Source organism: Pseudonaja textilis, chromosome Z, assembly GCF_049901715.1.
Source record: "Pseudonaja textilis isolate UNSWEBS1 chromosome Z, rPseTex1.2, whole genome shotgun sequence".
NCBI classification, from domain to species: domain Eukaryota; kingdom Metazoa; phylum Chordata; class Lepidosauria; order Squamata; family Elapidae; genus Pseudonaja; species Pseudonaja textilis.
The window spans coordinates 5014212-5158390 of record NC_142008.1 but is presented as its reverse complement, the minus strand read 5'-3'; the positions used below and the strand labels follow the sequence as shown (position 1 = coordinate 5158390).

Sequence of the window (144179 nt, the reverse complement as noted above, 5' to 3'; positions counted from 1 at the left end):
AAGTTCTAGTCTCGCCTTAGGCACAAAAGTCGACTGGGTGATTTTGGGCCAATCATCAGGAGATGGTGAGTTCTAGTTCCACCTTAGGCATGAAAACTGTCTTGGTAACTTTCAACTAATCCCCAGGAGGTGGTGAGTTCTAATCCTGCCTCAGGCACAAAAGTCAGCTGTGTGATTTTGGTCCAATCACTCTGCCTCAACTCACAGGGTTGTTGTTGTTGGGAAAATAGGAAGAAGAAGGAGATATGTTCCCTTCTTGGAGTTGTTTATAAAAAATATAATAAAGCTGATATGTAAATAAATAAAATGACTTTGGGATTATTAATTACAGCTTTGTAGCCCTGCCTGGTGAAGGGATGACAAATGGCTGGGCCTATTGACTAATTCCCTGCTCCTTAAGTGGAGAGGTAAGTCCACCCATCTCTTTTGCGACACCCCAAATCTGTAGGCAGTCTAACAGTAGGACTGACCCAAGCTATCCTGCATCTTGACCAACTTGAGGTGTTCAAAATCAGGGATACCAAAAACTGTGCAATGAACATCAGATTATATGTAGAATCTTTGCTCAACATTCTGTCAACTAAAAAGATACTCCTTTGGTCTTTTTAGCTGCCAGAAAAAGGGAGTGGGGGAAAAAAGGCATTCTGGAAATGCCTAGATAACCAACTCAGTAACCCAAAATTGTCGGAGCATAAGAAGGTTGTTGGAGAGCATGATGGATGACTCTTGGAGATGGATGTGTCCTGTTGGAGAAGTCACATCCAGGGGGTGGGGGAAAGACCAGGGTCAAGGGGGAAATGTATGAGGTGATTTAGTATTGGCTGCACCCAGCCACGCACCAACATGGCAATTTCTAATAAACCAATTTACTTTTTCTGAGATGCGGCTAGGGGGATTTATTGGAGCCCTGACACATTCTTTCTAAGACTCCAAAATAAGAGGAACTGGGCAAAAGTACAAGTTGTAGACCCCAAACAATTTTTTCCATTAAAATTTGCAGAGTATTTCCCACAATTTAACATTGCCTACACGCCTAGCCACTTCTCAAGCTGCAGGGATCCCTCCAATCTGTGGGAGATTCCCAAGCACGGATCCATTGACTCCATGTAGCTTAATCTGTTTATCATCATTCCCTAGGATGAGATCAGACTGGGGAAAAGAGTTTTCTGCTTGTGTGGCGTGAACCTCGCGGCACTTCAGGCTGCAGGAGGTCATCATAATTAAAAATACTTCCCTGTGCTAAAAATATTCATGCTGCCATCTTTAGTTACTTTAGGATGCTTGGGGGACCAAAGACAGGATGCAAACATTTTATTGAATCAGTAAATAAACTCTGCAATCAGGTCAAAAAAAGAACAAACACCAGCAGCCAAGCAGGGAACTAAGGTTTTTATCAGGCAGAATAGTTGTGTGCACGGAGAGAGCTTTGTATGAGTAAATGCCTATGGAGATTCTCAATCATCAAGGTCATGGTTGTCCCAAAAGACCACACCTAGAATACTGCATCCAGTTTTGGTCACCACACTATAAAAAAAGATGTTGAGACTCCAGAAAGAGTGCAGAGAAGAGCAACCAGGATGATTAGGGGACTGGAGACTAAAACATATGAAGAACGGTTGCAGGAACTGGGCATGGCTAGTCTAGTGAAGAGAAGGACCAGGGGAGACAGGAGAGCAGTCTTCCAATATTTGAGGGGCTGCCACACAGAGGAAGGGGTCAAGCTATTCTCCAAGGTCAGACAAGGAATAATGGATGGAAACTGAACAAGGAGAGGTTTAACCTGGAAATAAGGAGGAATTTTCTGACAGTGAGAACAATCAACCCATGGAACAGAAGTTGCCTTTGGAAGTGGTGGGAGCATCATCACTGGAAGCTTTCAAGATGAAACTGGACTGCCATCTGTCATAAATAATGTAGGGTCTCCTGCTTGGGTGAGGGTAGATGACCTACAAGGTCCCTTCCAACTCTATTATAAATCTAAATCTAAAAGGAACTGGACTTTCCTGTTGTTGTTGTTTTTCCTTGAAAACAGGCCTTTCTGCAGTCCCAAGAAGGTTCCACATCCATTTGCACTGTGATACAGATGACTCTGAGGATACAGTTGGCCTTAATGACTCCCAGAGTGCAAATAACCACATGGCTGCAAAGAAAACGAATTTTTCTAATTTTCTACCAGAACTGAAAGAACCTTCCTGAATGAGAAGTGAAACCTTTTCAAGGAAAAAGAAGAAGAAATTCCAGTTGCCTCCTGGAAAAGCACATTGCCGACTTTGCGTCCTGCAAAGCAACTTCAGCAAGCTGCGGAGAACTAAAACAAGAGCTACATACGCACCTGTTGGTAGAGGCGTTCCCAGTAGTCTTGCGTCATGAGGCGAAACAAGGAGAGGAAAGCCCATCCAAAAGTATCAAAGCTGGTGAAGCCAAAATCAGGATTATCTCCGACTTTCAGGCACACGTATTGTGGTGGGCAGGACCTTTAAAAAGACAGTGTTCTCACTTAAACCAGAGTGCAGGTAGTCCTCACTTAATGACTGTAATTGGGACCAGCAAGTCTATCTCTAAGTGATATGGTCATTAAGAGATTACTTTGCTTGTAACAATGGCAGTTCTGACAACACCCAATTGCTGTTGTTAAATGAATCCCATGTGGTCATTAAGTGAGGACCCATAGGGATCCAAGCTATTTCTGGAAAATGCCTCCAGTTCCATTCCCCTCCCCCACATCAAAGTTACCCTAAATGTGAAGTCACACCAGCTAAGAAAAAAAACCCTGCTAACTGAACTTCCTAAGTAAAAATAATGTATTTTGCTATAAATGTTTTTTTATGTTCTTGTTTATGCATGTCTAGCCCGTGGGATACTGCGAAACTCTTCATCTGCTCAACTTTTGATTCACTAGATTTCACTTTTATTTTATTTTATTTAGTTTAGTTTGTTAAGCATGTATGAGAAAACAAGTACAAGTATGAACATAACATATAAACATATAAGTATAAACAGGTATATCCATAATAAATGAATATGAATAAATGGGAACAGTGGGACGGAGATGGAAGGCATACTGGTGTGCTTATGTACGCCCCCTTACAGACCTCTTAGGAATGGAGTGAGGTCCACAGTAGCCAGTTTAAGGTTAAAGTTTTGGGGGCTTGAGGAAGTAAAAACAAAGTCAGGTAGGGAATTCCAGGCATTGACCATTCTGTTGCTGAAGTCGTATTTTCTGCAATCGAATTTGGTGCAGTTTACTTTGAGTTTGTATCTATTGTTTGCCCATGTGTTATTGCGGTGGAAGCTGAAGTACTCATTGACACGTAGGATGTTGTAGCAGACAGTTTTGTGTACTAAGCTTAGAACAGACCATATGGGTGTAGTTCTAGTTTGTCTAGGTCCAATATTTCAAACCTGGTGGCTTAAGGTATTCTGTTGCAAGCTAAGGAGTTGAGTACTCTTCTCGTGAAATACCTCTGGACTCGCTCAATTGTATTGATGTCTGTTATACCAGGGGTCCCCAGCCACCGGGCCACAGACTGGTACCGGTCCGTGGAACATTTCCTACTGGGCCGCCGGTTTGCTGGGCACCGCCATCTTGTTTGACGAGAAAGTGCTTCCGGGTGAGCTTTTCCGGTTGCAAAGCGGCGTTTGGGTCCTGAAGGAATCCTCGCACCTTAGTTTCATCGAAGGGGGGGGCTTCGAACGAAACTAAGGCGCGAGGATTCTTTCAGCACCCAAGGCAAGGCGAGCCGAGCGGCCGTCCGGAAGCGAAGCCCATAGACAAAGGTACAAAGGAGGAGTTGAAGGTGGCGGGGAGAAGTGGGGGACAGCTGGCTGGCCGGTCGCTCGACTCGCCTTGCCTTGTCATGCGTGCTGATGCCGGTACCGGGCCACGGATCATTTTGTGATGCTGGTACCGGGCCGTGGCACAAAAAAGGTTGGGGCCCACTGTGTTATACAATGTGGATAAGTACTTTTTTTGTATTTATGTAAGTAAGCGTTTTGGCTTTGAGGCCTATTGGGGAAGATGCTAGTCCTCATATATCTCTTACAGCCCTTTGAATTAGAGACTCCTATGTAGGATGGCTTTCAGCACCAAACTAAAGGTGGGAAGATAGTTTGTTTGGGAAGTTAAAACTTACATCATCTAGGCTTTTAAGGTTTACTTTTTCCTGGCTTTCCTGACTATTGTAATCAGCGGTTTTATTTGTCCTTTCTTGGTATTTTATTTTTTTCATTGTTAACTGCTCTCTCGTCACGGTCCAATTGCAGAATTCAAATTTAATGAGTACAGGGTAGTCCTCGATTTACAACCATTCATTTAGTTAGTGACCAATCAAGGTTACAACAGCATTGGAAAAAAAGTGACTTATGCCTATTTTTCATTCTTACGACCCATTGTGTGATGACCTGGGGCATGGCACAAAGGCAACACAGGTACATAAGTTACTTTACATAAGTAACAGTTACATAAGTAACTTTAATACCTCCAACTTTGCCCCAATATCCAGGTTACCTTCAGCTGGAGAAAAAACTCTTCCCAAAAGAGTCTTTAAGTGGAGGAAATTCAGTCCGAAAGCAAAGTACATATAAACTGTAAATAAAAATCCACACAAACCACGCTGCAGCACTTAACTGGACAGGGCAGGATAAGGAATTGCAGACTTCAAAGGCCAACAAATCACACACAGTTGGGAAGATGCCAGGAACCCAGATAAGCCTCGACAATAAAAGATAACTCACAATTTGCTTCCAACAACTTTGCTGTGCCTAGCTTCCCTTTTTAAAAATCTTGTTCCCAGCTGCAGCTAATGAAGAGAATCAGGGCCCTTTCCTTCCCCATAAGCCATGCAACTCACGTTGCTCCCTTCTCCATTCCTCCCTGCGTGCCCTAGGATGAAGAGGGGGTGGGCCTGGGTCTTCCTCCGAATTCCCTCTCCCTTGCTCTACCTCTCCCCTGCTCTGCCCAGCTGGATTTTGCTCTTCTCAGTTTCTTCCACAGCCAACACCCTCCAAATCAGATTCCGACAGGGGCATGACACATTGCAGCCATCCCCATTATCACATGATCAAAATTCAGATGCTTGGCAATTGATACGTATTTATGATGGTTGCCATGTCTCCCGGGGTCATGTGATCCCCTTTTACAACCCTCCAAGAAGCAAAGTCAATGGGGAAGCCCAGATTCACTTAACAACCCTGTGATGAACTCAACAGCGGAGTGATTCACTTAACAAAGGTGGCAAGACAGGTCATAAAACAGAACATCACTCACTTAACAGCTGTTTTTGCTTAGCAGTGGAAATTTTGTGCTCAGCTGCGGTCATAGGTCGAGGACTGCCTGTGGCCACAGCAGGAGCAATAGGGGAAAAATATTCTCCAAATTGTTATTCTGTTGAAATGCAGCCTCTGTCAGCCATCCTGAGCTTTTCAATCAAGGGGAAAATTTCAAAATGGGCAAATAACAGCTCGAGCCACTTACCCTCCATCGGAACCATTGCGACACAGCAAAAAGTCTTCAGTGCCATTTTTCAATTGGTAATTTTCTGCAAAACCAGAAAGACCAGCTCTATCAATAATAAATAACAGCTCCTTGGACACATAGTTTTTGATCGTCAAAACAATAAGATCAAACAAATCAGCCCTTGTTTCCCCAAACTGTCTTCCATTCCATCTCTTCTGAAGCATCTTTCTCTTAATATTCAGTCAAAAACACATCTTTGTCCTTCTTTCTTGCATATGTTACGTTTTTAAATCCGAAATCACTAATGTGCATTCATGCAGGAATCAGGGGTGGGATTCATCCGGTGTTACTATCGGTTCGGTGACTACGTTTTGCTTCGCGCAGATGTGTGTCAGATTCACGTTGCGCACATGTGTAAAAAAACCTTAAGCTGTGTCGCCTGGACAACTGAAAAGTGCTGCACGCAGGTGCACAGCATTTGAAAAGTCTCTTTTTTTCCTGCTTTTTCAACCTCAGCTATGCCGCGCAAAGCAGCTGAGGTTGAAAAAGCAAAAAATAAAGGACAGGTAAGAGCCCGGGTGGGCGGGTGGGCCAAACAGCAGCAAACAGAGAACCGGTTCGGTGTCTGTTCCTCTTCAGAGCTACCGGTTCTATAGAGCTGGGCAGAACCAGTAGCATCCCACCCCTGGCAGGAATGTAGTTTTCAGCAGCACGCTCTGAATGAAACCTCTTTTTTCCTTAAGAACAAGTACATCATTTTAAATAAAAAGAGTAAGACAGCCTCCAGCCAATCTCCCTACATTCTGAAGTTTTCTAAGTCCCAAATATGGGATTGAATCCTTACTGTCTCATTCATAGAATAGAATGTAGTAGAATAGAATAGAATAGAATAGAATAGAATAGAATAGAATAGAATAGAATGGAATGGAATGGAATGGAATGGAATGGAATGGAATGGAGTGGAGTGGAGTGGAGTGGAGTGGAGTGGAGTGGAGTGGAATGGAATGGAATGGAATAGAATAGAATAGAATAGAATAGAATAGAATAGAATAGAATAGAATAGAATAGAATGTAGTAAAATAGAATGGAATGGAATGGAATGGAATGGAATGGAGTAGAGTAGAGTAGAGTAGAGTAGAGTAGAGTAGAGTAGAGTAGAGTAGAGTAGAGTAGAGTAGAGTAGAGTAGAGTAGAACTAGAAATAGAACAGAACAGAACAGAACAGAATAGAATACTTTATTGGCCAAGTGTGATTGGACACACAAGGAATTTGTCTTGGTGCAAATGCTCTCAGTGTACATAAAAAGGCAAGATACATCCGTCAAGAGTCAAGAATCATCAGGTACAACACTTAATAATAGTCATAGGGTATAATAAGCAACCAAATCTTACTAGGAAACAGTTCTAGAATATTTCCCTTCCCCACTTTCCATACATAGCCCAAAGAGGAGGCCGAAATATGTAATGAATTAATCATAATGGCAGGTGCTGAGGTATCTTACCTTTAGAGTTGATGAAAATCTCATAAGAAATGTTACTTATGCTCTGATTGATAAATTCCGTATAGTTCCTGACACATTTCTGTTTCAGATGTCCCTTGAAGAGTTGGAGGCCAATGAGGGCGAAGACGCTCAAGCAGAAAACAGTCAAGATCATCACGTCTGTGAGTTTCTTCACCGACTGGATCAAAGCTCCAACAATGACCTTCAGGCCTTCAGAGAACGAAAGAAAGACCAAGATCATAAGAACTGGAGAACTTCAGTGCTAGCGACGTGGCCTAGTTTGGGTAATGAAACAAGAAAGCAACCAAGCCCACAGGACCCCTCAGGCCCGGACCCCTTTAATCTCAGTATAAAACAGATGTTGAGACCAGAGGTGGGATTCAATTTTTTTTTTAACTACCGGTTCTGTGGACGTGGCTTGCTGGGCATGGCAGGGGAAGGATACTGCAAAATCTCCAGTCAGAGGCGGTATTTGCCAGTTCTCCGAACTACTCAAAATTTCCGCTACCGGTTCTCCAGAACTGGTCAGAACCTGCTGAATACCCACCTCTGGGTGAGACTCTAGAAACAGTGCAGTGAAGAGAAACAAAGATGATAAAGGGGCTGGAGGCAAAAACATAAGAAGAATGGTTGCAGCAATTGGGTATGTCTAGTCCAGGGGTGTCAAACTCGATTTCATTGAGGGCCGCATCAGGGTTGTGCATGACCAACCATGGAGGGTGCGACCAAGGTGGGCATGACCAGCTCAAAGTCTCTGATGTTGGGGAGCTCCTGTGATGGCCAAGCGCTAAGGCAGGACTCTCCCTCACTCTCATTATAATCTCCTTCCTTCCTTCCTTTTCTTCTTTTTCTTTCTTGCTCTCTTCCCACCTTTCCTTTTTCCTTTGCCTTTCCTCTTTCCCTTCCTCCTTTCCTGTCCCTTTTTGCACGCTCAAATGCAAAAGGGGAAACATTTTTTTTCCTATTGTTTTGTTTTTAGTCTGTTTTGCTGGCCCTCTGCCAGTGAAAATAGAGCTCGGGGCGGGTGTGTGTGTGTGTGTGTGTGCAACCCTCCCGTGCCCCGTTTTTGGCTGTGATGACCTCCTGTAGCCCTCTGCCAGTGAAAACAGAGCTCGGGAGGCTGTGTGCAGCCCCCTGCACCCATTTTCAGCCACCACGGCCTTCTGCAGCCCTCTGTCAGAGAATATAGAGCTCGGAGGACACACCCCATTTTTGTCACAATGGCCTCTTGCAGGCCTCTGCCAGCCAAAACAGAGTTTAGGGGGGTGCAGGCCAGTCCTTTGCTGCTTCCAGGTCAGCCCCATGGACCAGATCTAAGCACCCCACAGGTTGGATCTGGCCCCCAGGCCTTGAGTTGGATACCCCGGTCTAGTGTATTGACAAGAAGGACCAGGGGAGACATGATAGCAGTGTTCCCATATCTCAAGAGCTACCACAAAGAAGAGGGGGTGGTCACCCTATTCTTCAAAGCACCCAAAGACAGGACAAGAAGCAATGGTTGGAAACTAATCAAGGAGAGAAGTAATCTAGAACTAAGGAGACATTTCCTGACAGAGCAATTAATTATCTTCAGGCGTTGTGGGTGCCCCAACGCTGGAGGTGTTTAAGAAGAGATTGGATAACCATTTGTATGAAATGGTATAGCATATAATACTTGAGCTGGGGGGTTGGACTAGAAGACCTCCAGGGTCCCTCCCAACTCTTCATATTTTGTTATTCTTATCACCATGAGAAATTATTCCAAAAATTTCATACCTGGGACAATGGAAATTGTTTTCAAAGCCCTCAACACTCGGAACATCCGAAGAACGGAGACATTTCCCAGTTCAATAAACTCCCCTATATACCTGTAACATCAACATAGGGTAAATGTCAGTGTTAGGGCCCACTCTGCCTCTGGAAGAGGGGGTTGATTCTGGCTTTGTTTAAACCCCCCATTAAACATCACCAATCAGTGGGAAGAAACATCTATCAGGAATTGAGCAGATTCAATCTCTGCCTAGTCCAGCAACAAAATTATTGTTATTGTTGTGGTCTGTCACAAAACCAGATGTTCAGACTGGATTGGGCATTTTTTATCAACCTATTGAGTTCTTCCCAAGGATAGGCAGATGCTGTCATTTAATAATATTAAACTTAACATTGTAGGATGTAAATTGTTCCACATAAAACTGCCTATTGCCATTGCTACTGAATGCCTTTGCTGCCTGCTTTGCCATGAGACTATGTTAGGTGGCAAAAATGGTTATTGAAGCGTTCTGGACTGATATTTTTGCAAAATAAATAAGTGCAAATGTGATATATGCGAATCAATGCAAAAAAAATAGACACAAATGGAACGTTTGACATCTGGGGATTAATTGTCCATGGAGAACTTCAAGCCTCTTCCTCAAAGGTGCCTACAGGGGAAGCTTCAAGAACAACAGGAATAGCCGACACTCCAGAAGATAGGCTTAAGATACAGAAGGATCTTGGCAGACTCAAACATTGGGCGCTATCTAACAAAATGAAATTTAATGATGAAAAAAGTTTGGTTCTACATTTAGGCAAGAAAAATCAAATACACAGGTACAGTATAGGTGGTACTTGGCTCAATAATAGTAACTGTGAGTGGGATCTCGAAGTCCTAGTGGACAACCATTTAAATATGAGCCAGCCGTGTGCAGCAGCTGCCAAAAAAGCCAACACAGTTCTAGGCTAGAATCAAGATCACGTGAAGGGTTAATACCACTTTATAATGCCTTAATAAGGCCATTCTTGGAATACTGCATCCAGTTTTGGTTGCCACAATGTAAAAAAGATGTTGAGACTCTAGAAAGAGTGCAGAGAAGAGCAACCAAGATGATTAGGGGACTGGAGGCTAAAACATATGAAAGGTTGCAGGAACTGGTTATGTCTAGTTTAATGAAAAGAAGGACCAGGGGAGACATGATAGCGGTGTTCCAATATCTCAGGGGCTGCCCCAAAGAAGAGGGAGTCAAGCTATTCTCCAAAGACCCTGAGGGCAGGACAAGAAGCAAAGGGTGGAAACTAATCAGGAAGAGAAGTAATCTAGAACCACCAAGGAGAAATTTCCTGACAGAACAATTAAACAATTAACTTGCCTCCAGAAGTTGTGGATGCTCCAACACTGTAAGTTTTTAAAAAGATGTTGGAAGTGGCAGGGGAAGGATACTGTAAATCTCCATTCAATTGGAGTAACTGCCGGAATCCTGACACCCCGCTCCTGGGGGAAGGTTACTGCAAAAATCCCCATTCCCTCCCCATCTTGCTAACCTGCTTTCCATCTCCGTTCTCCTGTGCAGGGCAACAAAAGGAGACCCAAGCAATCACCTGGTACTCAATGGGAGGCAGAGAATAGATGGGGGCGGGGCCAGTCAGAGGTGGTATTGGCCGGTTCTCTGAACTACTCAAAATTTCCACTACTGGTTCTCCAGAACTGGTCAGAACCGGCTGAATACCCACCTCTGGGCAATAGGCTGACTCTGTAAACTGCTTTAGAGAGGGCTATAAACCACTATAAGTGGCATATAAGTCTAAGTGTTAAGTGCTGGTGCTATGAGTTCTTGGATCAAGTACAGAAGGCAGTTCCTCCTTCTCATTACTAACCAGCTACATCTGCATGCTTTCCCCACCTGAAGCCTCATGACTGTCCTGCCGTGGTTGTGCTTCATCCAAGTCCCTCTCAGCCAGCTGTTTGACCAACTCCCCTCCAGAGTGTCTGGGACTGGTTCACCCTCCTCCAAATTAAATTCCTTTACTCTTTTAAACTCCTTTACAAACTCCTTTACCCTTATTGACCTCACGCCATTACTAAGAGGTCTGTAAGGGGCATGCGTAAATGCACAATCGTGCCTACCAGCCCTTATTCTATTGTCCCCATTTATTCGTACCTATTTCCTGTATTCATATTCATGTTTATTCTTATACCTATTATCTTTTAAGCGATTGACAAATCAAATAAATAAATGAATTGACATCTGGAGAAGCTTCCAGGGGAATCACCTCTTACACACACACATGGTATCCCTATTTCCAAGTCTTGGCAGCATTTTTAAAGAGAGAATTCCTCCCTCCCTTTCAAACATGATTATTCTCTGTACAACAAGACATAGGAAGGGCCTCATAATTTGTAGCCTGTAATTGCCTCTTTGGTTTCCTTTCAGGAGAGTTTATGGGCTTAAAATGTGATGCTTCTTGTTAGAAAATTCAAAATATCGATCCGTTTGTCTCCCTTGACTTGAACATTCAGGCTTGAGAACATTTGCTTGATTCACTTAAGAATTGCAATGATTAGATTAATAACTAAGTAGAAAAAAAGACCATAAAATTGGGGGCAATTCACTTAACAATTGTGTTGCTTAGCAATTGAAATTCTGTGCCAATTATGGTCATAAATCAAGGATGGCCTGTATTTCTTCATTTCCGCCCCCACGAACTGATAAACCCATTCATGCATTATGAAAATTTTTGCCTAATTCTGCAAAACGAGTACAGGCAGGAAAAATTTACTTTTTCACAGAAAAACTTTTTTTTATTTTTTCTTATTTTATACTGTATACTTTTCTTATTTTATACTGTACATATATATATAATGTGTATATATATATATATAATGTGTGTGTATATATATATATATATATATATATATATATATATATATATATACACACACATACATTTATTTACCTATTTAACTATTAACTTCATTTTTACAGCATTGTTTGCAATGTCAGTAAAAAGATTGATACTACAAGTCATTCATTTCTGTTTTTCTTCAGTTAAGAAGATGAATATGTTTGATGAAGGTTGAGAACACAAAAACGCATTAATTTTTCAAGTCAGACTTTTGGAATCTGCTTCTAGACAATTATTCTGGGACTACAGGCCCCATCCTCCCCTACTAACATTCGTGCAAAGCATTTAATGGCACTATATTATTATAACTGAACCAAGAAATATCTCCTCTGATCCATCGGCAACTTGGGGACAAAGTGAAAGATTTAACTCAATATTTCTTTATACAGTGTTAAAAGCACCGTATACAGCATTAAGAGTTTTCCTGGCTAATTGTTTGATAAACCAAGTTGTTAATTTTGTTGTTATAATATTTTTTTCAGCAGCATTGTTATTATACGAGTAATGGTATCTTGGTACTCATCATTAGTTGGTTCCGGGAGGCATGATAAGTAACAAAAATCGGCAAGTACCAAAAAACAGCGAATATCAAATTATGTTTTTCCCATAAGGAAAAAGGTAGTGAGTCATAAAGCAGCCAACACTGACAAGTTATATCTTATGCTTGAATACCAAACAAACAATTAATACTGGGACAAAATGTTCATGTCAAAATGTGCGGAGTACCAAATTCTGTGAATCTCAAAGCTGTTGAGTACCAAGGTCATCACTACTTTATTTTGTACTTTTTCCTCTATTTTATTCTACCATTTTTGTATCTTTATAAAGTAGGAAATAAATATAAGCTGCTCAGATACCAGTATTTGGGCTGGAAGGATAATGAAGGGCCATCGAACAAACAAACAATAAATACATACTGTAATTCCTTGAAAAAAAAATAAGGAGGCCCACTTGCTCTTTAATTATAAGGTTGATCAAAGGAGAAAGGGGGCACTTACGCCATCACGATGACACTGAAATCCAACCAGTTCCATGGGTCGCGGAGGAAAGTGAACTCATTCAAACAGAACCCTCTCGCCAGAATCTTGATTAGACATTCAAAAGTATAAATTCCAGTGAAAGTATACCTGAGTAGGGGACAAACACAGTGGTGGGATTCAAAATTTTTTACTACTGGTTCTGTGGACAGGCTTGGTGAGCATGGCAAGGGAAGGATACTACAAAACCTCCATTCCCTCTCCACTCCTGGGGGAAGGTTACTGCAAAATCCCATTCCCTCCCCACCCCACTAACCTGCTTTCCAGCTCCATTCTCCATCCTGTGTAGGGCAACTAAAGAAGATGCAGATGATCAGCTGGGACTTGGGAGGCAGAGAATAGATGGGGCAGGGCTATTCAGAGGTGGTATCTGCTGGTTCTCCAAACTACTCAAAATTTCCGCTACCAGTTCTCCAGTACTGGTCAGAACCTGCTGAATACCACCTCTGGACATACAGGTCAACAAAAGTCAGGGTCAGCAGATTTTTAAACTTTGGATGCCAATATAATAGCCTGCCCCTGCCACTATGAAAATTTTGGATGAGAATGCCAGATCCCACCTTGGATCTTGGAAGAATTCCCCTGGAAACCTCAAATTTAAGATTTCATTCATTCATTCAGCAATCCTTGGGTGATCGGAACCATTACTTCCACACACACCATGGCCTTCCACTCCCTGAGATACATTGTGCATTTAATTACTCACATATTCTAGTAGTGAATACATAGGCGAAAGCAGGGAGTGATCACATTCAAGTTATGTGATTCACTCCTAACAAATCCTCAGGTTACAAATGGCATTGGCAGGCTCCATTATATTTGTAACTTGAGGATTACCTTTTTGTTGTTTCATTGGCTCAAAGTTGACTCAGCCCTCCATCCTTCCAAGGTGGATAAAATGAGGACCCAGATTGTTGGAGGCAATAGGTTGACTGTAAACCACTTAGAGAGGGCTATAAAAGCACTGAGAAGAGATATATAAGTCTAAGTGCTATTGGGCCTCTGGTTTGAGCTTCTTCGGCAACAGACAGAAATCTGTAATCATGCGTCATTTCAGTCTGGGCTCGTTGCTGGAGCGCCCCAAGCTGGCTGGTTTTGGGGCTAAGCCACCCCGAAGAGGTGGTGAAGATGGGGGAGACTGCCAGCAGGGTTGAGGAGAGCCGCATCTCTCCTCCTCAGCTGGCCATTACTCCCTTTCCCAAAGGTGGTTGCAGCGGTGATCAGAAATGGCTACCTCAAAGAAGAACTCGACCAGAAAAGAATATGCAGGAGGAAGATAAGAAGTGAAAGTTCTGGCTGACTAGGTTAAACTGCAAAAGCAACAACTAAGGTACTCTAGAATTTAAACTAAAAAAAAAGTAACATTTACCCAGAGCCAAGCTGCACTAAAGGCCTCCAATAAAGTAACACAATGTTGCCAGCCAATCAAGATACAAAAAGAGCCAAAAAACAGACAGAAGATATTAGAAACACCAATCAAGCAGAATACAGCAAACTCCAAGACCAATAAACACAGACCAAGACTCCCAACTAATCAGGGTGAAGAAAAAAACATTCTGGCACAGCAATAGGCTGCCCCAAATTTAAATCTGAAACCACTGTAAAAGCCTGACTCACAGATGAACATTATACAGAAGCCTGATGATGGCAGATGAGATTCTGCCAAAACATTGCTACAACTTTAAAAGCACAACTACAATGATGTGGGAAAATACCGAACAAAGCTGAATGCCATACATGTAAGTACCTGCGAAAACTTAAGGAATATATATATATATATATATATATATATATATATATATATATAGCAACACAGATGAACACTATACAGAAGCCTGATGATGGCAGATGAGATTCTGCTGAAACGTCGCTACAACTTCAAAAGCACAACTACTATGACATGGGAAAATACCGAACCAAGCCGAATGCCATATATATATGTATATATGTGTATGTGTATGTATGCATGTATGTATGTATGTATGTGTGTGTGTATATATATATATATATATATATATATATATATATATATATATATATATATATATATATATATACACACACACACATACACACACACACATACATACACATATATATATAGGTATTCAGCTTTGTTCGAGTATTTTCCACATCATTATAGTTATGCTTTTAAAGTTGTAGCAATGTTTTGGCAATGTTTCTGCTGAAACGTTGCTACAACTTTAAAAGCACAGCTTTGTTTGGGTATTTTCCCATGTCACTGTAGCACAACTACAGTGACGGGAAAATACCAAACAAGCTGTGCTTTTAAAGTTGTAACAATGTTTCGCAGAATCCATCTGCCATCATCAGGCTTCTGTATAGTGAATATACAGAATATACTATACAGAATATACTATACAGAAGCCTGATGATATACAGAAGCCTGATGATGGCAGATGAGATTCTGCCGAAACGTTGCTACAACTTTAAAAGCACAACTACAATGACGTGGGAAAATACCTGAACAAAGCTGAATACCATACATGTAAGTACCCGCAAAAACTTAAGAAAAGAAATATATATACATATACATATACATACACACACACACACACACACACACATACACACACATATATATCAGAGCCTGGAATGCTTATTTCTAGGAGGTGATGTTAACATGCCACCCGGCTTGTTCTTCATTATTCCTGTTTGCTATAACTCGAGGCACCTCTGCCAAGCTCCTCTGTATTTGGACAGGCCTGGCTGTGGCTTCATAGGATGAGTCCACATGCCCTGGGATGTGGTCCCTGCTCCCCAATGAGAAGTGGTCTCTGCTCGTCCTACAGGGTCTTTCCTTGTGTCTCAGTGCTTGGTAACTACAAGGTCATGAGAAAAGCAACAAATTGCAAGAGTTGCCATGTTAACATCACCTCCTAGAGATAAGCATTCCAGGCTGGGTCGGGCGTGGGAGAAAGCAACAACAAGAAATAAGCCTCCTTTGACCAACATGACGGAGGCAAAAACAACAGAGCTAATTATGGATGGGAGGCAGTTGAGAGGTCCTATTACCCATGCAAGGGCTAAATTGATTAATGATATATAAAGGCAAAGATCTCTGGAATGGTAGCTTAATACTCTGACGATGTCAGCAGAGGCTGACAAAAACTTAGTAAGTACATTAAAATACACACACAAACACACACACACACTTAGCAGTTAGGAAGCATGCAAATGCAAGTAGATAAATAGGTACCACTTTGGTGGGAAGCTAACAGTGTTCCATGACTTCGGACAGTGCTGGCTCAATGGCCTTGACAGATGAGCAGCGCCCCCTAGAGACTGCAACAACTAGTATCTACAGAGACTCCTTTACCTTTTTCACCCTTTTTTAACGGAATAATGCATTACAATGAAAGTGGAATACTATTGCTAAAACTACTTACTCAACGTATTTGCTTGAAGAGTTCTCTTTGCTGTTCGTCTGTGATGAATCCGAAAGAGCCATGAACACGCAGTTAGTCAAAATAGTGAGCATGATAAACCAAGTAAACAATGTGAATTATAGGAGTTTAGGAAAATGATGTTTTGGGAACATGACACTAGTCCTCACTGTCCACAGCTTACCGGTACTGTCCACATAAAATTGTTGCTCTTGGGTAGGTCCAGATTCCTAATTTACTTAAAACAGATGCAAATAAATAGGGTAACTCTGAACTAGCTCGGGGAGAAATTATTTAATCTCTGAACAGCAAGCATTTTCTTACATTTCTCCTGGAGAACATAGGGACTTCCACATTAAAAAAAAAAGACAGAATGAAAATGGGGGCAGGAAGCAATTAGGTAAAGGATATGAATGAACTAAAACTTTAATTGTCATCCGCCTAATTCTGTGGAAAGGACTTAAGATGTACAAAGCCCGTGTGGCAGTAAATCGAAAGATTGTTTTCCTTTTATTCAAGACCATAAATGTCTGCAGAAGAAAAAGAAAGACGTTAACTGGAAAGATTCACATAAAACCTGGTTGCTCTCCCAAAATAGGCAGTCCTAGACTTACGACCACAAATGAGCGGGGCTTGTGGTCATGTGACTGGGTGGGCATGGCTTGGTGGCCATGTGACTGGGTGGGCATGGCTTGGTGGCCATGTGACTGGGTGGGCATGGCTTGGTGGCCATGTGACTGGGTGGGCGTGGCCAACTCAACGTCACTCACAGCAAGGGGTGCCTCACCTGGCCCCTCCCCTCCCAGCCATTCCTTGTCACCCAGCCTCAACTTTATCTATAGTTCTGTAAAAATATTGTTCACCTTTTTTGACTTTATTATCTGCACACTATAGATGTACTTTCATGGACCACTGAAGGGAGGAAATGGCTCACATGCTTTGCCCAAGAGTGTGATAGGCAACAGGCTTTTAAGGGGCTGCCACAAAGAAAGGGGGACAATGTATTTGCCAAAGAAGCAGAATGCAAACAAGAAGCAATGGATGGACACTGAATAGAGAGAAGCAACCTAAAACTAAGGAGAACAATTAACCAGTGGAACTGCCTGTCTCCAGAAGTTCTGGGTGCTCAATCACTGGAAGTTTTTAAGAAAAGACCAGACAGCCATTTCTCTGAAATGGTATAGGGTTCCCCTCAAGGTCCCTTCTAAGTGTTATTCTGACACCTTTCCCAGGATTTCTACTCAGAGTTTGGCATCCTCAGTTTTCTTGCCTGAGCAGGGGGTTGGACTAGAAGACCTCCAAGGTCCCTTTCAACTCTTGTTAAACACATGTGTATTTTATGCTCTGGACTATTGACATTGAATGCATGTAAACCCTAAAAAATATGTGGTAGCCCAGGGCAAAAGAAAGGCAGAAAAATCACTCTCGGTGTAGGGACAGTGTAAAATATTAACACATGATAAATAATGGAACAATTAAAAATAATAGCACAGAGTTTTATATCTCTCTCTTCCTATTTTTTTTCTTTCTTTCTCTACCTTCCTCTTTCTTTCTTTCTTTCTTTCTTTCTTTCTTTCTTTCTTTCTTTCTTTCTTTCTTTCTTTCTTTCTTTCTTTCTTTCTTTCTTTCTTCCTTCCTTCCTTCCTTCCTTCCTTCCTTCCTTCCTTTCTTTCTCTCTCTCTCTCACACACACACACACACAAACGCACACACACACACACACACACACACACACAGAGCACTTAACAGACAAGCATTTTGGAAGCAGCTCCTTTAAATTTCTGCAAGGCCAGAGTGGATTCCCGCACCCCCTCTGTCAGACCACGCTCCTTCTCACTCCCGACACTTTAACTCACAAGGGGAAAGCGATGCTTGCAGCGTCCATGGGGAATCCTTGGAGAAGTTTTTAAAAGACCTGCTTCCAAAATGCATTTCTTTTACGTTGCAAAAGTGCTCCAAAGCGCGATTCACTCCCACCCCCTCTGTCAGACTGCACTCTTTCTCACTCCCGACACTTTAACTCACACGGGAAAAGCGATACTTGCAGGTCATCCTTGAGTATAACCACAATGGGGACCACAATTTTCCTTACAAAATGATGCAATCATTAAGTCAGTTGTGCCTGATTTTATAACTCCTTTTGCAGACGTTGTTAAGCAAATCACTGCATTCAGCAAGAAGCCAGCTAAAAACTGATCATGTGACTCTGGGACTTTGCAACCATTCTGAATACATGCTGGTTTCCGAGTGCCCAAATTTTGATCACATGACCACAGGCATGTTGCAACAGTCAACAATCAAGTTTGAGGACTGATTATCCCAAAGGCGCTTCTCTAAAAGGCAGCTGGACTTTTTCTATTTTATTTTTCTTGAAAACATTTTGCTTCTCATCCAAGAAGCTTCTTCGGTTCTTCTTCAGCTTCTTAGATGAGATGCAAAACATTTTCAAAGAAAAAAGCCAAGTAAGTCCAGTTTTGGACTTTTGGAGCAACGTCTTTGGGATAACCACAACTTGGATGATTGAGGATCTCCAGAGAGGGCTGATTTTAAGTCACTTTCTTCAGCAGCATCATAACTTCAACCAGTCGTTAAACAAATGGCCATAAGTCAAGGACTACCCACATTTTCAAAGGGAAAATTAAGCATACAGGTGTGATGTTTTAGGTTTGCAGGTTGCAAAAATCATGGCCAAGAAATTAAAATGTAGAAGGGATGTGTGTGACCCTGTTTAGTGAACACAAAATGCGAACCTGCCTGGTAAGAAAGGGATGGAGTATCCAGAATTTAGGAATCTTGAAGAGTTGTGCAATCAGGTGGTTAGAAATCCAGAGCAACACAACTAGAGCAGTTCTAGAATACAGACTTTAACTTTTTAATCAAGTCCTCAAACTTTGCTGAAACCCCAACAGTCCATCAATGTCTGGCAGAAGCAAAGTGATGAACAAGGCTCAAAATGAGTTCCTCTTGCTTTGTCTGCGAGAACTGGCCTTAAAACTTGCGCCCCTCCCCTTTCTAATTTCAGATGTCTGCCTGGAGGGAACCGACCCACAATTCGAGCATCCCTGACTTAAATAACGAAGCACGTTTTTGAGCTGAGCGTCATTCCTAGTGACTCTGTAGACACTTTGACATAGATTTATGAACAGTATAGAAGTGATTCCAATGAAGGAGAATATTAGTAGCTCAGGGTTGAAATGAAGGTGCTCTCTGAGCTTGGTTTTCTTGCAGTTGTTTCATGACCCAACTAGGTAACATCATCAGTCCTAGAAGGGGGTGTTTGCATAGAGGAGGAGGAGGAGGAGGAGGAGGAGGAGGAGGAGGGGGGGACTATGGAATCCTTGGTGTTCTCTGAGCCTGGTTGTTTGCTTCCAGAATTACTAATTACTGAATGCACTAATGATGTCACCTAGTTTGGATAATGAAACATCTGCAAGAAAACAACCAAGCTCAAAGATTCCATAGTTCATCCTTCCTCCTCCTCCTCCTCCTCCTCCTCCTCCTCCTCCTCCTCCTCCTCCTCCTCCTCCTCCTCCTCCTCCTTTCTACAAACAGCACTTCCTTCTAGTACTGATGGTGTTACCTAGTTTGGGTAGGGAACGTTTGCAAGAAAATAACCAAGCTCAATGAGATGGCAGTGCCTCGGTGGCCAAGAAGCTGAGCTTGTCGATCAAAAAGATCGGCAGTTCGGCGGTTCGAATCCCTACCCCAACCGCGTAATGGAGTGAGCTCCCATTACTTGCCCCAGCTTCTGCCAACCCAGCAGTTTGAAAGCATGTAAAAATGAAAGTAGAATAACAGAGACCCTTTGGTGGGAAGATAACAGCATTCCATGCGCCTTCAGCATTTAGTCATGCCGACCACATGACCACGGAGACGTCTTCGGACAGCGCTGGCTCTTCGGTTTGGTGATGAATATGAGAGACGGAAACGACTAGCATGGATGTTTGAGGGGAACCTTTACCTTTGTCTTTAACCAAACTCAGAGAGCATCAAGAACTCAGAGAAACGGTTTGCTACTTCATGGGTAGCAATGTTCCTGATGTCCCAATCCAGCCTGAGCCTTCCTAGTGGTCTCCCTTCCAACACCTCTTAAGAATTGACCCTGATTAATTTTTTGAGATCCATAAAATTTGGATAGATGCTGACTCAATAAGAATTTTAAGCAAGCATCAACAAACTAATCTCATTTTCTCTGAAAGCTCATCACAACATACGTCTGACTCACAATAAGCCACCATACCTTGTGATCATGATAGTAGGGGTCAAGATCTTCCAAGGGCTCTGCAATGAGTTCCACAGGAGGGTTTCCATAAAGAGCAGGGACTTTCTGGCAAGCCTGAAGATCAAGCTGAGGCCGCAGCTTCTCTGTGGGTGGCAAGTCTCTTTTGGCCATGATACGTTTCTTGATGGCAGCCAAAGATTCGGGAGTGAATCGGCGGAAGTTTTCTGCACCCAGCAGTCCCCCAGTAGCCATTTTTGCATCGTTTTCGTTACCGGATAGAATGAAGAGACGGGCAGATTAGCCACTCAGATGCCACACTCTTTTTGACTGACGTAATGAGGAAGCAGAGTAAAAGAAAGTACATAAGGAAACCAATCCACGCCATAAATATACACTGAAATAGGACTACAATACAGATAATAGCAATAGCACTTAGACTTATATGCCATTTCATAGTGCTTTACAGCCATCTCTAAGCAGTTTACAGAGTTCGCCTCTTGCCTCCCAATAATCTGGGTCCTCATTTGACCCACCTCGGAAAGATGGAAGGCTGAGTCAATCTGGAGCCTAGTGAGATTCAATCTGACAAATTGCAGGCAGCCGGCAGGCAGCAGAAGTAGCCTGCAGTACTGCATTCTAACCACTGCACCACTAGAGCTGTGATGGCTGCTTGACCTAAAACCACAATTGAGCCCAAACCTTCCATTGCTAAGCAAGACATCTGTTAAGTGAGTCATGCCCCCATTTTATGGCCTTTTTGCCATGGTTGTTGTAAATCTCTACAGTTATTAAGTGAATCATGTGGTGCTTAAACAAATCTGGCTTGCCTCATTAACTGAATTGGTTGTCTGAAGCTCCCTAGGAAGATTTCTCAAGTGGCAATTCCAGGGACACAGAGATGCTGCAACCATCATAAATACAAGCCAGTTGCCAAGCACCTGAAGACTGATCACAGGACTGTGGAGATGCAGTACTTTAATGGTCATAAGTGTGAGAACTGGTATAAGTCACTTTTTAAGTTGCAGTAGTAACTTTGAACAGTCATTAAATGAATGGTTTCTGGGATTTTCAAATAACATTTTCTCTTAATTTTCTCCCAATTCAACCATAAAGACTCCCGTATGTAATGCCTTCTAAAGTAGCCCTGCGATTTAGTTCCCTTATACTGCTGGGGTGGGAAATCCTGAAGCAAAGATGCCATTTTTCGAAAGGCAGATAGTCCACGACTTACTACCACAATTGAACCTAAAATTTATGTTGCATTTTATGATCTTTCTTGCCACAGTGAGTTGCTACAGTTGCTAAGTTAGTTACCTGGTTGTTAAATGAATCTGGTTTCCCCATTAATTTTGCTTGTCAGACGGTCACAAAGGGGATCATATGACCCTGGGACACTGCAACCGTCATAAATGTGAGCCAATTACCACAATTCTGACCACACGTCTATGGAGAAAGTGATGCTGTGATAATCATAAGTATGAAAAACAGTCAGGTCAATTTTTCAGTCCCTTTGTGACTTCAAATGGTCACTAAACAAAGGTTATAAGTCGAGGGCTACCTATACACCAAACAGTGACAGGAAAATGTTTGGGAAATATGATCCCAGGGGCTTCACACATACTCATTTAATTCTTCCCTTTCAACGTGTTATGTAGGAGTCAGAAACAATAAACCAATGATAATAAATTATGACTTAAACATAAACAAATGTAACCAAATGTAACTTGCACCAACTTTCTTCACGGTACCTCTCCATACCTTTCCATCCTGGCTTCCACCAAGCTTCATACATTGATTTTTGTGGAATTCTTGGTGGTCTCTAAGCTTGATTGTTTTATTGCAGACGTTCAATAGCCCAACTAGGTAACATCATCAGTACGAGTGAGTGTGGGCTTTGTTCTCTATTCTTGCCCTGATGATGTTACCTAATTCAGTAAAGTCTACAAGCAAAGAACCAAGATCAGAAAGCACCAGAGACTTCACAGTTCAACCTCTGAGCTACCCATATTCTCTTCTATTGATTTTTATTCTCTACGTTTCACTCTTCAAGATCTCCTCAGGTTCAGGTTCACCCAATCATGTTTTTCTGTCTTTCCATATCAGTTTGATTCATTCACTCTTCCTTCACATATTTGTTTTGTGATTCAAACCTCATTCATTCCCTCAGTGTAGCCAAACCATATAGTATTTACAACCTAATTCTGAAGGCAGGACAAGAAAGCAACGGGTGGAAACTAATCAAGGAGAGAAGCAACTTAGAGCTAAGGAGAAAGTTCATGACAGTGAACTTTTAATGACAGTGAGAACAATTAATCAGTGGAACAACTTGCCTCCAGAAGTTGTGAATTCTCCAACACTACAAGTTTTTAAGAAGAGATTGGATAATTATTTGTCTGAAATGATATAGGATTTCCTACTAGAGTAGGGGGGTGGACTAGAAGACCTCCAAGTCACTAGTCACTAGTTTTTACTATTATTATTTTATTATTATTAAATTTATTTGTCATTCATCACATAGTTCAAGGTTCTGAGCTGCTTAATTCAATCTACAATCCTCCAGCCTATTCATTCTTAGCTTCTTCTCTTTTTAATTTAACACACGCTCATCTTATGAAACCTATTTTCATCACCAGCCACTTCCTCAGAAGTTTCTCCTGACATATCCAACTCTCATTTGAACTTCCAGTCTACATACTCTTGCTTGGTATAACGTCTGTTACCGCACAACATCAGCTGGTTAGCCACCCAGTTCATCCTGCCCAATTAAAGACACTCTGGGTAGGTTACAATGAATTAAAATTAAAAGACACAGCAATAAAAGTGTCAGGGACAACTCGTTGCGACCAACTTGCCATGGCCAACTTGCCACTGAACAAGAGTCACGCTAATTTTAAAGAAATGGTGAAATAGAATCATCAAAGCAAGGAGGCCAAAGGAGAGACAAATGCAATGTGAATGACAAAAACTAAAATATTTTTTAAATTATTTTAAATAATTATATTGAATTGTAGAACAGTCCCATTCTGGCAATAAAATAAACCAGAATTATAAAACACAATTGTAATAATTTGTCATCATTTGTAAAAACCATGGGGTGTGGGCAGGGCGCCTTTACAGTTCTCTTAGAGTTAAACTGTTCCAAAATTAAGAAACCAATCTTGGATTTAAAAAAAAAATCATTCATTTGCACAGAATAATAGCCTTTTAAAATCATCATCTTAGGTGCCATCACACGGGCGTCAAACAAGGCAGCACTCCTTAAGCAAATTACATCCATACTTTAATATTTCTCCTGATATTCCTTCTACACCTGCAGCCTATCAAGGCAGAAACATTTTCAACATAGTACTGAAAACATTCTGGATCAGTCCATTGCATGCGCTTCCTTTTTGGTGGGATTTAGGCAGTCACACAGTCACACAATTTTAGCTTGCATAGAATAACTTATGATACTTAGGGAACATTCAGCAGCATGTGTGACATGTATGCAAAATGCAACAGTGTTTTTCTTATTCTCAGCAGGAAATGCAGCAGGTGACATGACTAACAACTTAGCCTCTACATAGCTTTATACTAAAAAAAAATATGGGATTTTTCTAGATTGCAGAATTTGTTTCCTTTGCGCTTTATTTCTACTCATTCTTTTTTTCAAGTAAAGAATACAACTGACTTGAATGTATTCTCTTCCAAACGCAATCCATAAGCCTCGTTCAAGATTTACTGCTGTTTTTATTACTCAAGATAAATGGGATGATGGGACAATTTGAAAAGCTAGGTTTGAATTATGTATGGCTTGATATCACACTTAGATCAAACAACAAGGGAATACTGTAATTGCTCCAGTCTTCTCTTTGCCAAACTGCAAACCATCAGTTAGTAGCTGCGATGATCTGACCAAATTATGCCTAATAATCCAGCCATCTGGAAAAGGGTTTGTTTTGCTCTGGATGTCCATGTTGGTATCCATTAGGAGAAATATCTGAAGGGTTTTAGCATGACATGTTGGTCCTCAACTTATGACAACTGGGATCAGAATTTACAGTTGCCAAGCATCCAAATTTTGATCACATGCTCATGGGTATGTTGCTAGTGCAGGGACCAGTTGTAACTCACTTTTTTTTTTAGTGCCATTGTAACATCGAATGGTCATAAGTCAAGGACTTCCCAGCGGTGGGATTCAATTTTTTTTACTACCAGTTCTGTGGGCATGGCTTGGTGGGCGTGGCTGGGGAAGGATATACTGCAAAATCCCCATTCCCTCCCCACCCCACTAACCTGCTTTCCAGCTCTGTTCTCCTGTGCAGGGCAACCAAAGAAGACCCAGCCAATCAGCTGGGACTCAATGGGAGGCAGAGAAGAGATGGGGCGGGGCCAGTCAGAGGTGGGATTTGCTGGTTCTCCAAACTACTCAAAATTTCCGCTACCGGTTCTGCAGAACTGGTCAGAACCTGCTGAATAACCACCTCTGGGACTACCTGAAAAATCGTAAAGTGATCTATTTGATGCACTGAGATCACTGATAGGGATTCTCCTACTATAAAAAAAACATGGGAAAATATGGAATTTCCATATGGAATATGGAAATCTGGAATTTCAATCAACTGGAATTGATTGAAACGCTGTTTTCCACAAAAGTAAATAGATGCACAAGGAGACACAAGATGCAGAAGGATGCTGTTCAGAGCTTCTCCCATTTCCATCCCTGTTCTTAATACAGGCAGTCTCCAATTTACAATCACAACTGAGCCCAAAATTTATGTTGTTAACTGAAATATTCACTAAGTGAGTTTTGCCAAGCTTTACGTTTTTTCTTGCCACGGCTGTTATCTGAATCACTGTAGTCAATAACACCCTTACAATATCAAAAAGCTAAAGTGGCAGATGCAGCGTTGAAGAGATTGTCTTGCTAAAAACAACCACAAAAATATCCTCAAAAGTAGTTTAATGTGTTTTGTTTTTGTTTTTTTGGAAAAGTTAAAAGAAACTTCAAATTAAGGACTGATACAATGCATTGGTAAGACCACCTTTGAAATATTGCATCCAGTTTTGGTCACCACAATATAAAAAAAAATATTGATACTCTAGAACAAGGGTGTCAAACTCGCAGCGTCACATTGTCATTATGTGACATATTGTGACTTTTTCCCCCCTTCACTAAACCCGGGGTGGGCATGGCGAGGGTGTGTGACGTATCTGGCCCGCAGGCCGTGAGTTTGACACCCCTGCTCTAGAAAGAGTGCAGAGAAGAGCAACAAAAATGATTCAAGGACTGGAAGTAAAAACATAACAAAAACGGTTGCAGGAATTGGGTATGTCTAGTTTGATGAAAAGAAGGACTAGGAGTGACATGATGTAGCAGTCTTCCAGTATTTGAGAGGCTGCCATAAAGAAGAGGGAGTCAAGCTATTCTCCAAAGCACTTGAGGGTAGGACAAGAAGCAATGGGTGGAAACTGATCCAGGAGAGAAGCAACCTAGAACTAACTAAGAAATTTCCTGACAGTGAGAACAATTAACCAGTGGAATAACTTGCCTCCAGAAATAGTGAGTGCTCCCACACTGGACACTTTTAAGAGTCTATTAATTTCAATCAGAATCCTACAACATATTTAAATTACTAGGAAAAAACGAACTCTCATAGAGAGATAGAAAACAGATATATGTTTGTCACTTAAGCATAATGATATCACCCTGTTATCTCCAAGGCCAATGAAACCTAGTGTTAAATTACATGACAACCCAGTTGCTTCCTTCATCTTCGTCTAAGAGATATTTCCTCTGTAAACAGGTAATAAAATAAGCCTCTGTCATCCTATAAAATCAGCATTAAGGATAAAACGTTAAGCATTCTCAGCATTTCTTTCTGGCCGATGCTTGCTAGAACATTTACTGTCTCTATCCATGACTATAACAAGACTGTCAATGTTGATAAACAAGCTTAATAAATAAACTTTCGGCACCATGGAGAGCACCAGTCATTTTGACTAGCTTTAATAAAAAAAAAATGTGCCAAAATATGGATTGTGGAATCTTTTTCCCACCATCACCAACAAGAATAAGTGTTCTTTTTGTACATCAGTATTTAGATTATTCAAAATAATTTCATGGGTTGAAGACTGGACACTTTCTAGTTCGCAAAATATATGCCAATTACCCTGCAACACTGGCAATAGGTGAGATATTATTGAGAGTGATGCGCACCAAATATCAGATTTTCTTTCCTACAGGCTGATGCTGGAAATGGGGAACTCCAGTCAGTGGATAATTTGTTTCACTTTAAATTTTCAAAAGCCATCTGCCAACTTTTGACAAAAAGTTGCTTTGGGAAGTTCGGTCCAATCAAGGGGTCTGGGATTTAGGCCAAATGATATTAATTAACAAGTAAATTCTACAATTGTCATGAAATTTGAAGTTCAGTATTTCATTAATTGAGTGTGCAGAACTGAGTACATTGTGGCATATTAATTGTTGACCTTCAAGCTATTAATATTTTAGTGCCATCGAATGTTAGCAAAATCAAACATTTTTTTCTGCCTTTCTCTTATTTCCTTATTATTGAAGTACCTTATTCCTTTATAAATACTTATTTATTTTTAAATTGTGGTTAATGTGTTTTTAGATCTTCATCAGATTTATATTTTTCAGCAGCAATCTCCATCATATAAGTTGCAGCAAAAAAAAAGCCACAATCAAATTTTATAGCCAAATTTCACTGCAGGTTTGAATATTGTCCTACATTATTATAAAGACATACATAAGCTAAAATGGGTAAAATAAATTTCAGAGAGGAAGGGAAAAGTAACGACAGTATAAAATCATTTCCCATTAACTTTTTGGAGTACTCCAACAAGTAGTTTATTTACCAGAATGTTTTAAATATATGCTAAGAAATCAAAACACCTATTGGATTATCTTTTCAGACTGTTAAACTCGGCTGACATAAACATTGTTTATTTTTCTCACAAAACTGTGCACTAAAAATGTGTTTAAATGTAAACACATCATCAAGAGCTTAGCTATGACTTTGACAAATTACAAATAAGTTTAAATGTAAGTAAGTTGTATCATTAAAAAAAAAGTAGGAAAATCTCCATGCAGAAAGTCAAAAGACATTCAAAGAAAGAAAAATATTCTGGAATCTTAATTTCCCATTTAAATTGTTAACAGGTGGTCTTTCTGTAACAGCAATTACAAAATTGTTTAGTTTACTAATAATATTAGCACTATATCAAGGAGATAAGAAAAAAAAAACCAAAATTACTTGTAATTTGGAAAAGTGATGGATTCAGAATAAGGCTATGCACAATGTCATTCTATAAGTCTCTATTGTGTCTTGTTGGGGAATCTATATATTTTTTATTTTTGGAAGAATTAACATTTGTCCTGATTCTTGCTAGGAAGAACAGGGATATAATCACCCAATAAAATTGGACTCAACAATATTTTCACATTGTTAAAAGTGCAAATGAATTGTGATAATATGAGTTTCTTCCAGATTGTTTGGACCAAACTCATTTATCTACCTATTTTCTTGATTGAAATAGTTAATCAAAGACATTCCTCTCAGTGTTGATTCGTTTTGCTTGCTATTCTTCACCTCTGTTCATTTAAAATCACTAGAAACCAAAGGCATTACAAACAAAATATTTCTCACTCTGCTTCCCCATCAAACCAATACATCATTCTCATTCTTTTGGGGAATGGGCACTTTCCAACTCCTCCTCCTCTTCTTCTTCTTCTTCTTCTTCTTCTTCTTCTTCTTCTTCTTCTTCTTCTTCTTCTTCTTCTTCTTCTTCTTCTTCTTCTTCTTCTTCTTCTTCTCCTTCTCCTTCTCCTTCTCCTTCTCCTTCTCCTTCTCCTTCTCCTTCTCCTTCTTCTTCTTCTCTCCCCCTCCCTCTCCCTCTCCTTTTCCTTCTTCTTTTGGTGAATGCATCCAAGACATTAGTTTAATTTCTGAAAAATCCACCTCGAAGCTATTAAAATCACCACTGCTAAATATCAACATTCTGCCGTGGGAGAAATAAAAAGAGCGGGGAAGTTATAAACTACAAGTGGAACTTACTTGCTCTTCCTGGATTTCTAAAAGGAAGTTTCTAGGTTCACTTCATTACATCCAAAAAGTGAGCCAACTCTTCCAAGTGGCTCTCCCAACGAAGAGAAGGAGCATGGGAGAGAATAACCCTATTCGTCTTTTAAATATAATCATTTCCCTATTCTCTGTGCGATGCTTCCTTTTCCCAGCACAGTGAGGGGGTTAGTTTAGAACTGGGGTGTGTACGAGAAAGGGCAGGGCAGCTTGGGAGAGAGAAAAGATGTGTGTGTGTGTGTGTGTGTGTGTGTGTATACCTACAATCTCAAAGTGAAACGGCTAATGTGATTTTGCGTAACCTCTTGGGGGAAGCTGTAATGTGAGTGAACAGCTTTGGAAAACTTCCCCCCCTTTCTCTCTCTCTCTCTCTCGCACTCTCCTCCCCGCCTGTGCCTTCCAGATGCCATTCCCATCATCCCCAGCCAACAGGAGTGGGAGTGAGAGGGTGCAGAATTCTCTTGTGCAGAAAGCAACATTGCGTTCTTCTCGTTTTTAGAGGCACACTGTGGGGAGAGGAAAATATTGCACTTCTCCGGTGGTCACAGGATATTGTTGTGGCTGTGACTTTTTCTAAGCCAAAGGGGTTCAGGAAGATGCTTAAATGCTCCCCCATTTCACCATTCCAAATAAACTTTTTTTTTTTGCAGTTGTCCATTTTATTAACTGCTTCTTAAAGTGTAAATATCAACAAGTCCCACTGGCTTGTGCTTAAAATTCTCTTAGACTGACAAATTTATTTGTTTAACAGTTTGCTTGAAATTTATCCTATCTTTATTACTTTACAAGAAACTCAAGGGGGAAAACAGGAATGTTCCTTCCTCTATTTTCTCTAATACATCAACCATGTGAGGTGAATTAGGCTGAGAAGGAAGGACTGGCCCAAAGTTACATCAGCTGGGTCTTCTTTTGTTGCCCTGCACAGGAGAACGGAGCTGGAAAGCAGGTTAGTGGGGTGGGGAGGGAAGGGGGATTTTGCAGTATCCTTCCCCTGCCACGCCCGCCAAGCCACACCCACCAAGCCACGCCACACCTATCAAGCCATGCCATTCCCACCAAGCCATGCCCACAGAACCGGTAATAAAAAAAAATTGAATACCACCACTGTATAGCTTCCCTCTTGACTTTATTTTTTTTTAATTTATTTTATTTATTTTGTCAAGCGATTATAAGATTACAGGTATAAGTATAGACATAGTTATGAGTACATGAAATGGATACATATAAGAAAAATAAAAAGAAACAATAGGACAGGGATGGTAGGCACATTGGTACACTTATGCATGCCCCCTACAGAACTCTTAGGAAAAGGGTGAGGTCAATAGTAGACAGTCTAAGGTTAAAGTTTTTGGGGTTTGGGGAAGAAACCACAGAGTCAGGTGGGGTATTCCAGACATTGAGCACTCTGTTGCTGAAGTCGTATTTCCTGCAATCAAGTTTGGTGCGGTTAACCTTGAGTTTGTATCTATTGTATGCTCTTGTTATTGTTATGGTTGAAGCTGAAGTATTCATTGACAGGTAGGACATTGCAATGTATGACTTTATATACTATACTTAGATCAGACATTATTTGTCAGAAGGTCACAAAAGGGGATCACTTCACCCCAGGATTCTCTAACCGTCATAAATATGAGTCAGTTGCCAAGCGTCTGAATTTTGACCATATGACCATGGAGATACTGCAACAGCCATAAGTGTGAAAAATGGTCATAAGTTCAATCCTTTTATAACTTCAAATGATCACTAAATGAGTGGTTGTAAGTCGAGGTCAATCTGTATGACTGCCAGTCTTGCCAAAATTTAAACCTCTAAATTAAAAATGATCCTTGGCTCCATTTGTTGAGAAAAGTATAGTTTATTAAGGGTCAAGTATATTGGAGCAATGCAAAGCCAGAACTGAAAACTGTGTGCCAGAATCCCTACTTTTTGCTCCCTTAACTCTCTCACTCATTGCCTACCCCAGTGTAACCAATCAGATTCAGACAAGATGTTTCCATAACTATGAGTTAAAGTGCAAATCGGTATGTGGTCCCCCCCTTTCCCAGCTGGGTGACCTTGAGGCAGCGCCTCAGTACAACACTTACTTTCATTTCCCCAAAGCATTTCCCTTTCTTTCCCCCTCTCCACAGTTCTTGTCAGCCTGTCACCACACAGCAGCGATGTACAAGCTCGGATGTGGTGGCAGCTGACAATGATTTACAAAAGAAGAATAATCGATGCCAGATTTTACATTTGTTGCTGGTATGTTTCAGGGTGCCATCCAAGGTGCTGGTTGTCACCTGTAAAGATCTATTATGGCTCGAGACCAGGCATTTTTCCAAGTGTTTCTACCTGTCCAATCTGATCAAGCAACACTGAAAGAGTGTTGACCGGTGTGAACAAGACGAAGGGCCTTGTCTGCTGTAGCCTCTGCCTGGCGGAATATTTTTCCCTGGAAGATTAGAATGGCCCCAACACTGCTGGCCTTTTGCATTGCTTTAAAATCTTGGCAGGGTAGCCGGTCCTGGGTGTCAGAATAGTTAGCTTTACTGTTAACTGACTAGCTATCTTGGCTGCTGTATATATTTATTTTGGATCTTTTTATGTTTTTTTTTTTAAATGCTTTTTATTGTTTTTATAGTTTTGGAAATGTAGAGTCACGACTGAGATAGAAGCTGAATAAGTAAATGAAGTACAGGGCCAGTAAAGGGATTTTAACAGAATATCAGAGTTGGAAGGGACCTTCTGAGGTCTTTTAGTCCAACCCCCTGCTCAGGCAGGAAACCTTATACAGGGGTGTCAAATGTGCATCATCGTGGCAGCATCACATGACCTATTGCAACTTTTTTCTCCTTCGCTAAACCAGGGGTCAGCATGGCCAGCGTGTGGCGTATCTGGCCCACAGGTGTGAGTTTGACACCGCTGTTCTATACCATCAGACATATGATTGTTCAATCTCTTCTTTAAAACTTCCAACGTTGGAGCATTCCCAACTCCTGGCAGCAAATCATCCCATAGACTAATGATTCTCACCATTAGGAAATTCCTCCTTAGTTCTCGGTTGCTTCTCTCCTTGATTAGTTTCCACCTGTTGCTTCTTGTCCTGCCTTCAGGTGCTTTGGAGAATAATCTGACACCCCAGCCCCTTCTCTGTGACAAACCCTAAAATATTTAAGGAATTTTAAGGAAGACTCATCACTAATCAATGAGAGAAGCAACTTAGAACTAAGGAGAGAAATAGGAGAACTCTGATTCAGGATACCTTCTGGGAAAGATATTTATTTCCTTCTTCAATCCACAGAGAACATCATCAGTGAGCTGTAGTAATACTTCTGGTCCAAGTGATACACTTTGCATAAAGGACAAATGATATAAATCACAACAGAAATATAATCTCCTGCATAAAAAAGGCATAGCAGGGAGGCCCATTAAAACTGGTTTTCCCTATACTTTGATATTTAAATTAAGTTTCAGTCTGTTTCTATCCCATTCTGCCCAGTCATCCATTTAAAAAAAACAACATTTCAGGATAATTATTTGGCAGCCAACAAATTTATGACAGGTGGAGCATCCTGGGGTCTTCTGATCCGCATTTGCAACCTTCCCAGCCAGGTCCTGTCAAGCAAAGATACTAGGAAAGTTGGATTTGCTTAATGAGCCTGTGATCCACTTAACAAATGCAGTGACTCACTTAACAACTGTGGCAAAAAGGTTGTAAAATCATAACATTGCAACTCACTTAACAGCCACCTTGTTAGGCATAGGAAATTCTAATAAAGGAGAATATTTGTAGCTCAGGGTTGAAATGAAGGGTCCTTGGTGTTCCCTGAGCCGCTTATTTTCTTGCAGACATTTCATTCCCCAACTAGGTAACATCATCAGTGCTTGTAAGAAGTGCTGTTTGTTGTCAGTTTATATTCTGGTAGTTTGGGTGTCTGTGTAGGTGGGGGCAGCCTTAGAGATTCTTTTGTTGGGCTTTTTTTACTGATGGCTCTTTGGCAGTTTCCTGATTGCTTACTTGATGGTAGGTCTGAAGTTGACCTTGGAGTTAATCTATGCTGATCTGGGTGCTGATTCCTGGTGGAGTGGTACTAGAGTCTTATTCTGTTCTGGGATGTTTGACTGTCTATTTTGCATGATCTGTAGCTGTTCTTAATGTCTATGTGTCTATTGATGGCCGATTTGTCAGAGTGCCAGGCTTCCAAAAATTCCCGAGCATTTTTGGACTTGGCCCGGTCTAGAATTGTCACATTTTCCCAATTGAAACTGTGGTTAAATCTGTCCATGTCCTGTGAAATTTTCACTATGCCTTCTGACCCAGAGGTGGTATTCAGCAGGTTCTGACCAGTTCTAGAGAACCGGTAGCAGAAATTTTGAGTAGTTCGAAGAACCGGCAAAATCCCGCCTCTGACTGGCCCTGCGCGCATCCATTCTCCGCCTCCCGAGTCCCAACTGATTGGCTGGGTCTTCTTTGGTTGCCCTGCACAGGAGAACAGAGCTGGAAAGCAGGTCAGTGGGTTGGGGAGGGAATGGAGATTTTACAGTATCCTTCCCCTGCCACGCCCATTAGGCCATGCCCGCCAAGCCATGCCCACAGAACCGGTAATAAAAAAATTTGAATCCCACCTCTGGATGGATGGACAGACACATATAATAACTTCTACAAGGAACCCATTATGCAATACAAATTTATACCTGAATGAAACATTACCTCCATTGCTTTTCAAGATTTTCTCTATATTAGCATTCTAGCACTTTCATCTTTGAACTGGGTTGAACTGGCATTTCTGTGCATCTGTCTCTCCAGCCCCCCTGGAAAACTCCACTGGCTCTGTAACATGATCAGGAAGTTTTCCATAGAGCTGAATGCAAGAAAATGACTCTAAAAGGCTGAGCATTACCCTTAATGCTGAATATGGCACAGATAGCAGCTTTAAGCAAAATGGGCAGCGTAAATGATAATGGACCCATAGCAGGGGAATGAATTCGTAAAGATGGGAAACCTAAGTATACAGTTATTACTTGCAAGGGACAGGACTCATTAAAGCTAATGTATTTACAGTGAAGACTTCTGGAGACAAGGGAGATCTACCGAAGTCTTTAGAGCAGTTCTGACAAGCTAAAATTTGATTTCCGTGCAAAATTATTGCTCAAACAAAAAAAATCAATAAGCATACAAAAACTTCAGCAGGTCAAGTTTGATGGGCCAAAAGCCCATCACAGCCACCATGGTTTTACAAGCAGTAGCCATATCGCTGATTCTGGGGACAATTGAAGAGGGGACACAAAGGGGGAAAAAAATCTTCTCGTTGCTAAACTAGGAGAAGAACCCAAGGAGAAAGAATTGAACTCCTTCCATAATTAGCATCACTACCTGGTTTAATTTGGACATCCATGAATTTCACCCCTAATAAAAAGCACTGGGAGATTTAAATCAGAATTGTCTTCTGCAGTGTAGGCATAATTCGGTAATAGAGATCATGGATCATGGGTTCCATTTCTAATATCTGTAGCGATAACAGGATAGGCGCTGCCTGGCTCAGTGGGGATGGGATGCCTTTGAGAAGGATCTTGTTGTCCTTCTGGACCTTCTGCTTATGAGCCAGCGGAGTTCTTCAGCTGCCCAAAATAGTCAACACAATCCTATGCTGCACCAACAGAGGGAGAGTATCAAGATTATGGGAAGTGATCGTACTCTTTTATACAGGTAGCCCTCGAGTTACGACCACAATTGTGCCCAAAATTTATGTCATTAAGTGAAACATTTGTTAAGTGTGCTTGCCCCATTTTACAACTTTTCTTGTTAAGTGTGGTGCATTGCATTTGTTAAGTTAGTAACTTCAGTGAATTCGGATTTCCTATGGAGTTTGCTTGCCAGAAGGTCTCAAAAGCGGATCACGTGACCCCAGAACTCTTCAACCGTCATAAATGTGAGCCAGTTGCCAAGCATCTGAATTTTGATCATGTGACCATGGGGATGCGACAACGGTCACGTGAAAAACAGTCATAACGATGGTTAAAAATGAGAATGATAAGGATTCCATATGAAGGAGTTAAAATATATGCATACAGCTATTGAGGAATTTGGAATTAATAATTTGTTAAAGAAATATTATTAAGGAAATATAAAATAATTAGAATAAGAATAAGGGTTAATTTAATTGGAACAGATATGAAAATAAGATTTTAAGATAGGATTGTTAATTAAGATATATAAGTGCAATTAAGATATATAAGTGCATATGAAAGACATAAGAAATTAATATGCAATATGGGGAAGAAAATATCATGTGGAACCCGATAGAAAACATATATATATATATATAATGATAATACTTTTAATGTGTTATATAATTTGTTACTTATTTGTATAAGGTAATGAGGTATATGAATATAGCACAAAAATAATTATATTGATATTTGTTTATATATTTGGCTAAATGAAAACAAGATGGAAAATATAATTTGTGTAAATGTGAGGAAGTTAGAGTGAAGGGTGTGCATAAAATATATAGATATATGTAAGTGGCAAAAGCAATATTAAAAGGGGATAAAATAATGGATGATATAAATTGAGATGAATTTGTGAAAATTAATGGAATGATATGATTTGATAAAATTTGCAGATATGATGAATACAAGAATATGTGATTAATAAATATAGAAAATGATTTAAAATAGAGAATAATACAAAGTAATGTATGAGAATATAAAAAGGAAAATGGATAATAGATAACTATGTGAAATTAGATAAAGAAGCTGTATCTGTGATTATGCTCATGTTTGATTTAAAATGTTAAAAGCCTGGAACCACACTGTTCACCTAAAGATGTTTTTAAAGAAATAAAAATAAAATAATAATGGCAGAAAAACAGTCATAAGTCACATTTTTTCAGTGCCGTTGTAACTTTGAACAGGCACTAAATGAATTGCTGTAAGTTGAGGACTATTTGTAATGCACTATTGAGATCCCATTTCAAACACACTGCATCCAGTTCTGGTCACCACGATGTAAAAAAAGGTGCTAGAAAGAGAAGATCAACAAAGAGGATCAGGGAGTCTGCAGGATAAGCCGTATTGCTAAGGGAACAAGGTATGTATCTTCTCTTCGTTTGGCTAAATGTACCTAAACGTGATACTTCTGGTACTTGAAGAGCTGTCATAGGAAATGCAGGGTTGACCTTGTTAAGTTGTGGGAAAGACGACTCGAGACCAGTTAATCTTTAGTTGTTTTTTAATTCTCTTTCTGGAACTGAACAACAATGGAGCTGCGGCAGCCTCTTTTATAGCGGCTGCTCGCGGCTCGCAGCCAATGACGGCTATTCAAGTTTCCTGCCGTCCGGCCAGACCAATCAGAATGGAACATTCAAATATTCAAATATATAACAGACCTCTCCGGAACAGAACTTGAGGCCAGACAGGAAGCAATGGGTAGAAGATCTTCAATGGGAGATCCACCCTGGAAATAAGAAGAAACTTCCCAGCGAGAACGATTAACCAGTGGAACAATTTGCCTCGCGGGATTGTGGGTGCTCCATTACTGGAGGTTTTCAAGAAAAGATTGGACAACCATTTGACTCAGATGGTATAAGGTTTCCTGCTTTGATCAGGGAGTTGACTAGAAGACCTCCAAGGACCCTTCCAACCAGAGGTGGGTATTCAGCAGGTTCTGACCAGTTCTGGAGAACCAGTAGCGGAAATTTTGAAGTCCGGAGTTCGGAGAACCAGCAAATCCTGCCTCTGACAGGCCCCACCCCTATCCATTCCCTGCCTCCCGAGTCCCAGCTGATTGGCTGGGTCTTCTTTGGTTGCCCTGCACAGGAGAATGGAGCTGGAAAGCAGGTCAGTGGGGTGGGAGGGAATGGGGATTTTGCAGTATCCTTCCCCTGCCAGGCCCATCAAGCCCGCCAAGCCACACCCATAGAACTGGTAGTAAAAAAAAAAAATTGAATACCACCACAGCTTCAAGCCCTATGATTCTAAGAATCTTGGAAATGGTTTCCAAGTCATAAAAATAATCTCAGCTCAATTGGGTTGCATTTGGCTTGCCAGAATGGCAACAGGAACTTTACCAGGTGGGTAGAGCTCTTGTAAAGCATGCACTTGTTTGGAACTGTGCTGCTGAGAAGAAGAGAGACAGAAACACACACACGCGCACCCAGGAAAACCTGTCAACCACTCTGTAATCTTCTGTAAATACAGGAAACATTCCCCCAAAGCTTTTATGCATCTGCAGTTACTTTTTTCAGAGGGTATTTTTCTATTCCACGTATAAAAGGGGAAATCCTGCAGCGGAGCTGTGCCTACGTTTCACGGTTCTCTTCAGGGAGCCCCATCCGGAAAGGCCTATGGGAATACCCAGAATGAAATTGCATGTGGCCATTAGGCAATGCTTTTTACCCAGCAGAGGACTGATAGGTGGGAATCCCTTTTCCTTGTTTTAAAGTAGGGCATGGAAAGAGAAAGCAAAAGGAGGACAGATATCCCTGCCCCAAGAGATCCATGGGGCCACTACCTTGACAAGGTCCAAGAAGCCTTCAGAAACTTTTATTTTATATCTGCTTCTTCACGCCTTTGGTGGTGGCAGATGGGTGCCAAATCCCCTATAGGGTTGTCTCTATTAATTCGGGTGTTCTCTCTTTATGTATGTTCTTCTTCCTTTAGTTTATTGTGCTTACCATTTTCAGTGTTGCATACTGCCACCCAGAATATTTTTGCAGTTGGATGTTGGTCTTAGTCTGTGGAGATTCTCAGTCATCCAGGTCATGGTTGTCCCAAAGAAGGAGGAGGAGGAGGAGGAGGAGGAGGAGGAGGAGGAGGAGGAGGAGGAGGAGGAGGAGGAGGAGAGGAAGAGGAAGAAGAAGAGGAAGAAGAGGAAGAGGAAGAGGAAGAGGAAGAAGAAGAAGAAGAAGGAGAAGGAGAAGGAGAAGGAGAAGGAGAAGGAGAAGGAGAAGGAGAAGGAGAAGGAGAAGAACTGGGCATTCTTGTTTTTTCTTCAAAGATGTTTTGCTTTTCATCCAAAAAGCTTCTGACTGAGTGGTGGGGATTTATGATCAAGGAATATTGATGAGAAGCAAAACATCTTCAAAGAAAAAACAAAAACGTCCAGTTGCCTCCTGAAAAAGCGCCATTGAGATGGATGGTTCTTCTTCTTCTTCTTCTTCTTCTTCTTCTTCTTCTTCTTCTTCTTCTTCTTCTTCTTCTTCTTCTTCTTCTTCTTCTTCTTCTTCTTCCTCTTCCTCTTCCTCTTCCTCTTCCTCTCCTCCTCCTCCTCCTCCTCCTCCTCCTAATGGTGTGGGGTGGCATTTCTTTAGGGGGCTGCACAGCTCTCCATGTGTTTGCCAGAGGTAGCCTGACTGCCATTAGGTACTGAGATGAGATCCTTGGACCCCTTGTGAGACCATATGCTGGTGCAGTTGACCCTGGGTTCCTCCTAATGCAAGACAATGCTAGACCTCATGTGGCTGGAGTATGTCAGCAGTTCCTGCAAGATGAAGGCATTGATGCTATGGACTGGCCTGCCCATTCCCCATACCTGAATCCAATTGAGCACATCTGGGATATCATGTCTCGCTCCATCCACCAACGCCAAGTTGCACCACAGACTCTCCAGGAGTTGGGGGATGCTTTAGTCCAGGTGTGGAAGGACATCCCTCAGGAGACCATCCGCCACCTCATCAGGACCATGCCCAGGCATTGTAGGGAGGTCATACAGGCAAGAGGAGGCTGCACACACTACTGGGCCTCATTCTGTTTTTTTTTAAGGACATTACATCAAAGTTGGATGAGCCTGTAGGGTTTTTTTCCACTTTAATTTTGAGTGTAACTCCAAATCCGGACCTCCATGGGTTGCTAAATTTGATTTCCATTGATAATTTTTGTGTGATTTTATTGTCAACACATTCAACTATGTAATGTACAACATATTTAATGAGAATATTCCATTCATTCAGATCTAGGATGTCTTATTTTTGTGTTCCCTTTATTTTTTTGAGCAGTGTATATTTTTCTCTGCTTTTCAAGCAGCTCACCTCTTCTATAGAAACATACATCTTCTATGGGACAACACTTTTTGCACATGTCAAATAAAACTTAAGTGGTTGCATTTATCGAAACTGTTCTGTAACTACAATAATCTTTCCAAACATTTAAAATAATTCTGTTTCAGTGAATTGATTTGAACATTATTTTCACTCCTAAAGGCCACTCATTTGCATATAAATGCTTTGAGCATAGGCTAACGCAGACTTCAGAGTAACAGAAAATTGAAGCATAAACCCACAATAAGTAATTTGGCTACAAGGGAAATGCTTAGTACTTTAATGGCCTCATGACTGCTGGAACAGGATAATTTGTTCAAAACCTATTTAAGCAGAAAGCTCCAGAGGTGAGGCTTTTCTTCATTTGAATCTCATAGAGCAATATATTCCAGGCATAAAGAATAATCCAAAGATTCATGGACTTCCAGTTTGCAGGGCTTCGGTGGCGGCAAGAATCTACGATCGTGCACGGTTTCTGCTTATGCTCGCCGCTGGAGTGCCTCAATCCAGCCGGATTCGGGGCTATAGTTATCCCGTAGAGGTAACTGAAGATAGGGGAGATCCGTCAGGGGTCGGGGGGAATTGCAACTCCCCTCCTCAGCTGGCTTAACTCCCTTTTCTGAAAGCGGGGATGCGGCGGTCAGAAGTGGCCGCCACAAAGAAGCTCTCATCCGGGAAAGAATGTGCAGGAGGAAGCTGAGAAGTGAAAGTTTTGGCTGATCAGGATAACAAGCAACATTTAAAATACCCTGGAATTTAAATTTCATCAAAGATACTTCGCTCCCAAAGAGGATCTGGAAGCAGCAAATGAAAGTGAAAAGGGAAAGTTTTTTGTTTCTCACTCTCCTTCCTTACGGTGAGAGCAGATGAATGAGAAATTGGAAAAACCCGCTTTGGCATCAGCAGGTAATCAAACTGAAAAATTAAAGCCAAGGGGACAATAAAGATTTCTGGAAAAAAAAATATTTTTTTTCTTTTGCTGTAAGTGGGAAGGGAAAGGAAAAGAATTAAGATCAAGATTTTGCTGGAGGAGGTTGCTTGGAATTTACAAGACTAGAGTTAAATTGTAACAAGACTTCTAAAAGATACATTTTAATTGGAACTTTGCAACTGAATTGTAACCCCAGGAAGAGAAAGTGAAAAAAGAAGAAAGTGTTAAATGAAACAATCTGTGTGTATTTGGATCGCTTGGTGACTTTGGGACTTTTGGAAATTATTATTTGAAAGATTAAAAACAATTGGGTTGTTTAAAAAATTTTCTACAATGGCATTACTTGTTGATGAACTGAAAATGAAATTTAAAAAGTATAAAGAAGAGGAACAAGAAGGGAAGGGCTCTTTTGGCTCTGTTTTTCATTTCTTAGAAATGGCAATTTCTACTTATGAGAAACTACAAGAACAAGAAGAATGGGATGAAGAAGAAGCCATCTTTAATGACAAGAATGGGATGAAGAAGCCATCTTTAATGACAAGCAACTCTATCTGAGGAAGAAAAGGGAAAGGGGGGAAAGAGAATGGAGAATTTAAGACTTAAAAAAAACAACCAAAAAAGGCAAAAATAAGGTGAAAAGTCGATACAATGTCAGAAAGCAACAGAAAAGAGGAATACAGAAGAGAGTGGAGATCAAGAGACAAGGAGGTAAAAAGGCTAGACTGGAGAAGCAAGGAAGGAAAAAAGGGAAGAGAATCTACAAAGGTTTAAAACAAGATGAAAAGAAACAGGATTTATTTAGAGATAATGGGTAAAAATATAACTAAAAAAGAGACTCTGCAAAAGTACATAAGACTGTATTGTTGTATTTGTATTTGAATTAAATGTTAGAAAATTGGAATAATATATGATTATAAAATGGGATAAAATATTTAATGTAACTTAGTGAAATTTTCTTTTTTCTTTTTGAATAAAATAAATGAAATGGAATATGAGAGAATTGCATTAAGAAGTAATGGGAACATTTTAATCTCATAATACTTTAAAATATAATTGAAATGGGGAAGAAGTAATTAAGCAAATTTATAAGTGTTCCCATAGAAGCATGATACTTAATTGAAAAGGAATGTGTAAAATGTTTAAGACTTAAATGAATATCAATTTTAATGATAGAGTTCAATTGCTATGGATTATTGTTTTAATTATATTATAAACTTATAATTTTTTTCTTATTTTAAAATATAGTATGTAGCTTTAGAATGTACTAAGCAGAATCCGAATGAAAATTATGTATTATTTTAAATGTTAAATTTAGGGGAAAGATATCAAGGTGTCATACTCCAATCAGTGATTACAGGAGAAATTTTGTGTTAATGAGAAAAGATAATAGACAGCTGAAACAGAACAGACAAAGGATATAAGTATGATTTAAACTGAGATGAAATAAATAAAATAGAATTAAGAGAGTGAAAAGAGAGGAGAAACTATATAGAAATTGTAGAATGGTAAATAAGATATGAAATGGTATATAAAAGTGAGCATGATTTTGAATTTATATCTGTACAAAAAATGTAACCCGGGACTAAGCCGCTTTCCAAAAAGATGTTTTATGTTTTCATGTTTTGTGTTTTGTTTGTGTATGTTTGTTTATTGAAAATTAATTAAAAAATATTTTTTAAAAAAAAGAATAATCCAAAGATTCATTAATAAATACATTAAGTCAATAAATGATTCTATAGTTAAAAATATTCCAGTAAATATATTCAAATTCTCCAACTATCATTGGTCTACTGAGTTTTGCATTAATTTGCATTAATTTGCCTTGCATGTCCTTTGACGTAGACTATAAAAATATCATCGCTGGAGAAATTCAAACCACTCAAATGTTTGCAGATGAGGTTAGGTTTGGAAAATAGAAGATGTGTGTAGATGGACATGGGAGAAATTCAGTAATTCTGACTTTTGATACAAGTATGTCGATTTCCTGCTTCACAACAGACTGAAAGATCAAAACCTACTTTTTTCCATCCATATATGCAGTTTACAACTCAAAGACTAGATGCATATCTACATAGAGTCTGTTCTGACCAAGGGTTCCTAAGACCGTAATTAAGCACACGCTTAGTCCAAACAACTCTTGTTTTATTTCAATGCTGGGAATTATGTTTATTCCCAGCCCGTAATGAGTCCCAAACAGTCCTTTTGAGATAAACACCCACCTTCCTCTCTTTTGAATTGCTGCCAACAACTAGAATGCCAAATGAACTATAAAAAAACTAACCGAAGTACAAAGTCCACACAGAGCTTTAAGGATTAATCAAAACAGAACGAATGACTTTGCTTCCTGCAAAGGTTTCATTACCTTTGCCTGTCCTTTATCCCTTATGGGAGGGGCAATCACCTTCAAGCCTTACTCCCAAGTCGCCACTTTTGTTTCAGCTGCTCTTGCCTTCTAGCAGCTCTGAGCACACATGCACTGGGAACAGGCTCCCCTTGTTCTTCTTCCTCGCTGCTGCCAGACTCCGGAGGCTCCAGAGTTAGCACCCCACTCCCAGATGGTCCTCGCCCCATCTCTGCATCAGATACAGGACCCTCGTCTGAGTCCTCTCCAGACTCACTGACTGGTCCCTGATCTTCCTCACTGTCTGATTCCGCTGCCATCTGCACAGCCTACTGACAAACCACAACAGAGTCACTGACTTAGCAAGCACTCATTTAGCATTCAAAGTTACGGCACTGAAAAAAAATGACTAACAGCTGGCACTCATAGCTTCTCCGGGGTCGTGTGATCAAAATTCAGACATTTGGCAATCTACCTGTACAGGAAGTCCTCGACTTATGGCCACCATTGACCCCCAAATTTATGCTCTTAAGTGAGAAAATTGTTAAGTATGTTTTGCCCCATTTTACAGCTTTTCTTGTCACATTTGTTAACTGAATCACTGCAGTTGTTAAATTAGTAATACAGTTGTTAAGTTAATCTGGCTCCATCATTGACTTTGCTTGGGAGAAGGTCGCAAAAGGCGATCACGTGACTCCAGGACACTGCAATCATCATAAATACGAGTCAGTTGCCAAGCACCTGAATTTTGATCACATGGCTGTGGGAAGGCAGCAAAGGTCGTAAGTTTGAAAAATCGTCTTAAGTCACTTTTTTCAGTGCATTGTAACTGTGACCAGTCACTAAATGAACAGTTGTAAGTCAAGGACTACCTGTATTTATGACTGTTGCAGGATCCTGGGATGATTGGATTGCCATTTGTGACCTTCCCATCTGGCTTCCGACAAGGAAAGTTAATGTGGGAAGCTGAATTTGCTTAAGGACCACATGGTTTGCTTAACAATGGCTGTGATTGACTTCATAACCATGTCAATAAAGGTCATAAAGTCAGGCATGAGTCACTTAGCAACCATCTTGTGGTAGTGGATGTTTTGGCCATAGAGTAGAGTAGAACAGAACAGGATAGCAGAGTTGGGAGGAACCTTGTAGGTCTTCTAGTCCAACCTCCTACTCAAGAAGGAGACTCTATAACATTTCAGACAAATGGCTATCCAATCTCTTCTTAAAAACTTCCAGTGTTGGAGATTCAGGTTGTTCCACGGATTAATTGTTCTCACTGTCTGGAAATTCCTCCTTAGTTCTAGGTTGCTTCTCTCCTTGATTAGTTTCCATCCATGGCTTCTTGTCCTGCCCTATAGTTATAAGTAGAGGACTATATATTTCAAGGGAAAGCGTATTCAAAAACACACATATATATATGTTTAGTAAGTGAAAAGCCTCATGAGGTCTTGCAAGGTTGACCTATCAGGTTGCTAGGAGCTGACACTCAGGTGATGGCACATAATCCCACCAGTCAAATGTGCAAAAACACAGCTAATGGTTTTCAGGGAACCTTCGGGCAAAAGAAGGCAAACCAATCATGAATTTGGGAAATAAACTGCAGTTGGAAAAATAGGCATCCTTGAACCATGCCGAAATGGCCAGCTTCAGTCATCTCTAACTGGAAATTGTGAATTCCATCTTTTTAAAAAATGTATTGATATTTATATAGTCATTAGGTCTCTGGAGTTTCTCAGTCATCCAAGTCATGGTTGCCCTAAAGGTGCTATTTTTTAAAAAAGGCAACTGGACTTCCTTTGTTTTTCTTGAAAGCGTTTCCCTTCTCATCCAAGAAGCTTCTTCAGTTCTTCAATATTTATCAAGGCAAGCAAGAATTGAAGAAGCTTCCTGGATGAGAAGGGAAATGTCTTCAAGAAAAAACAAAGGAAGTCCAGTTGCCTTTTGAAAAAGCACTTAGGGGATTCATATAGTCATCCATTTTATATCAAACTCCCAATGAAAATAGCTCCCAATTAAAACAATATCTAAAACCATACAAAAAAATTGTTAAAAGCATAAACATTAGTTAAACAAATGCAAAGGAGGCATGATGGAAATGGCTGGGTTTTCTTTGTTTCAATGGCTTACCAAAGATCAACTGAAACCTTTAGACAGACTAGCAAAAATATTATTAATAATAATCACAACAGGGAGAGAAAAATTAAGAGCAAAGTTGGATATTGGAGAAGCTTGTATAACCTGCAATTACTGTTAATGGCCATGGTGCTCATTTATTAGGTTATTTAAAAAGTGCCATTTCTGTGTCCAAACAAGGATCCTTTTTTCATGAAGCTATGTTTTCTATGAAAAGCATTTTTAGCTCTGGTGTTCCTAATTTTTCAGAGTAGAAGAGAAAAACATGCTTTCTCTTTTGTTCCAGTTTGCATGCTTTTAAGAGTAACAGATTAGGGTCTAATCTAGATGCCAAATTGTTGGCTCCAGCCTTCATCATCCATAGATTAATTTGAAATCATGGTGAAACTTTGGCAACTTTTAAGATGCATGGATTGCAACTTCCAGAACCATGGAATTCTGGGAGTTGAAGCCCAACCCTCTTGAAATAGCCAAGGTTGGAAAAACAGTGATGTAATCCAGTATGTGCAAAGGAAACCAGACATTTTCCTTCTTGATGTGGAAAATATTTGCATTCAAAACATCACCTAGTAAATAACTTTACAGATACTCCTTAACGTTTCTGTTGCTAGGCTAAACAGTTCTGTAAACTTTCCCTCAATTTATGACCCTTCTTGCCACAGTTGTTAAGCAAATCACTACAATTTTTAGTTTTTAACATGGTTAATTGAATCTGGCTTCCCCGTTGACTTTGCTTGTCAGAAGGTTGCAAAAAAGGGATGACATGATCTTGGGACACTGCAAATGTTATAAATATGAATAAGTTGCCAAGCATCCAAATTTGGGATCATGTGAGCATGGGGAGCATATCTGGATTTCATTCTGATTCATTATTGCGCAACCTTGGATAGGATTTGGGACTTCAAATTCTTTTGACAGATACTATCGATGATGTTATCTAGATGAGTCATGAGACAACTGCAAGAAAACAACGAAGCTTAGAAACCCAACAGTTTAGCCCTGAAGTATTCTCTTTTATTTATTTGTGTTGCATGGTAATTCTTTCAAACAGTGAATAGAAACAAAACGGTGTCAGCGTTTATATATAAATTTTACTTGATATAAATAAGATATACTGGAATAAGGAGAAATTCCAAAACAATTCCAATGGACAAGCAGCAACAGATGGTCTTTCTTAGCAAGATAGCTTCCCTATTATATGTGTAATATATTCACAGGTTTCACATATTGCAATAAGACATTGTTAGTTTTATCATGGTTCATTTAATAAGCCACAAATTGGCTACATTGCCAGAGCACAATAAGCCAGAATGAAAGTGCAAAACAGAGTCATTTGTCTTCAAAATATAGCAATAGCAACAGCACTTAGGATTATATACTGCTTCGCAGTGCTTTACAGCCCTCTCTAAGTGGTTTACAGGGTGAGCAACTTGCCCTCAAGAATCTAGGCCTTCATTTTACCAACCTCAGGATGGGAAGCTGAATCAACCTTGAGTTTGTCAAGATTGAACTGATGACAGACAACAGAATTAGCCTGCAATACTGCACTCAAATCACAGCGCCACCACAGCTCTTATTCTGGTTTTAGTCTTAATATCCTGGTTTTCCTAAAGGAAGTTTCATTTTTCACATAGTCAAACCACATCTGGAGCTTCATGAATTCCTCCTATTTCGGAAAAGAAACCTTTGGAAATGTACAAACTGCCTTAGATAATCAGAAGAAGAAGAAAAAAAATGATACATTCAGAGATTAACCATTCTCTTTTCACATAATTTCAAAATACATTTCTAACAACACACATATATTAAATTTTATTCTTAGTGTATGTTCATACATTTTCATGCTGATGTAAGTAATCCCATTTCTTACGCTACATGAATTCATGCAAGAACCATCCTATGGGTAGAAATTGCAAGGGTGGAATTGTTTTATAAGAATTATATTAATAATTGTCACACAGTCTGTTATATTCTTCTGCAAGGATACATTTTGAAAATTACCACTCTATAAGAGGCTTAACAGAGAGAACAAAATAACAGGGCTGGAAGGGACCTTGGAGGTCTTCTAGTCCAACCCCCTGCTCAGGCAGGAGACCCTATACTATTTCAGACAAATGGCTGTTCAATCTCTTTTTTAAACTTCCAATGTTGGAGCACCCACAACTTCTGGAAACAAATTGTTCCACTAGTTAATTATTCTCCCTGTCAGGAAATTTCTCCTTAGTTCTAGGTTGGATCTCCCCATGATTACTTTCCACCCATTGCTTCTTGTCCTGCCCTCTGATGCTTTGGAGAATAGCTTGATTCCCTCTTCTTTGGGGCAGCCCCTGAGATACTGGACCACTGCTATCATGTCTCCCCTAGTCCTTCTTTTCATTAAACGAGACATACCCAGTTCCTGCAACTGTTCTTTGTATGTTATAATCTCCAGTCCTTTCATTGTGTCATCCAACCAACACTGAAGTAACACAATGTCTGTCCTTGGTCATAACACAGACTTAGTCAAGAAGATATTATAAATCAGGGGTCCCCAAACTTGGCAACTTTAAGACTTCTGGACTTCAACTCCCAGAATTCTCCAGCCAGCTTTGCTTTGCTTGCTTTGCTGGCTGGAGAATTCTGGGAGTTGAAGTCCACAAGTCTTAAAGTTGCCAAGTTTGGAGACCTCTGCTATAAATCATTAGGGCAGAGATGGCATTATGGTTCCCAGAATTTTCAGACTATTACAAAGAACAAAACGTCCAGAATGTAGATGGTTGGGAAACTCTGCTGCAAGGCAATCTTTAATTCCCACTGAGGATCTGTAAGAGTTTACACAAACGCTGATGGAAAAAGCTCCTGAGTTAACTATTTATGACAGTATTATTATTATTATTATTATTATTATTATTATTATTATTATTATTATTATTATTATTTTCATCTGTTTCCAGGAAAACCCTGCTGTGACGAGAGAAAAAATCAGGGAGAGGAATATCACTTTGTATCACCCTTATGGTCTGAGGACTCCTCCTGTTGAAGGACAGGAGCAATGCTCATCATGTTACTGTAGGATGGAGGAATGGCCACCGAAGACGAACTCTGAGAATTATTGGACTGGCTGCCTTCATTTTCACTCAGACTGAACACAGATAAGTTTTCCTCTTCTGGAATATTCTCCAAGGAGATGGTTACAAAGGGTTCCTGAGGTGCTACCCTTCCTGCACGCTGGAAAAGATGCATCCGATAAGCTCTTTGAATTATGACGGCAGACTCATCCTGCTTTCTCTTGGGAGTTGTCACGATCGGCTCATAGGCAATCTTCTCTGGATATTTTTCTTCTATTTGGGACTCAAACGAGTCCATTTCTCCAGATTCTCCCAGCACCCTTTTGGTAAAAGCAAACAAAATATCCAGGCAGTGGATTTTATTCCCATTGACTATCGGAAGGTCCATGGACAACAACTGCTGACTATTCGGTTTTGGTATCCGCAAAGGTTCTGCCAGGGCATCTGCAAAGTTGGAGAGTGCTGAGTAAGAGATAAACTGGGTTGCTTTGGGGTCAAATTTTGCCCAGATCTCATAAAAGATTTCAAAGTCATCATCGCCCAGTGGCTCTGTGCTCTCTTCGGTGGCAACGTTCAGATTCTCGATGATGACAGCAATGTACATGTTGACTACAATCAGGAACGAAATAATGACGTAGCTGACAAAATAGGCAATGGCCACCTTGCTGTTGACACAGGGGCTCTTTTGTGGGGCGGATTTGATGTTTGGAGCGCACTTATAGATGTCCTGGGGGAGGAGCATCGGTCCCAGAAGCTCATCCCAGCCAGCGGACGTGGTTATCTGGAAGAGGCAAAGCATGCTGTTGCCAAAGGTCTGGAAGTTGAAAATGTCGTCAATCCCTTGCACCCAACTCGCGCAGGAGAAATTAGCCATGCCAAATATAGCGTAAATGAACATGATCAGGAAGAGGAGGAGCCCGATGTTGGTGAGAGCGGGGAGGGACATCAGCAGGGCGAAAAGCAGGGTGCGCAGCCCTCTCGCGCCTCGGATCAGCCTCAGGAGGCGGCTGATACGGATCACTCGAATGACACGCAGGATGGTTGGCGGGAAATTGAGGCGTCGCCAAAGTTGGGTTGCTGCAAGGCCTGAAGAGCGGGGGAGGAAAAAAAAGCAGGCCTGCAATGAGTCTTTCAATTTAACTTAAAACTCTATTATTTCGTGCAGGTAGTCCTCAGCTTACAACAGTTTGTTTAGCGACCGTTCAAAGTTACAATGGCACTGAAAAATGTGATTTATGACTGTTTTTCCCCCAGTTATGACCTTTGCACCATCCCTATGGTCACATGATCAAAATTCAAATGTTTGGCGACCGGTTCATAGTTGGGATCATCGCAGTGTTCCCAGGGTCATGTGATCCCCTTTTGCGACCTTCTGGCAAGCAAAGTCAATGGGGAAGCCAGATTCACTTAATAACCCAGGTTACTAACTTATCAACTGCAGTGATTCACTTAACAACTGTGGAAAGGTCATAAAGTGGGGCAAAACTCACTTAACCAATGTTCATTTAACAACAGGAATTTTGGCCTCAATTGTGGTCGTAAGTCGAGGATTACCTGCACTAAACCTCGAATTACAACCATTTGTTTAGGAACTATTCAAAGTTAGGACTGCGCTGAAATAAGTGTCTTATGACTGTTTTTTTCACACTTATGACTGTTTCAGTTGCCCACAGTCACATGATCAAAATCCGGATATTTGGCATGTATTTTTGACGTTTTCAGTGTCCCAGGGTCCCTTCTAACAAGCAAAGACAATGGGGAAGGCAGAATCATTTTACAACCATGGCTACTAAGTTAACAGCTACAGTGATTCAGCTAACGATTACAGCACGGAAGATTTGTTAAATAGGGCAAAATTCAATTAACGGCTATCTTGCGTAGCAAAGAAAATTTGGGGAATCACTTGTGGTCATAAGTCAAAGCCTACCCATCTCCTCAGCCTTCCAGAAGCACCTGAAGATTTAGTTCGGCTGGTTGTCTTGGGGACCTTGATGGGAATCACTAAAGAAGTAATAGACTGTATCCCTGTGCAGTTCGTGCTCATTGTAGTTTTTATCTGATTTTTGTTATTACTTTCAGTGCTGTTATATTTATGATTTTTATTGCACTGCAAGCCAGATTCATTCAAGGTGGATAGTGAGACGAGGCAGCATATGCATTTAATTAATTGATTATTTTTTTAATGATGGGTAATGGTTGGGATCTGGCCCAACAGAGCAACTTGGAGGATTATTTTCCTAAAATGTGTTCCACACCCATGCACAGACAAAGAGGACCCGTCCATTGCTTGAGGTTTGCTGCTATGACAATTTGCTTTTTCCAAATACTGAATTATTTCTCTTCCATGCAACACAACCAATTCTTGCAAGCATGCATTCCTTGAGTCTGTATTATACAGGTAGATGAAGTTACAACAGCACTGAAAAAGAATAACTTACGGCCGTTTGTCGTATGTACGAGCATGGCTGCATCCCCATGGTCACAGGATCAAAATCCGAGGCCTGGCAACCGACTCGTATTTATGACGGTTACAATGCCCCTGGGTCACGTCATCCCCTTTTGTGACCTTCTGACAAGCAAAGTCAATGGAGAGGCCAGATTCACTTCACAACTGTGTTACTAACTTGACCACTGCAAAAGCTCACTTCATAACCATAGCAAAAAGGTTGTAGAGTGGGACAAAACTCACTTAACAACTGCCCCACTTAACAAAATGAATTTGGACTCAATTGTGGTCATAAGTTGAGGACTCATGTACATGTGAAGTGAAAGTTTATGACTGTAAATAACCGTGCCATGTCAAATATTACCTGCCTTGTAGCTTATTAGCACTGGCAAGCAATGAACCTTGTAAAGCAAAAAACAAAAGGTCTACTTACTAATGATTGAAAGAATGACAACCACCAAATCAAATATGTTCCAGGAGTCTTTGAAGAAATAAAGCCTCAAAGCCAACAGTTTCATCACACACTCGCCAGTGAAGAGGGCCACAAAGACACAGTTGATCTTCTCAAGAAGTTGGTCAGCAGCCACATCTTGACCTTCGTATTCCACGGCCATGACCACCACATTCAAGAAAATCAGGCTGATAATGAACAGTTCAAATGCTTGCTTGTTTACAATATCAAAAAGTAATCCTTGGAACTGGTTCTGCGGAAGGGAGGGAGGATAAGAGGGGAAGGGAAGGAAGGGTAAGGAAGAGAGGGAAAGAATGAAAGGAGAGGGAGGGAAAGAAGGAAGCAAAGAAGGAAAGAAAGAAGGGACGGAGGGAGGAAAAGAGAGGGGGGAAAGGAAAAGAGAGGAAGGGAGGAAAGAAAAGAGGGAGGGAGGAAAAGGGAAGGAGGGGGAAAAGAAGGGATAGGAAAAGAGAGGAAGGGAGGAAAGAAAAGAGGGAGGGAGGAAAAGGGGAGGAAAAAAGGGACAGGAAAAGAGAGGGAGGGAGGAAGAGAGAGAGAAAGGAAGGAAAAGAGAAGTGGGGAGGGAGAGAGGGGTGAAAAGGAGGGACAGGAAAAAGAGAGGGAGGGAGGAAAAGGAGAGAAGGAAGGAGAAGCGGGAAGGAAGGGAGGGAGGGAGGGAGAAGGAGAGAGGGAAGGAGAAGCGGGAAAGAAGGGAGGGAGGGAGGGAGAAAGAGAGGGAGGGAGGAAAATGTTAGTGCCAAGATTCCGAAATAGTTCAAATGGTTACACCAAGTTCTTTGATAATTATTTATCCAAATCTGGAAGGCACTAATAAACCTAACAGAACCAGGAAGACAGAAAGGGCTGTACCTGAGGAAGTCCCAAAAGGCTTCAAGGAGATGCTTCTATTGGTGGTGCTGCTGCCTCAAGTGAATTAAGTTTCTTTACGGTTCCTCTATGAGGAAACTGCCCGTGAGATTTGGCTGGTCGAGTTCAAGACATTTGGTTGCCTCCTTCCTGCCTGGCTGCCAAGGACTAGCCTGAGAGGCAGTTGTGATGTATTTTATTTCCTTTTTGCAGGTAATAAGGAAAAGAAGGTTTGTTTTTTTTTTTCTATAGCATTCACAGCAGTTCCGGGGAACAAATAATCATAGCTCAGTGCTTCCCAAAATTTTTCTTTCATTACTGAAAATTGCTTATTGGAAACACCTTTTTAGGCAATTTAGGTAAAATATTAAGGGAACGGGGAAAAAAATGGGTTTACAGTAGCCAAAGAAAAACTACTTTTATCCTATTTGGGGTAATTTACTCCAGTTTGGGAAGCACCTCCTTAACTGAAAGCCTCTGAAGGCAGGGCAAGAAGCAATGGATGGAAACTAATCAAGGAGAGAACCAGCCTAGAACTAAGGAGAAATTTCCAGACAGCGAGGACATTTTTGTACTTTCTTATTAACCAGCTGTAAGGAATGTGGATTGGTTGGCAGTGACCTCAGCATTTTCCCTGTGATTCAAGAGGGCAGATTTATTGCAAATTAATCTGAACTGACTTTGGCGCAGTCTTTCAAAATGTTGTTACTTTTACTTAAGTTTTATAAGAATACAACTAGAAGTCAGCTGGTCATTTAGCGATTGTTTGAAGGTCTGATGCATCGACAGGTATTTACAACTCCAATCCTGATGGTTGACTTTTCCACAGTCATTTGGATGCTTGGCAATTGGCCTGATTTTCAACTCTTTACGATCCCACAGATACTTTTTTCAGGAGGCAACTGAACTTTCTGGTTTTTCTTTGAAGACGTTTTGCTTCTCCTCCAAGAAGCTTCTTCAGTTCTGACTGAATGGTGGGGAATGGGAGGATTTATACTTCTTGCAGGCAGCTGGTCATTTGCATCCTTTTATAGAATTGTCCATTCCCCACCATCCGGTCGCAGCTGAAGAAGCTTCTTGGATGAGAAGCGAAACGTCTTCAAAGAAAAACCAGAAGTCCAGTTGCCTCCTGAAAGGAAAAGCACTTGACCAACCGTGACCTGGATGACTTAGAATTTCCATAGAATTTTACAATTACATTTGGTCCTTTGGCCGACAACTGACATTTATTTTCAGTTTTCGGTGGCCCAGTGGTTAGAATGCAATACTGCAGGCTACTTCTGCTGAACCGGCTGCCACCAGTTTGGCAATTCGGATTTCATCAGGCTCAAGGTTGACTCAGCCTTCCATCTTTCTGAGGTGGGGTAAAATGAGGACCCAGATTGTTGGGGGCAACAGGCTGACTCTGTAAACTGCTTAGAGAGGGCTGTGAACAGTGGTGGGATTCAAAAAAATTTACTACCGGTTTTGTGGGTGTGGCTTGGTGGGCATGGCAGGGGGAGGATACTGTAAATTCTCCAGTCAGAGGTGGGATTTTCTGGTTCTCTGAACTACTCAAAATTTCCGCTACTGGTTCTCCAGAACTGGTCAGAATCTGCTGAATACCCACCTCTGGCTGTGAAGCACTGTGAAGCAGTATATAAGTCTAAGTGCTATTGCTGTTTCAGCAAAACTGCCCCATAGCAAACCATGGGATCACTTAATGACCACTGTGTTCATTTAATGACTGCAATGTTCACTTAATGTCTATGGTAGCGACTTTACAATTGCTCCATTTGCTTAATGATCACCAAAGAAAGATCGTAAATTTGGGTTAGTCATGAGTTATAACCTTAACAAAAAGAGAGCTGTAAAAATATTCACATCCCGGACATAAACTGTTTCAACTCCTACCTTCAAAACGACGCTGTAGAGCACTGCACACCAGAACAACTGGACACAAGGTCAGTTTTTCCCCTGAAAGCCATCACTCTGCTAAACAAATAATTCCCTCAACTCTGTCCAACTATTTACGAAGTCTGCATTACTATTACTATTAATCTTCTCATCACTCCTTATCACCCATCCCCTCCCACTTGTGACTGCATGACTGTAACTTTGTCGCCTGTATCCTTACAATTTTTACTTACTGTTTCCTAGTATAATTTGATTGCTTATTGTATCCTCTGACTATTATTAAGTGTTGCACCTTATGATTCTTGATGAATGTATCTTTTCTTTTATGTACACTGAGAGCATTTGCACAAAGACAAATTCTTGTGTGCCCAATCACACTTGGCAAATAAAGAATTCTAATTCTAATCTAATTATGACATGCAGGTTTTATTATGGTCTTAACTCCTGTACTATTTGTAACATATTGAATCATAGCAATAGCACTTAGACTTACATATTGCTTCACAGTGTTTTGCAGGCCTTTCTAAGCGGTTTACCAAGTCAGCCTCTTGCCCCCAACAAACTGGGTCCTCATTTTACTCACCTGGGAAAGATGGAAGTCTGAGTCAACCTTGAACTGGTCAGGATCGAACTCCTGACAATCGGTAGAGTTAGCTTGCAATACTGCATTCTAACCACTGTGCCACCACAGCTCATGCAGGGAAAAAAATGTTTTACTAAAATTTCTGAAAAGTCTTTCCAAGTTAGTAATAAAGCGAATGCATTGATGTTTGCAAGGGCCTTACCAGAGGTCGTGGAATAGTCTTATGTGGTTTCTTGGTACCAAGTTTTTTTAGTGCATTATAATATTTCTTTTGATCCTCTGACAAAAAGATGAGTTCTCCACCTAGGTATAAGAGAATAATAACATTGCTATTAAATTGCTAAAACATATTTTTATCTGCATCTATTTATCTCTGTTCAAAAGACAAGAATTGTCCAAAGTCAACTAAACAGCTAGTACCAACAAATAGAATTTCAACAGACAAAGCTCTTTACAACTTGAATATTTATTAACTCGATGTTAAAGATGGATGGATACATCATCTTCTAAAATATACTCTTTAATTTAACTGGAAAAAGTTCCTGAATTTGGGTACAATTATCCTAGAGTTCTACAATGTTATTCATAATTGTGATATGATAAGAATAGAACTTTGTGGTTCTTTAAATGAAATACGTTTTTTCACACAATCTCTTTGTGCACTTCATAAAGTCATTTTTATTGCTTTTTTGTTTCTAGAAGTCAAAGTGACTTGTAGTCACTTTTGTTACTTCTGTTGCTTGGAGTTGCTTAATTTACTTTGTGACTCTAATGAAACAGAGACACTGTCTAAACTAAAATATGTCTTCTGTTTGGATTTTCTAGGACATGTCATCTGATTGACTGTATGGCCTAAAAGATTAGAGAATAAATGTGCTACCGAAACTACTAAAGATAGCGCTGTCAGTAAGTGAACCGTTGATGGTGGTTACTAAGAAACCAATCCAAGAGAATCTCTGGACACCTACAGGCTCCGCGAGTTAAGGAAGTAATCACTAAAAGAACAGAAAGTTTTCCTTGCACAATCTACGGAAATTAAGGCGATCCTCTTCTTTGAGGCAGTTCTAATAGTCTGGTGCCTCAAAACTTAACCCAGCCTGACTTTCCGCAGACTTTCCAATTAAGATTGTACAGTGGTAAGGCAATACAGGTAGTCCTTGACTTACACCAGTTCATTTAGCAACCATTCAAAGTTACAAAGGCACTGAAAAAAAAAATGACTTAGACAGCCCCATGATCCAAATTCAGATGCTTGGCAGCTGGTTCCTATTTATGACGGTCGCAGTGTGCCTGGGGGGGTGTCACGTAATCCCCTTTTGTGACTTTCTGACAAGCAAAGTCAGTGGGGAAGCCAGATTCACTTAACAACAGTGTTATTAACTGCGGTGATCCACTTAGCAATTTAGCAAGAAAACTCATAAAACGAGTCAAAACTCACATAACAAATATGTAACTTGGCAACAGAAGTTTTGGGCTTAACTGTGGTTGTAAATCCACTGTATATAAAATGAGAGCAAGGTGCATTAGCTGTTGGGGATTATTCTCTTTCTATAAGAATCTTTCCCAGGACTATATTCAGCTGCCATATTTCCTACGTCTTCCATAAAACACACCACACTGACACGCTGCCATTGCATACCCTTGAAAGAGTTTGTAACTGTTTGCCTTCATGAGCCTTGGTTGTCTATTTATGTTAGATACTTATCTTTTTTCTTTGCTGGTTAAAATTATCAATAACCACACCAATGAAGAGGTTCAGCATGAAGAAGGATCCAAATATAATAAAAACCACAAAGTAAATGTATGCATATACGTTGTTTTCAAAACATGGCTGGGTGGAATTCTGAAATAAGATCAAATATATATAAGTAGGTAAAAGAAAAACAGGTTAATTTAAATCTGATGTTAATCTAATAACATAATTAATATAATAATAATAATACAGATGATCAATATCCTTCTTCTGGATTTCAACTTTTCTCCTTCAGGATATGCAAAACGACTAGCACTGATGATGTTGCCTAGTTTGGATCATGAAACATCTTCAAAACAATCAAGCTCGGAGAGTACAAGGACCCCTCACACGAATTGCTCTCTAGAGGAGCATTGCAAAAGAATTGCTTTCAGAAATGACATCTTCCCTGGCCTGGGAAGCTAATGCAAAATGATACTGTTCAGGTTGTGTTTCCCGGGGCCTAAGGACATCTACACTTCCTGACTCAAAAGCCTCAGTAAAATTATTGAAAAGTCAATAAGCTATTTACTCTTTTTTTAATTCAAGATGCTTGATTTAACAGGAAACAGGCTAGCTGCTCTGGTGGAATTAAGCTCCAGTGCAATGTTTAATCTTTGATGGCTGCTGAGTCAACATTCAAGCCTCTTAAAATTCTTTGAACTTCCCATAATGCATAGAACTGGCCTAATTTTTTCTGCTTGGCCTTATAAAACTTAATATTTGCTTTGCTTGTGTGGGAAGTACACCCCAAAAGGACAGTGCCAGAAACCTCACAGCACCAGAAGCCTCAGAAAACAGTGCCAAGAGACTCAAGCCCTCCCCCCTTTAAGAAAACCAAGAATCACCAGCTGAAAGGAAAACTCAGAATAGCCCTGCTAATGGCTGTTACAAAAGTAACAACAGCTGACCACAGAAATACTTAAGTAGAGCCATTAAGATAATGGGAATCAGGCTAAAAATAAACTCTCCAAGGTAACCCAAAACTTCCTTTTTTTCCCTGCCCCTGAAACCCCAAGGACTGGAAGAACAAAAGTCCTGGGACCAAGATTAACCTAGTAAAACACAGAACCCAGGGTAATCAGAAACACATCAAAACCCATCAAGCTGCAGGAGCTTCAAAGGGGAATTAAGCATAAAAGGTTCACATTTATACTTCCAAGCTGCTTGCAAGCCAAGAACGCTCCAGCTGTGTCATTTTTTGCCTCTTGCTTTCCTACATTAAAAGAATTCCACTTTCTGGCAGCTGGCTTCTGCTTCCATTTCTTCTCAGTGTCTGTGGTGTGTTCCAGCTGGGAATGAACTCAGAAAATTTCTTCCAACACTTGATTTTGCCGTCCCTTGTTTCAGAACAGAACCTTTCTTTGTTTTACATCTAAATTTATTTTTAGCTCCTGCTTGATCTAGAACCCAATGGCACTTAGACTCCAACTAGGACAGAGTAATTGGGTTATCATTACCATCACAAATGACCAACTAGCCAAATATCCAACAGAAGCCATGAAAACAATTGTTTCACAGAGTTCCTAGCAGGGAATTTGGAAATCTGAATAACAGAACAATAGAGTTGGAAGGGAACTTAGAAGTCTTTTAGTCCAACTTCCTTCTCAAGCAGAAGACCTTGTACCATTCCAGATAAATAGCTGTCTAATCCCTTCCTAAAAACGTCCAGTGGTGGAGCTCCCACATCCCCATTCCACTTTCCTATCTTATCCATGAGCTGCAGGAGTGGCTGTGGCAAAGAATGGCTGGGTTCATACTTCGTGCTAAGCTATAACATGGAGTCTTTCTTGTTAATTTAATCTGATCTGACCCATAATATCTTATCAAGATGTGACCCGACATTATACTTTAACAAAATATGAGGTTTTTTAAAAAAATCCTGGTTTAATATTAAGCATGAACCTAGATATTTTAATTTTTTTCTTTGCACTGATGTCACTGATGAGCTTTCTACATATCATAAAAATATTACAGCCAGATTAGCATTTCCTAAATTTGGAAGTGAATTTGAATATTCTTATTTTTTAGTATTTAATCCCAAACCTGTATCTAAACAATGTCAGCTGATTAATGTCAATTCTTTACTGTTCTTTTAGCCACAATATTGACCAGCATTTAAGATCTGCTAATGTTGCCTCAGCTTCTCTGATGCTCAAGCTGGAAAACTACAGTTTTTGGGACAATAGTGCAAGATTGCTAATTGAACAGGAAGATATCTGAAAAAAAGAGAAACATTGCAACTTCTTTTTTACAGCTTACTTCATTAGCTGAATCTACTGCAGCATACATAATGTCCATCCAGCCTTTAAATGTTGCCTGCAAGAAAACAAATGGAGATATTATTAAGCCAAATCATTAAACTTTTCTATACTTTTCCTCCTTGATTTGTCTGATAGAGGCAGACCTTACTGTGTTCTCAAAATCATTGCAGCCTTTCCCCATTCTGCCACTACAGGACCTCTTCTGTTCTTAAAACAACATTCATTTGCTTCCTTTTCTTCAGAAATATATAAAATCCTTATTAGGTGCAGATAACAAGCATTCCATTTTCTTGGACAAAATACAGAAATGTAAAATAATGGAATTACCTTTCCCACACTTTACTGTATTTTTATTTTATTGTTATTCCCACACATTATTTATTATGCTGTCACTTTAAGCATCTAATTTTCTTGTCTTATTCACTTCAAATATTACAACTGGGCTAGAGGATTTGAATTTGAAATGAAAACATTATAGAAAATTAAAAAGGGAGGACAGTATTGATTTCCTTTGATCCAGCTGCCTCGTTTGATGTCCAGAATAGGATAGAAATAGAAGCATAGATTTAGTTCTCCCATCCTACCCGGTTGACAAAGGAATAATTAAAAGAGAATCATGCTTTGCCTGATATGTAAAAGAAAAAAACAGATGACCATTTTTTGCTCAAGGCAGCAAGATTCAACTCCAGGTAATGTTGTCTATGATTTTCCCTAACTTCTAAAGTTAGAGGAAATATAATTATAACTATTATTAATTTTATTTATAATATACCTACAAGATTTTTTTTCCTCCGCTTTATGAAATGCCCAGTACAAACTGGGTTTAGATAACTAGAGAAGCCATCGTGCTGTTACTAACCATAATCAACTCACTGTTCTACTCTGCAGTGTAAACAAAAAGGATTGCGTTTGACTTTGTCCAAATAACACAGAGGCATTTCAATTGTCTTTTTCCCCTTTTTCCCAGCACTGATTTTTTAAGCTCTCCTCATAGCTTTTTCTCCCTAAACAAATTTCCCCACAAATCAACTCTTAACAGTCTGCTATTAATAGCATATTGTGCTGTACAAAAGATTTTTAATGTCTATATTAAATATAGCTCCAAATGAATAATCAACCAAACGACCAACTGACCACACTGGCACACAAGATATTTGTAAGCTAAAGAGAACAGGACAAGAAAATTCTGAGCATGATGATGTTAGCTAGTCTGGTAACAAAACATTCAGAAACTAAATTGAAACAAGCTTGGAGAACAAACCACGGCCAAAATCTAAAACCCGAGCTACAAACACTGTATTTTCTATTATTTCAGAGACATATATTTAAGATCCATCTAATTAAACATACCACTTGAAGGAGAGCTAGGTACCCGTTCCCAACATGATCAAAGTTGATAGCCCTATTATTACAACTTTTCTTATTTTCAACGTTCAAACATGAAAACTTCCCTCCAAACAATTGCACTCCTAAGATGTTAAATGGCAGCCAAAGTACAATGCAGACAAGAAGCACGTTTCCAATGGAAGGGATAGCGCCAGCCAGAGCATTCACAACAACCTTAAAGAAAGAAAGAAAGAAAAAATGGAGATAAACCATTAATTCCTGTCGCAAGAACAAATAGGACAGGCCGTCCCCAGATTGAGCCCAGAATTTATGTTGCTAAGCGAAAAAAATTTTTTGAGTACGTTTTGTCCCCTTTTATGTCTTTTCTGGTCACATTTGTTCAGTGCAAGTTGTTAAATCAGTAACACAGTTGAAAAGTAGATCTCACTTCCCCCATTTGACTTTGTCAGAAGGTCGCAAAAAGGGATCACATGACCCCAGGACATTGCAACCGTCATAAATATGAGTCAGTTGCCAACGTCCGAATTGTGATCAAGTGACCATTGGGGGACGAGGTCATGAGTGTGAAAAATGGTCATAAGTCACTTTTTTCAGTCCCGTTGTAATTCTGAACAGTCACTAAATGAACTATTGTAACCATTCGAGGACCACTTGTAGTAGGAACAAAGGAGGTTGAGAAACATTGTCCTGTAGTACAGCCTCCCTACAAGATCCGAGCGCCTCACCTTGGTCCATCCCAAGCTTCGCCGTGCCTGCCCGTGAATTCTAGATCAGCTGAAGGTTCAAAGTGTTTTCCTTCATTAAAAATGAAGGAGAATCTGGGAGAAAAGTGGATGGACCAAAGAACAAAAACAAAAAAATGTATCCAGAGGATGATTTCGCCCGCTCTTACCAGGCAGTATTTTGAATAATAAATTCCTAATATGAAAGTGTTGCGTGTTAGGTAAAGCAGCATTATTCAAATAAATGGCTGAATTTGACTAGGACGGCAGCGGATATTTTTCATTGGACTCTTCCTTAGAATCCTAAGTGTTCACCAATATTCCTGCAATCCTCAAAAGAGAAAGAGAAGGAGCCATGGCTGAAACAATGCTATTCCTTTGAAATAAAACAAAACAAAACCCAGTTCCTAAAGATTACAGTATGTGGAACATAATCTTTGGGGGAAGGAGGGAGGGAGGGTGGAGAGAAGGAAGGAAGGAAGGAAGGAAGGAAGGAAGGAAGGAAGGAAGGAAGGAAGGAAGGAAGGAAGGAAGGAAGTAAGGAAGGAAGGAAGGAAGGAAGGAAGGAAGGAAGGAAGGAAGGAAGGAAGATTTAATACCTTTATTCCTTTAAATCTAGACAGTGCTCGAAGAGGTCTAAGGGCCCTCAATGTTCTTAGAGATTTCGTGGAGATATTGCTATCACATTTTCTCCTTGATGTACCTCTTGCTATAGGCAAAGATACCTGTGAAAACAGGAAAAGTACAACTGAACTGCAAAAGGCAACCTTGTAACTCTAGTTTGCTTCCAGGAAAAACCATGCTAAGAAGTTTAACAAATATCAGTTGAAAGCCCTGAGATATAGTTTCCTCTCCCTCACCCACACTTATTTGTTCTCTCCATCCATTGTCTGAATCATAGAACATCGGAATTGGAAGGGATCTTGGACGTCTTCTAGTCCAACAGGATATACCATTTCAGAAAGATGGTTGTACAGTCTCTTTTCAAAAGCCTCCAGTGATGGAGCACCAACAACTTTTAAAGGCAAGCTGTTCCACTGGTTGATTATTCTCACTGTTAGGAAATTTCTCCTTAGTTTTAGGCGGCTTTTCCCCTTGATTAGTTTCCATCTGTTGCTTCTTGTCTTGCTTTCTGGCGCTTTGGAAAATAAGTTGACCCCAGGGGTGGGATTCAAATTTTTTAACAACCGGTTCTGTGGGCGTGGCTTAGGTGGTAGGTGTGGCTTGGTGGTCATGTGACTGGGTGGACATGGCTTGGTGGTCATATTATTGGCTGGATGTGGCCAACTCAACATCACTCGCATCGAGGCACGCATCTCCTCCCCTGGCCTCTCATGACTGTGGGGATGCTGCAACAGTCGTAAGTGTGAAAAATGGTCATAAGTCACCTTTTTCAGTGCCATTATAACTTTGAATGGCCACTCCACACAAGCAAAGTACCAGCAAAGGAGGGGAAAAAAACTCCAGAGAAGTTCCAGAGACAGGAAGTCTAGTTCTGCCAAGAATGTAGTAAGGGTTAATGGAGAGACAGTTTCTATAAGCAACACCAGAATGTTTCCTTCCTGCCTTCCTTACAGGATTAGGCCAGTAATTTTTTCCAACAACCGGTTCTCCAAACTGCTTAGAATGTTATCAACCGGTTCTGGCGAATAGGTGCAAACTGGTAGAATCCCACCCCTGGTTGACCCCCTATTATTTGTGGCAGCCCCTCAAATATTGGAACACTGCTGTCATGTCATCCCTAGCCATTCTTTTTACTAGACTAGACACACCCAATTCATGCAGCCATTCTTCATAAGTTTTAGCATCAAGGCCCCTAATCATCTTTATTGCTTTTCTTGGCACTTTTTCTAGAGTCTCAACATCTTTTTTACATCATGGCGACCAAAACTGGATGCAGTATTCCAAGTCTGGCCTTATCAAAGCCTTATAAAGCAGGACTAATATTTCATGTGATCTTGATTCTATCCCTCTGTTTATGAGGGAGGACTGTTGGCTTTTTTGGCTGCTGACGCATACTGCTGGCTCATTTGTAAGTGATTGTCTACTAGGACTCCAAGATCCCTCTCACAGTTACTGTTCTTGAGCCAAGATTCTCCTAATCTATACTTGTATATTTATTTTTGGTGGCTAAGTATAACACCTTACTTTTCTCTACACTGAACTTTACTTTGTTAGATACAGAAAATGAGAATGGTTTTTATCAGGCTCTCTATGTGAGAAACCATTTTGCCTATTTCCACATTGCACCAATGCACATAACAAGAAAATACAAGGTACTTACACATACAATAAAGAAATCAAGAATACACCAGCCATTAGTAAAATATTTCCTAAAGCCATAGGCCACCCATTTGAGAAGCATCTCCAAGAAAAAGATACAGAAAAAGAATACATCGGCATAGTCGAGAATATTTTTTATGATCTTTCTTCTATTAAGGTAGATGTCTTCAAAGATCTGGAATTATAAATCTGGTGTTATTTAGACTATAATAAAATCAAATATTGTATCTATAGACTCTTCACATCCTGGACATAAACTTTTCTGATTCCTCCCCCTAGGAAGCCAGTATAGGACATTACATGCCAAGATAGCTAGACACAAAGATTCCCCCCCCCTCGTGTCATCCCTCTGCTAAATCTAATCCTTAAATTCTGCTCTATATTTACCCATGTAGTAGAGATGTATTACTATGATCTTTCTCACCTTTTCTACTACCTTCTCCTATTGGTATCTTATGTTTATATTACTTTGTTGTTTTTATCTACATTGAAAGCTTATGCATTGGAGACAAATTCGTTGTATGTATCCTATCCTATCCTATCCTACCCTATCCTATCCTATGTTCTAGTCTAGTGTTGTCTACTTTAGTCTTCTCTTCTCTTCTAAACAAATAATTACCTCAACACTGTTCAACTATTTACAAAGTGTACACTACTATTATTGTTAACCTTCTCATCACTCCTTATCACCCACCCCCTCCCACTTGTGATTGTAGGACTGTAACTTTGTTGCTTGTATCCTTATCATTTATATTGACTGTTTCCTAGTATGATTTGATTGTTGATTGTACCCTATGACTATCATTAAGTGTTGTACATTAAGATTCTTGATTCTTAACAAATGTACCTTTTCTTTATGTATACTGAGAGTATTTACACCAAAACAAATTCCTTGTGTGTCCAATCACACTTGGCCAATAAAGCTATTCTATTCTATTCTATTCTATTCTATTCTATTCTATTCTATTCTATTCTATTCTATTCTATTCTATATTCAATTCCATATTCTAGTCTAGTATCTGTATTATTAGTAAGTATCTTGTTAACAGCAGAAGCTCAAGAAATGCAGAGTTGATTCAAAGTACAGTAAACTTACCAGAGCACCACTACTCAGTAATATCATGAATATAATAAAGGATTCAAACCAATTATGTTTTATAATTTTGTAGCAGGTTTTTCTAAATCTCCACCAAGTGTTGCCTGGAAATGTATCTGTATTCACTCTGCAGCATGGAAACAATTTCATGAAGACTGAAATAAAGAACAAAGAAATCATTAGTTCTTCAAAATGGACCACGTCCCAATTCCTTCCTGGGGTCTCTCTCTCTCTCTCTCTCTCTCTTTTTCTTTTTGCAATCATACGACTGCAATTCAGAATTTTGCAAAACTGCATCACACTTATGACCAGTTGCAGCATTCTGCAGTCACACAATATTTTGTCTGGCAATAAATACCATTGAGGAAGCAGGATTCGCTTGCAATTTTCATTTGCCCAACAACCATGCAATTCACTTAATGATTGATGTAAAATTGTTATAAAATTAGGTGCAATTTGACTTACCACCACATCATCTTACAATGGAAATTCCAGTTCCAATTGTGGTTGTAAATTAAGGACTACCTGTACATATAACAACTGACAAGTAGTTAAGCAAAGATAACAATAAGGTAATTGCAAGCGAATCCTGCTTTACCCAGAACAGCTTATAACCTTTAACATCATCAAACATCCCCATCTATCAATCCTAGGTCTTTGGAAAGGACTCAATAGGTGGATTAAGATGCCAAATCCAGTCTAAACACCTGGCTAACCGTGCAACCATATAATAATACTAATAATCCAGGCGAACCATAATATTGGAGCTAGCACATTTACTAAAAAGGATGGCTGCCACTGATCAACATTTCAACAGGTCTTTCTATCCGGACTAATTTCCTGCCAAGAAAGCTGGCCTTCACCTTGTGGGAAGCAGTCCTGAGGTTCCTTTTTGACTTCAAGCACCTGATGGACAGGAGATCTCTGATCCACTGTGCTGATCTCTGAACAGCTCGTATCGCAATCCGATCTCTGGATATGAGAAAAGAAAAACCAAAACCAGCGTATTAAGGCAGCTCTGCACATTATTCAGGAACACTCTATTCATGACAGGAAAAGAAAAAGGCTGAAACTCAACATACTTTTTTTACCAGAGCTTTGAGATCTCCAAGTAGTATGCAGAAAACCTAGGGAATTTACCCATGGCTTAAATTATACACATAATCGTAAGCCACAAGAAAAACATGATTTGAGGACTATCCGGATCTGGAGATTTTCTACTTTGGTTCAGGATGACATTATACTGCCCCAAACTGCTCATGTGCAAAATATAGAATAACAGAGTTGGAAGGGACCTTGGGGGTCTTCTAGTCCAATCCCCTGCTGAAGCAGGAGACCCTATACCCAGGTGGCACGCAGAGCCATTTATGTCAGCATGCGAGCTGCAGGCAAACTCACCTCACTGTGCATGTGCATGCCTCACAGCGGATTTTCGGCCGTTTTGTCACTTCCTGTTTTTCTGAAAATACCAGAAGTGATGAAACGTGGCTAGTTTTTGGCCTACAAAGCTTGCAGAAGCCTGCAGAAGCCTTTCTCAAGCCTTGGGAGGTTGAAAAAGGCCTCAAACTGGCCAAAAAGCAGCTGTGAGGTGCACTGCAGGTAAGGGGGTGTCGGGGGTGGGGATTATGCATGCATGAGTAGGGGGTGGGGGGGTGCGTATTGCCTTCCGGGTGCTGGCACGTGAGTGCGAGCATGCAAGCGCGCGCACAATTTTTGGCACAGGAACCCAAAAAGGTTAGCCACCACTGCCCTATACCATTCCAGACAAATGGCGGCCCATTCTCTTCTTAAAAACCTCCAGTGATGGAGTGCCCACAACTTGTGGAGGCAAGCCACAGTATGTACATATGTACCCTGTTTCTCCAACAATACGGCCTCCCCCAATAGGAAGTCCCAGCATGTTTTATAGGCATGAAATGAAATTAAGCCCCTCCCCCCAAATTAAGGCCTATATTAAAACATGTGAAATGGGGGGAAATGGTGGGGGGGCTTGCCATTAGGAAGTACTTTTGTTGCACACCCGGATATGGTGTTGCCTGCGTTGACCCCGATACGAAGTGCCCCACCAACGCCGAGGTCAACATCCCAGCCGTCGCCGCCCACCCGAAGATGCAAGGGGGGGGGAATTAAGTCACCCCCGAAAAGACAGTCTAGCCATTTTTTCGGGGCTCAAAAAAAAAATAAGACCCAGCCTTATTATTTGAGAAACACAGTATTTCATATTTCCTAACTGCCACATTATGTCTTTATACTGTGTTTCATTGTAAGGTTTTCTAAAATCGAGTCATTGTTTATACATGTGTTTATACTGTGTTTCATGGGCTGCCCTGAATCATGTGTTGATGGGTGGTTTCATAAATCAATTAGATAACAAATAAACAAATGAATGAGTGAAATGTAAAATGCTTTATTCAATGTTTTGATCGGCCTTATTGCTACGACAGTATGATGTGCTCTAAATGGAGTGTATTTTGAGTTTATACAATTAGAGTTCCTACAGGATTTATTGTTCACCCAAATGACATACCTTTGAAGAATGGATGCTATTTGCTTGGATTTTAAATTCAAAAACTGCTTGCCCTGACAGAGGGTAGTAAAGTACAGTATAGCGGGGGGAAAGGGGACCACACAAAATCAATTCTGTCTTTCCGTGCTTATAAAAAGGGCCAGGAGTGGGATTCAATTTTTTTAACAATTGGTTCTGTGGGTGTGGCTTAGGTGGCGGGGGTGGCTTGGTGGTCATGTGACTGGGTGGACGTGGCTTGGTGGTCATGTTATTGGCTGGGTGTGGCCAACTCAATATCACTCACATTGAGGCATGCATCTCCTCGCCTGGTGTCTCATGACTGTAGGGATGCTGCAACAGTCGTAAGTGTGAAAAAGGGTCATAAGTCAATTTTTTCACTGCCATTGTAACTTTGAATGGCCACTCCACACAAGCAAAGTACCAGCAAAGGAGGGGGGAAAATCTCCAGAGACATTCCTGAGACAGGAAGTCTAGTCCTGCCAAGAATGTAATAAGTGTTAACAGAGAGGCAGTTTCTGTAAGCAATACCAGAATGCTTCGTTCCTACCTTCCTTACAGGATTAGGCCAGTAATTTCTTCTAACAACCGGTTCTCTGAACTGCTTAGAATGTTAACAACTGGTTCTAGTGAATAGGTGCAAACTGGTAGAATCCCATCCCTGAAAAGGGCCCACTGCATGCCAAGGGGATGAGACAAAAAATAAATAAATTCTGGAACCTTTTTGTAAGAGTAACCTAAGAATGGTAACTTTATTGGTCAAATTTTAGAGAATGCATAGTACAATTTTCTCAGCAAGTAATGAAGAAGCTGTGTTGACCATTTTTATTTGCTTTACCTTGGGTATATCCAAAGACCAAATACTTGTAGTGTCAGAAACTTGAGAAGAGAGTCTTCGATTTTGGCCTTGGTGTATCTCTCTCCTCTTTCGCAGATTGTTCTCCTAGAAAAAGACAGCCAAGAAATAGTTTGCTATGCCAAAATGTTTTCTTCAAGTTTTTCCATCACCAAAAAATTCCATATCAAACATAAAATGGTATTAACAACAGTAAAGACATGACAAAATCTTAACCATTTATTCTGAAATATTATCAATGTAATGAACACACAAGAGTAAATTATGTCATCCACGTTCTTCAGGGCATGAAACATGCATTGCTTTGTATTGTATATGCATGTTAGAACTATATTTAGATTATTCCAAATATTTATTCCTCCAGAGGCTTGTATATACAGTTAAATAAATATATAAAAATAAAGGAGTCCCATCAGATTTTATTTCGCTAGTTGTTGCTGACTTTAGAAGACAATGCTCATCTCTGTTCAAGACCATTAAGCCAGTGCTGACAAAGACATGTTCATGATCATGTGGCCAGCATGATGTCATGGAACGCTGTTATCTTCCCACCGAAGTGGTACCTATTTATCTGCTCACATTTGCATGCTTTCAAACTACTTGGTTGGCAGGAGTTCATCCCTCACATGGCACTTGGGTCTCAAACCCGGGCTGCCAGTTTTCCAGCCCAGCTAAGACAACAGGCTGCCAGCTGACAAGCTCAGCTGAGACAATGGGCCACCTCAGATATACAGTAAAATGAGAGAAATCCAGCACCTCATCTCTTCTCAGGATCTGCTATTCAACTTACATAGCGGTAATTCTCAACTTCAACCATTCTTTAGTGATCATTCCAAGTTACAACAGCACTGAAAAAGGGCCTTGCAAACAGTTCCCGTATTTATGACTGGCACAATACAGGTAGTCCTCGACTTACAACAGTTCATTTAGTGATCGTTTGAAGTTACAACGACATTGAAAAAAGGACTTATGACCAATTGTTCCACTTAAGACCGCTGTAGCATTCCCAAGGTCGTGTCATTTACATTCAGATGCTTGACAATTGACTCCCATTTATGATGGTTGCAGTGACCAGGAGGTTTGTGATTCCTCTTTTGTAAACTTCTGACAAGCAAAGTCAACAGGGAAGCCCAATTCACTTAGCAACCATTTTACTAATTACATTGCAGTGATTCACTTAACAAAAACAATGGGGCAAAACTCACTTAACAAATTTCTCACTTAACAATGTAAATTTTGGGCTCCATTGTGGTTCTAAGTTGAGGATTACCTGTATGTGTATAATCACATGATCAAAATTCAGTTGTTCAGCAACTGGAATGTATTTATGATGGTTGCAGCATCCTGGAGTCACGTAATCCCTATATACAACCTTCCCTGCCAGTTTCCAACAGGCAAAGTCAATGAGGGAAAGCCAGATTCACTTAACGACTACATGATTCGCTGCAGTGATTTGCTTAACAGACAGGATCATAAGATCAGGCACAATTCTCTTAACAACTGCCCTGGCTAACAGCGGAAAACTCTGGTCCCAATTATGGTTGTAATTACCGAATTACAACCAGAATTACTACTTCTAGTCATGATTTTTCAGTTCTTTTATCCTGGCAAAGAGCTTTTATTACCAATTAAGCTGTTTAATCCCTTTGGATGCCACTGCTAATAGAAAATTCGGTTGGTACATGTCAAGAAAAAAGGAAGCCAATACAGAACCACTTAAAAACTAGAAAGAAATTTCCCCCGTTGTTTAATTATATTTTATAGGGAATCCCCCGCCCCCAAGCAAGTTAGGATAATTGTTTCCTACCAGGGTACTAGGGTCCATTTCCTCAATGCTTAATGTCTCCAGTTCAGCCAGGGGAATAGGGGGGATCTCTCTGTAATCTATCGTGAAATCTTCCTGCTTTCTATCCCACGGAAGTTTATCCCAGTTCCCGGAGGATTCCATGCCAGCAAAGTTCGCTGACATCTCTTTCGTGGGTTCGGCATCACAGGATCTTTCAGTGAGGGTGGTCTCACTCTTTTTCTTCGTGCCTGTTATCCTCAGCTTCTTCAGGAAGACATGGCAACACCAATCCCACAGGAAAAGTCTGACAAATCGCAGCCCTCTCTGAATAAGTGCCAAAGCCTTTCCAGGGTCAGGTTTGCAGTTATCTTCCTCTGTTTCGGAACCACTGCTACTGAAGGAACTCAGCAGCAGAGCAATAAAGAGATTGAGGACCTGAGTGGGAGGGAAAAGCAAGATTTTTTAAAAAAAAATTAGAAAAGTATCTATTTGAGAGTAAGATACACAAGTAGGCCTTGACTTACAACCATTAATTTAGTGAGTACTTTACAATGGCACTGAAAAGGGGAGTTAGGGCCATTTTTCACACTTATGACTGTTGTGGAATCCCCATGGTCACATGATCAAAAATCCCAATGTCCCACAGTCACATGATCCCATTTTGTGACCTTCCAACAAGCAACGTCAATGGAGAAGCCAGATTCATTTTACAACTGCGTTACTAACTTAGCAACTGCAGTGATTCTTTTAACTGGCAAGAAAGGTCGTAATGTGAGGCAAAACTCACCTAACATCTGTTTCACTTAGTAATGAAAATATAGGGCTCAATTGTGATCGTAAGTCAAAGACTACCTGTGTTTATACTACAACCCTACCCATAAGGCCTGGGATAATAAGGCTTATTTCTGAATCGATACACATAGGATTACAACATCAAGCCATTTTCTTCTGCAGTGTAAACACTATGCTCTGGAAGCGGCCCATGGGAACACCACTGCTCAAATACTGCCAATTCTTTAGTTTTGTTCCTGAAATAACTGGATAAAAATTTTCACTTGTTTCTCTCTTCAACGCAAAGTGAGGTAGTTAGGAAGCTCCAATCAAGTTCCATTTCTCTATTAGGAACTTAGAAGTTTCAATCCGTGACACCCTTTCCATCCACAGAATCCTCAAGGCAGCTAACTATCAATAGTCCAGTAAAAGCATTTGCTAAAATCATTAGTAATTTTATGCTAAAGACCTGGCTGAAAAAGAAAGTCACGATCCCTTCTCTGAGGATAGAAAGAGTGGGCATTCAGTACAAATTCTGAAAGATCAACACAGGAGATAGCAGGTATTAATTCCAGCTTTTCTCTGGCTGTGCTTGCAACCAGTGAAAATAGTATGACTTGAACAATGAAAAAAAAAATCCATGAAGCAATGAACAATGCATCCCATTGTCTCCCAAGGTCATTAATTTAGCTAATTCCTTCAATCTGGCAAAAGTTTTCTTCCAACTGAGTTTGACTCGTGATGATTTCTATGAAGTGAATTTATTTTTTTTAGTAGCATTATGGATTATTTATTAAGTTCGCTAGAAATTCTGTTTATATAACTTTCAAGAACAAAATGCACAATCACCATGTGCTTTACTGCTTGTTAGAAGGAAACATAAAACTTTCTATATAGAGAAAAGACATAGAGCATACCATAGATAAAACTAACAAACTTACAAACACTGCCATCTACTGGCTCCAATGCTGTAGTTGTTGCATGTAGTTATGACATGACATGGGGTCATATGATCCCCTTTTGTGACCTTCTGACAAGGAAAGTCAATGGGGAAGCCAAATTTACTTTGCAACTGTGTTACTAACTGAACAGCTGCAGGGATTCACTTAACAATGGTGATAAGAAGGGTTGTAAAATAAAGCACAATTCACTTAATAACTATCTCACTTAGCAAGAGAAATTTTGGTTGCAACTGTAGCCACAAGTTGCACTGTACTGTACAACTGTATATACCGGTACTGTAAAAGTTTATCAACTCTGAGAAAGATGCAAGATTGAGGAAACAAATCTCCTTTTCACCTAAAATTTTTGTAAGCTACCCAGAGGCACCTCTAAGCAAGATGTGGGGCATAAAAGTCTAATAAATAAATAAATAAAAATTCACATTATGAATTATTCTAGAAATTAGATGACAGATTTTGGAGGGGAAAGTTCCCTTCCTCATTTTGTTAACTAAGAAGGACTCTAATTTAAATAGTTCTGACAAAAATATTTGGAAACTTACCACCAGGTTTCCTAAAATCAGGACCAGCATGAATAGAATTATGCACCGTCCTTCCCCAGCAACTTGCATGCACTCCCACATGGTAGAAATCCATTCTCCGCACAGAATTCGGAATATAATAAGAAATGAATGTAAAAAATCCTTCATATGCCAGCGCAACTGGCATGTCTCAGAACTGTTAGTGGAAGCACAATTTGGCACACTATTGCTGTTGCAGATGCTAGCATTAGCAGTGACAGCGCTGTAATAATTCCCAAAGGCTTGCTTGCCGACCACAGCAAAAATGAATACAGTGAATATCAGAACAAGGGTGAGGTTACCCAGAGGGCCTACTGATTTCAACATTATTTTCATAAGCTTATTTAAAGCTGGCCAAAATTTTGAAAGTTTGAAGATTCTCAACTGTTGGGGATAAGGCAGGGTTGGGGAGGAAAGGAAAGAAAACAGAAATCCAGTAGTTAGATTTGAGTTTTATACTAGGTACACAGTTCATTCTACTGACAAAATAGGTATCAGACTATTCTTACCAAAAGGAAATTCAAAGTGCCCTTTTGTATAAACACCCACTTATACAAGAGGATGGCATTTACTTCTGAAAGTATATATGGTACATGTTTGACACTGATGATCCAGAGAAGATTACAAACGCTTCCTGATGCCAGGAAGTGCTTTCTGAATCAATGGGTAAATTCGCTGCTTCATATGCTGTTTCTCTGGTGACAAGCTATTCTAGCAGGCCTGCTCAGGAGAAGAGGGCATGATTGTCATTATTATATATTATTTGTTCTCACCTTGTACTGTACCAAGACAACAACATAGCATATGCATCCAGCAAAAGCAGGGCAATTTAATTATTGCCAAAAATAAGGCACTTCATTACTCAAATTTAGCATTCTAATTCGTTTCCTTTAAAAAGTGGGAGTTCATTCACAGGATGGACATAAAAGACTTATACTTGACTGAATCAAAAGGGTTCTTTATTACCGTTCTGAAAATTGGTGCTCGCATGTTTAGCAACAGGTTTATTATGCCTACAATAACCACAGTGAAGTCAAACACATTCCAGGAGCACTGAAAATAGTAATACGGATCTAGGGCAATCATCTTGAGGACCATTTCAGCTGTAAAAATGGCAGTGAACACCTACAAGAAAATACATCAAAACTATGAAAGACTGATTGCTCCGGATTTATTACTGCAGAAGGCAAAGTCTATTTATTTATTTATTAGATTTTAATCCCTCCTTTATTACTTCATAAGTAACTCAAGATGGTGAATATCCCTAATACTCCTTCCTACACTGATTTTCCCTATTACAACCTTGTGAGGTGAGTTGAACTGAGTGAGAGAGTGGCTAGCCCAAAGTCACCCAGGTAGCTTTCATGCAGAAGGCAGGACTAGAACTCAGAGTCTCCTGGTAATTGACCCAAGCCAGCTTTCATGCCTATAGAAGAATATAATTGTTGTGCTATTTTCTTTTTTCATCTGATCGCCACTTCCAGGGGCACATAATGGGCAGGAAGGCATCAAAAAATCAAGACAGCAATTATTAAAACCATCTTGAGTTTTCTTGACTGCTCCTGAAGATGACCTGGCCAATTCATTATGCAACTGACTGAGTTCAGAGATCTGAGTAGAAGAAAATGAATAATTTAATGCATAATTAATCGGTACATTTAGAGAACCGAGGTTTCAAAAAGAAACGTTTTCCCAGAAAACATAATTATTGGCTGGCATGCACCTTAATAAGAATTTGAATTCACTTACATTATTTCCTTTAGTAACCTGTTCTGGTGATAATGAAAGTTTTTCCAATGCCATCAGCATGGTATTTGTTATAATGCACAGTGTAATAAATAGTTCCATTAAAGGATTTATCATTATTTTCTTCAATATATTCTTTATTTGCAACCACAGCGAACAGCACTGCCAAATCAGATGCTTTTTGATAGCTTCTTTCAGGCCGGGAGGAAATTCAAATTTGGATTCTTCCCATTCTGAAGACCAAGAGGAACATGATTATGAGTTATTATTTTAGAACTTAATACAGAATAACAATTTCTGTTTTAACTTTCCAGGTAATCACTGGCACTAATACACATGCTTAACCTGAAAGCGCATCTAAACTAACAAATTAGTATGATACATCCTAGATTTATAATCACTAAGTGGCTTTTCAATGTTACAACAAATTCCAAAACAACAAAACTACTCTGTTTATTCTGTTGTTACATTCTCTTACCCCGCCCCCGCACTTTAACCTCAAACTATCCATTATTGACCTCACCCCATTCCTAAGAGGTCTGTAAGGGGCGTGCATAAGTGCACCATTATGCGTACTGTCCCTGTCCTGTTATCCCCAATTATTAGTTCCTATTTCCTGTATTCTTACTCATGTTTATACTTATGCCTATTATCTTGTAAGCGATTGACAAATCAAATAAATGAATAAATAAAATATTTACGACCTGGTTTTCAAGTTCCAACATCTGCCCTGGAGTCATATGACACTTTGGGCACTCAGCCGCATATACAGGGTTTTGCAATCCGCCACGGTTATGTGTCCACAATTATGTCCGTGTTTACTTCCAGTTTCTCGTCAAGGCCACCCCATTGTAAACAATGGGTTTATATAATGACAATAACGTTCACAACTGTTTGCTTAACAACCACCACAAAAAGATTGTACGGTCAGATCTGGTCACGTGGACTGTTACTGTGGGTTCAATCCAAGTGCCACCTTTAGACTATAGACCAGTGATGGCAAACCTTTTCGTTGTCGCATGCCTGCATCCATAATGCAATGCACACATGACTCCCCCCGAGCCGCTGCACATGTGTGCACAACCCTTCCACACTCCTGCGCATGCGCATTTGGGTCCCCATATGCAACCCATGCCCCTGTGCATGCACGCACATGACCACCTTGTGCACAACCTGTGCTCCTGCACATGCACGCATGTCTCCTGCATGCGCCCCACCCCCCGTGTATGCGTAGCAGATACCCGACAACCAGCTGGCTGGTGGGAGGTATGCACATGAGCAGTGGAACTGAGCTGCGCTGACGGCTTTCTGCACGCGTGCCATAGGTTCGCCATCATGGCTATAGACCATGTTCTTGACAGTTTCTCAACCTCTGGCCCTATTAAGAGGTATGCCTTCAAGTCCCAGAATTCCTCAGCCAGCTGGCCAGACAACCCTGGGAGTGTAAGTCCACATCTTTTAAAAGGGCCAAGGCTGAGGAACTGTCAGGCATATGGAATCAGAATCACACATACAGTGTCACTATTCCGACTGATGAACCCAACCAGAGCAAGCATGGCCAAGGCATTCTAATCTAAGAAAACCAAACAAACATGTAGCATGGATAGAAGATAATCTTTGTAGCTCAGGGTTGAATTATTGGGGTCCTGACCTTGGTGCTTTTGAGCTAGGTTGTTGTTGTTTTTTCTTGATGCTTCATTGCCAAATTAATTAAACATTGCCAAACTTTTCTTTCATACATTTCATTACTAGTTTGGTAATGAAAAAAAAAAAAAACCCAACCAAGTTCAGGCACACCAAAGACCCCATAAATATGTGGTGGAATTATTTTTATAGTTCATTATTAAATATGTGTGAACAAATATTTTGAAAGGACCGAAGGGGATTTCCACAATGGCCTTTGCTGTGATGCTAATACTTTTCGCTTTTTCATTTTCAACAGACAAGGAAGGGGAAAGGAAAAAGAAGCTGAATTATTTTCACTTTTTACCAAGCAGTTAAAAGAATTTCTGCCCATTATATTTTTGAACATTATTTTGTTATCTTTTCACTCACCCATAGTTTTGCTAATCACATTGGCAGCACTTGTTAATTTCTGCCTTTGAAATGGGTCATCAAGCATTGTAAGAGGTAGTTGATAGGACATCACCATCTCCTTCTGCGGAAGAAAAAAAAACCCCTCACTTTACTGAATAAAGTGAATGTTTGAACTATTAATGTACCCCTTTATTGAAACATCTCTCATTGGGTGAGTACAGAAGAATAATTTCCTAGAAAAGATCTTAGGTTAAGATCCGCTTGAATATGATACAGCTTATTCAAAGTAGTTGATAAACATATGCTTAGTGGTATATTAATTGTCTGTACTTGTTAGAGGTATCGCATTATTCCAGGCATTTTGATGTGCCGAACTAAAGGCCTCACTGTCAACTCTAGTCCTTGACTTACAACCGTTTGTTTAGTAATTGTTTGAGTTAAAACAGCACTGAAGAAAATGACTTATTACCATTTTTCACACTTATGACGGTTGCAGCCTCTCCATGATCATGTGATCAAAATGAAGAGGCTTGGCAACTGGCAAGTATTTGTCACAATTGCTGTGTTCCAAGATCATATGATCATCTTTTGTGACCTTCTAACAAGGAAAGCCAATGGGAAAGCCAGATTCACTTAACAACTGTGTTACTACATTAATAACTGCAGTGATTCACCTAACAACTGTGGCAAGGAAAGTTGTAAAATGGGGCAAAAGTCACTTAACATCTCGTTTAGCAACAGAAATTTTGATTGTGGTGATAAGATGAGGACTACCTGCATTCTGAAAATGAGAAAGAGGGCTAAAAGATCTTCCACAATATTCTTTATATTTTCCAGTTACTTAAAAATCAGCTTGACCTATGATTGGAGAAAGTCATACATCTTTCAGCGCTGACTTCTAGCTGCCCAAAGAAAAACTAAGAATTAGAATTAAGGAGAAATTTTCTGACGATGATAACAATTAATCAGTGGTGCAGTTTGCCTCCTCCAGGAGCTGTGGGTGCTCCCTCACTTGAAGTTTTCCAGAAGAGGTTGGACCGTCATTTGTCTGAAATTTATAGAGTTTCCTGCCTGAGTACAGGGTTGGACTAAGACCTCTGAGGACCCTCACAACTCTTTTTCTTTTGTTTTGAGAATCTCTTCCTCTGAAATATTGCAGATCTTAAAGCAACAAAAATCACCTCAACCCCATTTTAAACAAAAGGGCAAGAAAAATTGCTAGCACTTGTAGCCTATTCCGTTTAAAAGAACGACTGCCATGAACGGAACTTGCAAAGTCATCGTTCCTCTTTCCTGTATGGAGATGCGGGTGGGTGGGCTTGCCAATTTGTTCTATTGCCATGTTTGTTTATTTTTTCCCAAAGACCTTAAGCATTTTTGGTGATCAGAGCCAAGGAAGAGAAATGCATTGTTTAGGATAGCTCTGAGCATTCAGCAGGGATAGGATCTGGGGGAGTAACCATTGCTATGACCTCCACAATCCAGGCAGAATAAACCACAAAGCACAAAATCATAGTGTTGGAGGAAACCTCAGAGTTCTTCTAGGCCAGCTCCCTACTATCCCAGACCTTTACTTGAAAACCAATAGTGATGGAATATCCACAACCCCAGGAAGGACGTTCCACTGCATCATACAGGTAAGTTCTTGACTTACGACCATTTGTTTAAAGATGGTTCAAAGTTATGGCAGTGTTGAAAAAAGTGACTTACAACTGCTGTTCTTGCTTACAACTGACCCTCTCACTTACAACTGTGGCAGTGTTCACAAGGTCATGTCTTCAAAATTTGGGTGCTTGGAAATTGGCACATATTTGCCCATGGGGTCACACGATCGACACTGGCACCCTCCCGGGGGGGGGCGTGGGGGGCTTCCAACAATCCAAGTCAAACTGGAAGCCATTCGCTTAACGATGTGATTTGCTTAACGGCCACAGCAAAAAAAAGTCATAAAATGAGGTGTGACTCACTTTATCGCATCGCTTAGTAACATAACTTGGTTCCAATTACAGTAATAAGTCAACAACAATCTATAATTCTTTTGGTCAGGAAACTTATTTTGAATTTAGATCTTCCTCTGGTCAGCTTCCACCTATTAGTTCTTGTCCTACCTTCAGGAGCTCTGGAGAATAAACTCATCTTCCCTATTATAGTCCATTAAACATCAGAAGGCTGTTGTTTATTTCTCCCCTTAGCCTTCTGTTCCTTTTGAGCCACCTGTAATTCTGCAGAGCAGTGCTTCAACAAGGATGCCTTTTCTAAATTTGCCACACAGGCAAGCCAGAAATAAATCAGCTCAGTCAAGGAATAGTTTGGTTTAGTTTGGTTTGGTTTGGTTTGGTTTGGTTTGGTTTGGTTTGGTTTACTTTACTTTACTTTACTTTACTTTACTTTATTTAGTGTGGTTTGGTTTGGTTTGGTTTACTTTACTTTACTTTACTTTGTTTAGTTTAGTTTAGATTAGTTTAGTTTAGTTCAGTTCAGTTTAATTTATTGTCATCGCACCTTGTCCAATGAAATTAAATACCATCTTCAGAGTACATTATAACTTTAAAAATAAAACACAAACACACATCCTTCACACTCCACACATTGAACAGAAAATGCCCAACACCACTGTATAGTAGAATTCAATAGAATTACTGCCCTGGGATAGCAGCTGTTTTTCAGCCCTATTTGTCCTTGTTTTTATTATCCTGTACCGTCTGCCAGATGGTAATAGTTAAAAAAAAGGCTGCCCAGAATGAGACATCTTTGAGAATGTTTTGAACTTTCTTAAGGCAGCAGGAGCTTTAAAGCTCTTCCAAAAAGGGGAGAGGGCAACCCAGGATCCTCTGGGCAATGACATTAACCCTCTGGAGTGCTGTCCCACCTGCCTCTGTGCAATTGGCAAACCAGACACAGGTGCAGTAAGTTAAAATGCTCTCTATGGTGCAGTGGTAGAAGGTCACCAGTCATTATATACCACTTGAGGTACAGCAAAACCTCAGTAATGATATAAAATTCCCCTACAGCCAAAGCATAGAAAGCACTAATTGGAAAGGACACAGAAGTAAAGCCAATGTATTTTGGTAGTCAATACTAATGAAACTTCATTTTAAACACATTAAAAAAATAATCACATACTTATTTCAGCATTTGACCTTCCATCCGTTACTGATTACAGGCATTCTTTATTCATAATAAAAATGAGCATGTAGCTGCAGAAATCTAGTAATTTTAGCATATATTCTGAACTCATTGTTTGCTTGCTTTGATTAAATGAATGTGGGAGGGGGGGAATCAGTGGCATCCATTGTGCGGGTCAAAACAGGCAGGATGGAAGTCAGAGCATCGTGATTGAAGCCCCATCTATCAGGCGGAAATAACCAAGCCTATATGGGCAGAATTCAAGCTAACTCTACTTTATTATGTTCTGTCTGTTATACAGGAATCTCCCCAGTCTGTCAGTTTTCCTTTGGGGAAAAATTACAGTAAATAAGGCTCCAAACCATTCAGGGTGGGCTGGTCCTGGCCCTTCTTAAGTTTGTGCGCTGAGTCTAGACTAGCTCTGTGTTGGATCCAGTGGCAGTATTCAATTTTTTTTAACTACTGGTTCTATGGGCGTGGCTTGGTGGGCGTGGTGTGGCTTGGTGGGTGTGGCAGGAGAAGGATACTGCAAAATCCCTATTGCCTCCCCACCCCACTAACCTGCTTTCCAGCTCTGTTCTCCTGTGCAGGGCAGAAAAAGAAGACACAGCCGATCAGCTGGGACTCAGGAGGCGGAGAATAGAGGGAGGCGGGGCCAGTCAGAGGTGGTATTTGCCGGTTCTCCGAACTACTCAAAATTTCCGCTTCCGGTTTTCCAGAACCTGTCAGAACCTGCTGAATATCCACCTCTAGTTGGATCCCTCCATCCTGCCAGGCTGGGCACATTTCAACATCACCCCTACATATACAATACTGTGACCAGCATCCTGCCTCTTTTGATCTATCCTGGAGATACTGTTGGGGGAATGCACACGAATGATGAAACGCATTTAGAAAAAGCAGTTGTAAAGATAAAAACCTGAGATAGAAAATAAAATTGTAGTTGGAATAAAATTGTAGGTGCAATTTTTTAAAATTGTAGGTGTACATTTTTCAAAGTTTTTGTTTTAATTTGACTAACAGATTGACAAATCTATGAAATGAAAACATAGCACTTTGTTGGTTGCCCCTTAAAAAACTGTATACTTCAATTTAATGAGCTTGATACATTTTGCACTCTGTTTATAAAGATTATAAATGCTTAAACTTACAAGTTCCTTTTGACTTTTATCAGGTGGTGAATAAAACATTGTTTCGTCTTCTCCATAGGTTTTGGATTTTGTGTTTTTGCACTTCTTCTTTCTCTTAAAAGTTCTTTTCCGTTTTTTATTTTCAGATTCTTCACTGGGCCCTTCCGAGTTTTCATTTGACAGTGCCAGGAGACTTTGTGAAACTAGTTCCTGAAACATAATTTTTTTCAAGTATGCATTGTAAGAGAAGGAGTAGCAGTGATAAGTAAAAGAAATACCGATCTTGTAAAATCTGATATGCAACGAGATAAATAAATATGCACACCAATGCCCCAGCAGATGTCAATATCTGGGTCATCTTGGAAGGCAAGCGGGGTCAATTTGATTAGGAAAAGATACCACACATGAACAATATGGAGGGGGTGGGTGGGTGGAGAGTTAGATAAAGATAGAGATTAGAGATAGATAGAGATGGAGATACACATACATATTCATATACGTAGAGAGAGGTGGCTGCTGGATGGAAGATTGATGACAAACACAAACACACGTGCACTGCTCTCTGCTCTGCATCGTTTGTTATCGTATTGATACATTCTTGCAGTTTTCTTTTTCATTGTTTATATTATAGTTCCATTATTTTGTTTACTTTCTTTTCATACATACATATGCATACATAGTTTGTGTGTATCACACACACACAGAGTCTCCTTCAGCATGACACTAATATTACAGATAGTCCTTGATTTAGCACAGTTCATTTAGTGACCGTTTGAAGCCACAACAGCACTGAAAATAGCGACATGACCATTTTTCACATGTCTGACTGTTGTAGTATACACATAGTCATGTGATCAAATTTCAGATGCTTGACAACTCACTCATATCTATGATGTTTGCGGCGTCTTGGGGGGGGGAGTTATGTGATCCTCTTTTGCGGCCTTCTGATAAGCAAAGTCAATGGAGAAGTCAGATTCATTTAACAGCCACGTTACTAACTTAACAACTGCAATGATTCACTTAACAACTGTGGCAAGAAAGTTTGTGAAATGGAGCAAAACTCACATAACATATGTCTAACCTAGCAAGAGAAATTTTGGGCTCAGTTTAGGTCATGAGTCAACCTACACATCTGTAAACATACACGCACACACAGCCTCACTCAGCATGACACTAATTTATTTACATTACTTCTTCCACTGTAAAATATTAAGACAGAAAATATTGATTAATAAAGTATACACTTTTAATCATTTTGCCATAGTCCCTACTAGATTAATTGATTCTAATTTCCACATCTACCATTGAACAGATTTTAACCAATCTATTATTTTTTTTCCTGATATATTGTGTTAAAGAGCTTTTGTTTTTAAAGGAAGAGTTGTTGATTTTATTTAATTATTTGTATGTTATTATGCCAACCTAGCAGTTCGAAAGCATGTAAAGATGCAAGTAGAAAAATAGGGACCACTTTGGTGGGAAGGGAACAGCATTCCGGGCACCTTCAGCATTTAGTCCTGCTGGCCACATGACCACGGAGACGTCTTTGGACAGCACTGGCTCTTCGGCTTTGTGACGGAGATGAGCACCGCCCTCTAGAGCCGGGAACGACTAGCACGTATGTGCGAGGAAAATCTTTACCTTTACCATTTTACCTTTTCCCAAATTCTGTATTCGTATATTACAAGAATAATCATATTTCTTAATAAATTTATTTAGCTGCCTATCACCCGTAAAGGCTTTGAGCCGCTTACGGACTTAAAAACACAAAATAACAAAGTTAAAAATACAACATAACAAAAAACATGACACAAAGAACCACTGTAGAATATTCTCTACAGAGAATATTCTTTGAATCAAGAACATGAAAACATATATTAATGATGCATTTCCTTCCTATTTTCATGTCTGCAATAGATTTCTTTAGTAGTACAGGTAGTCCTCAACTTATACCACAAATGAGCCCAAAATTTCTGTTGCTAAGTAAGACATTTGCTAAGTGACTTTTGCTCCATTTTACAACTTTTCTCGCCATAATTGTTAAATGAATCATTGCAGTTGATAAGTTAGTAACCTAGTTATGAAGTGAATCTGTTTTCCCATTGACTTTGCTTGCCACAAAGTCTCAAAAAGGGATTGCATGGCTCCAGAACACTGCAACTGTCATAAGTACATGTCAGTTGCCAAGCATCTGAATTTCAATCATATGATCATGGGATGCTGCAAAGGTCATAATTATGAAAAAATGTCATGTCACATTTTTCAGTGCCTTTGTCACTTTGAATGGTTACTGAATGAACTGTTGTAAATCGAGGACTACCGGTATAGAAATTTGCAGTCCTAAATGTTATTTACAAACCTTTTGTTTCCCCAGCACTTTTTTTGCTTCTTGAAGTAACATTTCCCTTGCCCTTGTTTGTGCTAAAGTTGCTTTATTTTGCTCTTCATATGCCATTGAAACAACAGCCAGGATTAAATTGAAAAGATAGAACGAACACAGAAAGATGATGATAAAAAAAAATATACTGTAGGATTTTCCAGATGTTCTGATAACCTGTAAACACAAAATCAGAGAACTTTCTCAAAACAAATATATTAAACCAAGATTTCGTACAAACATGCACATATTGTGAACATTTCAAAGAAGTAAATTTGTTAATTTGATATTGTAAAGATCATATTGTGTCTTATGGTCAAGCTAATGAATTGTGGTAATTAATATATGATAGCTAAAATTGAAAGTGAAAGTTTGTTGTGGGTTTCCAAACATTTTGTTACCAGGCTAGGTAATATCTTACCTAATATGTTACCTAAAGGTTGCCTTCACACATAGGTGCTAGTCATTCCCGACTCTCGGGCGCAGTGCTCATCTCTGTTTCAAAGCTGAAGAGTCAGTGCTGTCCAAAGACGTCTCCGGGGTCATGTGGCCGGCATGACTAAACACCGAAGGTGCACGGAACTCTGTTCCCTTCCCCCAAAGGGGTCCCTATTTTTCTACTTGCATCTTTACATGCTTTCGAACTGCTAGATTGGCAGCAGCTGGAACAAGTAATGGAAGCTCACTCCATTATGCGGTGCTAGGGATTCGAACTGCTGAACTGTTGACCCTTTCTGATCGACAAGTTCAGCGTCTTAGCCACTGAGCCACCGCGTCCCTTGTTACCTAGTGAGGGGCAAATGACATGGGTTTTGTAATGTTAGCTAACATAGATACTTTGTATGTTAATTTTATATTTTTAATATAGTTATTTTGTATTTAGATTTGACATTTTCTGTCTTAGAAAGGGGATGTTCAGGGTTATTACAGACAGGAATTTAGGAATAGCTTTTAACATTCCTAAATTGAAAAGATAAATAGCTGGAGATTAACTCCAGATAAGAAAAAAATTGTTAGTACAAATTGGGGTCTAGTTTATTTCTTTAGTGAAATATAACCAATCTTTTTCCTTACAATTTATGCCCCTTGTAACCTCGGATCTCATTTTAATGAACAGGTGTGATATTATGGGATGCAAATATGTAACATGTTTGACTACTTGTAACTGATTTCCTATGCAAAGGGGTCCAAACAACTTTCGCCTTGCATTTTTCTATAAAAGGTGTTATAAGCTAAAGATCTGGGTTCCCTCTTTGAATGAGAGGAACCCCTTCTGTCTGAATATTCTGATAAGTTATAATAAAATGATCTTCCTGTCTCAGTTTGCCTCATTGGAAAATATGCATGCCAAGGCACAAAAGCCTGAAAAGGCCACATTTGGCCTTTACTGATAACAAAAATATTTGGAAACCAACTCACAAGCTCTGAGAACAAACCTTCTCCCTCATCCTACACCCAAGCTACATATATTCACCACTATTGCATAGATAAATTTGAAAATGTTTTTTATACTGCTGGTATGAGACCAATGACAATAATTTAATGCAAACCACAGCATTCAAATAGGATATGAAACAACTGCATTATCCCAGCAAATAATGTGTCCTTCACTCTGTTTTGCACATTTCTTATCTTTAGTTATTTGACAAGTTTACCTGTCTATAGAGACGTTCCCAGCTGTCCTGCGTCATCAATCGAAATAATGACAGAAACGCCCACCCCAAGTGATCAAAACTGGTATATCCAAAATCGGGATTCTCTTCATACTTCACACAAACGCTGTTCAAGGGACATTCTGTTTTACTAATAATAGACCAAACATGACACTAGCATTAGTCTTCATTTTCGTTTTGTTTTTTTAAAAAAAGGATTTTTGCTATAACTATATGTATCACAGTACAGGTAGTCCTTGAGGGCCATACAGGATGGACTTTGTAATACTTGAAACATGCTTTTTGTAATACTGACTGACATGGATTTTCTTGTATTTTAAATTTGCTTTTTCAAATGTATTGCTCACCCCATTCCTAAGAGGTCTGTAAGGGGCATGCATAAGAGCACCAATGTGCCTACCATCCTTGTCTTAATGTTCCCTTTTATTCCTATTTATTTCATGTATTAATAATCATGTTTATACTTATATATATTATCAAATGCATGCTTGACAAATAAATAAATAAATAAATTCCCATGAGCCTTAATCTTCAAGAAAAGCCTTCCTGTTAGAAACCAGCACTGGCAGGAAAGCATTCAATATATTGTAGATAACAGTTTCATTTTGAGCTATGCTCCAGCATCCATGAATAAAGAAAATACTCAAGCCCAACCTTGGGAAGCATTGAGAATGTAACTTACTCATACCCGTTCTGATGTTTTTCCTTTGCAAATGTTTCTTTTGCATTTATTCCAAATACAATGCTTTTTTTTCTATTGCTATGCTCACATATTATTGGATGCTTTAATCCTTAGTGTTGTCAGAAGACTATTTCTAAGCCAATCAGTTTTTGCTTTGAAGTTCTATGTTGGGCTTACTATAACAATCAATGTAAACTATTTTTCCTCTTTTTCATAGGGAGACTCCACTTTATCAGAGGACTGCAATAAATTGTTTTAAATCAGAGGTGTCAAATTCAAGGGTTAAGGTTTAGTGCTTAGATCCGGTCCGTGAGGCTGGCCTGGAAATAACAAAGGACCAGCCCGCGGTGCCTCTGCTAGCAAAAATGAGCTATGGGGAAATCATGGGCGGCCCCCACGCGACCCATTTTTGGTCTGGACGGCCTCCTGCAGCATCCTGCCAGCCAAAACAGGCCACAGGAGCCCCCCACGTGGCCTGTTTCCAGCCAGCCAAAACAAGCAGGACCGTTTCGCCCAGAAGGGTGTTGCAGGATGATATCCATCCTGTCTCCTTGCCCGCCCCCCCGGCCGGCCCACGGAGGACAACAACAATGCTGATCCAGCCCTCCAAGAAATCAAAGTTTGACACCCCTGCTTTAAATGGTCTTCCAATTCAGTTGCTTAATGAAAAAGATAAGCTGAGGCAGAACTTAAAAGCCAAATGTGGCCATCATCCTTGATCTATAATGGAGCCTGGAATTACAGTCAGAAAACATGCAGGCTGTTAAGCAGATCACCATGTGATTTTGAGGTGGTTGTTAAATGAATTGCTGTGATTATTAAACAAATCCATCATCCATAATGGGTGTGGGGGTTGTCAGAAACTGTAAGTAAATGCCAATTTTGAGGGGAAAAACATTGTAAATTATGGTCACATAACTGTGGGGCTATGCAATCGACTGTAAACATGGGCCAGTTGTCAACTGCCCAAAATGCGATTCTGCGACCAAGGAAGGAGGTGAGGGGAGTAGCAATGGAACTTCAAATCCAGTTGTAAGTAGCCCTGGGGAAATCTGTCATAAATTCAAATGTCACTAAGCAATTGGTTGTAAATTGAGGACAACCTATAATAATTTTGAATGTTCTTTTTTTTTAACCTACTCAATGTCCTTTTATTCCAAAAAGGGAAATTCCAGTGCGGCAAATGCTTTGATATAAATTCTGCTTTTTTCTTATATGAGCTCTCTTGAAACTTACAAAACTGTATATCATAGTTTTATAGCATTAAACCCCTGGTAGAGTAAGTCTTTTATAAGATGTCATCAGCATGCCATAACTTTTTGCAGGAATATTGCATGGGGCTCCTTCAAATTTACTCCCCAAAACTTAAACAACAGAGAATCGATTTGGTTTAGTGATTAAGGCACCAGGTTAGAAAGAGGGAGATAGTGAGTCCCAGTCTTGCTTTAGTCATGAAAGTCAGCTGGGTGACTTTGGGACAGTCATTCTTTCAGCCCAACCCACCTCATTTTCTGCCTTAAGTTATTTGTAAAAATAATAAATAAATAAATTGCCTTTGCCTTCTGCTTATACAGTAGTAACTTAATACTCATCGTTAATTAGTTCCGGTGGTGCGAAGAGTATCAAAAATTATTAGTATCAACATTTTTTTTCCTCTAAACAATAATATAGTGAGTCACAAGATAGCTGACATCAACAAGTTCAAGCTTGTATGTTGAGTACCAAACAAACATGAGCACTGGGACAAAATTTTCATGTCAAAATGCATTGAGTATCAAATTTGATGAGTTTCAAAGCAGTTGACTACCAAGGTACCCCACATTCACAATTTCTCCCTCAATTATCACCAGACAATCACCTAGATTTAATAGATAACAGTTAATCAGAGTTGGAAGGGACCTTATAGTTCATCTAGTCCAACCCCCTGCCCAAGCAGGAGACCCTACATCGTTTCTGATGAATGGCAGTCCAATCTCTTCTATTTCCTGCTCCAATAGAACGCAAGGACTAGTTCAGTTCAATTTTCTGCCTCAAAAAATAGATAAATGGTTGTCCTCTAAGAACCCAATTGCAAGCATATTTATGGGGCCATGACATCCAATAGCCTCTCAGGTACTTGAAGCGCTCCTTTGGCCTCCAGGCCACACTGGCTCTCAATGAGCGCATCATCCTTACCTCAAAGTTAAAAAGGCCCAGCATTTTAAGAGTATTCCTCTTTTTAAAAAAGGAAGGAAAGAAGGAAGAAAGGAAGATTATGTAGAATCTTGCCTACCTCCATTACTGTTGCCTCAATTATTCTGAAAACAATTCTATTTTACAGTTAAAATGTTTTAAGAAAAAAAAGTATATACTTAGGATTTAGGCTGAATCCACATAGCAATGGCTTAGAAAGGTTACTGAAATAGTCACCATAATTTTCTGGGGAGAAAAAAAGGAAATATTTCAAAATATCATCCTATCCTGATATGCATAGTTAGAACCATCCATTGGATAACTTCTGTATAAAGAATAATTTATTAGCCTGCAAATAAGCGCTGGCTTAACTTTTAAAAATAAAATCCTTATTTCAGAACCTGGCTTGGGTAGGTAAGTAGAGCAAGAGAGATAAAAGGACAACAGGAGCCAGAAAAAAAAGGCAAGATAACAGGAAGACCTCCAAATAATATAGCTGGAGGCATTTCTGAAAAAACAGAATATATCTGATGTATTTCAACAGACTGCTCATCTCAAAAGAAAGGAAAAATATTTACTGTAGATTCACAACAAAAATGGCAGCCTAACTTTTACAGGAAATAGGAACATGCAGGTAAGAAGAGCTATAACTTCCCCTTATCTGTGTTTTATTTGTTGGATAGCTTTACCTTACCTGTCCCCCATCTCAATTCCAGAAATTTTTCATAAGAAAAATGCAATAATTTGGAGCAGTGTATTAAGGCAACATAAGATACATTATGAACACATTTCATTAAGCCTTCTCTGGCACTTCATATATGAAGTCAATAAAACTGATTTACCAGCTCTGAAACAACAATTTCTGTTGTTTTACATATACAGAGATACAGGTACTCCACAACATATAACTGTAATGGAGCCTACCCAAAACAGTTGTGTGTTGAAACAGGTTGGTCATATAACCAACTCTATTTTAAAACTTTTTAATAGCAATCATTAAGCAAATCACTATGGTTGCTTAAGTGAATCCACAGTTAAGCTAACACCATAGTTTAAAAAAAAAAAGAGTAGTTCACTACAGATGCAGTTTTGCCCCAAACTGAAAGTGCTGGTTTTAAGCAAAATTGTGTAAAACATGGTCATGTGACCATGGATGCTGCCATGAACGCATCCATATTGTCAAGCAAATAAAATTTAATCATATGACCACGGAGGAGGCTTGAAACTTCAAATCCAGGTCCTAAGCTCCCTTTTTCAGATTGGTCGTAACTTCAAAGTTGCTAAGCAACAGGTCGTAAGTCAAGGACTACCCGCAAAGGCTTCTTTCGGGAGTTTTCACTGTTCTTGGAATTGGGGAAAATCCAAATGACAATCTTGAGAGTGCTCTCACAAAATCAAGGGTGTGTCTGGAAAGGCAGGGCAAATACTTCTAAATTAAGTCCTGAATTGCCGCCACCTTCTTATTTTCATTATGTTTAATGCCAAAGAGGGTCCAGAGAATGCAAAATTTTGGGAAATAATGTGCTGAGACAAACCCCTAATCCCAAGCAGAAATAAATAAACCAAAAAGAAAACTTGTACAGGTAGTCTAGATTTACAACCAGTCGCTTAATGACTGTTCAAAGTTACAACGGCACTGAAAAATGTGACATGACCATTTTTCACACTTACAACTGTTGCAGCATCCTCATGGTGACGTGATTTGCATTCCAAAGCTTGACTCACATTTTATGACCGTTGCAGTGTCCCTGTGGGGTCATATGATCCCTTTTTGCGGCCTTCTGACAAGCAAAGTTAATGGGGAAACCAGACTCTCTTAACCACCATGTTAGTAATTGAACAAATGCAAATGTGGCAAGAAAAGTTCGTAAAATGGGGCAAAACTCACTTAACAAATTTCTCACTGAACAACATAAATTTTGGGCTCAGTTCTGGTTGTAAGTATTTCATATTAAGCAAAGCACAAGTGTCAACTAAAAATACTTCTTTTTAGTGGTCAGCAGAAAAGGGAGGGAGGAAAGCAGTGCATTCCTTAAAGGCTTCAGATAATTGCTTTGGCAACCGAAGATTCTGGCGAGCAAAATTATTACTGGAGAACATGATTGATGATTCTTGGCTATGGAAGTGTCTCATTGGTGAATATATGTCCAGGGGATGGGAGGAGACCAGGGTCAAGGGTGAAATGAATGATGTGTCAGAGTCGGCTGCAACCGGGAAACGCAGACATGTCAACTCCTAATGAGTCAATCTTTTTCACTCTGAGAGATGTGGCCAGAGACTTATGATTTGAATGGGGGTGCATGTTGGAGCCCTGACAACAACTTCATAAAAATTTTATGGACCATGATATGGAGAAGAACAAAGTAACAAAATACCAAAAACCAGAAATAATGGGCGTAAAGATGTAAGGAAAAACTCCCAAATGATAAGATCTATGCAAGATTGGAATAAGGTCTGTTATGGGTTCTCCATCTCCCATACAAATATGACTTAGGAAAAAGATATGTAGAGTGAGAGAAAAAAAACCAAGGCTGCCTTGACAGCACCACAGTTCTATGATTTTATATTTCTTAATTTACAGCTCATTTTGTTAACTAAAGTGTTCAGCATATGGTTCACAAATAAATGGTGTTAAACAATACAGTTATAAATACAATGAATAATTTAAAACAGGTATCACAATAAAGCTTACCAAAAGACAGGAAACGTATACATTACCTGCATCCTTTAATAAACAATCAGTTTTGTTGACGTTTTCATTGAGAAGCGAACAGGCAACACATTTATGTCTTAAGTTACCCATGAAGAGCTGAAGACCAACCAATGCAAACACAGCCAAGAAGAAAACCGTCAGCAACATCACATTTGCAAGTTTTTTTACCGACTGAAGAAGGGAAGATATAATGATCTTCAAGCCTATGGCAGAGGAAGCATCAACGTTATTATATTTCTGAGTTCTATAATCTCCCAGGATTGGAAACAGGCACCTAACATTACAACCACCATTAAAAAAAACACACAACAAAGAATGTTCTTTGTGAACATTCCTGAACTCAGAAAGTTCAGACTGTCCCAGGAGTTGTTGATACAATTCTGCAGAGGAATTATTAAGTCTGTCATCTGTACTTCTATAACTTTTTGTACAGCAACCAAATAAGACAAGTACAGATTTCAGAGGATAATTAGGACTGCAGAAAAAACAACTACCAACCTGCCTTCCATTGAGGACCTGAATACTGTAAGGGTCAGAAAGAGGGCTGAGAAAATATCTACAGACCCGTCACACCTGGGCATAAACTGTTTCGGCCTCTCCCCTCAGGACGCTACTATAGAGCACTGGATGCCAAAACAACTAGACACAGAGACAGTGTTTTTTTGTGTCCATTTGCACCATCCCTCTGCTCAACACCTAATTCCCACAGTACTTATGTCTTATGTCTAAGTATATTTACCCATGTAGTATGGCTGCATTACTATTATCTTTCTCATCTGTTCCACTACCTTCTCTTATTGGTGTCATTATGATTATTATTGTTTTGATATCATGATTATTATACTTTGTTGTTTTGCATACTGAGAACTTATTTCTTGTGTTTCTATCACACTTGGCCAATAAATGTATTCTGTTCTGTTCTACTCTACTCTATTCTAGTCTACCCTACCCTACCTATTCTATTTCTACTCTACTCTATTTTCTAGAGCATGATACTATGAGATAAAAACTACAGAAGATTAATAAAAAGATTAAAATCCTTATTCATGAAGCTGCATGACAACCTGTCTGTGTGTATTTGTATGTACAATAAATAAATAATCTACTTTTGAAAGTGCGTTTAGATTTACAACCATGAGATTTGCTTCATAGCCAGGTGAAAAATCAGGTCCGTTTATGTGGTGTATCAACTTATAACGATAACAATGTACTGTATTATCAGAATTTCAGTCCCAATTGTGGTTATAAGTTGAGGACTACCTGTATATTAGTTTTCTTGTTAAGATTCAAATTTGAGTTAGCTCTCTTTAACTTCTGGTGCCTCTTTAAGTTCATTTAAGCATGACACATTCTGGACAAATTCTGAATACATATTCATTCTTTTTTTTCACGGCATAATAAGTGCTTCTTCATTATCATTCCAGGTTTCCCAGAACAACATAAATTTTATCAGGCAGAAATACAGCAGGTTAGCTCTGTGTTAAAGTGGACCAGTTCATTTTTCAGTAAGACTGTTTTATGATTATTTTGATATATGTTCCTATAACGTAGTCTTTAAATCTTTAACAGGTAGGCAGTTTGTAAATTTTGTATATTAGCAATAAAAACTGCTGCGTACTTACCTGGAATTACAGAAACTGCCTTTAAAGTTCTCAGAATCCTGAAAATTCGGAGAGCTGAAATGCTGCCAAATTTTTGATTGAAAGCTACATATCTGCATAAAGATACCATCATATTATAATATAATACTTTGCAGAGCTGTGAGTTGAATAGAATAGAAATTTAATAAATTATGATGGCTGGTTGCAAAGTTTGCCAGATGATTAGACTGGATTTGGCATGTTTTATCCACCTATTAAGTCCTTCCCAAGAACCAAGGCAGATGTTTTCCAGTGATACGTGCATTCCTGTCAGCATCGGCTACTGAACTGTGTGGGTTTGGACCACAAAGATAACAGACTAATTTCCAAATATCCTCAATGCAATTGTTTTAGTAGCAGAATAACTTGGGCAGCTGCTGTCAGTCCAGGCAGACAAAGTTGGACTGGGTGAATGTATGAAAATACTCAGGGCAGAAAAGCCTGCAAATGCTACTGCCAAATGAGAGGGCAAATTATAGGTCTTTGCTATTATTATATAGCTTAGAGAGCCAATTTGGTCTAAGGGTTAAAATACCAGGGTAGAAACTGGGAAACTGGTAATTCTAGTCCCGCTTTAGGCATGGAAACTGGCTGGGTGATTTGGACCAATCACTAGGAAAGTGAGAGATTTAGTCCCGCCTTAAGCATGAAAGCCAGTTGGGTGATTTTGGGTCAATCTGCAGAGAACTGTGAGTTTTAATCCCGCCTTAGGCATAATAGCTAACTGGGTGACTTGGGGCCGGTCCTTCTCTCTCAGCCAGGGGTGGGATTCAAATTTTTTAACAACTGGTTCTGTGGGCATGGCTTAGGTGGTAGGTGTAGCTTGGTGGTCATGTGACTGGGTGGACATGGCTTGGTGGTCAAGTTATTGGCTGGGTGTGGCCAACTCAACATCACTCACATCGAGGCACACATCTCCCCGCCTGGCCTCTCAGTCGTAAGTGTGAAAAATGGTCATAAGTCACTTTTTTCAGTGCCACTGTAACTTTGAATGGTCACTCCACACAAGCAAAGTACCAGAAAAGGAGGGGGAAAAAAACTCCAGAGAAGTTCCTGAGACAGGAAGTCTATCCTGCCAAGAATGTAATAAGGGTTAACGGAGAGGCAGTTTCTGTAAGCAACCCCAGAATGTTTCCTTCCTGCCTTCCTTACAGGATTAGCCCAGTAATTTCTTCTAACAACTGGTTCTCCGTACTGCTTAGAATGCTAACAACCGGTTCTAGTGAATAGGTGCAAACTGGTAGAATCCCACCCCTGCTCTCAGCCCAATCTACCTCACAGGGCTGTTGTTGCGGGGGGAGAAAAAGGAAAGTATATTGGATATATTCACTACCTTGTTTAATAAAGGTGGGATATAAATAATAAACAAGTAAATGTAAGCAGAATGCTCCAGGGTCAACTTCTGGCTGCTCCAGGAAAGAAAGTGATTGAAGACTTTGTAAACAATTAATGTAAAGAAGTTATTACGGTATAAACAATGATGGTGGATAATTAACCTGTGAAATTCAGTACACAGGATGGGGTAATGGTCATTTATTTGGTTGGCTTTAAAAGAGAATAGGGTCTATCAAGGTCTTTCAGCCTTGAAGACTCAAGTACAGGCAGTCCTCAACTAACAACAGTTCATTTAGTGACCTTTCAAAGTTTCAATGGCAAAAAAATGAAAAAAAGTGACTTATGACCATTTTTCACACCTATGACCATTGCAGCATCCCTGTGGTCATGCGATTAAAATTCATGCGCTTGGAAACTAGTTCATATATATGATTGTTGTAGTACCCGGGGATCATGTGATCACTTTTTGCAACCTTCTGACAAACAAAGTCAATGGGGAAGCCAGATTCACTGAACAACTGTGCCACTAACTTAACAACTGCAGAGATTCACTGAACCACTGGGGCAAGAAAAGTTGTAAAAATAGGCAAAATTCACTTAACAACTGTCTCACTTAACAACAGAAATTTTGGACTCAGTTGTGGTCATAAGTCTAGGACTACCTGTATCATCCAGTGTGGGACAGCATGTACCCAAACACCCAGTTGCAGGAGAGCAATGGAAGGAGAATGGCGGCCCTCCAGGTCCTGCTTATCAACACTTCAGAGGCTTCTGGTTGGCCATTGTGATAAATATTTATTTGATTTAGAACCTGCCACCCTCAGAATGCACAATATTGACTAAGATGGGCCATGGCCAGATTCAGTACACTTCTTACATTCTTAGGGACAACAATCTTGTCAAAACAAAATTGGCTAAGTGTGACCCACTGTCGTTGGGGTGGAGGGGGGGGAAAGTTGGTTTTTGTTTTTCCCAAATTTTGTTCTGTTGTACTTTACTAATTTATTTGATTCTTTTTGTTAGTTCTTATTGTTCTTATTTTTATTTTTTTGTTTTAAATATGATTTTACATTGTGTAAGCCGCCTTGAGTCACCACGGGCGAATAGGCAGAAATATAAATCAAATAAATCTGAGCTTCTTCTGCAAGTGCTATATAAAGGGAGAGCACCATTTTATCCGTATTATTTATTGGGACATAGAATATAGAACATAGAATAATACAATTGGAGGTTTTCTAGTCTGACTCCTTGTTCACGCAGAAGACCCTATGCCACTGTCCAGTCTCTTTTGGAAAGCCTCCAGTGATGGAGTACATACAACTTCTGGGGGAAAACTATTCCATTGGTTGATTGTTCGGTTAGCAATTTTCTCCTTAGTTCTAGGTTGCTTCTCTCCTTGGTTAGTTCCCATCCATTGTTTCTTATCCTGCCTTCAGATGCTTTGGAGAATAGGGTGACACACACACACACACACACACCTTCTCTGTGGCAACCCCTGAGATATTGGAAGGGTGCTATCATGTCACCCCTCGTCTTTCTTTTCATCAGACTAGACATACCTAACTCCTGCAACCATTCTTCATATGTTTTAGCCTCCAGTTCCCTAGTCATCTCTGTTCCTCTTCTCTGCACTCTTTTCAAAGACTCAAAGTCTTGTTGTATATTGTAGTGACCAGAACTGGATGCAATAATCCAAGTTTGAACTAACTAAGGCTTTGTAAAGCAGAACTAGAATTTCTTGATTTGATCCCTTTATTAATGCTAAGATATTGCTGGATGATGATGGAAGCCCTGAAGAGCATAAAGCTGACCTCAGATTATTATTTTTTTCATGGATTTAGGGCACTACAGCCATATACTTCATACTTCAAACTTCTTTAGCGTCTCTAAACATGTATTTCCACCTCTATGTTTTGATGGTTCACAGTCCTGGCCAACACTCCCTCCTGCAGGCCAATGGGAAGACACAACGAAGGCCACCAATTGGTGCCATGTCCCCGTTCTTTCTTCCCTGATTTGCTTATGCAGCAATGGAAAAGAGGACATAAAGTCCTACCAGACATTAAATGAGGCTGCTACAAGGAAGAGTTTAGTTTACTTTATTGTTTAGCTTAGTTTAGAGTAGCGGCAAAGTCATGTGAATTATTAAGGGAAAAAGAAATTCCAGTAGTTGTGAGTCAGAACAAGAAGGAAATGTCTGTCCCAGAGCTAGAGGGAAAATGCTGCAAAACATACTTCATTTTGTTTCTCAGTGTTTTTGAGAATATCATCCCAGCTTCCCAAGAGACAGCAAAAAGCTATGAAATCTATTACACATACAAGGCTTCTACTCAGCCCTGCCCAATGTTTTGCTGAGCATTTGCCAGAAGCAAGGCATTTATAAAACACCTCAGAAACAAAATATTAATTTGGACTTTTATAAACCACCCTGAAGCATCATTTTTTCTCAGGTTCTCCTACAAAGGTTAATTAAATCTAGTTATGAGTAGGAAGTAGCCCACTTGTATTATTATTCAGATTTTTGGTCCCACTTTTATTATTTTGTAAATAATTCAAGGCAGCAAACAGACCTGATACTCTTTCCTCCTATTTTCCCTACAACAGTCTTGTGAGGTGGGTTGGGCTGAGAGAGAAGGATTAGGCCAAAGTCACCCAACCTAAGGCTTTCATGCCTCCTAAGGCAGGATGCAATGGCTCAGTGGCTAAAACGTTGAGCTTGTCGATCAGAAAAGTTGGCAGTTTGGTGGTTCGAATCCCTAGCACCACGTAACAGAGCTCCCGTTCCTTGTCCCAGCTTCTGCCAACCTAGCAGTTCGAAAGCACGTAAAAATGCAAGTAGAAAAATAGGGACCCCTTTGGTGGGAAGGTAACAGTGTTCTGTGCACCTTCAGCGTTTAGTCATGCCTGACCACATGACTACAGAGACGTCTTCAGACAGCTCTGGCTCTTCAGCTTTGCAACGGAGGTGAGCAGCGCCCCCTAGAGCTGGAAACGACCAGCACATATGTGCGAGGGGAACCTTTACCTTTAAGGCAGGACATTGAGTTTCTACACCAACACCTTAATCACTAGACCAAACTGGCTCTTCATTCCCATTTCCCCAACAATAAGTCTCCGTTAATTAATAAATCTCAATGGCTCTCTGAGTCACTTTTGTTTCTCTCTATAGGTGGCCCTGGAGTTACAACCCTTCATTTAGTGCCCTTTCAACGATATTGAAAAAGTGACTTATGACCATTGTAGCATCCCCATAGAGTCACTTGATCAAAATTCAGATGCTTATTTATGATGGTTGCAGAGTCCTGGGATTATGTAATCCATCTTTTCCAACCCTCTGACAGGCAAAATCAATCCAGATTCACTTAACAATCTTGTTACTAACTCAACAATTGCAATGATTCACTTAACAACTGTGGTGAGGAAGGTTGTAAAATGCGGCAAAACTCACTTAATAACTGTCTCACTTAGCAAGAGAAATTTTGAGCTCAATTGTAGCCATATGGTGAGGACTATCTGTATTTCCTTCTAATTCAATGGTAAAGAATTGTAGGGAAATTGTTTACAGGGGTGTTGAAGAAGTCAGAAACAAAATAGATTGTTTCATCTTATTATGACTAATTTCTTGTTTCATACCATTAACATGTGTCTCTTGTCTATGTACAACCATATAAATTGAATAAATAAACTAAATAAGCTTCTTATTTCTAAAAAGGTTGGCTGATTGCTACATGCTTAAGTGTCCCTTAGATCAGAAATTCCCACTCCAAATAAGTTTGAGCTTATCTCTCTATCTCTACATGGGTTTCAACCAGCAAAGAAACACCCAAACTTACGTCATTATTAAAACAAAGAAATCCAAGACATTCCAAGGATCTCGCAGGTAAGTGAATTCATTACAAACAAATCCTCGTGCTATCACTTTGACTACAAACTCCGCTGTGTAAATGCTGGTGAAAATAATTCTGAAAAGGAAAGCAGCAAAGAAAGAAAAGCCATTAGGAACAGAAAAGAGAGGATATTCAGGTTACAGCTCTGAATATCTCGATATTACTGATGGGAGCAGAAGAGGTTTGAGTAACAATTTTCAGTAACAAGGAGCATCTTTGATTAATGTTTCTTGTTCTCTGAAGTTACAAAGCAAAAAATGTGGTTTCTCTCAAGTGCTGGTTCAGACCAGCCAGAGGTCTGTACAAAAGTATGAACTTTAATAACCTGAAAGCTCACTGTGGAAAACACACCACTGAATATGCAATTGGTTATTAACGAGATCGTGCTAAGAATATTAGGGGATGCTATGAGCTGTTACATGTTACATATATAATTACTGAGTATACTAATCACATACTTGATGACTCAAACATACTTGATGACTCAACTTTGTATCCCAGGAACCTATTTGGGCAAAAGCACATCAGGCTAAGAAATTTGCCATGGTTTATGGCTTAAATTATTAGATGTTGCAAAATATTTGGCCTAATGCTCAAAGAGGGCAAAAATTCCTTAAAAGAACTGAATCTCAAGTTCTTTTTAACATGTGTACATGCACAGTGCATGTATGTGGAGTATGGGGCTTTGTTTTTCCAAGTCCGATAGCAACTTGACTTTTATGACACACTTTAGAATCAGCAAGCATGGAATTACAAATCATTCTGAATACTCTCTAGTGAGGAAAGAAGAGACCAGGAACCATCATTAAATAAAGTTTCGGCTCAGCCCAGGTTATTTGAGCCAGGAGGAAGCTGCATTTTGAGCCAGGTCAAAATCAGAGGGTGTTTTTTTTTTCCACCAAGTAAAAAATTAAAATAACTTATTGAAGATATTTAATAGAGAATTGGACAGAACATAATAGGGGCTGCAGAAGCTCTGATTAGAAAAGATTCTGGCAAAAGTTCAGTCAGCTTGCTGGAACCATATTAAGGCTAGTACCTGCTATGCTATCTTGTATTCTCAGCTGTCAGAATTTGGACTGGTTCTCTGAACTGTTTTCGATTTATCACTGCTGCTTATGCTGTGCTGCTGTATCAAGTCCATTAGATTCATTAATTACTGCTTATGGGGAAAATATGAACCGTTAGAATATACTTACTCAGTAGTGTTGCCATCAGTTGGAGGAGTGTTTAAAGCCATAAAAGCGCAGTTGACGAGAACAACACACGTTATAAATGCAATAAACATAGTGAACAACATTAAGGAAATTATCTTCTTTTGAAGAAGGAAAAATGCATTTGTATGTTCAATTATTGATTAATTTAGTTTAGTTTATTTTAATTGTCATTGCACCTCGAACAACAAAATTAAACGCCATCTTCAGTGAACATTATAACTTTAAAAATAAAACACAAGCACACATCATATTCTATTCAATTGAATTGAAAACCCTTGATTCTGCATTAATATTGCACTATACAGTAGAATTCAATATAGTTATTGCCCTGGGATAGAAGCTGTTTTCGAGCCTATTTGTCTTAGTTTTTATTATTCTGTACCATCTGCCAGATGGTAATAGTTCAAAAAAGGGTTCCCAGGATGAAATGGATCTTTGAAGATGTTTTGAACTTCCTTAAGGCAGTGGGAGCTATAAAGCTCTTCCAAAGAGGGGAGAGGGCACTTAATGACTATGGCAAGAAAGGTTGTAATATGAGACAAAACTCACTTAACAACTATCTCACAACAATTTTGGGCTCAGTTGTAGTTGTAAGTTGAGAACTACCTGTACAATATTTGGTAGGAAGGCAAGGAAATAAAAAACTTCCTGTATGAGACCCATTCTCTCTAGTCTAAGAAAACAGTATATTAAAAAAGGAAGAAAGCCACTGTAGCACCTAAAAGTACAATTGCCTTCATATATCATGCTAGATTCAAACCAATAAACAATATTTTGGCATATCATGAATGTCCTATTCACCTAAAAAGATGGGACAGTGACTAAATTTCCATGATACACTGAATTATAAACTATCTCAGGTTTTGAGGCTATATGAATCCAGCCAAAATTGGTGTGCAAGTAAAAAGAGCTAACCTTCATATTTACTAACAACCATGGAATGAACCACCATTTTCGCATTAAAAGGATATATATGTATTAAAATTTTTATAGCTAGTCTTCTTAGTGGGTGGAATGGACTAAATAAAAATAAAGATTTGGAGGCCGTAAATCGAAAGATTCTACTTCGGGATGACAGCACCATAAACGTCTGTAAAAGATAGGTAAATTCTTTGTAAGTCAGGCTGTTTAGAAGAGAATTTTAAATATTATTTATTTAAATGATGTAACTACCAAACTCTCAGCTTAGAGCAGGGGTGTCAAACTCACATTGTCATGGCGGCATCACATGACATATCCAGTGGTGGGATTCAAAAATTTGTACTAGCGGTTCTGTGGGCATGACTTGGTGGGCATGGCATGGCTTGATGGGTGTGGCTTGGTGGGCGTGGCAAGGAAAGGTTACTGCAAAATCCCTATTCTCTCCCCACCCCACTAACCTGCTTTCCATCTCTGTTCTCCTGTGAAGGGCAACCAAAGAAGACCCAGCCGATCAGCTGGGACTCAGGAGGCAGAGAACAGATGGGGTTGGCGGGGCCAGTCAGAGGTGGTATTGGCTGGTTCTCCAAACTACTCAAAATTTCTGCTACTGGTTCTCCAGAACTGGTCAGAACCGGCTGAATACCATCTCTGGATGTATCAGGACTTTTTTCCCTTTCGCAAAATCAGATATGGGTGTGGCCAGCACATGACACATCCAACTGCGCGCCAGTAATTTGACAGCCCTGACTTAGTCTTTGTGTTGGACTAGAACTCCCAGAATTGCCAAATCTAAATAGATCTCAAGGACATCAGATTAGGAAGACTGAAATGCTTCCACCAATATAAATTCAATGCGGTTTTGTACATTCTGACATGGAGAAATACTACATACCAATCTTTGCAACTACAGAATTGTGTCTCTTATACAAAAAATCAGAAAGTCCTATCCTATTACTGCAATAATGAGACACATTAAAAAAACCACCAGAAAACCCTGAGACAGATTTTTCGCTGATGCTTACGTTAGGTGGGAAAACTAGCCAATTTTGATGTTTCGTGGCTCCTCATAACAGGAACCAGTTGTGGACTTTACAATTGAGATCAATTTTTAACTCTTTTCTTTTACAGGTAGTCCTTGACTTACAACCATTAGTTTAGTGGCCATTTCAGTTAAAATGGCACTGAGCAAAGGAACCTATGACCATTTTTCACACATAAGATCATCACAGCAACCCCATGGTCATGTAATCAAAATCCAGACATTTGCATGAATTTATGATGATTGCAGTGTCCCTTTGCAACCTTCTGACAAGCAAACTCAGTGAGGAAGCCAGATTCACTCAATTGCAATAGCACTTAGACTTATATGCCACTTCACAGTGCTTTCTAGCCCTCTCTAAGCAATTTACAGAGACAGCCTCTTGCCCCCAACAATCTGGGTCCTCATTTTACCTCCTTGGAAGGATGGAAGGCTGAGACAACCTGGAGCCTGATGGGATTCGATCTGCCAAATTGCAGGCAGCCAGCAGTCGGCAGAAGTGACCTGCAGTGCTGCACTCTAACCACTGCACCACCAAGGCTCTAATACTCAATGACCGTATTACTCACTTAACAAGTACAGTGATTCATTTAACGATTGTGGCAAGAAAGGTCATAAAATGGGGGCAAAACTCACTTAACTGTCTTGCTTAGCGATGGAAATTTTGGACTCAGTTATAATTGTAAGTCAAGGACTACTTGTATACCACTTTTCTGACTACAATATCTATGCACTTTCCAAGTGGCTGTTTTTCTGCAGACCAACCTCAGTCAGGAAATCCAGTTCTTGATTTTAAAACGTGTAATTTTGTTTCTTGAAATGGGAAAGGGCACGATATGTGTCGTTGGAAGCATCATTATGATGTGATATTATGATACAATTGAAAGAAGGCTGGAGACAGACTATATTTTAGCATAGCTTGGAAACAAAAATTACTGGGAATATGGTGGAGAAGCGGAGGTAAGGCTGTATAAGCAATAATACACTTTTGAGCAGTAATAAGCTTTAGTAGATCCCAATTAATCTTTGTAGGTTTCCAGGTTTAGGCCTTTATCATTTAATTGCCTGTCCTGGTTCATTTAAAGTCTAAATCACCATTTCCCCTCCAGTGCTTCTTCAACTTTTTTTATAAGAAGTGTATTTTCACAACCCAGAATGTTTACCTTCTAGTATCTCAGTTTGAGGGAAATCCACAATCTTTCCCACTTCTGTCTGACAATTTTGAAATTCAGAGAAGACTGTATTAATTTGTGCTCACATTCTTATCCTCAACTGACCCATAAGAGGCTCCAAAGGACATGATCTAACAATGTCTTAGGCTCTGAGTTGCCATAGGTCCTGGATTAATTTTAAAAAATCCCCTCAATTTTTTTCACTGAAGTAAAATAAAACAGAATGGTTCTTACTTCACGCATCCTGGTTTCCTTATTATCTATGAAATCCAGATAATATCACAGGTTACAATCTACAGATTAGATCAAGTGTATCTCTCTGACAGCAATAAATTAATTCCAGAGTCAATAAAGTACATACTTTCTACTTGAAACTCAGACACATACTTCACAATTCAACTATTTATGATTCTTCCATTCATGAACACTGACCCATTTTATGTTTCAGCTCTTTAAAAAAAATATTTTTGAGTTCCTCAACATTCTACTGTAGCTTACTTTAATAAAAGCATTTTATACCAAAAATAAGATATATATTTTTAAAAAACCCAAATATATGACCTCATGATCCCTGTAATAGGGATCAACGTCTTCCAACGGTTCTCCGATGAGCCAAGGAGGGGGCTTCCCATAAAGAACAGGCAGCTTTTTAAAAACTTTCAGATCAAGCTGTGGTTGAATATTTTCTTCTTGCGTTTCATTATTGGCCTTTTCTGAGGTTTTGGAGCGACTGGCTTCCTTCTCAGCAATTCTCTTTCTAACCGAATCCAAAGATTCAGGAGTGAAACGGAGGAAATTATGGGCCGTTGAAAAAGAAAAATTTGGCATCTTTCCGCACTGGGACTGTAAAAGGAGACAAATAAATGTCCTGATTGCAAGAGAAATACAGCTGATAGAGTCACATCAATACAGATGGATTTGTATATCAGACCATCAGCAAAATTTCACATATAGCAAATAGTATTTGGTTATTTAATTTCATCATATAAAGCCATGAAAGCTATTTACTTTGACAATTTACAGTCTATCTTTCCACTACATGCTTGGTTAACCTGGTTAACTTAAATTAGTAAACTTAAATCTAACTTAAGAGAAAATAAGATAGACTGCTCTGTTCTCCCCCAAAAATATATATATATATATATATATACATGATTAAGCTGGACAGTTTTTAGCTGAAGCCATCATTAAGAGGAAACCAGAAATTCTGCTCATTCATGAGTTGTCAAATACTGGTATAAAAGGACCATAAGAATCAAATATGGTCAGCCCCTTAATTATGAGAGCCGAACTAAATACTAACTTTGCACTTAGACAGGTGTTTGTTGCCCTATTCACATATATCACAGGCAACCAGTTTGGTGTAGAAATGCTAGCCTAGAAACCAGGAGATTGTGAGTTCTAATCCCACATTAGGTATGAAAGCCAGCTGGGTGACATTAGGCCAAAGCCATCACCAGAAGACTGAATTCTAGTCAAGCTTTAGGAATGAAAGCTGATGACTTTCGGCCAATCTCTCTCACTCTCAGCCCAACCCTCCTTACAGGATTGTTATTGTTGGGAAAATAGGAAGGAGTGTTAGATATGTTCATCACCTCTATATGGAATAAAAATCTAATAATCTACATTTACAAACAATATTTCTCAAATTCTCTGTCATTGATTGGGCCCTACGGAAAAATATATAGCCATGGAGCTGGGTAGTGCCGTGAAAGCTTCCCAACCCCACCTATTAACTAATTTTAATGTCACATTTTTAACCACTATTGCCCAATTTTTATATTCAATTTTTTGTTTTTAACATTTTATTTTTACAATGTCCCTCTGTAAGGCAGATGGACAGTTTTCAAATGTCTGAGGCAAGTTTTACCCTGAGAACCTTCAGGAATATTTCCATGAAGTTTTCCTGTCAACAGGATAGAAATCTTCTATTTTTAGACTTCTGGTGGCTCTTCCTTCGTGGACAGACCAAAGACCGTGATTGTGTACGGATTCAATCCGTGCTCTCTCTGTTGGAGGGCTCCAAACGAGGCCAGAACCACCCTGTAGGGGTGCTGAAGAAGGGGGAGACCGCCAGTTGGGTTGAGGGGAGCCACATCTCCCCTTCCTGGTTAGGCATACTCTTTCTGAAGATGGGCTGCAGCAGTGGCCAAATATGGCCACCCTGAAGAAGAAGAGCTAATCGGGACAAAGATCATGCTGAAGCGGTAAAGAAGTGGACAGTGTGAAGACCGGGCTAATCAGGCGCAACATCTGGATATAAAGATACCCCAGAATTAAGATACTAAGAAATTTTTAAGACAGTAAAAGAGGTGACCAGAGAAAGTGAAAGGAAAAATTGACAGCTGAAAGTGGCTTTGAACTTAGAAAGGAATTAAATTCAAAGAGGAAGCCAGTAGAAAATATCTGTTTAAATTGGATAAATACATGATTTTCGCACTAAATAGGCATAATTAAAGGCTGAACTTGAATGTGTCAAAAAACAACAACCAGAAATTGATAATTGGATTTATTGCACTTTTAAAATGTAAAAGCCCTAAACAGAGAAAAAAGAAAGTGGAAAAAAAGGAAAGATTTCAGTGACTCTTTAAAAAATGCTTGGTTCTTTCAAAAGTGGAATTTGATACAAAGCAAGAGAAACTTTGTTACAATAAAATAGAAACCCTGCAAAATGAAAACACAGAATATTAAGATAAAAGAAAGAGAGAAGAAATTACCTTGGGATTGTTTGGTGATTATGACATAAACCTAAACTTATGGATATTGGACTATTTGACAACATTGGAAAAAATTTAAAGAGGAATTAAGAGAAGCTGATTGTTAGAAATAAACATCAAAGACGCTGGTTGAATTAAACTACTGGACAATTGATTTGGATTTAAATATTAAAGAAAGGAATAAAGGAATAAAGAAAACCTAAAAGAAGTGTACAAAAATGGCAGAACTCTTTTTGGAAATAATAATGGAACTAAGATATACAGTATAAAGGAAATAGTACAGGAAAGAAATGAACCGTGTTGTATTGCCTTACAACTAATAGAAATGGCGATTGTGGAGAACAAAGAACAAGGAGTGCAGAAGGGGAGGAGCCAATCAAAGCTGGCCAGCTTTAACAAACAAATGGAACAACAAACACTAAAGCGAAAGGGAAAAATAATGGAAATTAAAACTTGGAGGTCTGAGGAGATAATTAAAAAGGGAAATGTTTGGAAAGCCAAACAAAAAAAAGGAAACAGCAGAAAAGGGAATTACAGAAGAAAACTTTAAAGAGCGAGGGGGATAAAAATTGGAGTAAGATATGGAGGGGAAAAATGAGGGGAAAAAGAGGTAATAAGAGAAAGGAGCAGAAAATAAAGAGATATGGAAATTGAACAAAAATTAAAATAAATTGTTCAGTTAGGAGACATAGAGATAGTGGGTAGATATAGATTAAAAAAGGGGGATTCTGCAAGGTAATGCGTACTAATCTAAATGTATTTGAAGTGATAAATGATTTAGAATGTAGCTAAACTTATGTGGGGTATTTTTGCTATGGGACTATTGTTATTATCAAATTATACATAGACATAATTGGAATAAATGTGAAAATGGGAAGTTATAAGTATGTTAAATATGGTTAATAAAATTAAGAATATACCTAAAATGTACTATGAGGATTGTTATAAAAAGATTAATAACAGTTTTCATGATATATTGAGTAGATTAATGTACTTGAAATAATAAATGAATTAGAATGTAATCAAGGGGAAAATATCATGCAAAATCTGCCTTAAAATATAGATCTGGTATGCAGTAGCTAGGAGATTGTTACTAACTCAAAAAAAAAAAAAACTAAAATGTGATTATATTATATCAATACTATGAATCAAAGGGGAGTTAATTGAATGATGTATAAGACAAAGGAGTGGCACACTCAAATTAGTAGTTAAAGGGGGAGATCTTTGAATTATTAGAACTACGATGGAATTTTTTGAATAATGAAGTAAGAGTATGTGATGAATTTGCAAATGTGACAGATAAAAGTATAAGTACAATGAGTATAGAACAAGAAATAAGATTTTAAAATATTTTATAAAGACATGAGAATAAAGAAAAATGAATGAAGCTAAGATGAATAGAAAATATATATAATGTGAAGAATATAAGAACGTTTGAGAAAATTTATAGAAACTATAAATGTAATGATATGATATGAAACTGACTGTGAAAAATGAATATGTAACTAAAGTCATATTTGTATGGAAATGTAAAAACCTGGAATCACACTGTTCACTAAAAGAGATATGAAATATAAAAATAAAAAACTTTTTATAAAAAAAGAAATCTTCTATTTTTAAATAGATATGACAGATGATAGACAGACAGACAGACAGATGATAGATAAGATAGTAAGATAGATGATACATAAGAGATGGATGGATGGATGGAAGATGATAGATAGATAGATAGAGAATGACACAGACATTTTATTTCTGTAAAGCCTATTGCTTTAAAGCTTTGGTTCATGTAACAAAATGGAGGAGAAAATATATGCATTAAAATCAAAGATATAAATATACTGAACAAGAAGCAGAAAGGAGAGGGGCAAATAAGGTTGGGAAAGTTTCATTTTTCTCAGAAACTCATGTTAAAAGCACTGGTTTCAAATTTTAACTTGTTTTTAAAACAGAAAATTTATCTTAAAATAATATCGATAGGATACCAATTTTTGTTTTAAGTTTAAATCTTCATAACATTTGTGATAACCATTTCATATAATTTTTATTGCTACAGATCTTCTTATAAATGTCTATTGAGTGAATATTCATTTCAACTACAACAAAAGACAGAAATAAAGTCTTGAAAAATGCATTTTTATAACAAAGTTAATGATGCTGCCTTGGGTTCTTTACAAAAATAAGGATAAAGGTAAATTTTAATTTTAAAATTAAAATTTTACTTTTCAAAAAATTGAAAAAGATGGGACAGATACAGTGACCTTTATATAAGCTAGCTTTAATTCTTCAGAAGTCAAACAAACACAAAACTTAGAAGGTGAGATCTGTGATCTCTCTCTCACACAACAGCAAGATAATGGTGGAAAAAAATATTCTCCTTCCGTCTGCAGCTTCAAGGAACACCCAAGACCCAACTCAGAGGAAGCAGATCTTTGAAACATACTTGAAAGAATATGATACTGAAGCAAGGGGAAGAAGGAAAACTGGATTTTTCCAAGAACTGTAAATAAACCAGAATGTTATGCAAACTATAAAACAAAGCCATAGTAAACAGATACATTACAATATTAACATACAACTATCCTTGTCAAACAATACCTTGTTTTTAGGGCCCTATAGATTACATAATGATCTAAATTCTAATAGATCAGTAACTGGGACTATAAACAACCAGCAGAATTTCATCAACTATAAAACCGCATGCAAGATATTTGAAAATACACATTAACTTTATATTAATTAGACTCTACATCAAATACCCTATATAATCTTTAAAAAGATTCTTAAAATGTTAACTATCAACTCTCCATATTTTATATACTTTTCTTGCTTAAAAGAATGACTAAAAATAAGAAATTACTTCGCTCATTGTTTCATATAATTTCACAATTCATGATAAGTACATATTTCTCCTTAATAATATCCGGACTCACTTAATCTTATTGAAGATTCTTTTGTCATCTGATTAATTCTTTTCAAAGCAGCAAATACTCTGTTCAAATAACAGTGATATTCCTTTCTTGCTGTTTCTTGCTCTGGAGAGGGTTGGTTCTCCGGGCTTCTGGTAGAATGGGGATGTGAAGAAAAAAATGCATGTTTCATGCTGAAAGAAACAAATGAGATTTCAAGAGATATCCCAGGAAATAAATTAATGTGGGGAAATAAATGGAGATGGCGATTATCAACTTTTAAGTAGAAATGAGTTATTTCACCACTGTAGAAGCACTGTGAAGCTAATAACACAAAAAGGTTTTGCTCATCAAAATAGAGGGAAAGGGGCAATTAGACAATATTACTTCTTGCAGTCTCTTAAATTGCAGCACTAAGTGAGCCAGCAAGTCTATTTCATATACTTTATTTTCATGGTGACTCCTTTGATAGTAATTAAATACAGTTTTGTATGAAATTCTCACTGAAATTTCCTTTCCAGTATAGACAGGCAATCGGTCTGAATGCTTATCTATAGTATAGTATGGTGAGCTTTTAAATGGTTACTCTTTCCTCTGATTCTGATTAGAATCAGTATAATACTGAAATAATACTGATTAGGCAGTATTGAAAGAACAGTATAGGTATAGGTAGTCCTTGACTTATGACCAGAATTGAGCCCAAAATTTATGTTGTTAATGAAGACAGTTAAGTGACTTTTGTCCAATTTTATAATCTTTTTTGACACGGTTAAGTAAATCAAGGTAGTTGCTAAGTTAGGAACGTGGTTGTTAAATGAATCTGGCTTCCCCATTGACTGCTTGTCAGTAGATCACAAAAGGGGATCATATGATCTCTGCATCCCTCATAAATATGAACCAGCTGCCAAGCATCTGAATTTTGATTACATAACCATGAGGATATGCCACAATGGTCATAAGTGAGTCACTTATGAACATAGGTCACTTTTTAGAGTGCCTTTGTAAGTTTGAACAGTCATTAAACAAATAATTTTAAGTCTAGGATTATCTGTATACAAAAGGAACCACTTGCATGATAAGTTGAGCCTGGTAAGTTTGGACCTTCCCACTGTTGGGAAATTTGCCATCACTGTTGTTGATCTCAATCCTGTTTTTATTGCTTTTCTTTCAACTCATTGCAGGTGTCCTGGCTTTTCTTCAAAGAAATGAATGACATTTTTTTGACATGGTTTTCCCTTTGACATTCAAACTAAGATTTTGAAAAAGTAGGACAGAAAGCATGTTGATGCTTTTGAACTTGGCATTTGAAAATAATACCATGGGTACTATCAAAACCATCAACAAATCAATCCAGCAACCAACAAGAAGTCTAACTTGAGATACAATGACCAGGCTCAAATAACCAAGTTGTGGATACATTATTCCAAATATCCAGTTCCTGTGAAAAGTCCATAATTCTGGGAAAGATAGATGGAAACAACAAACAACAAAACAACAGAAACCAGCAGCAGAGTGACATATTGTACTTAATTACAGCAATACTGTTAGAAGAATTGAAAGGCCCCATTTTATGACCTTTCTTGCCAGTTGTTAATTGAATCACTTCAGTTGTTCAGTTAATCACATAGTTGTTAAGTGAATTTGGCTTCCCCTATTGACTTTGCTTGCCAGAAAGTCGCAAAAGGTGATTACACGATCTGGGACATTGCAACAGTCATAAGTAAGAGTCAGTCGCCAAGTGTCTGAATTTTGATGACATGGCTATGGAGATGCTGCAATGGTTTTAAGCCATAAGTCATTTTTTTTCAGTGCTGTTGTAACTTTGGTCACTAAATTAATTGTTATAAATTGAGGACTATGTGTAATGTCTGGAAGGTCTATCTATCAAATGTAATCAATAAGATTGACACTGATTTGATGGCATATAATCATTCAATCAGCTCAGAGGGAAGCCAGGTTAGCTTATTGAACAAAAATCAGACAAAATGATTGTGTTGGAAGCATTTTAAAGACAGTTATAATTGCATAAGCTTTTATGGATCTTAGACAATTTAGATGCTGAGAATGTTCATTCATTCAGCTATCATGAAGATTGCAGCTATGAGCTCAGACTTCATCAGGAATCTTTGATTTTTTTCTCCCTGCAAGTTGCACCATTCATAATTATTTGCTATAAATTGGAATTATGAAAACAAATAGCAAAGATTTTTTAGACTATCCTTAATTCTGATTTATACCCTAATTAACAACATTTACTTCCCCTTTTGTTTAAAATTTGGAAACTTTCCTGTTTCTCTCTCTCTCTCTCTCTCTCTCTCTCTCTCTCTCTCTCTCTCTATCATCTAGCTATCTAGCTATATTATAGAACAATATATACACTATAAAACAATGTGGAAGCTGTACCATAAAATGTCTAACAGGATATGAGCAACTATTCCTTTATAGTAATTACACATGAAAGCCTTTGCTGCTCAGATAATTTCTTGGTCTTTTAAGTGGTTTAAAAAGCAGTGAATAAATGGACCCTTTCACAATATTTATAAGTTAGAAATGCATCTACTTTAACACTATTTATGCCCATTGAGAACAAAGCAATTGGTGTTCTGAATATTTAATTCAAATGTTTCCAATTAAGTTAGCGATAATATTCCAGACTAATAGAGTTGGTGGGATTGTTGTATTCTTTCTATACAGCAGACTATTATCTCTTAATACTTCCAATCATCCTAGTAAGAATGGGTGTGAAACAAGAGTATAATGCATTAGTTATGTATAGATGTACTTGGCAACGGATTGCTGAACTAGTCTGAAGTAATCCAGAGAGTCAAATCAACTAACTGGTTAGATGGTGGTGTCCTCATCTGGGAGAGATGGCAAAGATTGGTGGGAGCTGGTCTATGCATAGGGAAAGGGGCAAGCCATAACCTCAGGGTAATTATAGGCATAAGTAAAACAGAATAAGAGTTGGAAGGGCCCTTAGAGGTCTTCTATCCAATCCCCTGCTCAAGCAGGAGACCCTATTCCATTTCAGACAAATCATTGTCCAATCTTTCCTTGAAAACTCCAGGGTTGGAGCACCCACAACTTCTGGAGGCAGGTCATTCCACTGATTAATTGTTCAAACTGTCAGGGAATTTCTCCTTAGTTCTACATTTGTTCTCTCCTTGATTAGTTTCCATCCATGGCTTCTTGTCCTGCCTTCAGGTGTTTTGGAGTGGACTCAGTGCCTTATTATACTGATTCAGCACTGATGCCCAAAGTTTGGTTGTTGCATTTTAGTGGCCCTGAATGTTAGATTGGCCTGTAATAAATTTTCCTTCATATAGGCATGCAATAGCAAGTCTGAACATGGTTGAAGCGTTCTCAGGAATATCCCCGCATAGATTTTGACCTCAACCCCAAGGTGGAGTCATCCAGGAAATTCCAGTTGCTTTCAAATGGAGCTATATATATATATATATATATAATTGGATGTAAGACCATTGGTGAAGATGGAATGTTCATTATGGGACCACAGTTACTAGATAGCCTTTAGCTCCATGTCCTCATTGCCTGGTTGACATAGATATTAGAATTGTTAGCCTTATGGTGCTGGAGAACTTCTCTGGAACCAGGGTCAGAGTAGCCTGAGAGTTCCTGCAACTGAGTTGAGGGTTGAGAAAAAGGCCCTGAAAAATTATATTCTCTAAAGCTTTGGAGTGTTAATATAGCAATTCTGTAGTAAGTGCCTTAATTTGGAGAGATTCCTATCTACAGGTATCCTTGACTTATGATCACAATTGAGCCCAACATTTCTATTTCTAAGCAAGACAGTTTTGCCCTATTCTGTGACTTTTCTTGCCACAGTTGTTAAGTTAATCGCTGCAGTTGTTAAATTAATAACAACTTATTTGTTGTTTAAGTGAATTTGGCTTCCACGCTGACTTTGTCAAGAAGGTCACAAAAGACATTCACATAACCCTGGGACACTGTAACAATCAAAAATATTAACCAGTTGCCAAGCATCCAAATTATGATCACATGCCCATGGGGATGCTGCAACAGTTATAAGTGTGAAAAACTGTCATAAGTCACTTTTTTTCAATGCCCTTCTAACTTCGAATAGTCCCCAAATGAAATCTTTTAAGTCGAGGATTACCTGAATAGGTATCAATAATCATACTACTCTGAACACCTCGTTTCAATAAGCAAAGAAATAGTAAGAGAATACTTGTCTGATCTTGATGAACACAAATCACTGGGGCCTGATGGATTACATCCCAGAGTTTTAAAGGAGCTGGCAGAGGTCATCTCAGAACCACTGCATCATATCTTTCAAAAATCCTGGAGCACTGGGGAATTACCAGAGGACTGGAAAAGAGCTGATGTGGTTCCCATCTTCAAAAAAGGAAAAAAAAGAACAGAAAACTATAGACCAATTAGCCTAACATCAATACCTGGGAAGATACTGGAAAAGATAATAAAAAAACAGATCTGCCAACATGTAGAAACAAGTAAAGTAATAACTAGCAGTCAGCATGGGTTTATTAAAAACAGATCATGCCAAACTAACCTTATTTCATTCTTCAACATGTTTAGTTGGACATTCTTCAACTAAATTAGTAGACCAGCGAAATACTGTGGACATAATATATTTAAATTTCAGCAAGGCATTCGACAAAGTAGACCTGCTTTCTAGCAAGCTAGAAAAAAATGGAATAGATAGCACCACCACCAGATGGACTCGCAACTGGCTGACAAACTGTACTCAACGAGTAGTCCTTAACGGGTCTAAGTCTACATGGAGGAAAGTAAGCAGTGGAGTGCCACAAGGTTGTCTTAGGCCCAGTACTCAATATGTTCATTGACTTAGATGAGGGAATTGACGGGGAATTTACCAAATTTGCAAATGATACTAAGCTGGCAGGAATAGCTAACACCCAAAAAGATAGGCTCAAGATCCAGATAGATTTTGACAGACTAGAACACTGGGCTGTAGCTAACAAAATGAAATTCAATGTAGAGAAAAATAAAGTCCTACACTTTGGCAAGAAAAACCAAAAGTACACATACAGACTGAGTGAAACCAGGCTCAATAGCAGTAACTGTGAGAGGGATCTTGGGGTCTTAGTGTAGAGCAGCAGCCAAAAAAGCTAATGCAATCCTAAATTGCATTAACAGAGGGATACAATCAAGATCAAGGGAGATATTAATACCACTCTATCAAGCCTTAGTAAGACCACATCTAGAGTATTGCATCCAGTTTTGGTTACCACATTATAAAAAAAATGTTGAGACTCTAGAAAAAGTACAGAGAAGAGCAACCAGGATGATTAGGGGACTGGAGGCTAAAACATATGAAGAACGGTTACAGGAACTGGGCATGGCTAGTCTAGTGAAGAGAAGGACCAGGGGAGACATGATAGCAGTCTTCCAATATTTGACGGGTTGCCACAGAGGGGAGGAAGTGGACAAGCTATTCTCCAAGGCACCCAAAGGCTAGACAAGGAGTAATGGATGGAAACTGAACAAGGGGAGATTTAATCTGGAAATAAGGAGAAACTTTCTGACAGTGAGAACAATCAACCAATGGAACAGAAGTTGCCCTCGGAAGTGGTGGGAGCGCCATCACTTGAGACTTTCAAGAAGAGATTGGACTGCCATTTGTCAGAAATGGTGTAGGGTCTCCCGCTTGGGCGAGGGGTTGGACTAGATAATCTACAAGGTCCCTTCCAACTCTGATTATCTGTTATCTGTTATCATTTCTGGTTCTTTGCACCTGATGTTAAGTTGTGGAAAAGACGACTCGAGACCAGTTAATCTTTAGTTGCTTTTAATTTTCTTCTTGGTAACTGAACGACAATGGAGCCGCGGCAGCCTCTTTTATTGCCGCTGCTCGTGGCTCGTGGCCAATGATGGCTATTCAATTTTCCCGCCATCGGACGAACCAATCAGAACAGAACATTCAAACATTCAAATATATAACACCCCTCCCTATGTGGTACAGTCCCACCAATCAGGCCACCCCTATGTTACGTAGTCACGTAAATAGGTGGGGCTTTTATGGTTCCTATTGGACCTGTGCAATTCAGTCGTGGTGTTGTCTTCGGACTGCACGGACAAGATGGCTGTTCCTCCCGTCCTCTTCTGTGGAACCTCCTGGAAGGTGGAGTCAGCCATGGCACTCCTGCCTGGCCTTTCTGGGCTGGTTGACTCAGCTTGGCTGCTCCTGCCAGGAGTGGCTTCATGATGGTATTCCGATGCCTGCTCCAGTCCTCTGAAGTTTTCTTCTTCTCCAGGTACATGATTTTGATTTCCCCTCGGGGCTAATGGTGCTGTTAGTTGTGTGTTGTTGTTAGGGTTTGTTTTGTTATTTTTCGTGTTTGTGGAGGATCTCCCCCTCCCCTCTCATTTATGTTTGAGGGGTCTCCCCCCTCTCTGGTTTGGTTATTATTTTGGTTTAAAGTTTTATTTGGTTCTTGTGTTTGTGTGGGCTCTTCCCCTTCTTTCCTTTGGTTGTTGGTGTTTCTTAATATGGCCCTTGATCTGAGTTGGTCTATATGTCTCCTCCAGCTCTTTCCGTCGTCTGTCTCTACCCTGTATGACCGGGGTCCTGTTACTTGGATTATTTTAGCTGGTATCCATAATGGCTTCCCTGTTAGGTTTTTGGGATAGACCAGGTCCCCTGTTTTAAATGTACGGCATTTACTGGAGGAGTCTGTCGGTTTTTCTGTGCTATATGTGGGGAGTAGTCTATCTAAACTAGATCTTAGTTTTCTGCCCATCAATGGTTCTGCTGGGCTTTTATTAGTCATGGCATTTGGCGTGATGTGCTGTATTGTTAGCAATTTATATTTTTTTTACTGGATATCTCCAGCTTCTAGCCTGTGTAATGTTTCTTTGGTAAAACGGACCATGTGTTCCGCCCGTCCATTTGTAGCCGGCCGACCCGGTACTGTTAAAGCATGTCTTATACCTAGTTCGGCTAGGAACCTCTCAAATGTTAGTGCAGTGAATTGCGGTCCATTATCAGATACAACTAAATCGGCAATCCATGCATTGCAAAAAGTTTTCTTAGTTGTCTAGCCAATTTGAGTAAGCATCTATTAAGAATGTATGCCCTTTTGTTGGTCCAGCAAAATCAATGTGTATTCTAGACCATGGGCCCCTAGGTCTTTCCCAGTCAAGTACAGGTGCAGAAGGGGGTGCAGGTCTAGATTCCTGGCGTTTGCACGTTGCTACCCATTTCCTATATCCAAATCCATCCCTGGCCACCATACATAACTCCTAGCCAGGGATTTCATTCGGACAATACCTGGGTGACCTTCATGTAATAGTTTAAGTTATTTGTTCCCTCAATCTGTCTGGTATGATCACTCTATCCCCCCACAGTACACATCCTTTAAAAATTGACAGCTAAGTTTGTCTGTGCCGAAATGGTTTAACGGTCTCGTCGCTTTCGGTCTCTGGCCACCCTTTACCTACCCAATTTAAAATCCGCGCCAGGATTCTGTCTCTCGTGGTTTCCTTTGCAATGTCTGTTGCTGTTATGGGTAGGTTTGCCAGCGTCTCAATGTGCAGTGTTGATGTGGTTGGTGCAGGATCATCCTCTAACTCAGGTAGGGGAGAATGGCTCAGGGCATCAGCATGTGTTATGTTCTTTCCCGGCCGGTAGATTAATTTGTAGTTGTATGCAGCAAGGAATTCGGACCACCTCGTCATTCACGGTGATAATATGTTGGGTGTGGGTTTGTTTCCTGCGAGTATTCCTAAAAGAGGTTTACGATTGGTGACCAGTGAAAATCTCCTGCCATAGATGTACTCGTGGAACTTTTTAACTCTGGTTATTGAGGCCAGTGCTTCTCTATCCAATTGGCTGTAGTTCCGCTCCGCTTTTGCTAGAGTTTTTGAATGGAATGCGATTGGTGGTTCTCTTCCATCAGGTAATATGTGGCTGAGTATGGCCCTGACGCCAAAGGGTGACGCATCGTAGGTTAACATTAGTGGCAGGGTCTCTCTATATTGGATTAGTACACAGTCTGATGTAATTAAGTCTTTGATTCCCTGGAATGCGGTTTCTTCTCATCGCCCCGAGGTCCAGGTAGCTTTCTTATCCAGCAACCTGTGTAGTGGTTCTGCTATCGTTGCCTTCTGCGGCAAAAATACATTGTAAAAATTAATAAGCCCAGAGAAGGCCTGTAAATCTGTTTAATTTTCAGGTCTGGGAGCTCCCTTGATTGCTCTGATTTTGTTTTCAGTGGGGTGGATCCCTTCCTTATCTATAAGGTATCCCAGGAATTCAACCTTATCAGTGGCTAATTGGCATTTTTCTCTTTTAACTTTAAGTCCCGCCTCTTTAATTTTTTCTAAGACCTCACTCAAACAGTCTTCAAGTTGTTTTTCGTCCTTGGCTGATATCAGCACGTCATCAAAATATGGCACTACCCCTTTAATTCCTTGCAGTAAGCGCTCCATTAGACTCTGAAATACCCTTGGGGCCACGCTAACTCCGAATTGTAGTCTTTTGCATTTGAATGCCCCTCTATGAGTCACTACTGTTTGGGCTTCCGCGGTTTCTGAGTCAATTGGCAACTGTTGATAATCTTGCGCACGGTCTAATTTCGCGAAAATTCTACCTCCCCCCAAAGAGCGTAACAGGTGTTGTACCACCGGAACTGGGTATGCGCTTTGTTGTAGTGCATGGTTGAGGGTGGCCTTGTAGTCTCCGCAGGTGCATACAGACCCATCTGGTTTGATAGGAGTCACAATTGGGGTTTCCCACCTTGCGTGGTCTATTCGCACGCTCCTCCAGTGTCTCTTAGGGCTGTGACAAAATTGCCGATGCTCTCGTCTTCCTTTTGGTCGTGCTTGTAAAATTCGTGTCGCTTGATAAGGTATGAGACGGTTGGTGTATAATGGGCTTGTAGTAACTTGTCTAAATCCGGCCACAAAATTTTCTTTACATCGTGGGGTGAGGCCAATGCCTTTGCCATTTTGAAGACTGTGGGTCCACAGTGGGTGAGGAAAACGGCTCTCTTCCTATTGTCGGAGATTCCGTGGAGCTTGTTCCCTTCTAGGAACATGAGGAATCGGTCGATGTACGATTCCCAGTCTTCCGTTTCTGTGTTGAACGGTGTAGGTGGCGAGTTGTTGCCGGCCATCTCGTCTAGCTCAGTTCTCATTGCCACATGTTCAACTGGTCTCCTTGTCTCAGTATCCCATCCTCGTCGCCAGTGTTAAGTTGTGGGAAAGAAGACTCGAGACCAGTTAATCTTTAGTTGCTTTTAATTTTCTTCTCGGTAACTGAATGACAACGGAGCTGCGGCAGCCTCTTTTATAGCGGCTGCTCACGGCTCGCGGCCAATGATGGCTATTCAATTTTCCCGCTGTCGGCCGAACCAATCAGAACGGAACATTCAAACATTCAAATATATAACACCTGACATTTGCCACCATAAATCGGATCCAGTTCACAAGGCCCCAACATACAGTGGATATTAGATCTGGGATTTATCTGGGGCGCCGTGATATGACCTGGATGTAGAGTCCCTTGTCATGGTCAGTTCAGAGCTACTCTGCATGGGAAGAAAATTGGACCTGGTTGACTGGCCTCCCCAGGTGTCTGATTTTGTTGTGTTCAGAGATGCTTGGGGTTGTTCCTGAGACACTGGTGCATGCTTTGTTTCTATCTCCTCTACATTGTTATTTTTACAAATAACTCAAGGTGGTACAGATATTTAACACACCTTTTATCCTCGCAACCTAAGGTGACCTAGACCGAGAAAGAGGGAGGGCCCATAATCACCCAGTGGCTTTCATGCTGTGGTGTGGAAAGGGAACTTCACGAAGACAGTAGTGTCACAAAAAAACAGGAAAAGACCAAGGGGAACATCAGGTCAGCCAGAAAACAAACTTACATAGGAAAAGGAATCAAATAAAAAGTATTAAAGAATCCCTATAGACAAAAGCCTAAGTAATTAAGAAAACTAGAAAGATAGGAAAAGAAAACAAAAGATAATTTAGAAAACCCTTACAAACACAGGACATACCAAGTAAGCAAAACAAACAGACAAAAGACACAAAAAAATATAAATTGCAAAAGGGACAGACAGGAGATTGCCACAGAATATGAAAAACTATTTTAAAGCTAAAAGAGATTACAGAAAACCAACAATACAATCTGGCCACACTGCGGAGTTTGCCTTCTGTACCCCGCGGAGTTTGCCCTTTGGCGGGAATAAAGACAAACTCAAACAGGATTAGAAACATTAGGCACAAATTACAAACACTCACACAAAATCAACTTACAAAGGGAGAAAAGGGTATAAAAAAACTAGGGACTTACCATAAGAAACTAGCTAGCCCAGGAACGCAGACTTCTCGCTGTTCTCCGCCTTCCTGAAAAATAAAAAGAACCAGCTTTCAAGCAGTTGTCCGTATCCTTGCGCCAGAGCTCTCCCAGTGGGAAAATCGAATCCTCAAAAGAAAGGCATTTTGACACCTTTCAACAATGCCTAAGGCAGGACTAGAACTCACCATCTCCTGGTGATTGGCCCAGAATCACTCGACTTTTATGCCTAAGGCAGAAATTGAACTCCTGCTGTCCAATGGTACCTTAACCACCAAACCAAACTGGCTCACATTGTGACTGGGCTTTGAATCATAGTTTGGACCGAGAAGGCAACAGCTGCCTTGCATTAAGGCCTCCCTGTCCACAGGTCCCATGTTTTTTCACAGGACTTTCAGTAGAATGAAACAGTTGGAAGTCCGATGGACAAGACAAGCAAATCCAACCAAATGTATCAAGTCTGCAAGCAGCCCCAATGAAGGCAACCCAGAAGCCTCATGTGGGGGGCAGAGGAAGTCTCCCAGGTAGAGTGTGAAGTCTACTGAAGATAGCTAGTAAAACGTGAGCTGCCATCTGGCTGTGTAGAGTTTGAACAGTTGACCTCTGTAATCCAAGTATTACTTCATGACAAAGTAAGCCAAAGATTAGCAGGCAGTTATTTATACAGACACGATTTTGAAGTCTGGTTTAACTTTTTCTGGAATTTTCTTTAGCTGATGAGTACTACTTATTTCCTCGTTACAGAAGACATTGTATTTTTAAAAAACAATTTGAATATTAATTCGTCTGAAATTACGGTTACATATGTTGAGGGGTGACAAGGGGCAATAATTATTGGATATTTTTTTAAAAAATTCTCGGTAGCTTCAGACAATCAAAATCACGAAAAGGGTTCAAAAGGGCGAAAAATTGAAACGGCGGGAAATGCGGCCCGAAACGACCCGAAGGCGGAGCTTATCTCAATTGTGATGACGGAGTGCAGTGGACCCGAAGCACCGCGCCCTCCCGCTGCAGCCGCCTCCAAATCTCGCGAGATGAAAAACAATCTCGAGCGCGGTTTCACAATAACCGCTGCTATAGCAACCGCGCAAAACACACCCACGCGTAACGCCCCTTTTTCTACTCAGTCCCGCCTCAGTGCCTGAGTTAAAAAGGAGACAACAGTCCCCGCCTCTAAAGGTGGGACTTCCGGGAGGTTTTTAAAATCTTCCCTCGGATATGACCACAGAGTGTCAACATGTAAGATGGCGGCTCATCACCGACAGAATACAGCGGGGCGGCGGAAAGTGCAGGTGAAGGAGGCGAAAGGGGCGCCCGGGCGGGAATAGAAGCTGAAGGGAGGGTGAGGGAAGACCATCGTGGCCGAGCTAAGCTGATCGAAGCGACGAACGATCGAGCGGCGTGGTGGCTTGTCGAGCAGAACAACAGGCGAAGGGCGGAGTGGACAGGCGGCTTTCTCCCCCTCGCCTCCCCTCCTGTGTGGGGATTCGCCTTGTATTACCTCTCGGCCCCGAGGCCGAGGATTATGGGGCTTGCCCCACCCGAGATCTGGCGGGTGTCACGTTGGGGAAGGTGGAAAGATTGTTCGGCTTCCTGCGTTGCTCGGAGCCGTAACAGTTTTCTGCTGTGAGAGGTGGCGTGTGGCCTTTTATTTCCCCCGTGACACACCACTCTTCCTCGGCCCAAGCTGTGAAAAACAACAATAACCCCCAAGTCCTATCTACCTCTGAATTGGGTGGCCTACTTCGCTGCCCAGAGTCCACTGGAGTTGGGCGGCTAAAAAATTCAGAACAAAATGACAGAGTGGGGGGAACCTTGTAGGTCATCTAGTCCGACCCCCCCCCCCAACAGGAGACCCTACACCATTGCTGACAGATGACAGTCCACTTGAAAGCTTCCAGTGATGAAGCTCCCACATTCCATGGGTTGATTGTTCTCACTGTCAGAAAATTTCCTCCTTATTTCCAGGTTGAATCTCTCTTTGTTCAGTTTCCATCCATTATTCCTTGTCTGGCCTCCAGGTGCCTTGGAAAATATGTTGACCCCCTCTTCAAATAATGATGTCACAGATCTAATATAATATGAGAGTTGAGGTGGGTCACAAAGAAAAATTCCAGACAAAGACTGGGGAGTCTCTCCATTTCACCTTGAAACTCGGTGAGGGATCTTGTGTTCTGAGCCTACCTTACAGAAAACAAAAAGTGGAATATTGAGTCTCCCCACTTGCAGTCTGGATTCTTACGGGTTTTATATATACTACTTTGGGTTTTAATGAATCAATTTTCTTCCAGTAAAAAATACCCCAAAGATTAAAATGTGAAGCTGGGTATATTAAACCCAGAATAGGCTTCACTCTATCTTTGATATCATTTTATTACATCCATTAGTGACTAAGTTCAGCAACCCTAGCTAGCTTTTCTCTCCTGGAGGCACTATCCTAAGCCAGTCCCAATGCTTTTAAGTGATTATATGCTAGATCTTTAAAAGTACCAGTTGTCAGCTTTTCCAATTCTCCATCCTTTTCCTATTCTTTCAAAATCATTTTGAATAGCTTTTTGTGTGTGTGTGTGTATGTGAAGGGTAAAAAAAATAGCTTAGCTTTTGCTGCATCATTGTGTTTCTCACGCCAGTTTTGAGTACATATAGTCCTCAATTTACGATCACAAGTCCAAAATTTCTGTTTCTAAGTAAAACATTTCTTAAGTGAGATTTGACCCATTTTATGATAAAGGTTTATTGCCAATGAATCATTGCAGTTAATAACATGATTGTTAAGTGATTTTGGCTTCTCCGTTGACTTTGCTTGTGAGAAGGTCTCAAAAAATGATCACTTGACCCTGGAACACTGCAACCATCATAAATGTGAGTTAGTTGCCAAGTGTCTGGATTTTGATCACGTGACCATGAAGACACTGCAATGATCATAAATGTGAAGAAACAGCCATAACTCACTTTTTCAGTGCCATTGAAGGTCAATAAATGAACTGTTGTAAGTTGAGGACTATCTGTATAACTGTTTCTTGTTATAGTGGAGTACATTTGGAATAAGTGTTGTTTATCTGGATCTTCTAACAACGTAAATCTTAAGACCCAAGACCCATGAAAAACACATGGTGTTGTGGGAACCCCATCCCCCCACCCCAGAAGAATTAAATATTTTGGGAAATATTAAAAAAGGCAGAATATTATATTCCCCCAAAGGGAGAAAAATGGAAAAACATGCTCTTAAAGACAGAAAGCAGACTCAGTCTTTAATAGCCCTCAGGAGATATTTTGTGCCCATTAAAAAGGATTGGGCCAACCTATTTACAAGACAAAGAATGTCAGCTCCAGGATAATAGGATAAAGGACAGGACATTGAGAAAAGCTGAAACATTAACTCAGGCTAGAGGCAATAGATAACAGGATAAAATCAATTACCCATGCCTGACAGGATTAGAATTAAGGAAGCCTTGGTGAAACACGTAAAACCAGTCACATAATAACACACAAGGCAAGCCTCCAAATTACAAAATGTTGTAAATACTGTATAAAAAGCCCATGTAAAACCAGTCCAGTTGTTCAGCTGACCCAGAACTGCACGCTGTCTTTGTGGTTCTGTTCAATAAACTTTCTTTCCAACCAGCCTCCATGTTGTTTTCAGCGTCTTTCTCTCAGCTTGGAACTGAACCAGATGGATTTTCCTTCCAACAGTATATTATTCCCTACCTATGAGCAAAAATCTTCCCAAATTAAAGCAACAGTTTGTATCATTAAAGATGTACTGTGAGGCTTGCTAGGGAGCGGGTGGCTGTTTTAATTTTTTCTCCTAACCAAACATTCTAAATTTCACGTCTCTTTGCCCTGCGGAATGTAGCTCCTTCTAGGAAATACAATATTCCATCACAGTAAATGTCCTGCAAAGATCATAAATTTATGCATGCCCCTGTTTGCACCTGCTGGAGGAGAAAGAGTATTGAGAATGTAGCAAGACAGAATCCATTGCTCACTAAAGCTGCAGATAATGCAGAATGCATTTAAAACACTCTCCTAATAATCCTAAAGTGGTCATCTGACCCTGAGATATCTTTTCAGTAGCCAGAACATTTCATATTGCTGATTATTTTTCTTCTCGCAATCTGTTTTGTTGTTCTCAGAATACTGGAAGAAATAGGATTAATTGCTTCTTGCCATATGATGCAGTATACTGTTATATTCATAATTGTATCTACAAAACAAAATAGTATCATGTCTCAGATTTAGGAAATCAGGTAAAATTGTGAAATATCTCATATTTGTTTGGTTATTACAGATATTAATGAATCTTTAGTGCTGTCATTCTATAATAAGACTACATTGTCTTACACAAAGGGGACTGTGTCTGAAGATATGGCATGGCATGACACGAGAATACCAACACTTGTAGAAATGATTTTTTTTTTAAAAGTGATAAAAATTCTTTAAAGTTGTGTGAACTAAAATTCCTTTGTAAGAAAGAAAATCTAATTATAGTTAGGGAATTAGCATGAAAATGTGGATTTAAAGAGATGGATTTATAGAAATAAGGTTGCTACTACTTAGACACTTCATATAGGGCTCTGAAGACATGGTATAGCCAATAAGTTTGGAGGCTCCCAATATGATATAGAGCCCAACATGCAGCTTGTTTGATTGTTGTTGGGGTGTACGGGACATTATCGGTTTTTGTATAGGGTTTTCTTCTTTTTAAGCCACCCAGGGTCACTAAGAGTGAGTTGGACAACCATATAATATTTTTAATAAATAAAGTAAAATAAATATCTAGGAGCAGATCCTCTTTGTTGCAGGTTCTTTTTCCTTCAAAGATCATAGAATTCTAACGACATGAGAAATTTAGAGCAGAAAAATGCGCCTGAGCATTTTCAAGGTCTTATTACAAACAGCTGAATGTTGAATATTGAAAGATGAATTAAAGTATTTAGAGATCATGTGGGTTTGATAAAACATTCTGGGCCTTTTTGTTTAGAATAAACTCAAGATGTCCATTTATCATAAAAATGCATAACCTGGAAGGTACATCTTAATTATTGTTCCTGCTGGCTAATCTAGATTTAAAATGAATAAATAAACAAGCTCAAGTTACAAAACTCCAGTTTCAGTGATTGGGGCAATCTGGAATGCTTGAAACAATACAGCTTGAGGTGTCCAAATTTCAATTTTGTTGCTAAATTATGCTGAGACAATTCAGTATAACAAAAAGGAATGGAACATTCCCAAATTATCTGGAATGCTCCATTCCTGAATGTGTGAATTTTGTACATTCCTAATATGAGACATCAGTTGTTTAGGAATTCATTATTTTAAATGAAAATGAGATATTTTTGAGCATGCTTGAACAGAATGATGTTTCTGCTTTATAGTTTCTTAATACTTCTGTTGGATTTATACCAATTATTTTAGGTCTCTTATGTAATTAGAGATGAGGTGGAGAAATATAATCGCAATGGGGTAAATGCACTGCAGCTGGATCCAGCGTTGAACAGACTTTTTACTGCAGGTCGAGATTCAATCATCAGGATATGGAGTGTAAACCAACACAAGGTAAATTAAGCATAGAATGTACTTTACATATATATGCTTTCACTTTTAGGCCTATAGTCAAATTAACTAGTTTACATCATTTAATAATAGGTTTGGAATTGTCTTAGCTAGTATCACACTTTCCTTATTTTTGCTTACTTTTTGAGTATTTTTTTTTAATTTGAGAGCTTCTCAGAATTTTCAGTTATCTGATCTACAAAAAGAATGGCAAATTTTAATCTGTGATTTGAAGTAACCATGAGTTAACCATATCTTAGTCTGAATCCATTCAGTAAGGCCAACTTAATTTGCGCTGAAACAAAATCATTGCCTGTGCTCCTCTTTTCAGCCAGACTTGGCTCCTAACATGACTCCCAACAATTAATCTTACATGGATGGTACCATTTCCCCCCGAAAATATGACCTAGCCTGAAAACAAGCCCAACCCGATTTTCACGTCTGTGCCCAATATAAGCCCATCCCCAAAACTAAGCCCTAGTTAAGCCCCTCCCACTACCTGGTTGTATGAGATGGGGCAAGGCGCATGAGTAAAAATCAGCCTAGAGCTGCCCTATGTGTTCTGCTTACTTTAGGACCGCTGCAGCCAGGCTCTCATGCCCCGACACCTGTCGCACGGCTGTTTGACTTTTGTGGATACTTGCAGCCGGATGCCACATGACACGTTGCACCAGTGTCATGGCTCCTGGCAGGACGCTGTGTGGTACATTACACCAGTGCCACTGCTCTCACACACAATGGCGCAACACAGCCTCCTGCACGAACATCATCACTGGCACAACAAGCCACATGGCATCTGACCGCCAGTAGCCACAGAAGTTGGGGAGCAGTATGACAGGTGTCGGGGAATGGGAAGCCTGGCTGTAGTTGTCCTAAGGTAAGCAGGTAAGACATCCCCCGAAAATAAGACCTGGTGCTTATTTTGGTGCCCCAAAGAAAATAAGACCAGGTCTTATTTTTGAGAAAACATTGCATGGTCGTCTCTTCTGTTATTTTGTATTTAGCCAGCCCTTTCACTAAGGGTAGGGCTAGAAAAAGTGCCAGTGAATCATAGGACTGACTGACAGTAAAAATGCCACTTCCCAAAATGTTCTTCAAATAATCGCAATCCTATACCTATACCCTGGATTAATATGTGGCTCAAATAATTAAACTGGATCCTAAAGTTGTTGGCAATTGATGCACTGATTACTAACAGTAATTCTGAAATATAGATGAAACTGCCTCTTGTCATAACTGCCTCAAGAGAATTCTTATGATATAGGATTAAAACTCAAAATATTGTTTTTTAATTCCAGCAAGACCCCTATATAGCATCAATGGAACATCATACAGATTGGGTGAATGATGCTGTACTTTGTTGCAATGGCAAAACTTGTAAGTAACTTTTTGAATATTGTATGATGAAATAGAATGATGTGTGTCAGTTATCTCAGTGTTTGGTAGTTGCATAATTTTTCATTCTGTGTTCATAGGCCCTGTTTCAATTTATAGCAGTTATGTAAAATTCCAATTTATATAGTAATATTTAATAAACAGTAGAAGCCATTATCAACTAATGTTAATATACCTGACAAATAAAACTGCAAAAATTTAAAATAAGATTGCCAAGTGTCATAAAGCATCAGAAAATAAAATATTTTATGAATTAGGAATTTCTGAAACAATAGAAATGTTTTCCTTATATTGACAATATTGAGCAAAAACAAACAGCTGCTGAATTTCTCCAGAGATAAAGTTCCCAAAACATCCATCTGTTATTTAATTCTTGTATATGCTTCTGAGCAGTTATCAGTCGTATGATTCTGTGTTTTAATGGTAAACAGATTTTTCTTACTACTTGTCATCAAGACAAACAGTTCATTTTATCTTTATAGTGATATCGGCTTCATCTGATACTACTGTTAAAGTATGGAACGCACATAAAGGGTTTTGCATGTCAACCCTAAGAACCCATAAGGTAAAGTACAAAAAAATGCAATAAGCAATACTTGTGATGCCGTATCAGTATCCTAGTTACTTAGTTCTATTTGCCACATGTCTCTGTTTATTTTAGGATTATGTGAAAGCTTTGGCTTATGCAAAAGACAAAGAATTGGTAGCATCTGCTGGGTTGGACAGACAAATATTCCTCTGGGATGTAAATACACTAACTGCACTGACTGCTTCGAACAATACTGTCACAAGTAAGTATCCAGAAATAAACCCATGCTGGTTTGTGTATGATAGGGGACTCCAAACTTGGCAACTTTCCTATGCTGACTGGGGAATTCTGGGAATTGAAGTCCAAGTTTGGGAACTCCTAATACAAAACATGCTGTGATTATCAAATAATTCAATCTAAAATGCCCATAGAATTGACCGTGTGTCCTTCAGAAAATAACATCAGGATGGTCTCTGCACTGAATCCCTAAAAATTGATACAATCTTGAAATAACATTTTAATATGTAATAGTCCCCTTGCATTTATCTTCAGTGATAGCACAGTTATCTATGGGGTTTCTGGGAAGAGTTGCTGTTCCTTCAAAAATCTGGTTGATGGCATTCTCTTTGAAACCAATGCAATATAGTGTTAGATTGGCATCTTATATCAATCACTCAGAATAGAACTGGAAGAGGCCTTGGAGGTCTTCTACTCCAGCCCCCTGCTCAAGCCAGTGACCATATGCCATTTCAGACAAGTGACTGTCCAATCTCTTCTTAAAAACCTCCAGTGTTGAAGCACCCACAACTTCTGGAGGCCAGCTGTTCCACTCGTTCATGGACCTCATTATTAGGAAGTTTCTCCTTAATTCCAGGTTGCTGCTTTTCTTGATTAGTTTCCATCCGTTGTTTCTTGTCCTGACTTCAAGTGCTTTGGAAAACAAATTGACCCCCTCCTCTTTGGGGCAGCTTCTCAAATGCTAAAATACTGCTATCCTGTCCTCCCTAGTCCTTCTTTCTTTTAGACTAGCCAAACCCAAATCCTGCAATCGTTCCTTGTATGTTATAGTCTCCAGGCCTTTAATCATCTTAGTTACTCTTTGCACTTTTTCCAAAGTCTCAACATCTTTTTTGCAATGTGGTGACCAAAACTGGATGCAGTATTCTGGGTGTGGTCTTACTAAGGCTTTATAAAGTGGTACTAATACTTCACGTGATTTTGATTCTATGCCTCTGTTTATACAATCAAGGGTTGTATTAACCTTTTTGGCTGCCGCCACTCACTGCTGATTCATGCTTAAGGATCGTTCACTAGGACTCCAAGGTCCCTCTCACAGTTACTATTTTTGAGTCAGGTTTCACCTAATTTGGACTTGTGCCTTTGGTTTTTTTTTTTTTTTTTTGCAAAACTTTGCTTTTCTCCACCTTAAATTTCATTTTGTTGGATAGGGCTCATTGTTCCAAGTCTGTCAAGTTATTTTTGGATCCTGAGCTTGTCTTCCAGGGTATTGGCTATTTCTGCCAGCTTAGTGTCATCTGCAAATTTGATGAGTTCCCCTTCTATTCCCTCATCTATATGAAGATGTGGAAGAGTACTGGGCTTAAGACAGGACCTTGTGGTACCCCCTACTTACTTCCGTCAATGTAGATGTAGTACCCTTAAGGACTCCTCACTGAGTACGGTTTGTTATCCAGAAAAACAAATCTGGTGGTGATGCTGTCTATCCAACATTGTTCTAGTTTACCAAGAAGTAGGCTGTAGTCTACTTTGTCAAATGCCTTGCTGAGGTCTAAATATACAGTACTACGTCCACAGAGTTTTGCTGGTCTACTAATTTTATCAAAGTATGAAATAAAAAAATGTTTGTCATGATCTATTTTTAACAAACTCAGGCTGGCTGCTAGTTCTAAATTTATTTGTTTTTAAACGTTCACAGATCGTTTTTTGATTATTTTTTCCAGTGTCTTCCCATTGATGTTAGGCTATTTGTTTATGTAATTTCCTAAGTCTGTGGTTTTTTCCCCCCTTTTCTGAAGATAAGATAAAATATAAGACTGGAATGTTGCAGATTCAAATAATTATATAAGTGCAACACTACCCCATTCTGACATAAATTTCAAAATTTCTGTCCTAAAGCTGCTCTATTGGGTTTTTTTTTACTATTAGAATTGTTATTTTAAGTTTGCTTCCCCCCACCCTCCAACTTCCCGAAGTGCTTTCTCTCAAATAATATTGTGTTTTCTATCCAACAGCTTCTTCCCTTAGTGGGAACAAAGACTCAATCTACAGTCTTGCTATGAATCAGATGGGAACAGTAATTGTATCCGGGTCCACTGAAAAGGTAATCACAATTTAGATAGCTTATCCCCACAGGATGAAATGAATTACTAAAAGGATTACGAATAAGAGTTTGTGCGCAGCTATGAAACAAATTCGGGAGCCCTTTTCTGCAGTAGAAAAAGAAAAGTCGTCCATCTTATGGTAAAGATGGTTAATTGTAAGATCTCCATGCTACCGGTAATACAATAATCCTTGAATTACACTAATTCATTTAATGACTGTTTGAAGTTACAATAGCACTTAAAAAATTATTTATGATCGTTTTTTGCATTTATGTCTATTGCAGCATCCCCATGGTCACATGATCAAACTTCAGATACTTGGCAACTCGCATGTATTTATGGCAGTTGCAGTGTCCCGGGGTCATGTGATCACCTTTTGTGACGTTCTGACAAGCAAAGTCAATGGGGAAGTCAAGTTCAGTTAACAACCAGGTTACTAACTTAACAACTGTAGCGAGTTCACTTAACAACTGTGGCAAGAAAAGTCATAAAACGGGGAAAAACTCAATAAATGCCTCATTTAGCAGCAGAAATTTTGGGCCAAATAGTGAACATAAGTTGAAGACTACCTGTAATCAATTTGGATTTTCTTGTTGATCTAATGCACTGAGTTAATGAGGCAAACTATAAGGAACCCTCTTCAGACATGTATGACTACGTTTCTGTCTTATCAGGAGAAAAAACCCATAAAGGAGCAGATACTTTTAATACAAGGATTCCAATTTTATAGTTTTGGAGTAGTGGCATGTACTGTATATTCTTTAAATAAATTTAAATTTAAACAATTTCTTATTTCTGATAACCCTAGGCTTGCTATACCCATGCTATGCAAGGATTGCATTTGACTCAGTTAAATAGACTACTGATCTGGTCCATCATTGGACCATAACAGCAGAACAGTATTTTGTAAGCTGCAGGCATCGGCTCAGTTTCTAGAATTTCAGGATAGAGTGGAGAGAAAAAAAAAGTTTGAGATGTTCACAGGCTGAAATACATGGTTTACCATAAGAGTGTCCCAACTTCAGCAACTTTTAAGATGCATGGACTTCAACTCCCAGAATTCCCTAGCTGGTTGGGAAACTCCCGGTACAGTTTTATAACTCAGTCTATGTCAGGAACAAAGCTTATTCTAGAATTTTTGTTCTTCATAAGTTCTTGTTTTCTCCTTGTCATTTCAATCTCTCCACCAAACCAAGTGGTGTTACACTGACATAAGTGGCTGATTTGGTTGGGTGGAAATGATATATAGATACATAACACTGTAACAGAGAACCATTTAAAAAAAAATCAGGCCGACAGCTCTCCAGAGTAAATATTGCTTTTCTAAAAGATCTAAGCCTTAAAGGTTTTGAAATTGGTAGCATCTCATTGTATTAATATTAATGTGAGTAGCTTTTGAAACCCTAATTTCAAGCAATATGAGAATATATGAACAATACCATTAAAGAAGTGGTGCCAATTTTATTTTTCTAACAGGTTTTAAGGGTGTGGGACCCAAGAACTTGTGCAAAACTTATGAAACTCAAAGGACACACAGACAATGTTAAAGCTTTGCTACTGAACAAAGATGGTACACAGGTATGTTTTTAATGTACTTTCACCAGTTCCTTGGCTTTCATGTTATAATATTTTCTTCATCCAATTAGACTTACTTCAGTAACATGGTTCCAATTACTTAAGCAAAAATTATATTTAAATCCACTCTATATCATAAATCTTATCTCTGAGTATCCTGAATTGAATTTCATATTTAACACTTATGCGTTATAAGTATTTTTTACAGAGCCAATAAACAAGACTGGCATTTTAAGTCGTGTCAAACATGAATGGGTCAAACTATGGATGAGTATTTCGTTTTAATAACAAAAGTAATATAGTAAATATAGCTTTTAACCATTTAGTGTTTCACAATCTAAGATAGGTGAATTTCAACTCTCTTTGTTGTTATCCATGCTAGCTGAGGAATTTGTGTTAAAGTTCAGGCTTCTTTAACTCACCAAAGTTGAGAAACAATTGAAATATCATCAAGCACCTCCATTGCATTCCGTTGGTCAAAAGACTGCTTTTTTCTGAGGCTTTGTGCTTAAAATTGGGTATTGTAGCATTTTTAAAAAACTCTCATTCTTGCAGTGTCTTTCTGGCAGTTCCGATGGAACTATCCGACTCTGGTCACTTGGTCAGCAGAGATGTATAGCTACGTACAGAGTCCATGATGAAGGCGTATGGGCACTTCAAGTCAATGAAGCTTTCACTCATGTTTATTCGGGTGGAAGAGACAGAAAGATATATTGTACAGATTTACGAAATCCTGATATCCGTGTGCTTATTTGCGAAGAAAAGGCACCAGTTCTAAAGGTACTATTTCCCTAAAGATCTTCTTCAGGATTGGAGAACTAAAAATCTTTTCATTCTTTGGCACTCATTTGACTGTCCCGATGATTGTTGGAGAGATACATAGTATAATTTTACCCTTTTTACTGTTGTATTTTATATCTGTATTGACTTATATGTGGCCTTTACTATTAATGAAATGATTGCCGTTCACAGGAAACTGCAGGAAGCAACACCAGAGGCAATTGCCTGGTTAGCTGAATCAGACATCCAGTTACGAGGTCACTGCTATACCTCCATAAAAGTTTTGTTTATAATTACACACGTCGTGTATATATGTTTACTTCTGCAATGTTCTCATATGTTTAATAATAATATTAATGAAACTAATTACAAAACTTTTAAATTGGATTTTCATACAGACAAGTTATCACTCTTCCTTTCATACTTGAAATACGTGTCGTCTGGTGTTTTTTTTTTAAGTTTTATTGGGTTTTCACAAAACATAATAGAAATAAAGCATCTTTTTTTGAGAGCAGCATGATTCCAGGTTATCACATCTCCATACAGACGTATATTGTATTCAATTTCATATCTTGTCACTATTTTATCAATTTTTCAGTAATTCTTCTCTTCCCTTACTTTCGTCAGCCTTATTTTATAATTATCTTATTTCTTTCTAATTCAATTACATATCTTTCTAAATGTCTATATCTTTCTAGTCATTATACTTTTACTTTTGTCTGTCCTACTTACAATTTCATAGATTCTTTTCCATCATCATCCCGAAAGGGAAGAGAAAGAAGAAAATTCCCTCCCCCTTTCAGGCATTAAAAAGCAAGGTTCCCCCTATAATTACCAAGTAGAGTGTGTCACCTTTATATTTTAAAATTATTATCCTTTCAAATCTCATTAAACATTTATACATTATACAATTATAACATTCAATTTCTAATATCTATTTTATATCATATAACTCTTATCAACTGAGTTCCTCTTGGTACTTTCCCTTAAAAATACACACTTAATTCTAAAAAAAGATAAAATATATAAAAATAATGAATAAAATTATTATTCCATTCAAATTCATCCTGACAACTGATATTGATTTCATTATAAATCTTTCACATTTCAATTGTATTTTATAAATCCTTAAAAACAATTAAAATATTTTCATTCCTTCCTCTTATTTCCTAGCAAGCATTCCATTACATCACAATACCAGTTGTATCTTTCACTTTAATCATCAATATTTCATATTTTCTAGCTCATTACTATTTCTAATATAACAACACTGTCTCTTGTATCCTTACAGAATCCTCTCTTTTAATTTATGTTTTAACCATTATCGCTATGTCTTTTAAGTAAGCTAATACTTTTAATCCTTGTACATTTCCCATGTTTGTTTCCTGTTTTTGTCCCTTGTAACTTCTTTTCCTTTTTATCTTTTCCCCTCTTTTTCTCTCCACCCTTTCTGTCCCCCTGTCTCTCTGATTATCCCTCCTGTAATCCTCTCTTCTGCTTCTTTCTAATGTTATATTTACTTTTCAAACTATTCTTTTTTTTTAGTTGTTTCCCCAAGGCCTAAATTTTTAATTCCTTTCCGCCCCTTTTTCCATTTTACCCCACATTGCATTGTTTGGTCGTTAAAGATGGCTTCTTCTTTGTCCAGCCCTTCTTCAAGCGTTTCTTGTTGTTTTTCATAGTTCAAAATCTCTGTTTCTAAAAATTGAAGTGCGAAGCCAAAGGATCCTCTTCCCTTTTGCGACTCTTCTTTCATTTTTTAAAGTTCCATTTTTAATTCTTCAAAGAGTACTGCCATTTTAAACACTTTTAAACACCTACCCGATTGATTTTAATTCAAACCACTAAAAATCCAACACCCCAAATTCCAAAAATCACCATGTAATCCAAAGCTATCTCTTCTTGCTTCTTTCTTCCACTTTTCCTTTCCGGGAGCTCTGTTATATTGTAGCAAAGTTTCAGTTATAGTATATCCTTTGGAAATCTTTTTAAAGTCTCACAGTTAATTCTTTTTGTTTCCAGGTGATACTCTCTGTTATTTCCAAGTCCACCCTTTCTTTTTCCCTCCACTTTTCTCCTTTTGAGGGCTTTAGAATGTCCCAAAAATCTTTATTTTCCCTTTGACACTTTAATTTCAGCTTAGAATTGCCTGTTAGTGTCAAAGTAAATTAACACAAATTCCTTAGTTGAGTCTATTCTTTTTTAACTTTCAAAGCCAATGTGAGAAAGAAAAAAAATCTATTTTCCTTTTCCCCTCTCTTCGCTGCTCCTTTAAAAATCTTTTAGGAATCACGTTTGTGATAATTTTAGTTCCAGGGTACCTGTCATAGATGTTATCTCAGTTTAGCCCGGTCTGTCAAGCTCTCTCCTTTTGTCTTCCCTCCTGCTCGATCTTGTCCGGTCGGATTCCTCTTTGAGGTGGCCATTTCTGACCACTGCTGCAACCGCATTCGGGAAAGGGAGTAATGACCAGACGAGGAGGAGAGATGCGGCTCCCCTTGATTCAGCTGGCAGTCTCCCCTCTCTTCCCACCTCTACGGGGTGGCTTCAGCCCTGAATCCAAAAGATCGGGGTGCTCCAGCGGCGAGCACGGATCAAAACCGTGCACGATTGCGGATTTCGGTCCATCGCCGAAGAAGCCCAAACCAGAAGTCTGAAATACGTGTCATCTGTTGACATCCCCTAATTGCCATGAAAGTCCTTTCTTCAGGATCCTGTGTGTTTTTAATATAGTGCCTCTTTGATCTCATTCACCCGAGAGAGAATATAACATAATCTGTTCCAGTATAGGATCTGATGAAATCCAATGCAGTGAACTTTCCTAACATTCTGCTAACCCCTTTTGTGAAGAATTGCTAGAGAAGAACAATAGCAGTTTTCTGTACCATGGGTTCTGCAGTTGGCCAAGTTGATGGGAAACTTCCATGATGCAGAGAGGTCACAGCTCACTTTTTGTAGCATTTGGCAGAAATTGGAAGATATAACAGGACAGATCCATAGTGTAATTGGATGAAAGAAATCCAGAGAATACTGTGGCTTTAGGCCAGAGGTGGGGAACTACGGCTCCATTATGACTTGTGGACTTCAGCTCCCAGAATTCCCAGCCATGCTGTCTCAGGAATTCTGTAGTCTAAAAAAGGGCCATAGTTCCCCACCTCTGCTTTAGGCTAAGAAGAAAAGGCAGTGACAAAATATGTCCCACATCTTTGCCAAGAATGCTAGTTGGTACACTCAAGTCGGCAGTGTGTCAGGTTCAACTCGAATAATCTTTCCCTCTTTGTGCATTGTTTCCCTGTGATACCTAAGGGAGAAGAACTTCCTGTGAAAAGAGCATAAAGCTAAATTGCAGTCTTCTCTATCTTCTTAACTCTGCATTGGGCTTTTGCGTGCATCATATCCTAAGGAAATGCTCATGAGCAGTTTCCCTTCTAAGATATGGATTTTCCTTTCTCATTTAGATGGAACTTGATCGATCTGCCGATCCTCCCCCAGCACTGTGGGTTGCAACAACAAAGTCTTCTGTGAATAAATGGGTATGAACTGCAATGCAATCATGTTTTAATCTATGTTTTTAAAATGTACATCTTCATTTGTCACTCAGTCCTGTGACTAAATGCTGTTTGAAGATTCATTTGCTCCAAGGGAAAAAAATATTAATCAGGATTGAGAATAATTAAGTTCCCTCTGATACATTATTCATTTTGATTGAATTATATGCTGTCATAAGGTTTATTAAAGGGGAAGGTTGGTTTGTGAGTCTCAGGTAAATTATGGGTAGGCCTCAACTTAGACCACAGTTGAACCCCAAATTTCCATTGTTAAGCAAGACAGTTATTAAGTTTTGCCCCATTTTATGACCTTGCCACAGTTAAGTGAATTGCAGTTCTAAAGTTGTAAGAAATGCTATTTAAGAGAATTTGGCTTCTCCAATGACTTTAGTTGTCTAAAAGTCACAAAAGGGGTTAACATGACCCAGGGACACTATGACTGTCATAAATATGAGCCAGTTGCGAAGCGTCTGAATTTTGATTACGTCACCGTAGAGACATTGCAATTGTAGTAATCGTGAAAAACAGTCACAACTCACTTTTTCAGTGCCGATGTACTTCAGACCGTCACCAAATGAAGAGTTGTAAATTGAGGACCCTGTCAATTCCTTGTAGGAATAGAAAAAAATATAGAAATACATGCTCCTACTGGGTAATTATCCTTTCCCTCCACTTTCTTTTTCAGAATTTGAAAGGAATTCACAACTTTAGAGCATCAGGTGATTATGACAATGACTGTTCTAACCCAATCACACCCCTGTGTACACAACCAGATCAAGTTATCAAAGGTGAGGTGATTATCTCGGATTTCCCCCCCCAAACTCTTAATTTAATGAAGGCAGGGATACAGATAAATAGCGGTGGCGGTATTCTACCGGTCTGGCCCGGTTCTACCTGGCCGGTAGCAGTGATGAGCAGCAGAGACGGAACCAGTTCTCTCCGCCTCTTTGCTGTTGGGCCCACCCGCCCGCCTGGGCTCCCATACTCACCATTCTCATACTTATCCTCTGCTTTTGGAGCGCAGCTGCTTTGTGCGGCACAGAAGAGTGCCGCGCAGCTGCTGCTGAAGCAACCAGAATCGTGCAGGCTTGCAGGAGGTGAGTTAGTACACCTCTGTGCCTGCACAAACACCTCTGTGCCTGCTCAAAGCGTGCGTTTGGCACGCACATACACGCAAAGTGTGTGCATGCATGCAAAGCGGGCCTACCAAGCCACGTCCACCCAACCGGTGGCAGAAATATTTGAATCCCACCGCTGATAAATAGTATATACTACAAAATTAGTTTGGGTGTCATTTTGGGCACTGTGATGTTCTGGAGTTCAGCAGTTGGTAAGTAAACAGCCCAAGGCGGGGAGGAGTAAGAAAGTACCCCAATATTGCCCCCTCTTAACTCTCTTCGTTATATAAAGTAAGGGTCTTCAAACTTGGCAATTTTAAGTCTTGTGAACTTCAACTCCCAGAATTCCCTAGCCAGCATGGCTGGTTGAGGAATTCTGGGAGTTGAAGTTCATAAGTGGAGACCCCACTTAGGAACTCCTGGAAAAGGAGCTGGAAAAAATCAAGATACTCCGTTCCAGAGCACTTTGAGATAATGATTTGCAAGAGCTTTTAGCCAGATCATTTTATACAGTTGTTCGACTATTGAAAGATGGTCTTTTCCCGGTCACATTTACCTGAGCCACCAGAGAAGGGAGGCAGGGATGCTATATATCCCCTCTCTTAAGGAGGTCCATCTAGTGCAGGGCTGTCAAACTCGCGGCTTGTGGGCCAGATGTGTCACATGCTGGCTACGCCAACGCCCAGCTTAGCGAAGGGGGGGAAAAGTCCCAATAGGTCATGTGATGCCACCATGACGATGCGAGTTTGGCATCCCTGATCTAGTGAGACCAAGGAGAAGGGCCTTCACCGTGGTGGCGCCTTCCCTTGGAACGCTATCAGAGATAAGATTGGTTTCGCGAGCAGGCTGGGCATCCTTGAATGATATGGAACCCATTGTTCTGATTGTTGTCACCAGGGGGCTGGGGATTGATTGGGTGTTGTATTGCGGTTTTATTGGTACAAGTTGCCCAGGGTCAACGTGAGTGGGTCGGGTGGATAAATTTTCTAAATAATCTTTTTTCCTTTTTAAATGGAAAAAGTCGGGAATCTTGACTCTATATTTCACGTGATGGAAACATCAAACCTTTTGAAGCAACCCTGCCATGCTTTCTTTCTGGGGTATCAGAACAGTACAAGGGAACATAAGATGAAAAAAATGAAATTAGTACCCCCGAGTTTTTTCTTACTGGAAAATGCCATATTTTCTGTATGTTTTCTGGATGTCAAATTGGCATGGATTATAGGATTCACTTTTGTGGTCTCTTTCTTAGGTGGTGCAAGTATCATTCAGTGCCACATTCTCAACGACAAGCGACATATACTAACCAAAGATACAAACAACAATGTGGCATATTGGGATGTACTGAAGGTCAGTGGAACTAGTAGTTTAATGTATGTGATTTTGGCATTTAAAACCCTCCTCCTTTCCTTGTTCCTTGCCCTTTTATTCCCTTAGAACAGGGATGGGAACTGTGGCCCCTTTATGACTTGTGGACTTCAACCCCTGAGCATGGCTGGCTCAGGAATTCTGGGAGTTGAAGTCCACAAATCATAAAGCGTCCATAGTTCCCCACCTCTTCTTTAGAACATAAGCAAGTTGGCAGTATCTGTCTAATTGAGCCTGGAGTTCCTGTAGCACTCATGATATTTTAAATTGCCAAACTTGCCACTTGTTATTTCTGACTGTTTCTTAAGAGCCATTGCCAGATATAAACATTACTCTTTTGCCTAAAAGGTATTGTTATTATTATTATTGTTATTGTTATTACCTTTAATGTCAAGAGTATGTGTACAGTGAGATTGGCTGAGCCTCCCTTCGTGCAACCCCTGCTCCCCAACACAACTCACAGTGGGGATAGAAGCCCCTGACCCAGTCCTAATGTTATTACACTATGTGACCTTGTTGCACAACGTGCCGGCCCCGCAAATCTATCATACTCTGTTGACATGAAATTATTTTCTGTTCAGAAATCTGACAGCCCACAGATAGAAACGGTTCTTCAGCCTGTTGGTGCGGCTGGCTATGCTGCTCTAACTCCTACCCGATGGCAGGAGAGTGAAGAAGTGCTGGCTGGGGTGTGAGTTGTCTCTGAGAATTTTCCTCACTCTTCTAAGGCACCGAGCCCTAGCGAGGTCATCTAGTGATATCAGGGAACAGTCCGCAATGTTTTGTGCTGTGCTCACCACCCTCTGTAATGTCTGTGTGCTTATTTAAAAAACGTAACCATGCAGTTGCTTTCGCAACCAATACTTATAACTACTTGTAACAACTTACCCAGCTGTAACAGGGTTGGGGTTTTTTTTTTTTTTTTGAGAAAGATTCCTGGTAAGGCATTTTTTTTACAGCATGCTGGTTGGAGAATTTTGGAAGTTGAAGTCCACCTATTTTAGAGTTGCCAAGGTTGGACACCTCTGACTTACAGTGAGCTGTCCTAAGAGCTCCTTTCAGTTTTGTGAAACATTGTGGTGGATTAAATAGAAAATTAGCCAACTTTGAGTCAACTGCTCCATTGGGAGTACATTAATATTTTATATTAGTATATAAATTACTATAGTATATATTATGCTATGTACTTACAGTAAGCTACGTACCATGTATGTATATGGTAATCTGTTAGATTTGTTTGGCTTTCTCATTATGTAGGCATGTAAAGTAGAAGACCTTGGAAAAATGGACTTTGAAGAAGAAATTAAGAAAAGATTTAAAATGGTTTATGTACCAAATTGGTTTTCAGTGGACTTAAAAACTGGGGTAAGGCACATTTTTAATAATAGTAACCATTTCAGATGAGATGATGTATGCTGCTTTGCTGTTTAATTATTCCAGGCAGTTGCTATAGAGCTCTGGGTAATAGTCATGGATTCCTTTCCCACATTTTATTCAGACAATGTGCTGTGAGATTTAAAATAACACTCAGTAACCCAGCAAGTATATCAAATAGGAATCATTATAGGTCATAATATCTCCTTGTCTCCGACTTCTGATATCTGCCTGTGTAATTTTTTAAACTCAAAACACATAATGGAGCATATGTGGAGCATGAAGCAAAATAGATAAGAAAAAAATTTCCTTATTTCCAGGAACTAAAATATCCCATCACATGTATCAGAACAAGAAAAATCATTTACTGTATACGCACTTTGATTTTGTAGCCAGAATAGCAATTTTAATTCAAAAAATATTTCTTTGGACTTTAGTGAAAAGTAATAGGGAAATCTAGAAGTAAACATAATTTTTATTCTGTATCCTATTCAGGTTAAAATAGATCTATAATGTAATGAAGAAATTACATTGTTATTTGCTTATAATTCCTGTCAAATTAGATGTGCTCATTAGGGTTTTCTGTGTTTGAATACCAATAAAGCAGTACCACCTAATGGGCTTTGGGTTTTTTTGGCAGATGTTAACTATCACTTTAGATGAGAGTGACTGCTTTGCAGCTTGGGTCTCAGCCAAAGATGCTGGGTTTAGCAGTCCAGATGGATCTGATCCAAAATGTGAGTGTGTTGTTTTAATATAATGTTTTTGTCCTGAATTTAGGCTTCTTGTTTGTGTTGGCTGATTATACTGGAATTGGTCTTACAACTCATTCAGTTTTCAGGACTCAGTCTCTGAACTGGAACAAACTTGATGGATATTTTTTTTAATAGTTTGGAAATAATATTCAAAACTTTTAAACAGTTTAAACTTTTTACCTTTGTACAGTAATAAGAATAAGATTAAGGCTTACGTGGTAAAACTACTTTAGATGCCAGCTTGCAGATGTCAAGGAGCTGAATGTTTTAGTAGCTACAATTAGTTCTCAACTTACAAAAGTTCACTGACTGAAAAAGGGGACTTAGAACAAATTTTCACACTTACAACCATTGCACCATCCCTGTGGTCACATGATCAAAATTCAGCCTCTTGGCAACTGCCTCATATTTATGATAGTTGAAGTGTCCCTGGGGGGTCATGCAGTCCCCTTTTGCGACCTTCTGGCAAGCAAAGCACATGGGGAAGCCAGATTCATTTAACAGCCTGTGATTAACTGAACAACTGCAGTGATTCACTTAGCAGCAGAGGCAAGAAGGGTCGTAAAATGGGGCAAAGCTCACTTAGCCACAGAAATATTGGACTCAATTGTGGTTGTAAGTCGAGGCCTGCATTCTGTGGGACAGCAGGTCTGCTTTTGAAAAATCCCAGAGGTTGATATAGCTGGGGCGGATTGCGCCCTTCAACAAACACCGTGTATTTTTGTTCAAGCATCTGTGACTAATAGCAGTACTGCCCTGAATTGTTTATAATTAGTCATGCCTTTTTATTTCCTTTGTATTGCAATATATAGTGAACCTCGGGGGACTTCTGCTGCAGGCTCTGTTAGAATACTGGCCTAGAACCCACATCAATCCCATGGATGAAGAAGAAAATGAGATGAATCATGGTGAGCACTTCTTTCTTCCCCCCTGAGGGACTGGCACATTTCTGGTCGGTATTTCAAGCTGGTATTTGGGCTTCCTGGGCTTACAGAAAGCCCTGATGTATTATTTTATAAAATAACCCATGTGGATCAGTGCCTGTTCTTCCTAAAGTGATGGCAGGATGGGCGGTATATATACATGCTACATACATACATACATACATACATACATACACACATACATACATATATATATACATATTCCTAACATAGTTAGAAGGTAAAATATATATTTTGGACTGGCTTTAAAAAAAAAAAAATAGAACCACTATGGGACAACATCATCTAAGCCAGCAATCCCCAACCTTTTGCACACTAAACTAGAAGAAATAGTTTTCCACAGAACTGGTTTCTGATTGGGGACCCTGACAGATTGGGGGTGGGGGATGGGTTTTGCATGTTACCTAGATCCCGCTCATGTGCAGATGAAGCTTGGCTCACTTGCGCGGACCAGGTGGTAACAAGCCGCGGATTGTTTACAGGTTAGGATCTTTGATCTAGGGTAGTGTTCTTAAACTTTTTGCTCTCTGGACCCATTCTTGCTTTTAATGGAGGGTCCCCGAAGAGCTTTTGTTTGTATAGGGGGTGATGATGATGACAGTGATGACGTTATCCATTCAGTCACGTCGGACTCTTGATGATTCTGTGGGCCCAAAGTCAGATATGACTGAATGGAGAAGTTGGCTATAGATAAGCATAGGTTCTATTTATCTGTAATTATCCTAATTTTTAGGAAGATATTTAGGAAGAATTATCCTACTAAAAGTCTGAATGATGCATGGATAAATGAAATGGAAAGTAGTCTGGAGTTCTAGAAAGGAGGATCTCCTTCCCAGAGAGCAGAGAGACATTGGCGCTGGAATGATATGTGCTACATTTATTTCCACAAAATAAGCCTGAGACAGAGACCAGCTGGGGGAGTCTGAGGCAGGCAGACGGTTCCCAAAACAAAGAGGGTGCAAATGGTTGGTGGACGATGGACAATGGGAGGTTCGGGGGAAATTTTTCCTATGCCATTTTCACGTGAAATCATTAGAACTGGCATTTCTACTTCTGTACCTGCATGGAATCTTCAGTAAAGTTACACTCTTGGTTTAAAACAACGTCCTAGGAGTCTGGCGCGGTGGGACAGATTGACACACTGCTGTCATGTTGCCCCCCCCCCGCCCCACCCCAGTCCTTCCTTTCATCAGAGTAGACCTACCCAAATCCTGTAGCCGTTCTTCATATGTTTGAGCCTTCATTCCCCTAATCATCTTAAGATTTAATATTTTAATTATACATAAAACTAGATTTCATTGCAATAACAAGTCATGCTTTTGTCTTGAATTCAGTTGTGTGGTCTTAATAACAACGTGTCTTCTTCCTTGCCCATCTGGTAACAGTGAATGGTGAACAGGAGAACAGACTACAAAAAGGAAACGGGTACTTCCAAGTGCCGCCACACACACCAGTTATTTTTGGGGAGGCTGGAGGACGCACTTTGTTTAGGTACTGAAATTCTGGCAAAGAAGCCAGAGGGTGGGGTGGAGGAGGAGGAGGAGGAGGAGGTGTTGGGAGGAGCTTTTTCATCAAGCCACTAGAGTTGAAGGTTCTGAGAAGAGGGCCGGTCTTTGGTAGATAACATACAGGTAGTCCTTGACTTAAGCATTCAAAGTGGCCATTCAAAGTTATACTCGCACTGAAAAAAGTGACTTACGGCCATTGTTCACAGCTTCCCCGTGGACATGGGGTCAATACTTAGGGGCTTGGTAATTGGTTCATGACAGCTGCCGCATCCTAGAGTCACATGACTCTCTTTTGCGACCTTCTGACAAGCAAATGAGGAAGCCGGATTCATTTAACAACTGGGTTACTAATTTAACCACTGCAGTGATTCACTTAACAACCGTGGCAAGGAAGGCCACTACATAGGGCAAAGCTCACTTGATAACTGTCTCGCTTGGCAACATAACTTCTCCACACATACACACACACAGAGAATTCAGTTGTGGACTCAAGTCAAGAACTACCTATAGTCATGTGACAAAGTGACCTTTGCCAACAAGTGTCATGTGACTAAGCCCTAGAAATATTGACATCTCTCTCTCTCTCTCTCTCTCCTCTCCTCCCTCTCTCTCTACACACACCCACACAATTTGTATCCCAACTTTTTTCCCAGGGTGATTGTGTAGGTTGTCTGGGATAACGGAACGACCTAGTGACCTATTTTCCTACATATTTACATTTTTAACATTTTTCCCTTTGATCCTTCAGCACCTCATACTGCTTTTTCAAACTCTTTCCCTACAGGTTGCTATGCCGAGATTCTGGTGGTGAAACTGAATCCATGCTTCTTAATGAAACTGTGCCACAATGGGTAATTGACATCACCGTGGACGTAAGTGGGCCGAGAAGCCAAGGGGGTGTGGAATAACTTTATTTTCTTTCTGAAAATGTTACTGGTTGAGGGCATTAATTACAGTATGCGTCAGGTACCCTTATAATGAAGATGGAATAAACATTCTGATCTTCTGCAGCCTCTTTGTGGCTATATTTCTTACAAGTCCTTGCCATTAGCCATTCGCCCTGGGATTAAGATTACTGAGGAGTGTTAAAATTGCTTCATCCTGTTATAAATGGATGCTGAGAAAGGCGCACCCAAGTTAGAAATTATAATTATTAGAAATTAATAATTAAATATTATTTTAACTTTTTCTCATGCCCACTTAAGAGAAATCCTTGAAAATCCTGGGAGAATATTTGATGTTCCTGGGATCTGAGAGAGGTGATAGGACCGGAAAAGAAAATTGAGCCTCAGCCTGAATTCTTGTGCCTACGCTGAAATTTTGTTTCTAACTAAGTACAGCTTAATCTGTATCAGATGTAGATAGTTGTGGACTTACAACTGTAATGGAGCCTGCTCATTCGTCATAAGCCATGACATAACCAGCTTGGTCATGTGATCAGTCTGATTTTGCAGCGGTCTTTAAGCACATCTGTGGTTAAGTGAACCAAAGTTTTGCTATGGGCCAGAAGTGCCAGTTTTCAGCAAAATCCATGTAAAATGAAGTTGCATGCTTTCGGGATGCTGCACAGGACTGTAAACATTTTGTAGTGTAAAGAATGACTGTGTGACCATTGGGTTAGGGGGTCACAAGAACTGGAACTTTGAATCCAGGTTATAAGTAGTCCAGAACAGTGGTGGGATTCAAAAAATTTTGCTACCGGTTTTGTGGGCATGGCTTGATAGGCGGGGCAGGAGAAAGGATACCGTAAAATCTCCAGTCAGAGGTGCTATTTGCTGGTTCTCCGAACTACTCAAAATCTCCACTACCGTTTCTCTAGACTTGGTCAGAATCTGCTGAATACCACTTCTGCTCCAAAAGTAGGCCCATCATCACTTCGAATAGTCACTAAGTGCCTATTCACAAGTCAAGGACTGTGAGCATGTTCTGTATGTATCAGATATGTTCTGAATCCCATTCTACAGGTAGTGCTCAACCTACAACCGCAATTGAGCCGCAAATTTCTGTTGTTAAGTGAGACATTTGTTAAGTAAGTTTTGCCCCACTTTATGACCTTTCTTGCCAAAGTGGTTGATCACTTTAGTTGATAAGTTAGTAACCAGATTTTTAACTGAATCTGGATTCCCCGTTGACTTTGCTTGTCAGGACGTAAATGACCCCAGGACACTGCAAATGTCATAAATATGAGCCAGTAGCTAAACATCTAAATTTTGATCACATGATCATAGGAATACTACAAAAGTCATAACTATGAAAAACAGTCATCATAAATCACATTTTTCAGGACCGTTTAACTTTCAACGGTCACTAAATGAACTGTTGTAAGCCGAGGACTACCTGTATATGAACTACGTAAGTCTACTTCTTATAAGATTGATAGAACATGGACTGATTTCTGCTTTTGCTTTATTTTTACAGAAAAACATGCCAAAATTTAATAAAATTCCTTTCTACCTCCAACCTCACTCCTCTTCCGGAGCAAAAACATTAAAGAAGTAAGTATTCAGCAGAGAATAAAAATGTTTCCTAGAGTATGGAAAGCCAGCTTGTCAGCTCAACCCCAATTTCCATTTTGTCCCTAGGGACCGGCTCTCAGCCAGTGACATGTTGCAAGTCAGGAAGGTGATGGAGCACGTTTATGAAAAAATAATAAACCTCGACAACGAGTCCCAGACGACAAGCTCTTCCAATAATGACAAAACTGGGGAACAAGAAAAAGAGGAAGACATCGCAGTCTTAGCAGAGGAGAAGATCGAACTCTTGTGTCAAGACCAGGTAGGCAGCTCTGAGGTTCATCATTGAAAAAGAAGGGGTGGACTGCAGGTTGGGAAAGCCTAAATCAGTGTTTCTCACCCGTGGGCGGTTGAAGATGTATGGACCTCAACTCCCAGAATCGGGAAACACTGGGATAAATGTTCAAAAATGGTGCTGTACATCTGGAGTTTTGTCAGCTACATACAGGACAAAAGTATAACTGTATTCAGGTTTGAGTACCATGTTTCCCAGAAAATAAGACTGGGTCTTCTACTAATTTTTGTTCCAAAAGACATTAGGGCTTATTTTTCCGGTTAGATCTTATTTTTGGGAAAATACAGTTTCAAATGCATCCGTCTAGCTGACAGTCTTAACTGGGGCTTATTTTTGGAGTAGGGCTTATATTACGAGCATTCTGAAAAATCATGCTAGGGCTTGTTTTCCAGTTGGGTCTTATTTTCAGAGAAACAATATTGATTCAGCAGCTGTTTCCAAACCTCACCCCCAAAAATGAAAAAATAGTCCATTAAATCAATTCATCTAACCATTTTAAGATGCCGGGTGGGGAAATTGAAGCTGAAATCCACACATCTTTAACTGGCCACAGTTGGGAAACTTTGTGTTTAATGGCAAGGCTCCTCCTCAATAAATTTTCTCAACCACTAAGTGGATGGATATGACTTTGAATAAAAAAAACAACTTTATTTTCTCTGGAATCCATGGATAAGGAGAAAGACTTCTCTCTAGGGCAGAATTTGCTTGGGTAACAAGCAAGCCTTGAAATGGCACTGCTTTCTTCACAAAGGGGTCACATTGTGAAGGGAACAAATCCAGCCATCTGATATAACTGAACTGGAGAAGGTTTCAGATCTATGCTTCTAGTCCACAAGATAAACTGAGTTATAGGTAGTCCTCCACTTACAACAGTTTATTTAGTGACCATTCAGTTACAAAGGTAGTGAAAAAAATGACATGACCAATTTTCATACTTATGACCATTGCGACATCCACATGGTCACATGATCAAAATTCAGGCCCTTGGCAACTGACGGGTGGGGTCATGTGATTGCCTTTTGTAGTCAAAGTCAATGGAGAAGCCAAATTCATGTAACCACCATGTCACTAACTTAGTGATTCACATAGCAACTGTGTCAAGAAAGGCTGTATCATGGGACATAACTCACTTAACAAATGTTTCACTTAGCAACAGAAATTTTGGGCTCAATTGTGATCATACGTCAAGGGCTATCTGTCCTTATTTTGAGCGTGGTTCTTGCAATTAGCTCTCAGAAGAGAAAGTTGCAGGCTTACGACAAAGTCAAGAACGAGGGATATACTTCTTCACCTGGGGTATATTTAAACCTGAATTATTATTTTATATGACAGGTTTTGGATCCAAATATGGACCTTCGAACCGTGAAGCATTTCATATGGAAAAGTGGGGGTGATTTGACCCTTCACTACCGACAGAAATCCACGTGAGCCACCCGGTGGAACCCAACTGGTCGTTAACTAATTTGAGCTTCCTATGCTGGATCCAGCTTAGTACGCTAGAAGCCTACTTAAATGCTAAGATTTGGCGCTTTTAATGACTCAGCGCAGACAGAATCTACTTGAATTGAAGTGACTAATAAATCTGTAACATAGATTAAATCGGTATGATATAAATTCAAGATTGTCCATAGCAAGGTCAAGCAAGAGTGATATAAGAACCCCTTGACTTGTTCCTATTAAGGTGTGTACAGAGACAAGGTGACCCAGTGCAGATATCTGCAGTTCTCTGTTTATTTCCAAGATTATCATCCTTTATTCACTCAAGCTTGCTATGAAAAATTTTTCAGTCCTGCTGCTAACTCATTTTCAATTATTATTTTTTTTTAGGAAAAAAACCCAACCTTGCATGTACTGTATTTTGCTAATACATTCCATGTAGTAAATTTTGACCACTATGCCAGATAACTCTACTTACCGTGTGACAGATTACTCTTCTTGAACAGTTTCTATAGTCTAGACTGGAGAGGCTAATGTCCCTGCTGATGATTATCTGTAACTGATTTTTCTAGAAAACATTTTGATAACTCAAGAATCAGTAGGCTGTGTTATTACAGGGTCAGTTCAATGTGTGAACGTCACAATGAATTCATTCAGCATCTTTAACTAGAGTTCAAAATACATAATTTCCATTGTGCTAGAAGGCGGCATCCTGGTTCAGTTCCATAAGATTACATTCGATATTTGGCAGAAAACTTGACCTGGGTGATTATTTTCCTTTAATTGTTTCGTATGTATTTTTGATGTTGTATGCTGTACACAAGCTATGCTCATCTTGGCTTTTTATTCTGCACTGTCTCTTTAAAAAAATGTGACAGCTCTTTCATATTTGATTTGTATTCAAGTAGAGCCTATTTATTTAGCCACTGGGAAGAAGCATCCCAGTGGCTAAACAAGAAAAACTGAATTTGTTTTGATTGAAACAGGAGCATTCTGATAATAGTGTAAGTTTTGACTTGAAACAGAAACATAAATGCTTTTAAAAACAATCTGATAAACCTGGATTATTTCTTTCCTTTCCTCCTGAAATTAACGTTTTTTCCCCTTATGAGTGTTGAGATTTAGACTACACCCATTACTGAAGATTTATTTGAACTGTAAGGGGCATAAGGAAGAAAAACTTTGCTCTGGCAGTTTTTTGCAGCATGGAGATGCTTGTACACTCCCCATAGAAATAGAGAGGAGCAAAGGAGTGGACATTTGACCTAAGAGTCCTGTTGGGGCTGGACATGAATTATAAGAACCAGTAAAAATGATATAGGATGTTGTTTTATTGGCTAATTGTAGGATATCTTTTGGGTTATTCAGGCGTCTGAGTGTTTTTCTTTCAGAAGAGAATAATTTTTCTACTGACTGTTGCAGGGGAAATCGTAGTTGCTTTCAGGTATTTTCCTTTCCATTTGTATTGTGTGGTTTGTAACCACATAATATTTATTTACAGAAATTGCAAGGCTGTCAGTGTGACTGTGGTGCTGGAGTTAGGACCTGTTTGGGTTGGCTAGATGTGCTCCAGCTAACTGAAGTTATTGTTGAAGGAAGATCTGGTTCGAAAGGATGCCTGCACAGGTCTTTCATACCTCTTAACTTTGTGTAAATTTCATCCTTATGTACAGAATAGTTTGCCACATCTGTGCAACATTGCAGTTGAGTGAAGTAGGTGAATTCATTGATTACAACTAACTAACTTGTCTGGAATTATAATCCTTAAAAGTCTGTAATTCAAATTTTATACCCTCCACATTGCCACCAAAAGTAATGTTAACTCTGTTTTCCTATTTTAATTTAAAAATCAGCCAAGATTTCAATTTCTACACCCAGAAGGAACCATTTCAGAAAGATTAGCAGATGGCCTGCTAATGCCAAAAGAAATATGTACTTCACAATTGTATAGAAGTAATAATAAAAAATCTTTAGCTAAAATTTTAAGCTGTTTGGGGTGTTTCCTTTTACAAGTGTTGGTTTCACTGCTCCAAAGAGCAGAATGTGTAAGATCTACCGTATGAAAATGTTTTGAACTTGCTATATAACTGGGTATAGGAAATGTTTATAACCTGATGCTTTTTAAAGAACATTCCACATTTTCACAAAACTCTCCTCAGGGCACGTTACAAAACAGGGCTGTGCTGCTTTCTTCAATTAAAATGTAGTGCAAAGTACAATATGAGCATAGGTCAATGGCTGCTGATTCTTGACATCTCATCTTCCTGTGCCTGGCAGAACCCTGTGAAAATGTTTGGAGCACTCTTGAGAGCAGGGTGCTTCTAAAACAGCCTTATGAGACAAAAGAAGCTAAGAGGCTT

At 39.5% G+C, this 144179-nt stretch overlaps 3 protein-coding genes and 1 long non-coding RNA gene across 8 annotated transcripts in view; 1 reads left to right on the top strand and 3 right to left on the bottom strand.

Moving 5' to 3' along the window:
• Nucleotides 1-16125, bottom strand: part of LOC113447981 (sodium channel protein type 5 subunit alpha-like) — a 60906-nt gene extending 44781 nt beyond the window's left edge. Inside the window, 6 exon segments of the mRNA XM_087917881.1 lie at nucleotides 2333-2474; nucleotides 5474-5537; nucleotides 6958-7167; nucleotides 8713-8804; nucleotides 12594-12722; nucleotides 16043-16125. Of these exon segments, the coding sequence (XP_087774007.1) occupies nucleotides 2333-2474; nucleotides 5474-5537; nucleotides 6958-7167; nucleotides 8713-8804; nucleotides 12594-12722; nucleotides 16043-16104 (699 nt within the window). The 5' untranslated portion in view covers nucleotides 16105-16125.
• A 28719-nt stretch (nucleotides 16126-44844) lies between these two features.
• On the bottom strand, nucleotides 44845-88091 carry LOC113447982 (sodium channel protein type 5 subunit alpha-like). Of its 5 annotated transcripts, XM_087917725.1 has the most exons (21): nucleotides 87624-88091; nucleotides 85085-85151; nucleotides 82034-82181; nucleotides 80361-80555; nucleotides 78023-78211; nucleotides 73764-73866; nucleotides 71712-71941; nucleotides 70929-71087; nucleotides 69945-70346; nucleotides 67691-68104; nucleotides 65866-65970; nucleotides 63367-63475; nucleotides 62504-62658; nucleotides 61409-61582; nucleotides 59724-59849; nucleotides 58406-58615; nucleotides 57054-57110; nucleotides 54761-54902; nucleotides 53262-53362; nucleotides 49696-49966; nucleotides 44845-47902 (listed from the first exon to the last, which is right to left on the bottom strand). In XM_087917725.1, the coding sequence occupies exons 1-21, from the start codon at nucleotides 87763-87765 to the stop codon at nucleotides 46746-46748; spliced, it is 4656 nt and encodes a 1551-aa protein (XP_087773851.1). In that variant the 5' UTR covers nucleotides 87766-88091; the 3' UTR covers nucleotides 44845-46745. The 5 variants fall into 5 exon arrangements, with proteins under 5 accessions (XP_087773851.1, XP_087773853.1, XP_087773852.1 ...); XM_087917727.1 differs by lacking the exon at nucleotides 58406-58615; XM_087917726.1 differs by lacking the exon at nucleotides 70929-71087.
• Nucleotides 88092-99390: 11299 nt separating this feature from the next.
• On the bottom strand, nucleotides 99391-115731 carry LOC148123897 (uncharacterized). The gene is made up of 4 exons (XR_015740337.1): nucleotides 114971-115731; nucleotides 114780-114832; nucleotides 104480-104649; nucleotides 99391-99672 (listed from the first exon to the last, which is right to left on the bottom strand). It is a non-coding gene; the product is annotated as an uncharacterized LOC148123897 (long non-coding RNA).
• Nucleotides 115732-116008: 277 nt separating this feature from the next.
• On the top strand, nucleotides 116009-142203 carry WDR48 (WD repeat domain 48). The gene is made up of 19 exons (XM_026718478.2): nucleotides 116009-116074; nucleotides 120201-120341; nucleotides 121637-121715; nucleotides 122216-122298; nucleotides 122395-122524; nucleotides 124515-124603; nucleotides 126081-126182; nucleotides 126735-126959; nucleotides 130418-130492; nucleotides 131193-131295; nucleotides 132878-132975; nucleotides 134251-134358; nucleotides 135008-135104; nucleotides 135935-136030; nucleotides 137452-137557; nucleotides 138359-138446; nucleotides 139993-140069; nucleotides 140157-140349; nucleotides 141715-142203. The coding sequence occupies exons 1-19, from the start codon at nucleotides 116027-116029 to the stop codon at nucleotides 141808-141810; spliced, it is 2034 nt and encodes a 677-aa protein (XP_026574263.2). The 5' UTR covers nucleotides 116009-116026; the 3' UTR covers nucleotides 141811-142203.
• Nucleotides 142204-144179: the final 1976 nt, after the last annotated feature.

Excerpts from the sequence above, each read along its gene's own strand:
- LOC113447982 (XM_087917725.1), bottom strand. The coding sequence starts at position 87,765 with ATGTTGCTGACGGTTTTCTTCTTGGCTGTGTTTGCATTGGTTGGTCTT. Across the intron at positions 70,347-70,928 it reads GAGCACCAATTTTCAGAACG|TTGAGAATCTTCAAACTTTC; the intron begins GTAATAAAGAAC and ends TATCCCCAACAG. Across the intron at positions 68,105-69,944 it reads TGATTTTAGGAAACCTGGTG|GTCCTCAATCTCTTTATTGC; the intron begins GTAAGTTTCCAA and ends CCTCCCACTCAG.
- WDR48 (XM_026718478.2), top strand. The coding sequence starts at position 116,027 with ATGGCGGCTCATCACCGACAGAATACAGCGGGGCGGCGGAAAGTGCAG. Across the intron at positions 122,299-122,394 it reads CAACCCTAAGAACCCATAAG|GATTATGTGAAAGCTTTGGC; the intron begins GTAAAGTACAAA and ends TGTTTATTTTAG. Across the intron at positions 131,296-132,877 it reads ACCAGATCAAGTTATCAAAG|GTGGTGCAAGTATCATTCAG; the intron begins GTGAGGTGATTA and ends TCTCTTTCTTAG.